This window comes from Cupressus sempervirens, chromosome 6, assembly GCF_028749045.1.
Source record: "Cupressus sempervirens isolate cs-2001-9-10 chromosome 6, ASM2874904v1, whole genome shotgun sequence".
In the NCBI taxonomy this organism is placed as follows: domain Eukaryota; kingdom Viridiplantae; phylum Streptophyta; class Pinopsida; order Cupressales; family Cupressaceae; genus Cupressus; species Cupressus sempervirens.
The window spans coordinates 564165044-564309222 of record NC_143123.1 but is presented as its reverse complement, the minus strand read 5'-3'; the positions used below and the strand labels follow the sequence as shown (position 1 = coordinate 564309222).

Here is a 144179-nt window from a genome sequence, read left to right as displayed (position 1 = left end):
AAATTTCAAAGCAAAGCAAATGAGAAAATATCAAGTGACATAGCACTCACACAAGTTGCATTGGCAACTATAGTAGAGAGTGTGAAGAAGGTACTTGAGAACATTTTCTCATTGTACACTAAACTATTTAATCTAACACTCTACACACAAGTGACAAGAAGTCACATTTTGATTTTGGAAAGCTAGATTAATGCATTAAGTGAAAAACTTCCTATGACACTACCTCAAAGTGAGAAGCACTTTAGAACTTTGCTACAAACCTAGAGTTAGTTAGCTACATTGTCAATAGATGAAGCTAGTATAAGAACAAAACTCATTAGCATCCAAACAACATTGACCCCCCACATGGAAATTTTACACAAGGAGTTAGGCTATGCTGAAACACTTATGAAGAAAGACCCTAATCTTTCAACATTAGATGGCCTAGTCCGCCTTGCTATCAAGCTAGCCATCCAAATTATGTCTTTGGATGTGGCACATAAAAATTGGGACACAACTCTCAAAATTATCCTAGAGGTCCATAAATCCTTTTTGGACAAACACACTATCAATGTATAGACCATTTGATATAAGTGTCAAAAAGGGGTAGATATGGAATTTGGGGGAGATATAGAGAAGATAGAGAAAAAGGGGAGAATAATAGCACAAGGTAGCAAGCACAAAATAACACAAAGTCAAAGAGTATAAGTTGAGACATATTTACTCAGCAATAGTACAACATTTTAAGTATAGAATAGAACAATCAACTTAAGAGGAGTTATTAGATTTTGAGATACAAGTTGTTACAAAAAAATTGAAATTTTGAAGTTTTAAACATAAGCTAAATAAGAGATATGTTATACCCATAAGAATAAGAAAATCAATGCATGACCAATTTTTTTTAACACTCATGTCAAAGGGGAAGATTGTTGATCTTAGATTAATTTTGACTAATGAGTGTCTACACACTTATAACATTTACTTAGTTCATGCCCAGCAAGTAGTACATGTTGAGCACAACATGTATATAATAGTGCATGTTGAGTCCACAATGAGTGTTGAGCCACCCATGTATTGAGTCAGTCATGTGCCGAGTCACTCAAGTGTTGAATAGATAGTGTATGCTGAGTGATTCAAGACCTAAGAAAGTAGAACGTACCAAGTGATACAGATGCTAAGTCACAGTACAGAGAATAATATATGTTGAGCATCAGAGACTTCAGATGTCGAGAGAGATAGTTTTATCATAGTTGTTTGTAATGGCCCAAAAAACTATGTAAACCACTTTTGAGTGGGCTTAAAGATTGATTTACGATATTTGTGAGTTAAGGACAAATCTTAAGTTTGATTCCCAATGCAATACATTTAGCCAATCAGGTAAAGGGAAGGTTTAAGTAGCAAAAATGGATGAATCACAACCATTTATTTATACCTAACCCTAAGTCACTTAAGTCTTCTTAAGGAGGACAAACCCTAAACTTTCTAAGATGTATGAAGGAGTGAAGAGAGAATTTTTCATGTGAAAAATGGAGCATTCATGGTGGCTAAGGAGGTATGATCTAAGATTACATTACAAAATCAATTAAAGGAGAATAGAGGAAGAAGATAGCATACAAAAAAAAGACATCTGATTGAAAAGGACTAAGAATACATCAGTATAAAGGTGATCTATCATCAAGCATCAAAGTGCTAACTGGAGGATTAATGTTGAGTCATTCTAGTAGGTGAATTAGTTAAATCTCTTAATAAAATAGTCCTAATAGACTATATTGAAATCCTTTAGTAGGGTGCTTACTTAATTTTGAGTGAAAGTCCTTTAACAAGGCACACTCCTAACAAGGTGTTGAAATCCTTTAGCAGGGTAAGACCTAACAATCTTTGTAAGCCTTTAATAGGGCAGACCTTTCATAGGGTAGATCATGTCTCATGATCAAAACATTGTAACCTTCCTTGGGTACACTTTTTTACTACAGTAGTGAAGATTTGTGGGTTTCATCCTCACCCCATTTTTACCTTCTTATTGGAGGGTGTCTGAGTAACATATTTTGTGTCATATATGTGTGAATGTTTACTTGTTTTCATGATTTAGAAGTAAATTCTTTACATGGTATTTTAGTTTACTTATTGAATGTATGAGATGGATGTGTGGTGAATGCTTTTATGGGACAAAGTTTAAACTACTAATTCAACCACCCCCTCCCCCCCCCTCTAGAAGTCTCTCTTTCCTATTGTAATTCCAACACTATAGCACCTCCTAATTTTTCCACCTTGAGCACCAGTGCTCTCCAAATGTTACAAAAGTTTGTACTCATATTTCACTAAGAGCCCACACCAACTTTAGTTCCCACACATAAGTGAAGATCAGCCTTCCTTTACATATTTCCAAATATTTCAAAAACATTCAAATATTTAAGAAACATTCCAAAAACATCCACATATTCCTCAAAGTGCAAAAAACATCCAAAACATATCCATAACATATCAAAAACAAAAATATAAATGTTTATCCAACATTTCAATCACATTGTTAATCATCATGAACACTAGTCACCCCTTTTCCTTGCCACAAAAACAAACACACTTTTTATTCTATTATGATGACAGAAAAAATATTACATTCAAATAACATTTGGTAGGTCCTCTATTTCAACCTCCCTCGAGGAGGTGGCAAAATAGGGTTTCTGATTAGGGGTATTTCTGCACACCCAGTCCCAAAGGATGAGGCCCCTAGCATTAGTCCTCCTTGCACCCACACAACATCCATGGGAATTGTAAATCTACCACTACACAATTGAGCATTCAAAAATTGTGTGAATTCCCTATCTAAAAACAAAGTCTCTCATTGCTTCTCATTAGGGCGTGACTAATGATAAGGCCCCATATAATAGGCAGTTTCCCAGTGTACTTTCATAGTCCATTGCATATCCACAAACACATTCTCTACCAACTTGTTTATACCTAGTACAAAGATCACTCATTGTGCCACATCTTGCTCCTATTGCATCTAATTATTTTCCATTCTCTAATGCTCCATGTCTACTTTCTCTTCACTCAATAATCATTGTAACTACATCACCTTTGACTCTCTTAATGCTAACTACTCTTGTAACTGCAATGACAAGGTGTTTAATTTTACAATTGCCTCCCTAAAAGACTTAGACTGTGCTTGCAATAACACTAGTTCATTCTACACACACTCCAAACCCACTTGTGCCATCCTCAATGAATCCTATAGTCTTTACACTCATGATTACTTAGCCCAAGGACCCATTTCCCTCTGCTTTCAATTATTCCACTCATAGTTCTACTTCCAATGATTGCACTCGAGCACCATTTAGAATTCACTACAACCTGGAGCCACCTCACTTATGTTTGTACTCTATCCTCATGAGATTTCACCATTAATCCCAGCAAAAAGGGCAACTACCTGCTTCACATTATCTACCCAGAGTCTCTCTACAACTAGCATTTTCCATAAATCCTCTACCTCACTTGTCACATGTGTCCCACTCTCTTTTTTTGGTAGTGGCTCCATCACGCTCAATCTATCACCCTCCTCTTTCATCAACTTTTTCTCTAGCATCCCAAGGCTAATCAATAGACTTACTACACTTGTTACCTCATCCATGCTAACTTGTTATGTTTCTCTCTGAGCTTTTCCCATAGTCTTCTCTAGAGAGTCCATCTCCCCTACTTTTATCACTACATTTGACACACTCTTTGTCACCCTAGGTAGACTATTATCCTCCTATTCCATTGGTTCCTCATCTAATACCACTTGCAACACTAGTTGCACTCCACTCCCTAACAACATTATTAATGCCAATAATGGTGTTTCTTCCACCTTGACTCCTAAACCCTCAGGTTGTGCGTGTGCTAGTCCCACATGACTTGATTCACCTCACTCATGAAGTAATTCTTGAATTTTGGACTAATACACCAATTCCCTAGAGCTCTACCAAATGTGTTTTTCCCTCCATCCTTTCTTAACCCATCCTCCCTAGGTAATGGCACCCTCTTGTTGTGATTGATTTGGTAAGATTGACATGCTTTCACTTACACACTTCCTTGGACTTCCCAATAAACTCAATGGATGCACTATGCCCTTCACCATGCTTTATTTCATCTACATATTATCCCCATATTTATGGCCATCACTCACAATGCCTTACATTTCACTAGCCTTTCGACACATCTGCTCTATGCATCCTACCACAGTAGTACCATGTACACTTAACTCTTGACTCTAACATTTAGACACGATAATTCACACCCTCACATGTTTTCTAATGTAATCACTAGGCCCCACTACTAAATCATTGCTAACACATCCCACACTTAGTTACTAGACTCCTAAAATAGTTGCATCCATCAAGAATTGAACAAACTTGACACTATTGCACACAACTATCAGCACTATTGGTTTGTAAATAATGGATTTTCCTACTTTTATGAACTTCTAGTAGCTCAATGATGTACTTGACTAGAGGTGTTGGGATGAAGTGATGATGTTTATTTTCCTTTGATTTTTCACTATTTTTCTCTAGTGTTCCTCTAATTTTAGGCATTATTGGTGTCCACTTGTCAGTTCCTCCTCTCATCTAGAAGGCCATGTGTACCTCAACAAATTTTGCATGATATATTAGGTGAGGTTTGTTATCTTCAATGTGACTATTGGTGTGAATTTTTGTATTTACTATGGCTATAAATTTTGTTCTTAATAGTTATCTTATCTTTCATGTGCATTTCCTATGTTTGGTTGTACTTCTTAGTGTGATACAATTTTCATACCACCATAGTTGAGCTATTGGTGGTTGTACTAGGTCACTTTTTACTAAATGCTCTATGATGATAGTTAATTTGCATCTCTTTTTAAAAAATGATAGTTAGTTGCACTCATCTAGTTTTCATTCCATCTTGGGTCCCTTAAAAAAATGATTAGCACATCAATTAGGATTACACAAGAAATCCCACACAACATCATTCAAACATATCTACAACACAATTCAAGACTGGTTATCAAATTATAGATAACAACAACAACACCAAGGTGACCTTTAAACACTTTACTATTGTGGACTTTGCCTCATCATCATGCATCTCACTGCATTATCTCATAATATTCATTACACCTACTAGATTGCATCACCTTTGAATCTCAAACAATTCGATCAGTTTTTCCTCTTATCACATTTCATTCCCTAATTCTACTATGTCCCTCATCTCATTTGTTCCATTTCATGACCTTTGAATCTCAAACAATTTCACTTCATCTCATTTTCATTTATACATTTCATTTCATTACATTTTATTTTATTTTATCGCATTTCATTTATTCATTTCATTTCATATATCAAAAGGTCATCAACATCAAAAGGTTATCATCATAAATGATACATATAATAAACCAATGAAAGCACAATACAAAATGATACACAAATCAACCCTATGTTGCACCACTAACATGATATGTATGTTTCTAGTCTGAAGGTCCCCACTCACTAAGGGCACTCATCCCATCTTGAACAATCAAACACTGAATAGTGACATTAATTTTTCATCACAAGTGATCATCCTACATCAATCAAATATCAACATCTAGCTATTCAAATAATGGTTCTATCTTGAATCTGTTATTTGTCCTACTCTATATTCTAAGATGGACTTATTAGTTTTCCCTACTATGTATCTTGAGGGGGTACTATTTTCTATCTACCCAATATCACTTGATTGATTTTACACATCACTTTGTTGAAACACAATGTTGAACCTATTATTTTCTCCACTTTGTATCTAGAGACAAACATCTTAGTTTTTCCTACTCTATATCCTGAGAGGGTCCACTTTTTTTGTCTATCCAATATCATCTTATTGATTATACACATTTCTTTATGCCTACACATTCACTATCAATTATTTCCATCAACATTTTTAGAAATAAAATTAGAACATTCCTATTTTGCACATCCATTTTTCCAATTTCATTTCTTAGGGGGCAGTATACAAGGTCTCATAAACTTTCAAATATAAATAATGTTCTACCCTAGAGCATCAAAAAATTTCAAATATTAGAAACACTCTACCCGAGCCAAACTTTTAACATCAAATCAAACTAGGGCATCTAATCAAGTTATCCTAAAAAAATGATTTTAAAACATCAACATTGAATCAAACATCAAATTGTTAACAAGTAGACATCTAATCATCAAGAATCATATCAACCTTGAATAAATCAAACATCATCAACCATACATTTAGTTATCAAAATTTGACCTAAAATCAAAAAATCAGACAATCTTTGAACCAATATGCTTTACATCTTAGCTCAAAAAGGGCTATTTGTAGACACCCAAAAAATGATAACTACCTAAAACAATACAAGCGCAAAAGGCCCCTTTTGAGATCCTATAAATAGGAGGGAAATTCAAGCGCAAAAGGCCCCAAGTTATAGGCATCTGCACTATAAGCACAGTTAGAGTTATTATCTTTTGGCATTGTTATTATAGAGAATTCATGTCATTTTGATAGCATTTTAGTATTCTTTTCTTGTTATTTAGTATCATTTAGCACATCTTAAGCCTATTGCATACTCACATCTTAACATTCTAGGGTTATTATACTCATATAATTTGCATTGTCACATAGATCTTGCATAGGCTTTTGTAGATCTGCATTCATAACATACTCCCCTTCTAGAACTATCACTGAGATGCTAGTCTGAGAGAAATCTTAGCAGTTGTAGTTAGGGAAACCTGAGATGTTTGTGGAGTCTCTATTTGACAATGATTTTTTGGGTCCAGTTTAGTTCATTGTCATTCTATGTGCACTTTTTTCTAAGGTCTCACGAGTATACAAATCTACCATGGACATGCATATTGTCTTTGATGTTACACAAAATATCATATCATTGTTAGATAGTGTATGCCAAACTCACTTGGGTGATGATGAAAGTTTCTTATGTATGTTGAGCACTCTAGAGTTTTCCAAGTTTAGAAGATAGTGTCTATTGAGTTCACTTGGGTGACAAAGAGAAGATTGTAAAAGTTGAGTGTTAACCGAGATCACCCGGTTAATGAAAGAAAAGCTGGATAGAACTAGTGTTAACTTAGCCCACTTAGTTACCAAAGGAACTTTGTGAAATACAGTGTTAATTAAGTTCACTTCATTAATAGAGGAAAATCATTTTTGAGTTAGTGTCTAACAAGAAGGGTTGGCCAATGAGGGATTTTCTTGTTTTGGTATATTGAGTTCAGTTGATTTGTTTATTAGTTCTAGATGACTAAGGAGATGAATATTAAGCATTCTAAGTTGTATTAAAACTAACTTGACAATGTGTATGATATAAATATAAGGTCAAGTTGAGGATTGAATATGAGCAAGAAATAGAAGATTTGAAGATGCTTAAAGGAAGTGAATTAGAAGGATAAGCATAATATCATTGTTGAGTTGAAAAGATACATTCAATCAGAAAGGATCAAGAATACAAGCCAAAATTGAGACCTATAATAAGAAATTCAACTACATCATAAATTAAGTCATCTCATTGTTATTCTCTAACCATTGTAGTAGTGATCTAAATATTTTAATAGAGTTGACTTAACAACTATTTGGAGATCATCTAACAAGGTGACATTTCTAGATTGAAGTATCTAAAGACCTTTAACATAGCCATTCCTAACAAGGTGATTAAAACTTTTAATAGGGTCACACCTAATAGTTTTTTTTGTAACCTTTCATAGGGTTGTCTCCTAATAGGGCTCACTTCAAAAGACAAAAATCAATACTTAGTTGCAACTAGTGGTTTTTCTCAAATTGGGTATCCATGTTAAATCTTGGTGTCGCTTGTGTTTATGCTATTTCTTTCATGTGCATGCAACTATTTTAAATTCAAGGCTACTCATAGTTAATCACATTAAGATCAATATATTCAGTTACTGCTAAGTTGTAGTTGATTCTCAGTGGTTTCCAAGTTATAATATTTTCTAGTCTTAACTGAGTGCCTGTGTGTTTGCTGAGTAATAGAAGAATATAATTTAATCAGAGTTTACTTTTTTATATTCACATCTAAAGGATATTGGATTTAATTTTGTGGTAACTGATTCAACCCTCCCCTCTCAATTACTCCTATTATATTTCCAACAATTGTTATTAGAGCTTTTGGTGCTTGTAGAGAAGGTTTCAAGGAACTAAGCTACATATGAAGATGTCTTATAGAAGAGAGATTCTCGAGTTGAATAGAGATAACTTTGAGGCATGAAAAAAACCTTATGAAGTTACACTTGAAAAACATAGTGATTTAATTTTTAAGTACTTGGAAAATTCTTACAATACTCCTACAAGAACATTGACTATGGAATAGATTACTGAAAAGAAAAATCATAACATCATGATGATTGACATTGCATCAATTCTTAACTATGCTGAAAAATCATAACATCATGATGATTGACATTGCACCAATTCTTAACTATGTTGATTTTGATGAGGCCAAAGGATGTGCTACTGCTCATGACATGTTGACTAAACTAAAGGATATCTATGGAGGTGATGATAATGTAAAAAGAGCCAAGGTAGAAAGCTTGAGAGCCAAGTTTGATCAGATGAAAATGTGAGAGGATCAAAATATTGCAAAATATGTTGAAAGAATCAAAGCCAATGTTAGTGCTATCAAAGTCTCTATAGGAAAAATTGAAGATGTAACAATGGTAAAGGAGATACTCAGAACCCTTCTTCCTATATATGCAATCAGAGTGACTGGCATTCAAGAGATTAGATATGATCCAAAAAAAGAAGATAAATTTGGATGTTTTGGTTGGAAGATTGACTCTATTTGAACTAGATAACTATGATAATTATACTCCTAGTTCTAGCTATCTTAAGTCTTCATTTAAAGCCAAGGTATCACTCAAGAAGAAAGCTAAAAGATCTAAAATAAAATAATCTAAAAGTGAAGAGGAAGATAGTCTTGATAGTGATCTTGAAGCCATTGAAGCATTGTTTCCAAGAAGGTATCCCAAAGGCAAAGGAAAGTATAGAGGTAAAATTCCTTTAATATGTTTCTCTTGTGAAGAAGTTGGACACATTATTGCAAGGTGCCAAAATAGAGAAGACAAAGATGTAAAGAAACACAAAAAGTGCAAGGGAAAGAAGGATTTCGAGAACTTCAAAGACTATAAGGAAAAAGGTAAGAAATCTTGTTTTATGTATAAATATTTAGCTAGTAGTGAAGATGATGAAATGGTTTATATTGCTATAAAAGATGAATATGGTGATGAAGGAGATAAAATGGCACTTATCTCTTATGTTAGCATAAATGATACATGAATTAGTGATAGTCGTTGTTCACATCATATGACCATTGACAAAACAAAGTTTGAATATATGGAACATTGTGATAGTGGAAGTGTGAGATTTTGAAACAATTAACCATGTTGCATAAAGGAAAAAAGTTGTATCTCAGTAACAAATGAACTTAGATGTGATAATGCTTATTAGGTTAAAGGACTAAAGCATAATCAACTAAGTGTGGCATAGTTGAATAACATTTGTTTCGAGGTAGAATTCATGAATGGGAATGCCAAGCTACTAGATGTAAAATCAAATCTAGTTTGGTCTAGCAAACAAATAAAAGGTAACATATTCTACCTAGATCTCACTGAAAGTTCATCTTTTATTTCTCCAGTAGAAGAAATTTGGTTGTAGCATAAAAGGTTATTCCATGTGAACTTTGATAATCTAATCAAGATAAGAAAGAGGAAAAAAGTAAGAGGTATTCCTAGTCTGAGAAAACTTGATATGGGCCTATGCAAAAAATTTCAAATTGGTAAGATGGGAAAGACAAATTTCAAAAGAAAGGATTATCATTCTAAAATGTTTTGGAGCTAGTTCATAAAGAATTATGTGGACCTATTGGAATAGAGAGTTATAGTGGAGATAAGCATTTAATTCTTTTTGTTAATGATTATTATAGAATGATGACTATAATGTATCTAGAAGAAAATTCTAAAGCATTTCAAAAATTTAAGTGGTATATGGCAATAGTAGAGAAAGAAACTAGAAAGAAGCTAAAGCATTTGAGGTTAGACAAAGGTGGTGAATTCATTTCCAATGAGTTCAATGAATTCTTCTTTATAAAAAGAATTAAGAGACATGTATCAACCCCTAGTACACCTTAGTAGAATGGTATAGATAAAAGAAGGAACAAATTTATCATGGATTATGTAAGAACCTTGATGATAGAAAAGAATGTTGTAATAAAATAATAGAAGGAAGCAATTAGTACTATAGTTCATATCTTGAATAGAGTAAAATTGAAGAAAGACTCAAATCAAACACCTTATGAACTATGGTATGACGACAAACCCAATGCAAGTTACTTAAAATTATTTGGTAGAAAATGTTGTATCCTAAAGGAATCTAGGAAAGGTAAATTTGATGTCAAAGGTGATGAAGGAATATTCCTAGGATACTCCTGCATAACCAAAGTATATAAATGTTTAAATTTATTAACTCATGAGATAATAGAAAGTGCACATGTAGGAATTGATGAGTTTGTAGAAAAGAGTGAAGAAGAAAGTAACAAAGAACCTAAGGATTATAGAACATTTTTCTACTATGACCTTGATACTTTTCCAAATCAAATTGGAGGTCAATAGGCTTCACCTCCCAAGTCCCCAAAATCTCCAAAAGCTAGCAAGTTGCAACCCAAGTCATAGTCTAAAGGACCAAAGTCACAGTCTAAAGCTACTAAGCTATTGCGAGAGAAAATCGAGTTTGATGGACCTGAGTCACAGACAACAAGACTCGAGGTTAATACAAAAGATCATGGCAAGGTTAGTGGAAAAAATTCTAAATCTAATGTACCTATGTTATCAAGATATTTTAGAAGGTACCATGCACCTGATCAAATTATTGGAGACAAGTTAGATGGAACAATGACAAGAAACAAATTGAAAGGTACATGTTTGCTTGTTAAATTTCAACCTAGATCAATAAAAGATGCATTGGATAATGAAAGTTGGATAAGAAATAGAATAGATAGGGAGGAATAAGACTTTGAATCTTGTTCCTAGACCAAAGGATAAAATTTTGATTGGTGTAAATTGAATTTTTAGAAATAAGTTGAATGAAGATGGAGAAGTTTCCAGAAACAAAGCAATGTTAGTATGCAAAGGTTATTCTCAAGAAGAAGTTATTGATTATGGTGAAACTTTTGTTTCTTTTTCTAGATTAGAAGGTGTTAGAACTTTACTTTCTTATCTTTCACATAAAGGATTTAAAGCTTATCAAATGGATGTAAAATATGCTTTCTTGAATGGAATTCTTGAAGAAGAAGTTTACATAGAACAAATTTAAGATTTATGGATCCTAGCAAAAGGAATATGGTATGTAAATTTCATAAAGCATTGTATGGTATTAAGAAAACTTCTAGAGCTTGTATGAAAGACTTCATAATTATTTTAGAAAGATTGGTTTTCAAAAGAAAAATGAAAACAATGGCTTGTACATCAAAGAAGGGCTAGACAAGAAAATTGTGTTGGCTGAAGTCTTTGTGGATGACACTTTATTTATAGGAAATGATGACTTATGAAAGGCATTTTCAGAAGAGATGAGTAAATAATTTGAGATGTCTATTTTTGGAGATATATAATTCTTTGTTGGATTACAAATCCAGTAGAAGAAAGATGGTATCTATATTACTCAATCCAAATATATCAAGGAGATACTGAAGAAGTTTAGAATGGAAAATTCAACACCAGTTGGAACACCTATGTCTACTAGACATAAGCTTTCAAAAAATAATGATTCAAAAGAGGTTAATCAAACCACATATAGATCAATGATTAGAAATTTACAATATGTAGTGCACACAAGGCTTGATATTGCATTAGCAGTTGGTATGGTGGAAAGATTCTCAACAAGTGCGAAAGAAAATCACATGATGGAAATCAAGAAAATCATGAGGTATCTAAAGGGTACTGAAGACTATGGATTATGATACAAGAAAGTTTTGAAATATAATTGAAAAGATAATTGTTGAGAGAGATTATTGAAAGAGGGATATTGTTGAAGAAGACTATGTGTTTCAATCATTTTTTTCTCAGTGATGTTAAACCTATTATTTCTTGGTAAGACAATTGCTTATAAGATTCAAGTACTATCACTTAGGTGATTGATGAAGAGGATTTGATCAATAAGAGGTAATAATAGCACCTAAAGGAAAGTTTGATTTATGATTGTGTAATCAATTACAAAGATTGGTTATGACAGTCATGACATGATGTATTGATAATCTACTAAAGGTTACAAAGGCTAGTTACGCTTAGAAATTTAAGAAGAACAAGTTGTCGGTGTTTAAAAACCATTGAACAAAAAAGGTTCAATATCAAATTGATATTACTCACACAACCTAAAGATTAGCCAATTCCTATTAACAATTACATGTGCAAACCATTTGGACCCAACTTCAACAAAACCAAGGATGGTTTTCTACTCTTTTGACTCTGCAAAACTAAGGTGGGTATACCTAGGGGATGATTTAAGGCTGAATGTTACTGTATGAGAATTATTTTACTTTTATTCTAATTCTCATCTCATATCCTCAAACACATGCATGATTTTGACATTTTGGATAAAATACATCTCATATAGCAGATTTGGTCAAAATTCTTCTATAGATTTGCAAGTATTCCAAGCAATAGTGGCTAACTAAGGCTAAAACATTCCATGCAAACAAGTGCTGACCATTTTTGAAAATCTTCAAGAAATGTAAAATAAAACTGATTATGATTTTAGATTTGAAACTTCTTCATGGTATACCTATCTGCAAACTAAATTAATTAGATCAGTGCCTATTCCATTGGGACTTAGAGTCTACTGCAATTTTATGGATCTGATTTGTTGCCTTACAACAAATATTACCAGCAATCATAACTAAAGTTCATTCTTATAGACATTATATTTGTTACCATGAAAATATCATCAAAATCATCAAAGCATTTACATAATTCATTGAATTAATAGTAGTAATGATTTGACATACAATCTAAATGAATTGCATTCAATTGAGTAAGCTTTACTCACACAATCTTAAAATAACCAGGTACTAGCAAAGGAGATAAAATTCAATAAGAACTGATATGGGGACAGCTCAAAATTTGTATTAATTTTCTTTGAAAATTGTATACAATTGTAGTAAACTTAGAATGACCTTAGAAAGAAACACAAAGATCCTTCCACATTAATGTATTCTCAGGAAATTTTTTGAGAGGATACATCATAATTTTTTCTCAAATTATTGGACTTAAAAAAACCAAAGTGTAGCACTAAAAAGCATTAGAAATCAAACCATTCTCTAGCCCTAGAATCTCACTTATATAATGTGAGATGCAACAAGCTTCAGGAATAGAGAACTGAAATGTGTCTATTTCAAGATATATTTACATACACCTATCACAAAAAGACAAAATTATGAGTAATAGAAAGATTTATACATCAAACATTCTTTTTGTGGGTCCCTTTCTATTACATCCTTTTATACTACTAATTTTCTAATTGTTTTCTATTTTGATTCTTCTCCATGTGCACATGCTATGCCTACTAATGATGAAATATATTTTGATGGCTAAAGATTAATCTCAACCTATGAGTTTTCACTATTTTGATCCTGTGCTATCAAATTTACTTTTACTTTTCCCCTTTCCTTGATTATGTCAACATCTTGAAGTTTTGGGCTGACAACAGAAACTAATTGGTCGCCTTTATTTTCTTCTTCCTATTGGTCTTGTGTGGTGGCATCAATGATTTGAATCTCATCATCCTATACCTCATCATTATCAGTTTCAACTTCTTCAAATTGTTCATCAGGAGCAATGTCTACCATCCACTTGTCAAACAGTGTGGCATCTAGGCAATCAAACTGCAGAATATCATGTTGCTTCTTAATAACATATTCTACTTCCCTGTCAATATCAATAAATTCTTGTTTCGAAGAATCAAAGAATATCTGGTCTTTCACTATTTCCTTTCTTGTGGTAGTCCACCATGCATGGCCTATTTCATTGATAATTTTATTCATTCTTAGACAAACTAAATCATCAATTTCCTTAGCCCATTCATCTTTGTTTCTTAAATTATTCCTTCTATATAGGGCATGAGAAAATAAACTAAACTTTTGGCTCTTATATTTGTTCAAATAACCAACTATTAATCTCTATAGATGAATTCTCTTATTATCAAAATTAGGAAGATTAGAAACAATAACAGAAGTCTTTTAAATTTGATTATATGAGACATTTTATGATATAATAACATAAAAATATCATTTCCTTCTTCCTTCTTACCCATTTATTTACAATAGGCTTCAGAGCCTCATCACTTGCATTCAATTCTTCCTAGATGCCTATCACTCTAACCAATTGATCATAAACTAATGACCATTCAATTTTGTCCCCCAAATATGTGAGATACTTTCTCAATTTATTTTGATATTGTAAATTCAACTCTATATGTAAGGCCCACAACTTGCTCTTTTCTTCTTCAAAGTGTTCAACAGTGTAATATTGTGGCCTCTGTGGGGTATTTGGCATCTCTACAAGAGAAGTGGATTTAAAAGGCTCCACTGGGAGATGGGGATTTGTTATTCTTGGTCTTGTATACCTCCCCATTAATTTATTTTCAAGTTCAATCCTCTTTAAAACTTCCTTATTGTAAGCTTCTAGGACACTTTCATATTTACTCTGCAATTTAAACATGGCCCTTTCTTCCTTTTTCGTAGTGGTAGAAAAAAATTGAGATGAATCTACATTCTAGTGTGCAGCTTGCACATGAGAGGTATGGTCCACTCTCCTCACAATGATATTTCCTATTAATCTTGAGTCATCATAACTATGATGAAACAGCCCTTGATAAATGTAGTCCCTACAAACTCCTTTTTACTAGGGTCTTGTAATTACAATTATTTGAAATAGAATTAAAAATTAGTGCATCAACTATATCCCAATTGGGTAACAATAAAATATTTGAGGCCTTGATCATCTGCCTCCCCTCTTCAGGGGTTATGTTTTGGAATTCTAGAATCATTTGTTCCTTTATTTGAATTTGTAGGGCTGCCTCCTCTAGCTCAGGATGCTCTTTTCTCAACTTGTTGCATCTTTCTCCAAATTTTCTCATGTTAGTTCTCCATGCAAATTGGCAAAAAGCATTAGATTTGACAAAGTTTTCATTTGATAAAAATTGTTGGCTTGCTTTTTCTAGTACAGTGTCTAATTTCCTTTCTCTATAATCTACAATTGGCAATTCAAAACTTGGCACTGGAAGATCCTAGGGGTCTCCTTCATCTATTTCATATTGTGTAACAAAATCTCCCCCTTGGGATCCCAATTTTTCAATTTTCTCTTCAGTGAGCTATTCTTCTTCAATTCTCATAGGGGTCTACAAAGGTGACTATTCCTCAACATGAAGATCCTCTTCCATTATTATTTTTTTCCTTTTAAGGGAGGGCTTAGGAGGCCTCTCTTCCAAGACATCACTAGTGGACTCAATTATTTGTTTTCCTTTGTCCACAATGGTCCTTTTATTTTGAATAATAGTATACCCCAACCTTTTCTAGATAGTTAATTGACCTGCCCCTATATTGGTAGTAAACCCTAATCTTCTTAATACTTCCCTAGCCTTATCTAGGTAAAATCTAATAAATAATTGCTTCTTTTCACTCATTGCCTCCATTATTTCAGAAAAGGTATTCATAAGTTCAATTATCTTATAGACATTTGTAATAGCATTGTCCAAAGAACTATAATCTACATCAAAATAATGAATGAAATCCAAAACTTTAGAAAAGGCTCTGCACTTTTCCTTTCTAGTGTCCTACTCTTGCAAGGAGTATTCATTCCTTATTATGTCTTCAGGAAAATAGAATTCATGCTCAATTTTACCAAGCTTAATTCTGTGTCTTAGAGCCAAATTATAAAATCCCTCAGAATCACAAAAACAAGGGTGAGAAATAGCCATCTTATAAGGATCCAAAATCTTGTTCAGAGAAAGCCAACCCCCTTTTGTGATTACAAAATGATGGGCCACTGTACAAGTAGGAAAAATTGACCTGCTTCCCCTCTTTAACAAAAATGTTTCCTCCAATCCTCCCAATTGCCACAAAAATCAAGCTACTCTTACCTTCAAAGGCACTTGGTAAGGTAGTACATGAGGGCTCCCTTTAAAACCATAAATTCTAAATATAGTAGAAACAGAGTATGGGATGATATCTCCTTAGTTGTGTGAAACTTTCAAACCATTGGGATTGTCCGTAGGCCTAATGAGATCCATTAGTGCCCTAGGGATTCTGGGATTGTCACTTAATAAGAGGCATCTCAGCTTGGAAGCAAAATACCTATCAAACCTAACAAAGCTAGTCTTCTCTACATCCCAACTCATGTCTACAATCTATAATTGGAATGGTAGTGCTTGTCCATTCTCTTCTCTATTTGACCCCATTTCTTCACCAAAATATGTTGCTTCCTTAAAAAAAAACATGTGGATCAACAGGGAATAATGGCCAAAAAAAATTTCCACCTTGTCATTAGCAATCTTAATTAGTCAATTATGAATTTCCTTAGCTAAGTAAGAAGCTAAATTAAAAATTATGTCTACACCAAAAGATGAAATCTGAGTAACCATATACATAAAATCTACAAGCATAAACTCCTCTTCATCTCTCGCAAAAAAATTGTACAGGGTCTTATATATCTCCACAACCCTGGTATTAAATTATGCTCTTTTGAAAGGTTCCCTAGAGGCTACTATTATTGCTAGAAGAGTTCCAATTTTACCTATATGTGCCTTCAGTGCACCTTTCCTAATGGCATCCTTCTTGGACATGTATTCCTTTTCTAACCCTTTCAAATCAATGGGCACATCATAATATGTGAGAGGCCCTAAACCAAAAACTTCTTTAGTTTCATATGGGCTAACTATAATTAGTACATCACCATCGATTCTTCTCACTACTCTAATGGTTTGGTCATAGTTCTTTTCCATAACTTCAAGATCATAATCCATAAAAACACTAGGAACCACCAATTTCCCTAAATCAAAATTCCAAATATTGGCATGTGGGGCAAACAATTTCCTCTCTAAAAAGCATTTATTAAAAAAATCCATACTATTTTAATAGATATTAGCATCTCAGACCCAATTCCCCTTGTCATACAATCCATCTACTATTCTCAACCTAGGGTTTAATGAAGTAAGATTTTTAACTTGTACAGGATCAATAGTGGAGTTAGGGAGCAGCTCAAGTAAATCATCGTGGACATTCTTATCCAAATAATTCTCAACTAGAAAATACCTTCTTTGGAGGCATCTTTGATTATAATTTGCATAAACTAAGACACTATAGAGATTATAGTGTAAGTGCTTACTTGATTCTTTGCTTTTTTCTCTCTGTAATTCTGCAATGTCTTCGTGAACAATGGAAATTTGCTTCATGCCCTTGTAAAACTTGATACAATCTTCTTAGTAATGGCTTCTACTCTAAAAATTTATAATCTTTGTTCACATGATAAGGAATTGATGAAATCTTCTATATTATATGATATTTTGCTTTTGCATGCGAAGCTTTTATTCCTCATAAATGCACAGAGTGGCACCATCTTCTTCATTGAAATTCACACCCTTGATTTTTAAAAAATCTTATGATCTAGGGATGCAAGTAGAGCTAACTCATGTTTTACTTGACATGTTATCAGTTAACCCAATGAGGTTTATCCATGTGCACATCTCCTTCATTGTTGGCATTTTAGTCTGGACCTATTGATGACTAAGAAAACATGTTATTGAGTCGCTACCTCACTATACATAAAAAGTGAGCACCTTGCTATAGCGAGGTAGTGACGATCATTGATTTTGCATTGATCATGTGGAGGACATTTGATGCATTACTTAAGAGAAATATGGTGGGCCCTTAATCACCATGTCGCTATACATATCATTCAAGCAACTTATCATAGTGAGATAGTGATGGTCATAGATTTGAAATTGATCTAAGGGTATGGAAACTACATGAATTACATAAGATGTGGTGGTTCCCCTAGTCACTATGTTGCATAGAATAAAATTTTCACATCTTTCCATAACGATGTAGAGACATCTGTAGATTTGAGATCGATCTAACAATCAGAATCCTTTATCTAACTTATGAGTGGGGCGTGGGTCAAGGTTATTGATGACATGAGGATATCCTATACAACTAGCATATAAAACCATATTCTAATCCTAGTCACATTGCCATGTTGCTTAGGTCCTACCATGTGTTCATTTCATGGTTAGGTGCTATGTCACTAATGGCAAGACGCATAATTTTCATGATAGTGACATAGCAACCTCTAGTGCCTTCACTTTTCCTAGTGCATATGCATATCCCACTAGATGCCACCATTTCCCAAAAACTACATAACTAATATCTAATGGAGCATTTGTCTAGGACCCACCTTCTAAAAACATTTCCAAATTATTACTTTTTTTCAAGGTGCTATGTTGCTAACGATGAAGATCACAAATTTCTCAACAGTGACATAGCGACCTGTGATGTTTTATCAAAACATGGCACCAAAAAGATAAAGGCAAGTAAAGTCATAATCACCCTCATTAATGCTTTTGACATAACAATAAAATCATTTCTCACCACACCACTTGAAAGTCTTTATGATCATCGGGAAGTTTGGAAGCCATCATGACCTGTATTTCCTAGCTGGGTGCTATGTCACTACCGACAGGGTGCTTAGTTTTTTTGACAATAACATAGTGACCCATTGGAGAAACTATATTTTGGTGACTTCTTTTGACTTTAGTGATACTTGGTTCCCTTTCCAGTTTTGATAGCACTTGCAAAGTGCACGTGACAGAAACTTTTGACACAATACAATCTTCGATCAATGCATCTCCATTTTATGACACAACCCTTCAATTTTGTGGTAGTAGCTATGTCACATAGGGTAAAACACTTGCATCTTTTCATAGTGATATAACAACTACCATAGATCTTACAAGGATTGGATGGTGAGAAACATAAGAGAAAAAGGCCACTTGAGGGTGCAAATTTTTTTGAAATGAATATAGAATATTCACAATTTTTTTAAAAGGTTTTGCTCCCAAAAATTTTAAAAGGAACGAGACCTAGGGTTTAAAATATGTTTTCAAAGGCTAAAAAATCTAGAGGACCAAAGACCAAAAATTCTATTCACGATTAATGGATTCAATTCTATTTTTTTGTACCTAGATTGGGGAAATTTTATCTTGCGAAAAATCAGACCAACAATGTTTCTATCTGGGGACATTGAATTATATAGATTCAAAAGTGGGCTCAAAATTTATGGGATAAGCAGACCACAAAGATTCCCTACAAACTAACCACAAAAAAAACTGTAAAGCTATATACAGGAGATTGAACAAAGTCCAAAGGATTTACAACTGCACAAGAAAACCCAAAACTATTGTTCATGGAAGCAACAAGTATTTTTTCAAGAAAAATACCTCTTAAAGAACTGTCCATGAACTAGTAGTTCAAGAATGTTGTCTAACAAATATTTGAGAACATAAGAATCTTCTCCTCAAGTGTTTTCAATCAAGTAGGGACATAACCAGATAGGGTCAAATTTACCATGTTTTCCTTTTTCCTCAATTCTAGTATTCCACATTAGGACTAAATCTCCACCTTGAAACATTTTACTCACTATCCTTTTATCATATATTGTCTTAACTTTTAGTTACAACTCTTGATTCTTAAAAGATGCTTATCTTCTTGTTTCTACTAATCCTACAAGCTCATCCAGCCTCTCTTGCATGTCATCTATAATATCTTCATCATATTACTAGATGTAGTTGTAGAGTCCTACCAAGTTATTCTAAGGCATCCTTGCCTAAATTCCATATACTAGATCAAATGGGGCTACTCCAATATCCTTCTTTATAGTCACTCTATCAGCCCATATTGCTACTTGCAACTTGGAATCCCATGCATTCTTGTTATCATCCAGTGTCCTCTTAATGACTTTTGACAAGCTCTTATTTGTGGATTTAGCTTGTCCATTTCCTTTTGGATGATATGGGGAGGATGTTGATCTTGTAATTCCATACTTGTCACAAAATTTTATGAATTCCTCAAACCTAAATCACATTGCATTATCTATTACAATTCTTTGGGGGAAACCAAACTTGGAAATAATATTACTTAGCAAAAAATTATTGACAACTTTACTAGTTGCATTTCTTGTAGGGATGACTTCTACCCACTTTGTGAAGTAATTAGTAGCAACTAAAACCTAGGAATAGCCAGTGCTAGATTTGGGAGAGATCTCACCTATGAAATCCATACCCCCTTGTTGAAAAGGTGTTTGAACCTCAACTGGCTTCAAGGGAGTATTACCTGAGAGTTTTATTTTTTCAACAAACCTTTGACAAGCATCACATTTCCTAACCATGATTTGAGCATCTTTAAAAAGGGATGGCCACCAAAATCTAGCTCTCATCACCTTGTGTGTAGTTGTTTTTGCCATATAATGTCCCCCACACACTCCAACATGCATTTCACTTGGACTTCTTTAGCCTTTTCTTGATCAACATATTTAAGTAATATTCCTTCAAAATTTCTCCACCACAAGTTTCCTTGGATAATTATTTACCTGATGGCTTGTAATTTAGTGCTCCTCTTCTCATTTTTAGTCAAATGAGGTGGAGCTTCCATATGTTGTAGATAGTGGATAACATTAGCATACCACTCATAGTGATCCATGTCACATAAATTAGATTTCAAGTCATCTATTACCATATTTATTTGATTAGCATCCAAATTAGATTGAGCCATGAGTTTAGCTAAACCTTGACCTTTACCAGTTTTGTTATTTGTATCTCAATGTTGAACTCTTGGATCTAGTTGATCCATCTACACCTTCTTCCTAATACTTCTTGTTGAGAAAAAATATCCTTTATAGTAGCACTCAGCAAAAATGCAATGACAATAGCACCTACCAAATAGCATCTAAAAGCCTTAACAACTTTTACTAAAGCATAAGCTTGTTTCTCATTTATCTCATATTTTAATTCAGCAGGCTACAATGACTTAGTAAAGAAAGCAATGGGTTGTTCATATCCTTCCTCGTTCTTTTGGAACAAAAATATAGGTACAGTGTGGAAAGATGCAAAATAAAATATGTGCATTGGCTTAGTGTAGTCAAGGGTCCTCAAGACTGGGGCATTCTTTATAGTAGTATTAATATCTTGAAATGCCTGTGAAGGTTCACGATCCCAGTTAATAGTAGCTCCTTTCTTGAGAATTTTAGAAATACGTCTACTAATCTCAGCAAAGTTTGTAACAAATATCTTTAGGAAGTTAACTTACCCAAAGCAAGATTGGATTCTTTTCACATTCTTTGGCTTAGGGACTTTATTAATGGCTACTACTATTTCAGGATTTATTTTTACTTCATCCTTTGATACTATATTTCCCAATAATTTTCTTTTAGTTACCCCAAACGTACATTTCTTAGGGTTTAATGATACTCAATATTCTAGGGCTTTGATGAATACCTTTTCCAGGTGCCTACAATGGTCTTCAGCCCTTCTAGAATAAGCTATGAGATCATCTTGGTAAACAACCATAAAATTATTTATGTACTCATGGAAAGCCACATCCATGGTTCTTTGAAAAGTGGCACCAACATTAATCAATCCAAAAGGCATTCTAGCATACACATAATTTCCCCAGGGAGTTGTAAATGTTATCTTAAAATGCTCTTCCTTTTTTACCAGGACCTAGTTATATCCTGAGAACCCATCCACCATAGACATAAGCTCAAACCCAATTACCTATTGCAACATAGCTTCCATGTTTAGTAATCCATAATTATCTTTTAGAGAAGCAATGTTCAAGTTTTTGAAATCTACACATAGTCTAATATCTCCATTCTTTTTCCTGACAGGTACTAAATTAGAGGCCCAAGTGGAATGTCTAATAGGTTTAATTATTCCCCCATCTCTTAACTTCATTAATTCCTCTTGCATTTTAGGGGCTAGAGTGGGATTAGCTGGTCCCTATTTTTTCTTAAAAGGTTTTACATTTTCCTTCAGAGGTATGACATGTTAAAAAAGATCTTCTCTGTAAGCTTTTAGGTCATCATATGACCATGCAAAGACATGTCTATATTTTCTCAATAATTCAATCAAAGGCTTTCTAATTTTAGCTGACAAATTTTGGCCAATATAAACTTTCTTAGGGGCCTTAGTAGTATCCAAATTTATCTCTTCTAGCTCTTGAGGTTTACAATCTTTAGCACCAAGCCTTACCCTATCTTAATTATCAAACATGTTCTCCAAAACAACCAAACCTTTAGGTACTTTATTAGTTTTTAATTGTATAACCTCTTGAACAAAATTGTTTCCTTCCCATCTACAATTTGAACCAAATCACTACAATAAAAATCTTGTCCATGGTATTTATCTTCATTTAGCAATAAATTAATAATGTCTTTGTCATCTTCAAAGACTTACCAATGTTCAATATTGTTAGGTATTGATGGCCTATTTTGAACTTCAATTTGTGAGATTCCTACAAATGATATCTCTTAGGGTTTAATTGCTACATTTTCTAACAAGTCAGCCATTTTATTTTGAGTTCTCTCTCCATGATATACCAAATGCATCAAATAATTCAATCTGATCCCAAACAACATTTCTATACTACTTCAACTTTGTATTCTTAGAAGCACATGTTCCCCTTATCTGTGAGATAATCAATTCAGAATCACCTATAACATGCAATTTTTTAATCCGATGGTGGGTAGAAAATTTCAACCCTAATAACAAGGCTTCATACTTAGCTATATTGTTGGTACATGAAAAATTCAAGGTAAAGGAATATCTAAAAGTATTTTTCTCTAGAGAAACAAAAAAATACCCCCAACTCTGCACCTTCTTTAGAACTAACCCATTCAAAAAACATTGTCCATAATATTAGTGAGTCCATACAACACTCAATTTCATTTTCAATAATAGTAGGAAATTTCTCAACTTCTTAGATAATCAATTCAGCTCTGAATGCATTCATACCAGTATCTAAAAAGCAAGTAGCATCTTTGTCAATTTCTTCACCCAAGATATGACTAACCCTTGGCTCTTTGTCTACTTTAACAACCTTATCACCTATGTGAAAAGTTGCATAGGTTAAGTCACATTGTAGGCTACCTCCCATAGTAGCACTCCATTTTCTAGAAAGAAACATTCCATAGTGTGGCGGTATATCAAGTACAAGGACTAACATGGTCAATTCTACGTCAGGATATGTAGCTAGCTTAAATGGTAAAGCATTTATGGTACCTATGACTAGGACTTCTCTAGCATCCATACCTCTACATTTGCCTTGTTTAGTGTCTACTTTAAACCCTAAGTCTTCCATTACTTTGAAAGGCATGATGGTGTTAGAGTCTCCTAAATCTATCATGCAATTTTTTAGGGTCTTTCCTTTTATAATCAAACTAAGAAAAAATGGGTCAATATCTTCTATGTATGCTACTAACAAATCATCCAAGAAAATTTAGGGAATTTGGGACATGATACCACTATCTTCTATTACTAAGGGGGTCTACTTAATAGCAATTTGTTCTACATTACTAGTATTATTTCATATTCCTCCCAACCATGACAAGGCTTTTCTCTTATGCTCTTCAATTTGAAATAACTCAGACAAAGGTACATTAACACTGATTTGTGATAACATGGATATCATATAAATTGGATCAAACACAATGGGTTTCACAATCATACCTAGAGTAAGAACCTTCTAAGTAGTAGGGATTACTATTTTCTTGGCATTATCAGATCCTAATCCCTTCTCTTGCACAATTTCTTTTGCTATCTCATTTTCTTGGAATTGCACTTTCTTCTTGGGTTCCCACTTTTTGGTTTTGATTTCTTTAATCTTGATTTTGTCTACATTAGCCCTCTTGTCCTCATCTTTCATCTTATGTGTAATATCTTTTATGAATATACTAGAAGGCTTTTGAACCGCCTCACAATAGGTGTTCCATAGTCATGCGCTAGGCCTGGCTTAGGAATAATCTATTCAAGCTAAGGACTACTTTTTCCCTACCATGAGGTGCATTTAGATTGTCAACCCAAGGATGTATACTTGAAATGGTCAGCACAATATGTGCACTAGGTACCTTGATGAGTCATTATGCTTGTGTTGCAGGAAAGTAAAAATGCAAAGGAAGGAAACTACACTACTGCTATGGAAAGGAAAATACTGAATCTATGAATGTTGAAAACACAATGACAAGATAACAGAGATTCTATCTCGACTCATCCACTAGACTGTTCTCGCAGATGTTGCAGGAACGTTCATGAAGTGTGATGCTACAGGAAGGAATTAACTAGCTATGTCTTACTTAAAATACTGCTAATGCTAGTAAAATGAATCTATTCTATCCTAATCTAATCCACCTTCCAAATGGGCCCCCTTGGTTGGCTTCTCTAATCTACCAACGTAGGATAGAAGCTAAAGAGAACTAATTCATTTCATTAATAAGTCATTACATGATTCAAAATTGTAAAACACAACTGCAAAAAACTGTGAATCAGTGTTCTCTCTTACTCAATAAAACTTATTAAAAACAAAAACTTCACACACAGGAGTCAATCCTGACATATATAGGGAATTTACTCTTTATTACATAATAGAAAAGTAACTATCCTAAGTTAAGTCTGCAGGAGAGAATATAGGAGAACAACTGAAAGTGGAAAGGAAGGATAACGAAATTCAGGAGGGAGCAATGAAGTCTCAGCGTCCGCTTGTTACAGCGTAAATGCAGAGAAGCCAATGGCTTGTAAAAGCTCCTCCTTATTTGCTGCCATGTTTCCTGGAGTGGTTATAACTTCCTTTTCATGGTTGTTCCTTGATGCTTCTTTCTCCTTGAATGCTGTCGGCAACCAACTTCTAGATTCTTCTACTCATCTTTTAATCCTTATCATCAGGTTAGTTATGATATAAGACATATTTGAAAATAAAAATCCATCAAACTAAATTCAAGCATAAAAATGCACATTTGGATATTTATATGAAATACTGCATATTAGATATAATTTAGGCAAAAGATGACATAGTTTTTCTACCCCATAAATCATCAAAGGTTTATCAAACATAGGCGTATAAGTGTTAAAACAAGGATAAACAGAGTATCACAAAGTATCTTAAACATAACAAAATAAAGGCATTATTTTAGACTCATCATCTGCCCCCTACTAAACTAATGCGTGTTCTCAAGCATTACACTTCTTTGTCAAAGATCTGAGAATCCTCTAGTCCTTTCCCATACTTCTCGCCTGTGGTCTTCCTACAACTTATCAAGTTTGTCAGCATCAATATCATACAGGGGCCATAAAAGCATTGGAGGTTGCATGGTCAAAGGACACCATAGCTCTGGCCTTAGTTTCTTTCCCAGTTCTAAATATTTTGGAACTCTATATAGTGCTACTTCCAAATTAATAAGACTGTGCAGCTCTGATTTCTTGAGAGAATTAGGTAACCATGCCCATCTACTTCCTACTCTGGTCATAGCTCTCTGGAATGCAAAGTAGGGCAAGTTTTCATATTCGGCATACACTTTGGCTCTAGCAGCAAATACCTTCTTTCTAACTTTTGGATTACTCTTCCCATAGGTTAGTGTAAACTAGTCTCAAAACATTTCTTCTGGTTCTTTACTTTCTGCCCTCAAGGGTAAAGGTTTTGTTCTCTCCTCATCTCTATAAATAACCAGTTGTCTATCATAATTCACCTCATTAGACATCCATGACATAAAAGCTTTCAAATGCACATCTCCTATATAGAGCAAAGGATTCCACTCATTTTTTGCAAGAATGACAAAATTATGAATATACAACTCACACAATAGATTTTTCTGCCATGGTGGTAAGGTTTAATATAGCCCATAAAACTCTTGTGTGGTTTTGAATTCTGCATTTACATTTTTGAGGGTTAGGATCAACTGAAACAAAAGATATTGTTCTTCCAAAAAAAAAGCATATACTTGAGGAGGTGGTCTAAAAGCAAGAGCTTGATCAGTTAATTTAAGTGCATGTTCCATGTGTTGTTTCTGTCTTTCTAGCTGTTCTTTCAATTCTTGAATCTCCTCATTTTTTGATGTTATGATCTTGCTCATTCTTTTCTTCTCCTCTTTCTATAGAGCTTCAGCAAATAAATGTTGTCCATATAATTGGAAAAGGAGCTTTTGCAAGGTGATGGCACTGTTATCCTCTTCATAATCCTTTTTCTTTTTCTGTTCCCGCCATAGATGTTCTGCCAAACTATTGATCCATGTTGACTTATATGGGACTAAGGCAGTATTCGAATCATGAAATTTAGGAACTACTTAATTCTCATGGCTTGAAACACATGGTAAATCCATTAAGGTTTCATTAATTTCTTGCTCACATGTTGTAGGAGGATTACCAGAAGCTTCTGTCATCTCAGTGTGAAGGGGAGAATGGTCAGAAATTATCTGCATAGGAGACTCTGGAGCAGGTGCTTTAGACAACATAAGATCTTAAAAAAAATTCCCTCTCATTCTAGGGCTTCTTCGCAAAGGAGTCTCTTCTTGTACTACTGTCTTTTTCCTACTTTTCTATTTTGGTGTCACTGTTGCAAGATTAGTTGCTGCAGGAACCTTCTTTGTTTTCTTTTGTTGCTTAATTGTAGGACTAGGTTTTTGTTGAGCAGCAGTTTCTTCTAGTGACTTTCATTTTCTTTTAGCTTTACTAGTAGTGGGTTTAGGGATGTCCTGTTCAGGTGGAGGCACATTCTCTTGAGTGGAAGAAAATTTTGGTTCAATTCCTTGTGCATTTTCTGTTTCAACTCCCTCAATATTTTGTTCTGCAAGCTAACTACTCGGAACTACATTTTCCTCACCTTGCCGTTCACTAAGGTCAACTTGGGGTTGTAGGGTTTTAAATTTCAAAAAGTCATCCCATGTCAAAGAGGATACATCCCTAAGAGACCTTTCTATTAACAACTTAATCAAGGCATGGTGAGTGACAGAATTATCTTTCCCTTTTTGAGTCTCTTCCGCACTAATACAAAGCATATTATATAGAAAATTTGGTAGATTCACAACAATATTGTGCCTCATACAACTAAGAAACTTAAAATGGTGTGCATATAAGTGAGAAATCTACCTTCACAAGTAAAATACCTGATGACATGCATTGCTAGGTTAGGGTATGGAGGTGGCAAAGACAATCTCCTGCACCCTTGCTTTGTAACATCCAATTGAGGGTCATGTGGGGTAGTGAACTAGGCCCTTGCCGACCTAGCATCATGCAAGCTCGAATAATGCTCTCCAACAGAAGGTAACCCTGTTACTTCTGCAATTTGTTCTTCAGTTGCAATTATTGTCAAACCCCACACAAAAGCTTCACCTTCATCAAATGTCCTGGTGAATTCTATAGTTGCTTCTTCATCATATGTTGTTAAATTCAAACAATAACCTAACCACCTACATGCATTGAATCTTCTTACTGCTTCTACGTCAGAGAGCAAAAAAATGTGCTCAACCAGCTCTCTTCTCTGTAAACCTCCTCCCATTTCTTGATACTTCTTCTGCTACTCCATTTCTCTCTCCCTTTCTGAATGCAAACTTCAAGACTTTGCATTATTTCTCAAATGCTTCACCACTTCTTTTTGAGAACATTAATTGCCATAACCAATTGTTATGTGTCATAATTAAACTTTAGGTAAAAGTAAATCATGAATTTGCATGGAAATTTTCTGGAAACATGGTTCAAATGCCAAAATTTTAAAAATGGGTCACATCATGGCTTAGCATGAAAAATTTGGCATGAACAAGGAAAAAAAAAATCATTTAGAAAGTGGAAGTAAAACACTTGACATGGCATACTTATGGCAAAAAGTTCTCATTAATAAGGGGTAATGCCAAGATTTTAGAAAATCATCGTAGTTAATCAAGTATGTCATTAGATAGTATGACACTACCCTGCCCCCTACTAATTTTATGACAAGTGTCCTCACTTGTCAGACTAATATAGGTGAGGGACTGGAATACACCGTAATTATAGAGACTCTGCAGTATTATATATAATTGACAAAATCTACAAACTTATAAATGAATAATAGTTTGAAAATGTTTATACCTGCCAAGTGGATTGTCACATGCTCCAAAAAAAAAAAAGTGGCAGAAATAATGTAAATGGCAGCATCCATCAGCATGTGCAGATTTGATTGAAAACACAAAAACTTAATTATGTAGAAAGTGAGTGGATGGAAGATTAAGAAATGGAGTGGGGTGGGTGGATGGAATATTAAGATATGAATGGAAAGAAATTTCATGAAAAGAAAATGGACTTTATGCGAACATAAAGTTATTATTATGGACATGCAAATTAGAATTAATGTTGCAGAGGAGCAGGCGAAAGGTTTTCACCTTCTGCTGCAGGAAGAGATACTTAAGTTGTTGTTGGATCCGATTGTTTGAACTATTGCATGAATTCGGCTTTTGTTTGAGGCTATTTGTAAAGTTTAAGTCAATGACCATTGATCAGTATTTTGAAAGGCACATCATCAATTGTGGTTAGTTGAACTGTTCCATTGTCAAAGACATGGATGATTTGATATGGTCCTAACCATCGCATCTACAGCTTCCTTGGCATATCCTTAAAGCGAGAATCATACAATAATGCCCAGTCACTAGCTTTGAATCATTTGTTGAGGATATGAAAATCATGCCAGTTTTTTCTCTATTTTTGCACCAGTTTAGTGTGTTCTAAAGCGGTCTTGCACATTTCATCCAAAGAATTAAGATGCAGGAGGCATTCTCTTTGTGCTACAGGAAGATCAATATCTAAGGTCAAGGTTGTTCTTAAAGTCTTGTGTTCAAATTCAATTGGAAGCATTGCCATTTTCTCATACAAAAGCTCAAATGGTGTGAATTCGGTAGTGGTTTTCCAAGTTGTTCTATAAGCCCAAACAACTTCTTGTAACTAGCTGGTCTAATCCTGACGATGCAAATGGATTGTTTTAGTTAGAATCTTTTCTAGCTCATGGTTGGTAACTTTTGCTTGTCCATTGGCTTGTGGATGATAAGAACTAGATCTGTGATGCCTGATGTGATACTGTTTCATCAACTTTGAAATCAAGTTGGAAGTAAACTGTGTGCCTTGATCAGTAACCAATTCTTTAGGAACTTCATAGCATGTAAAAATCTCTTCATATAGGAATTTGACAACTTTTTCATCACGGGCATGCTTCATAGCCTTAACCTCAACCCATTTGGTTAGGTAGTTAGTACAGACTAGAATATAAGACTTCCCATTGGATGGAGGATCAATAGGACCAATGAAGTCCATTCCCCATTTGTCAAATGGTATTACCACCACTTGAGGATTCAGAGGCATTTCATCTATTTTGGTTGGGCGACCCATTCTTTGGCATTGGTCACACTTCCTTTTATAATTGATTGCATGTTTATGAAGGGTAGGCCAATAGTAACCAGTGGCTAAGATTTTGAAAGATGTTCTTTTGGCTACAAAATGTCCTCTGCAAGACTCATTATGACATGCATGTAAAATATCATATGTCTCATCTTCTCTTACACATCTGCACATTACTTGATCAGGTCCAGTATAGAATAGAAAATTTTCTATCCATGAGAAATGGAAGCTTTTCTGTATGAGCAGCTTTCTCTCCTTATAAGAAAAATGTGTTGGTGTCTTATTAGCTGTAATGTAGTTAGCAATATCTGCATACCATGGAACTTTAACAGCAATATGAAACAAATGATCATCTAAAAATGCATCATCTACCAGAGTAGTATCAGTATCATGATGATTGATTCTTGACAAATAATCAGCTGCGACATTTGTTTTTCCAGGCTTATCCACTATGGTTATGTCAAATTATTGTAGCAATAGTAACCATCTTGCTAACCTACCAGTTATAGCAGGTTTGTTCATGAGATATTTGATTGCTGCATGATCAGTATGAACATTTGATAGGATAACCTGTGATGTAATGCCAAAATTTATTTAAAGCATAGAATACTACTAACAATTCTTTTTCAGTCACTGTGTAATTCAGTTCTGGGCCATGAAGACTCTTATTGATATAATAAATGGCATTTTCAAGATTTGAGTGTTTCTGTGCTAAAACTGCACCTATGGCATAATCAGAAGCATCTGTATATATGTGAAAAGGTAAGTTCCAATCAAGGCCTTTTAAAATTGGGGTTGTGGTCAAAAGTTTCTTAAGCTACAAGAAAGCTTTATCACACTCAGGTGTCCAATCAAATTCAGCTTCTTTGGTGAGCAACTTGTACAAGGGACTAGCTATTTTATTGAAGTCTTTTATAAAATGCCTGTAATATCCAGCATGTCCCAAAAAAGATCTGATATCTTTTAATTTAGTGGGTATGGGTAATGTTTGAATTACCTCAATTTTAGTTGGGTCTACTTGTATACCTGCAGTAGATATGAAATGACCGAGTACCACACCCTCTTGCATGAGCATGAAACACTTTTCACTATTTAGTGCCAAATTATGTTCTTGACATCTTACCAAAACATTTTAAAAATTTACCATTGCTTCTTCAAAAGTAATTCCAAATGTTGTAAAGTCATCCATATAGATTTCCATACAATCATGTGATATATCAGCAAAAATACTAATTACAGCCCGTTGAAACATTGCAGGAGCATTACAAAGACCAAATGGTAAAACAAAGTATTCAAAAGTACCCCATGGATAGGTAAATGTAGTTTTGTCTTGGTCTTACAGAGAAATAATGATTTGATTATAGCCACTGTATCCATCTATAAAGGAGAAGTACTTCTTTCCAGCTAGTGTATCCAAAACTTGATCTATGAATGGTAAAGGAAAATGATCCTTTTTAGTAGCCTTATTCAACTCCCTATAATCTACACAAATTCTCCATTTTCCTCCTTTCTTAGGTATTATAACCAGTGGTGATACCCATTTACTATCAGATATAGGATATATAAAGCCAACATCAAGCAGTTTCTGCAATTCTGTTTTGACTATTTCTCTGAGGCATGGATTTATCCTCCTCTGAAGTTGATGAAGTGGTAGACAACCTTCATTAATGTATATCCTATGGGTACATAGTGTAGGGCTTAATCCTTTCATATCACCATAATCCCAAGCAAAAGTCTTCTCGTGCTTCTAAAGCAATTCTTTTAATTGTTCCATCTGTACAGATGTCAATTTGGAGTTAACATACAGTTTATGGCCTTTACTCAATTCAATAGGAATAGTGGATTCTACCATAGCAATTTCAGAGATTGGGCTTCCTTCTAATTCATAGGGAAGTAGTGAACAAATATTTTTAGGTTCCTTAAGTAAAGTACAACTTTTATCACACTCCTCATATGTAATCAATTCTAATACAGAGCTTTCAGACACATCTTTTCCTACCACACAAGTCTTGGTAAGGATGCTCTGGATTACTAAATCTTCTTCTTGCAACTTTAGAAAAGTGTAATGTCCCTTTACTAATTTTTTTATGACCTTTCCAGCCTCAAATCAGAACTTTAAAATCAAACAACCAATATTACAAAGATCTGCCAATTTCCCAATAAAACCCAAATCGGGTATGTCCAAATTAGTGCCAAAAACTTCACAACTTCACAAATTATTAATAAATCTGAAAATGGAAATTTTTACAGAAATTTCAGCAGCATAATAGCCTACAAAATGAAATTTCTAGATTTGTATAGCCTTTACACAACAGCTCACAAATGTAGGGCAAAACTATGCTCAATCGGGCTCCCGAAATTAACACAAAAATGCTCGGAAACACCACAAAACACTCATAAAATATCTCAGAAGTTTAATCATGACCCAATACATATATTCAGATCTATTTTAACATCATAAAGTCTGAAATACAGCAGCAAACCAAACTGATATGAAACACTCAACTGAAAACCCAAACTCAAACCAAAAACAACCCCGAAAACACCAAAATCAGCACTATTCAGCACAAAGGCAAACTCTGTATGAGCATGCACATGGAATGGCTTCAAACTCCCATCCTTAGCCTTCCTGCAAACTAGAAAACTCTCGTTCTTGGGTCTCCTTCTCCACAGGTTTGGCAGCCTCTGAAGAACAACAAGAAAATTAGCAAGAATCAAGATGTAAAATGAGCCCAAAATGCCTCCAAACCCCTTTTAAAGAGGGCATAACCCTAACTCACATCCAAGAGGGGTTAATAAAATATAATTTAATAATAATTTTTATTTATTAGTCCATTGGTTTCAAAAGATTAGCCTCTTTTTCCAAAATTTCACCTTTTTGGAGCCTGCCTGCCTTAACAAAGTTTATTTTTTTTTTAATTATTTGAATAGGGGACATGACAAGTCCTCCCCTCCCAAATATTGCTTGTCCTCAAGAAATGAAGGTTGGAATTCTCAAGAATATGTTTTCCTTCCCAAGTTGCATCCTCTAGTGGTAATCCTTTCCATTTGACCAAATGCTCTATGATGCTCCTATTTCTCAACCTTTTCTCTCTTGTATCCAAAATCTCTTCTGGTATCAAAACTAATTTCCCTTCATCATCAAGAGGTGGTAATTTTGTAGATACTATAGTTTTCTGGCCTATAACCTTCTTTAAGCAAGATACATGAAAAATATTATGTATTTTGCTGTTTGGTGGGAGCTCCAATTCATAAGCTACCTCTCCTACCTTCTTGATGATTTTATAAGGCCCATAGAACCTTGGCTTGAGTTTCTCTGCCCCACTTCTCTTCAAGGTGCTTTGCTTATATGGCTGCAACCTAACAAATACCAAATCTCCCACCTTAAAAGATCTTTCAATCCTTTTCCTGTCAGCATATATCTTTTGTTGGTTTTGTGCATGTTGTAGATTATCCTTGAGGGACCTTATTATGTCTTGGCTTTGCTTGATGAAATCACTTGCTGCGAGTACTCTGCTATCAGAAAGTATTAGATCAACAAAGGAAAGGGCATCATAACCATAAAGAGCATGAAAAGGAGGCATACCAATAGACATGTGATGAGATGTATTGTAACAATACTCCCCTAGGTGTAACCATTTCACCCAAGCATGTTGTTGATTTGAAACATAGTTTCTCAAATATCCTTCTATCCATTTATTAACTATCTCTGTTTGTCCATCTGTTTGAGAGTGATAGCTAGTACTGGGAGTGAGTTCAGTTCCTGCCAAATGAAAGAGCTCCTTCCAAAAAGAGCTGAGTAATCTACTGTCCCAGTCACTAACAATGTTTCTAGGCAAACCATGTAATCTAAAAATTTCCTTGAAGAACAATTCGGTCACTTATGATGCCTTGAAATTAGATGTGATAGGAAAGAAATGTGCATACTTAGTTAGTCTATCTACCACCACATATATGCAATCCTTACCTTGAACCTTGGGCAACCCAGTGATGAAATCCATGGAAATACTTTCCCATTTTTGTTGGGTAATAGGAAGTGGCTGCAACAACCCCGCAGGAAAATTTTGCTCACTCTTGCTTTGTTGGCATACCATACATTCCTTAATGTGTTTAAGGACATCCTCCTTCATACCCTTCCATGAAAACCGCTCTCAAATTTGCCTGTATGTCTTGAAGTATCCCTGGTGACCAGCCAAAGGTGTGTCATGAAAGGCCCTCAATATCCTCTCCTTAGTTTTTGACCCTGGCACTAAGAAGATCCTGTTCTTGTAATAAATCAATTCATCAACAACCTTGTACCTGTTATCATCCACTAACTTATCCAAAATCTTGGTGACAAATGAATCTTTAGCATACTCTAAAATTATGGAGACTTTCCAATCAGCAGAGATAGATGATAAGGAACACAAAGTGGGCTTTCTTGAGAGAGCATCAGCAACCACATTATTCTTTCCTTTCATGTATTCAATATCAAAATCATAAGCTTGCAATTTTCTTACCCATTTTTGTTGACGATCATTCAAATCCCTTTGGTTCAAGAAGAACCTGGGGCTATTATGGTCTGTCTTTACAATGAATCTCCCACATACCAAATATTGTCTAAACTTATGAAGTGCATGCATGATTGCCAACATTTCCTTATCATAGATGGAGTACCCTTTCTCTGATTGATTTAATTTTTGACTCTCAAATGCTCTTGGATGTCCCCTTTGAGTTAGGACAGCCCCTATACCTTCTCCAGAAGCATCACATTCAACAACAAAAGGTAAAGAGAAATTTGGAATTGCAAGCACAGGGCATGAACTCATTACCTCCTTAAGCTTATCAAATGTTTTTTGTGCCTCTTCTGTCCAAACAAAAGCTCCTTTTTTTGTCAAATCATTCAAGGGGGCAGCAAGCTGAGAAAATCCCTTGGAAAATCTCCTATAGTAGCTACACAACCTGAAGAAACCTCTCAACTGTGTAAGATTAGTGGGTGGAGGCCAATCCAAAATTGTCTGGATTTTTTGTTGATCAACCTGTACTCCTTTAGAGCTTATAATATGTCCCAAATATAGGATCTCTGTCAAACCAAACTCACATTTAGATAGCTTAGCATAGAAGGATTGCTGCTCCAAGATTCCCAAAATAGTGTCTATGTGCTTTGGATGCTCTTCCCATGTTTTATTGTATATCAAGATATCATCAAAAAATACCAAAACAAATTTTTGAAGATGCTGACTGAATACCTTATTCATACAAGATTGGAATATTGCAGGTGCATTAGTGAGTCCAAATGGCATAACAGGAAATTCAAAGTGCCCATAGTGACATCTGAAAGCAGTCTTTTCCACATCTTCACTCCTCATTCGGATTTGATGGTAGCTTGATCTTAAGTCAATTTTTGAGAAGTATACAGCACCATGTAACTCATCAATGAGTTCATCTATGCGTGGTATGGGATAGCTATTTTTTATGGTCTTCTTGTTTAGAGCCCTATAGTCTATACACATTCTCATTGTACCATCCTTTTTCTTGACAAGTACCACAGATGATGCAAATGGACTAGAGTTAGGCCTTATGAATCCCATGTCCAGAAGTTCTTTAATAGTTTTTTCAATTTCTTCCTTATAACCTCTTGGATGGCGGTATGGGGTTGTTATAACTGGTTTGGCACCCTGTTCTAACTCTATAACATGCTCAAAACCTCTATCTGGTGGTAATCCTGGAGGCAAATCATTGAAAACTATACTATGCTTATCAAGAATATTTTGAATTTCAAAATGGAAATTACCTTGATTCTTTGGAGAGCTTGTTGGTTGGATTATGACTCCTGCTACCCATGTTACTTGTCCTCTTCAAAAAGTCCTTCCATCCTCTTTGCAGAGACTGCCTTAGGTGCTCCATTCGATAACCCTCTCAATATGACTTCTTTCCCATTGGAATGAAATTTAAACTCCATAGTTTGATGGTTCATGTAATAGCCTCCGATAGAGTGCAACCATTGAACACCCAATACAAGATCTGTCTCCCCAATACCAACCACATAGAAGTCATCACATAACTCATAATCTCCTAAGGTCATCTTGAGTTGTTTCACCACCCGTGTGCAAGGCATAGTGAATCCATCAGCTACAGTAACATTGAATCCCTCAAAATCTTCTACTTTAAGCCCTCTTTTCATGACAAATCCCTCATCAATAAAATTGTGAGTTGCCCCACTATCAAGAAGAATAGTCAACCTTTTCCCTGCTAGTACCCCTCGAATTCAGAAGGGATGGTATCTTGGGACTCCTGATAATGTTGCTAAAGTGCCATCCTTGCTGATTTCTTTTACTTTCTCTTCTTCTACCTCCTCCCTAGTATCATGAAATTCCTCATGCTCATCTGAATCAGATTCTGAAGCAACTTCAATATAGTGCACTTGACCTTTCCCCAAACATCTGTGTCCTGGAACCCATGGTTCTCTACAAGTAAAACAAAGCTTTTTCCTTCGTAATTCACTCCTAGTCTCTTCATCTACCTTCTTTTTTGCCACATTTGTCACATCTTTTGGTGGTAGTGTTGGGAAAGTCCTTTTCTAAAAATTTCCCTTATGTTGCCAAAGATTTGGGGGTTTTTGATTAGTGATTGATTTCATAGGCACGCAAGTTTCAAGTTGCAAGCTTCTTTTGATAGCTTCCTATAAGGTTGAGGGTGAGAAAGCCTTAACCAAACCCTTAACAGAATCTTCTAAACCATCAAGAAAAAGATAAATGATCCTCTTTTCACTCATATCAGGTACCATAACAGCCACTTTTTGAAATTCTTCTATATACTCATTAACTGATTTGGTTTGCTTCAACTTTGACAATTCTTTAAAGTACTCTTCATCATCCTTGAGGTCAAATCTATCTATCACCCTTTGACTGAAATCTTCAAATGTAGTTACCTGATCGTGACCTTGAGTAGTCATTCCATGATACCACCAATCATAGGCTGCATCTTCCAAGTGTAGACTTGCAAATTGAATAGCATCACTCTCTTTCATGGGGTTAAGTGTGAAGAAAGTTTGTAATTTTTGTAGCCATGCTCTAGCTGAAATTTTATTTGTTCCATCAAAAGTAGGTGCTGTAAACTTGCTTATTTTATTTTTGAGCTCTCTTCCACTTGTGTCATGCTCCCTCATGTTCTCTTTCTTGGGCATCAAAGCGTTCATCATATCCACATATTCTCTAAAAGAAACTGAACTACGAAAGTCATCATCTAAGCCATTGTAAGTAGCTCTTAATGTAATCAAATTACCTATAACCTCTTCCACTGGATTAATGGCTGGATTTGGTACTGGTGGCTCATCTGCAGGCAAGAAAATAAATTTGGTTGATTTAGATGGTGTGGATCTCCCATTTCTTGGCTCCTCTGAAGTGCTCCCTTTCTCATTAATAGATGCAATTCCTTGTAATTTTTCTGTCAATATTCGCAAAGCCTCTCTAGTTTCCGCCAACCCATCCACTGTTTGCTTCTGAGTATTTTGGATGTCTTGGAAGAATTTCTTTGTCATCTCATCTGGATCAGCCATACTTTTTTCTTCCTTGGATTTTGTACTTTTGCTTTCAACTGGGGGTTTGATCAAAATTTCTTTATTCTTTTCTCGCTGCAAATATCTTTTTTCTCTTTCACTTAGTTGCATGCAATCATAAAATATGACATGCAAGATCTAGGTAGTTATCAAAACTTGACATGCAAGATCTGGGTAGTTGTTAAAACTGACATGCAACTTCTACAAACCCTCAGGCTGGCAAGATCACGGCTCTGATACCACTGTAATGTCCCTTTACTGATTTTTTTATGATATTTCCAGCCTCAAATCATAACTTTAAAATCAAACAACCAATATTAAAAAGATCTGCCAATTTCCCAATAAAACCCAAATCGGGTATGTCCAAATTAGTGCCAAAAACTTCACAACTTCACAAATTATTAATAAATCTGAAAATGGACATTTTTACAGAAATTTCAGCAGCATAAAAGCCTACAAAATGACATTTTCAGATTTGTATAGCCTTTACACAACAGCTCACAAATGTAGGGCAAAACTATGCTCAATCGGGCTCCCGAAATTAACACAAAAATGCCCAGAAACACCACAAAACACTCATAAACTATTTCAGAAGTTTAATCGCGACCAATACATATATTCAGCTCTATTTTAACATCATAAAGTCTGAAATACAACACCAAACCAAACTGATATGAAACACTCAACTGAAAATCCAAACTCAAACCAAAAACAACCCCGAAAACACCCAAATCGGCACTATTCAGCACAAAGGCAAACTCTGTATGAGCATGCACATGGAATGGCTTCAAAATCCCATCCTTAGCCTTCTTGGAAACCTACAAACTCCCATTCTTGGGTCTCCTTCTCCACAGGTTTGGTAGCCTCTGAAGAACAACAAGAAAATTAGCAAGAATCAAGATGTAGAATGAGCCCAAAATGCCTCCAAACCCCTTTTAAAGAGGGCATAACCCTAACTCATGTCCAAGAGGGTTTAATAAAATATAATTTAATAATAATTTTTATTTATTAGTCCATTGGTTTCCAAAGATTAGCCTCTTTTTCCGAAATTTCACCTTTTTGGAGCCTGCCTGCCTTAACAAAGTTTTTTTTTTTAAATTATTTGAATAGGGGACATGACAAAAAGATTTCCTATGTAACATCATAAGTTGTACTATGGAATTTATCTCTTCTTCTTCATCTCCTAAATTTTGCCAAAAAGATATACTCAAATTTGGTAACGGTTGTGCTGGAGGATATAGATCAAATTGCTTGGTTGCTTGGCCATTTGATATGGTCATATTCCCTGATCTGCAATTTATGTTTGCATCAGTTGTGGCCAACCATGGTCTACCTAGAATGACAAGATAGCCAGATAGGTTTACTTTAGGGGACAATATCATGAAGTCCATAGGATATTCTAGGGAATCTAAGGTCATAACAATATTTTCTATCATTCCATCAGGAATGACAATGGAACTATCTGCAAGCTTCAAAATAGTTGGTGTGGACCTTAATCCTTCTATTTGTAACTTTTTCATGGTTTCTTTAGTCATCACATTTATAGCAGCTCCCAAATCTATTAATGCATTTTTAACAAATTGACCATTTATGCTGACACTTACTACTAGACTCCCTGGGTCAAAATATTTTGGTAAAATCACTCTTCCTAACATGATATCAGCTAAGTGTCCAACAACATGAACCGTGGTAGGATCCTTCTTCTTCCTTCTAAGTTTCTTTAGACAAGCTTCTCTTATAGCTTTTCCATAAGCAGGAATGTCCTTAATAGCTTGAAACAAAGGTATTTGGACATGCATATTCTTCAACTGATTAACAATGTCAAAGGGTTGTTCCTTTCTTTGTTCAGGTTCCTTTTGTATTAGTTGGTCTGGAAAAGGAGACTCTACTGTTGGTTGAACTAGTATTGGTATGGTAACATTAGTTGGGTCAATAGGTTCATCAACCAAAGGTTCTAATGTTGTAGGAGAGTCTAATACTTCAGTTATAAGAGGTGGCTTTGGTGCATGTAAGATCATTCCAGATCTCAAATGTATATCTGCGACATCTAGGGCATAAGCAAGGTACTGCTAGGTATCAACACTATACATGGGCTGCTATGGTTGACTATTTGGATTTGGTTGAGGCTGTGAAGGTAGCTGTGTTTGCTTTTGAGGTCCACTATTTGCAGGTGGTGGCATTAAAGTAGGTTGTTGAGCTGGAGGGGTTAATTGTGGAGCACCAGTATTTTGGTTAGGCCATTGTTGAGATCCCTTCCATTGGTTTGGACATTGCCAATTCCCTTGGGGTGGTTGCCATTGGTTCTGCTGGTTCTGGGGCCATTGGTTATTCTGCTGGTTAGGCCAAGGTTTTTGGGAATTTTGAAACCATTGAGACTGTTGTGGGTTATTTTGCCCAGCATTATTCCAATTGGGTTGGTTTTGTGGAGGACCTTGGGTATTGCGGTTTTGCCATTGATTACCATATGAATTTGAATTTGTCAAGGGATCTTGAGGCATACCTTGACATTGATCCCGTCGTTGGTGTTGAGTAACAAAGAATACTTTCTCATCATCCCCATCTATTTTTACATATGGAGTTGGAAGATGGTTGTTCTCCATGCTTGCAACCAATTTAGAGTGGCAATCCTTCTTTTGCTTTCAATAATGAGGACAGTACTCAACTAGTTGTAACTCAGCCTCTGCTTGCTTCTTCTTTGCAATCATTGTATCCAGCTGTGTAGCGACATCATTAATGATGTCTTGTTTGAAATCTGACAAAAAATTGGATATTTCAAGTTTTGAAATGCCTTGACTAATTCCTTTTGTAACCATAGAACGAAGTCCTCAACCTTTCTTCATGGTTGACCTTGAGTAATTTTGACATATCTTTTTGAGGTCATCCCATTGAGCTTGATATACATCTCCACTGGCCATCAGGTCCAATGCTTCCAAATAGTCTTCTATTCACTCCTCTTAGAAAGACTAGTTTTTGAGAATCTTTAGACAATGTGTGCTGAGGATTCTTTTTTAGTGTATATAAAAATTGAGAAACATAGTCTTCTAATGTCTCTTCCTCCTTCTGTGATATCCTAAAGATATCATCTCCTCTTGTGCCAGATGCTTTGCAATATTCTTTATATTTTTCCAAAAACAAGGCTTGCATTTCATCCCAATTCACAGCTGCATTGGCTCCTAAGCCCATGAACCATTGTAAAGTTGATTCTTTCAATGTGGCTGGAAATAATTTAAGCTTATGGGCATCAGTGTTGTAGTCAAAACTATGATAAAGGATGTCAAAATCAAACAAGAAGGTATCAAGGTCTTCAGTTGCAAGGCCATAGAACTTCAAAAGAGTAGTGGGAGGTATATTCATGAGATTGGCATTGGTTATGAGACTTGGAAGTGGAAATGGAAAAGTGGGTTGTGCCATGACTGGTGGGACTAGATTATGAGGTTGCTGCTGAAAAGGAATGTTAGGCACTAGATTCTTAACAACTGGTGGATTCAAGGTAGTGTTATCAAGAAGACTAGTCACTATTTCAATGAAAGGTTGGAGACTAGATATATCTAGGGATTTAGCCCTTGATGATGATACTGTGGGGAAAATAGGACTTGTGTCTTCAAAGGTCAACTCAACTTCTTCTTCAACTTCTTCATTCAAATTAACAGATCCTTGTGGAAGAAATCTGCCATATTCATCTCGTTGTCTTCCTCTTCGATGCATGTAACTAAAATTTTCACACTGGTAAAAAGAACTTAATCTAAAAACTATGACTCAAAAATGCTCCTAGCTTGACACCATCCTTGGCAATGGTGCCAAAAATGAACCGTCTCACAATAGGTGTTCCATAGTCATGTGCTAGGCCTAGCTTAGGAATAATCTATTCAAGCTAAGGATTATTTTTCCCTTACCATGAGGTGCATTTAGATTGTCAACCCAAGGATGTATACTTGAAATGGTCAGCACAGTATGTGCACTAGGTACCTTGATGAGTCATTATTGTTGTGTTGTAGGAAAGTAAAAATGCAAAGGAAGGAAACTACACTATTGTTGTGGAAAGGAAAATACTAAATCTATGAATGTTGAAAACACAATGACAAGATAACAAAGATTCCATCTCGACTCGTCCACTAGACTGTTCTCGCAGATGTTGCAGGAACGTTCATGAAGTGTGATGCTACAGGAAGGAATTAACTAGCTATGTCTTACTTAAAATACTGCTAATGCTAGTAAAATGAATCTATTCTATCCTAATCTAATCCACCTTCCAAATGGGCCCCCTTGGTTGGCTTCTCTAATCTACCAACGTAGGATAGAAGCTAAAGAGAACTAATTCATTTCATTAATAAGTCATTACATGATTCAAAATTGTAAAACACAACTGCAAAAAACTATGAATCAGTGTTCTCTCTTACTCAATAAAACTTATTAAAAACAAAAACTTCACACACAGGAGTCAATCCTGACATTTATAGGGAATTTACTCTTTATTACATAACAGAAAAGTAACTGTCCTAAGTTAAGTCTGCAGGAGAGAATATAGGAGAACAACTAAAAGTGGAAAGGAAGGATAACGAAATTCGGGAGGGAGCAATGAAGTCTCAACATCCACTTGTTACAACGTAAATGTAGAGAAGGAAATGGCTCATAAAATCTCCTCCTTATTCGCTATCATGTTTCCTGGAGTGGTTATAACTTCCTTTTCATGGTTGTTCCTTGATGCTCGTTTCTCCTTGAATGCTGATGGCAACCAACTTCTATATTCTTTCACTCATCCTTTAATCCTTATCATCAGGTTAGTTATGATATAAGACATATTTGCAAATAAACATCCATCAAACTAAATTCAAGTATAAGAACACACATTTGGATATTTATATGAAATACTGCATATTAGATATAATTTAGGCAAAAGATGACATAGTTTTTCTACCCCATAAATCATCATAGGTTTATCAAACATAGGCTTATAAGTGTTAAAACAAGGATAAACAGAGTATCACAAAGTATCTTAAACATAACAAAATAAAGGCATTTTTTTAGACTCATCAGCTTCCTAACATCATTTTTAACTATTCTATTTCTCAAGTTGTAATTGTTATGCACTTGGGAGATCATCTCTGCAGTGATACTATCAATTTCCTCTTTAGAAGGCATTCTCAAACTCGCATGACCAACTTTACAAGATGTAACACATACTTCATCTTTGTAATAGCTTTCATTAGCTAAGAAAACTTGTTGATGATGTAACTGATAAGCAATTTTCTTATTCTCTAAATCACTTTTTGTTTCTTCCGAAATAGAATCAATCCAATCTCTACACATGCTTACCATATTACTACTTACATCATCATGGTTCTTTTCTTCTTCCTCCTCCTTAGTTTGTAAACTATGATTAGAAGTAAATGACTGAGCAACTACATAATATTCTACAAGGTGAGGTGATTGACAAATAATACACCATGGCACATTATCATTCATATTTACTGAACTTCTTCTTAGAGGGTCTAGTGTACTCTTATCTTTTACATTTTGGGTCTAGTTAGGGATTGGCTTGCCATCCTTCCATTGGGTGGTATAAGGTTAATTCTACATTCTAGGTTGTCTATTGAAATTGCTATTTTTCACAGCGGTTTTCTTAGAAAAAATTGGCTTATGGGTATTGAAACTAGTAGGATTCATCTTTTCTAGTAATTCCAACACCTAGCCTATTGTAGGTTCTTCTGGCTTCTTTCCTGTAGGAGTTTTATCAACCTCCCTTTTGTTGTTATTCTTGGGATTGAACAACTTTGGATCATCTCTCCCACCAAGTTTTTCAAATGCTTTCCTATTATTCTCCATATTTACTACAACCCTATAAGCATCTCTTAAAGTTTTAAGAACCTTATCCTTCAGTTGATAAGTCATTTTACTATCAAAAAAATGAAAATATGTTGTGAGACAAACATCCTCATTCAACCTCATAACCTAAAATAGTTTGTACATACCTTTCTTGAATTGTACATTCAAATAAAAAGTGGACTCGTTAAAATTCTTTTTAATATTTTTGAATTCATTTAACATGAACCTTGCATTGGTATTATCTCCATACTACTCTTTGAAAAAAATTTCCAAGTCACTCCATGAGGTAATACTATCCTCAGGTAACCTTCTGAACCAATCCCTTGCGTCCTCAGTTAGTGAATGAAAAAACAACTTCATGACCATATCCTCATGTTCAACTTCATAATCATTTAACATATCTATAAAAATTCTCAAATGTTCTTCACTAGTAACAACATTATTTCTAGAAAACTTAACCACTTTATCTCTTAAATCAAAAGATATGGGATGTGGAGCACTAGGAATACCTACAAATGATATTTTTCTATACTTTTCCAAGTATATAGGTTTCTTCTAGAAACTAGGAACATTTGAGGTTCTTGCTACATTTTCTTGGTTAAGAGGAACACTTTGAGATTTTTGAGGTTGTACAATAGGGGCTTGGGTATTAATGGTGGATGATGAGGCGGGAGTAAATTGCAATACTCCATGAACTAATACTACTAGTCCACAAGCTAGTACAAAAATTGAAGCTGGGGTGGACAAATTTGGCCATGAGGCTAATGTAGAATTAGATTTAATGAATTGAATTTTTCTCCTATTTTCTGTAGCTTGAGCTTCATTCTCCACCTTATCAAGTTCTTTTTCCATATCTTCCTTCTCCTTTCTAGCCTTCTGGAGATCTAGATCTAATTTTGACATGGAAGGTTTTATTGGTTTTCTTGGTTGAGCTTGAGTTTCATTTATTTGGATTTATATAGCTTTACCCTTTCCTTCATCTATAACTTTCACAATGTGTTCTATAAGATCTATTTAGATAGGTTTATAATCTTGGACTTGAGTAATAACTAGTTCTTGCTTTTGACTCAGGAGTTTTTCTTATTCTTGAACTTTTTCTCTCAGACTATCTACATCTCCAAAGACATCAATATGGAGGGTTGTTGTTTTTTCTTCTAACTTTTTATTTTTTTCTTTCAAGGTAGCCATTCTTCTAAGTAGAGTGTCTCTTTCTATTATAGAATCTAGGATGGCTTTCTCCTTCTCCTTTTCTCAACAAATACACTTAGCTTCTTCCTTAGCAACCCATTTCTTTAGAAATACTATCTCTAATTGTACTTCTACAGGATCTGCAGAAGTAGCTTTTGAGTCAACAAGGTCATTCAGATCTATAAGATTGGGTTCAGTATGTGGGACTATTTTAGGATTAGAAGGATCTCCAAATGAACTCCTGAGTCCTAACCTATGATGCATTTCAGCGATGAGATTTGGTCTAGGGGAAATATTCCCTACTGGTGAGATATCCTTATCTTGATATGTTCTTTCATCTGGTATTGGGATACTAAATATCCCTCCCAAGAGTCTTGTGGTTATTAATTTTGAGCTGAGTGAAGAAGACTCTCTCCTTATGACTGGTTGATACTGGGAGCTAATTGATATACTACCTCTGGGTTTCTAGGTGGGATTTGGATCTTCCCTTTTCTTATTTAGTTTCTTCCTTCAACCTTTAGGTAAATTAGTATACATTGTTACATCAGGGTTGGCTCTTGTGTAATCTCTTTTATTTTTTCTTTTGTCAACCATTTTAATATATATCAAATAAGCACTAGCCTCAAAACCTTGACTGAGCTACCACCCTTTTCTTTTTATTTTGGTTGGTAATAGGATTTATTTTATTAATAAAATATAGAAGGTTTACATCATAGTTATGAGGCCCTTTTTTCTATCTATTGGACCATCTTTACAAAGAAGATTTTAAAACCTATACATACTCACACAAAAGAGCCTCCTATAGGCTAAATACATCTTTACACAATCTAGCACAAAACAAAACAATCTCTAAACACATGTTCTCAAATATCCACCTATAGTCAAAGATTAGTCTACTCTAATTAGATGAATTTCCTCCATCTGGGCTTCACCAAAACAAAGAAAATTCTTTAAGACAAAAAAAAACCTTTGCATGGGCTTCTTTACATGGCCTTTCACTGTTCAAAAAGCTTCATAAAAACCCCTGACTCTAACTTTCCCTACATTAGATGATTTCAAAAGGGAGACATCTTCTTTACACATTTCTCCACCAAAATTTTAGCACACAGACTCCATCTCATGCATTGCATCCACTCCTTTTTGAGTGTTTTCCCTTTGGGAAATTTTGTCGCACCTCCTACCTTCTATACTCCTCTTTGAAGTCCAAAATTGCACATTTCAAAGAATTCCATGCATGTTGGCATTTGTTGGTGTAGGTTTCCTAGTAAACATTTCCTCTTAGCCAATTCACAAAGGGTAGAATCCCCTTTTTAGCACTCTCCTCCTTAGATTCATAACCTTCACTAACATTGAAGGCCCAACCTGGGTGAGCCCATTCCAATAGGGCATCCATGTTTGGGATTAATTCTTCCTCAAACAATTATCTCATCACCCAGCCTACCACTTGTTCATGTTCACCAACCTGCAACCCCCAAGCCATTATCATGGCCACAATGTCAACCTGCAACTTCCATCTATGTTTAGCCTCTTGGAAGAAAGGGCCTAGCATATCCTACATGGCATTGATTACCCCCACTGATGGGAACTTAACCATTTTCTTTAACCTATGATCTGCAACATGCCCAAATAATGCCTTTTGTTGTTTTGTAGTTCCGAAAGTAAATGTAGGCTCCATTGGCTCTGCTACTAGTGTCCTATTCTTGCTAAGCTATGATATGTTTTGGCTCTTTTCCTATTTTTTATAGAGCTTTCTTACTCACCCATGGCATGAATCAGTTGATGCCTTTAAAAACCTTTCCCATAAACTTAATTACTTGTCATTTCTCACATGATTTTGAGAATTTGCACACATTTTTAGAGATATTACTTTAACTCATTCCATTACTACCCTACTAACCAACTTGTCCTTTATTGAATCTTTGTTGGCTAATAAATATAGCTCATCCTCTGAACTCAAATTCAAATTTTTTAATTTATTTGAATGTTGAATTCAGACCTTTTCATCATTCAGTGATAGTGCCCATTTAGATAAAAAGTCTTCTTTATCATTTCCTTCCCTCTTAATATGTGAAATTTTGAATTCTTCAAAATAGCTCAATTCTACTATGATTTGATTAATAAAGACTTCCAGGTGCCATTTAGTTGTTTTCATTTTAGTTATAGCTTGCACCACCAATAGTGAATCCCCCTCTAGATGGAACTTTTAAATTCCTTCTCTCCTTGCTAACCTAACTGCTAATAAGGCTGCTTGGCATTCATCAATATTATTAGTTCCACAAGGTAATTTTTTGGCACTCTTTAATAGGGTGTGACCACTATTATTTCTTATGATGACTCCCACTCTTGGTATTCCTAGATTACCATTGGCTACACCATCAAAATTTGCCTTCATCCATCCTTCTTTTGGAGATTTCGATTCCACTTTCATTCTTTCCCTCTATTTCTTTTTAATTACTAAAGCTCCTGATGGAGATTTAAAAAGGATTCCTAGCCAAGACGCCTGCATTCTTCTATCATAATTTGTGTAAGGGATATTCATAGATTGTCTATTTGTTGTTGAGACACTAACTATCTCTTCAATAACATTAACAATTCTATTTAAGCATCTCCTTAAAGTCTCTTTTTCACCTCTAAAAATTCTTCTATTATGCTCCTTCCAGATTTCCCATATTATCAGAGATGGAGTAACTTGTCATATACTTGAGAGTGTAGTTTTATTTTTCTTTCTTGGCCAACCATCCAATACACCTTTAATACAATGGGCTCTAGGGCCTTGCCATCCTAATTTGAATTGCACTAAGTCCCAACATTTCTTTGCATAATGACATTGGACCAAGAGATGATCCATGGTTTCTTCACTCCTTTCACACAAAGGACACCTAAATGGGCCATTGATGCCTATTCTCTTTCATCTTTCTATTGTTAGAATTCTACCATTATAAGCTAACCATGCAAAAGCTCTGGCTTTTGGTAGATTTTCTTTGTTCCAACAAAGATCCTTAGATGTGAATATTTCCTCATTCTTCTTAGCATGTAGCATGTAGCCCAATTTGACTGAGTATTTACTTAATTGGGATCCATACCATATTATCATGTCCTGTTTAGAGCTTACCATTATGTCTCTTTGTTTAAAAATAACTAGCATTCATTATTTCTGTGCTTCTATTAGCTCCACATCTAACATCTCTTTCCAACACCATTCCTTCCCCAAAGGACCCTCATTTTCTATCATATAGTCAGCTACTAAATTATCCCATTTTTCTTTAAAGAAAATTTTTAGGTCTCTATTTTCCTCCTCCTCCCCCAAGACCTTAAACCCATTCCACGAGTCTTTCCAATCTAATTCTTTTTTACCGTTTCCAATCCTCCTTGAAATATGCTTTACTATTACCTCCCTGCATGATAGCATAAAATTTCAAATAGATATTTACCCTGTAAAACCCTTACCCAGTATTGTAGTGAGTTCTCAACCATTGACCATATTAATTTTTCTCCTAAAGCTTTATTTATTAAAGCCTAAAGCCCCTCCTTTAGCTTTTGGTCTATATATTTTTTCCCATGCTAAGAGGGGAATTTTATTTCCCTCATTTGAGCCATTCCAAAAGAATTTTTGCATTTTCTACTCTAGGATTTGAATAACCTTCTTAGGAATATCCAAACACATCATTGAGAAAATAGGCATTTCTGAAATGACTATTTGAAGCATTAAAATTCTGCCTGCAAAAGATAACCATCTACCCTTCCAACCTTCCATTTTCTATTGGCATTTCTCTATCAAACTATCCCAAAACTTAGATTTATTTATGCCTGCAAAAAAAGAAATACTTAGATATTTATTAGGTAGCAAACCTGCCCTTATATTCATAACCCTGCATATCCTAGAACAGATATTATGAGAGGTATTGAAGAAGAATATCTTAGATTTATTCCAATTTATAAACTATCCTAAAATTATGCCATAAATTTCTAAGGTTTTCTTCATGGTTCTTGCTTCTTCTAAGCTTGCAATGTCTGCTAAAAATGTGTCATCCATGAATTGTAAGTGGGTAAGAGCTTCCACTATCTCTGTGATTTTTATCCCTTTCCAAGCTCCTTGTTCCTTTTGCTTGTGAATAAGTCTCCCTAAAACTTCTACCATTATAATGAAAAGGAAAGGAGATAATGGGTCCCCTTTTCTTATGCATTTTCCTTGTTCAAAGAAACCTTGAGGGCTTCCATTGATGAGCAACAAAAAATGTGGGGTGAATAAACAACTCTATACCCATTATAGCCATTCCTGAGCAAATCCAAACTTGTCGATTACACTCAAAAAGAAACCTCTATCTACTTCATCATAGGCCCTTTTTATGTCTAATTTCACCATCGTTCTTTGTGATTTGGAGGTTTGGATTGTGTGGATTGCCTCATGTGCAATAATTACACCTTCAAGTATAGACTTGCCCTATAAGAAACCACTATGTTCCATCGAAATGATAGAACCTAGAACTTGTTTCAGCCTATTCACCATCACCTTAGATATAATCTTATGCACTTTTTTGCACAAGGAAATTGGTCTAAAATATTCAAAGGTTACAGGAGTGTCCTTCTTTGGCACTAAGGCTATAAAAGTATTGTTAAAATATTTTAGTATAAATCCACCTTTCCTAGATTCCTCCACAACCTCCCATAAATCCTTTTGAAAAATGAAATTTAATTTTTTGAAGACCATTTTTGGGAATCCATCAAGGCCTAGGGCTTTATCTCCACCCAAACCTTTTAAAGCTTTCACTACTTTAGATTCTTTGATTGGTTCCATCAAAGCTCTATTTTGTGATGCTGTGATCTTTGCTAGAATTACATTCAGCAGATCATCTACTTTAGACTGATCCTTATCTCTTTGCTAGCCCTTTTGTGAGAACAAATTTACTACTTCTTCATTGATTACATCTTTATCATGTAAAATTGAACCATCAGCTCTCTAGATCTCATATATCTTATTACTTACCCTTCTGATTTTAACTGAATTATGAAAAAAATTAGTATTCTTGTATCCATCTTTTAACAATATTTCTCTAGATTTTTGCCTCCAATAAACTTCTTCCTTGCTTAAAAATTCATCTAATTCCTTTCTTAACAATTTCTCCTCTTTGAATTCATCTTCAAACATTCAATTTTCTATAACTTTGAGACTCAGAGCTTTCAGCTTTTCTTCCACCTCCCCTTTTTTACTGAATATGTTCCCAAAATGTTCCCTATTCCATATCTTCAGTTGTTCTTTCAGATATTGCAATTTTTTAAGAAATATAAAAGCTTTATTTCCTTTCCTTACTGGGGCTCTTTCCCACCATTTTGCAACAAGGTCAAAAAATCCATTTGGTTTCAGCCACATAGCTTTGAATTTGAAAGGGTATCTCTCCGATGTATTTTCATCTTCAATCTGTAAACATATCAGAAAGTGATCCAAGCCTTGATAATGGAGGATTTCCACTGTACAGGACCAATTTGCCTCTGCCCAATTTCTTACCATAAGGAATCTATCCAACTTTTCTACAATATTAACAAAACCCTCCCTTCTATTTCTCTGCATAAATTCACCTTTTTAAAACCAAATATCCACTAGTCCATTATCATTGACAAAGTTACTAAAATATTTTTGACTCTCTGAAATCCATCCTTTCCCTCCTTTTTTTTCTTCTAGATTCAAGATAGCATTAAAGTCCCCTCCAAGGATTTTCCACTTCATTTTCTAACCTTTGCACTTTATTGGTCAAATTTTGCAAAGGTTAAGGGAGAGACATTTTCCTATGATATAAAGCCCTATTGTTCTGCCCCTTGCTTCAGCTTCTATACCCTATATGCTTCCCATTGTTCTAAAGGAGTTTTCATCACCTCTTGGGTCAAAGGTTCCTTCTCCTCTTGGAATCTGGCATCTAAGGCCTCATTGGCTTCTCTTTGATCTAAATTTCCTACTGAGGGCTGATTGAGATTTTCCACTTGTTCTTGTTGGGTAGAATCTAAAGGCCTGGTGTCCTCTCTTCTTCTTTGGTCTTCCTACCATTCCAAAAATCTAGAAGTTTATCCACCATTAGCCCTTTTCCTATAGTGAATAAACTATCCTACATAGCTTTGTCATAAAGTGGGTTTTCCTCCCCTTCTCACACCTCTATCTGTTGTTTCCATACTCTATGTGCTATGCTAATGGTTATGAAATTCAGGGATGGATTCCTCTCTTTTATATTGACTAAAATTCTAGGATAAGAAGAGGAGTCCTTTGTATTTAGCACTTCATCCACTCTTGCAAAGGAGCCAATCATATTTCCTATCTCTTTAAAATCCTCCTCCTCCCAATACTCCATTGGCAATTGTGGAGATTAATCCATAAGGGAAAAATTTCTAACTTCTCTTTATTGGGATCAAAGTTTGGTACCCAGTCCTTCATATAAAACCTTTTTCCTTCTAGTAAATATGGACCATTATTTAAGATTTCCCATTTATTTTATTTGCATGGTGCTAAAGCCATGTAGAAACCACTGGTTAGGGTTTTCAATCTACATTCTTTTCCCCATAAAGTTTTACAACCTAGCCTAATTATTCCCACTAAAGGCCATGGACCCAATCATTTAAAGAAGAAAGCTTTTTCTTTTAATACTTCCATAGACTCTAGCCATTTAACATTTTCAATGCACATAGTGAACATTACCTCATATGTTATATTCTCCTTAGAGGGTAGAGGCATATATCTAGATATCTCCTTTGCCTTTTCAGCCTCTTGTAGCTGCATTTTCAGCCTATAGAATTTGTGTGTAATCTTTGTGAAATCGAATCTATCAAAGTTTATGTAGGCCAATTGAAACCTTTGGGGTTGATTTCCCCATTTCCTCTCATTCCCTCCATATGATCTCCTTTGTGGTGGTTGGAAATGCACATTCCTCTGGGCATAGGTTGATGATCTCTTGTTGTATACATAATGATTGAAAGGCCATTTTGGCCATGTTTGCTAACCATAGTTTCTCCAATCACACTAGAAAAAATCTGCTCTAAACCCACCATTTCTTCTATAGTTACCATTACGATTTGTAGATGATCATTTCCTCCAACCTCCATAGCCGCTCGTTTCTTGCTCTCTTGCCATTAGTCTTATCTCCTCCTTCACCATTTTAACTTATTCTAAAATCAACTGCCACTCAAGAGTGTTGTGCCAGCCATACTCTTCCTGAGTTCCTATTCTAAGTAGCATGACCATAAACCTAACAACGCCTAAAAAAAATTGTTTAGCTACCACCCTTTTCTTGGGAAAATACACAATTACAATTATTCTTGACTTCAAAGCAAAGACACAAATTAAAATGGAAATATCTGACAGAGATGGACCAATCACTGAGATTATAAGACTAGAACTCCTACTTGTTAGATAAGACGCTTGGAAAGGCTGGATACGTCAGTGTATCTTTGTGGTATTTGGGTTTTTCTTTCTCTTTTTTTAAATTCTCAAGATTTGTCACTAAAAAACCCCCACCTTATAACCATGAGAAATAATAAAATATCTAACACACACATACACAATAGGACCAAAGAAACTATAGTATTTTTTACACTTGTGTTGCACAACTCCCCAATAGAGCCGCCATTTTATTGGTGTTTTAAAACTACTGAACAACAAAAGGTTCAATACCAAATTGATATTACTCACACAACCTAAGGATTAGGCAATTCCTATTAACAATTACATGTGCAAACCATTTGGACCCAACTTCAACAATACCAAGGATGGTTTTATACTCTTTAAACTCTGTTAAACCAATGTGGGTATACCCAAGGGATGATTCAAGGTTGAATGTTACTGTATGAGAATTATTTTAGTTTCATTCTAATTCTCATCTCATATCCTCAAACACATGCATGATTTTGACATTTTAGATAAAATACATCCCATATAGTAGATTTGGTCAAAATTCTTCTAAAGATTTGCAAGTATTCCTAGCAATAGTGGCTAACTAAGGCTAAAACATTCCATGCAAAAAAGTGTTGACCGCCTTTGGAAATCTTCAAGAAATGTAAAATAAAACTGATTATGATTTTAGATTTGAAACTTCTTCATGGTATACCTATCTACAAACTAAATTAATTAGATCAGTGCCTATTCCATTGGGACTTAGAGTCTACTACAATTTTATGGATCTGATTTGTTACCTTACAACAAATATTACCAACAATTCTAAGTAAAGATTATTCTTATAGACATCCTATCTATTACCATGACAATCCCATCAAAATCATCAAAGCATTTACATAATTCATTGAATTAATAGTAGTAATTCTTTGATATACAATCTAAACGAATTGCATTCAATTGAGTTGGCTTTACTCACACACTCTCAAAATAACTAGGTACTAGCAAAGGAAAAAAAATTCAATAAGAACTCATATGGGGATAGCTCAAAATTTGTATTAATTTTCTTTGAAAATTGTATACAATTGTAGTAAACTCAAAATGACATTAGAAAGAAACACAAAGATCCTTCCACATTAATGTATTCTCAAGAAATTTTCAGAGAGGATACATTATAATTTTTTCTCAAATTACTAGACCGAAAACAACCTAAGTGTAACACTAAAATGCATTAGAAATCAGACCGTTCTCTAGCCCTAGAATCTCACTTATATAATGTGAGATGCAACAAGATTTAGGCATAGAGAACATAAAAGTGTCTATTTCAAGAGATATTTACATACACTTATCATAAAAAGACAAAATTGTGAGTAATAAAAATATTTATACATCAAACATTCTTTTTGTGGGTCCCTTTCTATTACATCCTTTTATACTGCTGATTTCTAATTGGCTACTATTCTGATTCTTCTACATAAAAAATTACTATGCTTTCCAATGATGAAATATATTCTAATGATTGCAGATTAATCTCAACTCATGGGTTCTCACTATCTTCATCTTGTACTCTCAAAGTTACTTTTACTTTACCCCTTTCCTCGGTTGTGTCAACATCTTGAAGTTTTGGGCCTATAACGAAAACTGATTGGTCACCTTTATTTTCTTTTTCCTATTGGCTTTGTGTGGTGGTATCAATGATTTGAATCTCATCATCGTACACCTCATCACTATTAGTTTCAACTTCTTCAAATGGTTCATTAAGAGCATATTACCATCCACTTGTCAAATAGTGTGTCATCTAGCCAATCAAACTATAGATTATCTTGTTGCTTCTTGATAACATATTTTTCTTCCCTATCAATATCAATAAATTCTTGTTTCAAAGATCAAAGAATATCTAGGCTTTCACTATTTCCTCTATTGTGGTAGCCCACCATGCATGCCATGTTTCATTGATAATTTTATTAATCCTTAGACAAAATAAATCATCAAGTTCCTTAGCCCATTCATCTTTTTTTTTCAAATTATTCCTTCTATCTAGGGCATGAGGAAATAAACTATATTTTTTCAAATAGCCAACTTTTAATCTTTGTAGATGAATTCTCTTATTATCAAAATCAGGAAGGTCAGAAACAATATCAAGAGTCTTTTAAATTTGATCATATGAGACTTTTATTATAGAATAACATAAAAATGTCATTTCCTTCCTCCTTCTTACACATTTATTTACAATAGGCTTTAGAGCCTCATCGCTTGCCTTTAATTCTTCCCAGATACCTATCACTCTAGCCAATTGATCATAAACTAATGGCCATTCAATTTTGTCCCCCAAATATGTGAGAGCCTTTATCAATTTATCTTCATATTGTACATTCAATTATACATGTATGGCCCATATCTTGCTCTTTTATTGTTCAAAGTCTTTAGTGGTGTAATAATGTGGCCTCTATGGGGTATTTGGCATCTCTACAAGAGGAGTGGATTTAAAAGGCTCCACTAGGGAATAGGGATATTTTATTCTTGATCTTGTAGACCTCCCCATTAACTTATTTTCAAGTTCAACCCTATTTTGAACTTCCTTATTGTAAGCTTCTGGGATGCTTTCATATTTACTCTACAATTTAAACATGGCCCTTTCTTCCTTTTTAGCAGTGGCCAAAAGAAATTGAAATGAATCTACATTCCAATGTGTTGCCTACACATGAGAGGTATCAGCCACTCTCCTCACAATGATATTTCCTATTAATCCTGAGTCATTTGGCTATGATGAAATGACCCTAGATCCCCTTCTCAATGACCACATAACTAGAGCAATTTGATCTTCACTAAATGTAGTCCCTGCAAACTCCATTTTACTAGGGTCTTGTAATTTAAACTAGAATTAAAAATTAGTTTATCAGCTATATCCCAATTGGATAACAATAAAATATTTGAGGCCTTGATCATCTACCTCCCCTCTTTAGGGGTTATGTTTTGGAACTCTTGAATCATATTTTCCTTTATTTGATTTTATAGGGCTACCTCCTCTAGCTCAGGATGCTTTTTTCTCAACTTGTTGCATCTTTCTTCAAATTTTCTCATGTTAGTTCTCCATGCAAATTGGCAAAAAGTTCCAGATTTGACAAATTTTTCATCTGATAAAAATTGTTGACTTGCTTGTTCTAGTACAGGGTCTAATTCCCTTCCTCTGTAATATGCAACTATCAACTCAAAACTTGGTGTTGGAGGCTTCTAGGGGTCTCCTTCATCTATTTTTGGTTGTGTAACAAAAACTACCCTTGGGATCCCAATTCCTCAATTTTCTCTTTAGTGAGTTGTTCTTCTTCAATTCTCATAGGGGCTTTTGAAGGTGAGTTTTCCTCAACATGATGATTCTCTTCCCTTATTATTTTTCACCTTTTAAGGGAGGGATCAGGAGGCCTCTTTCCCAAAACATCACTAGTGGACTCAATTATTTGTTTACCTTTTTCCATAGTGGTCCTTTGATTTTGGCTAATAGTAGACCCTCACCTTTTTTGGACAATTAATTGATCTACCCCTATATTGGAAGGAAAACTCAATCTTCTCATTACTTCCATGGCCTTATCTAGGTAAAATCTAATAAAGAATTGCTTTTTTTCATTCATTGCCTCCATTATTTCAGAAAAGGTATTCATAAGTTCAATTATCTTATAGACATTTGTAACAGCATTTTCCGAAGGACTATAATCTGCATCCAAGTAATGAATGAAAATCAAAACTTTAGGGAAGACTCTCTTCTTTTCCTTTCTAGTCTCCTACTCTTGCAAGGAGTATTCATTCCTTGTTATGTCTTTAGCAAAATAGAATTCATGCTCAATTTTAAAAAACTTAATTCTTTGTCTCAGAGCCAAATGATTAAATCCCTTAGAATCACAAAAATGAGGGTGAGAAATAGCCATCTTATAAGGATCCAAAACATTGTTTAGAGAAAGCCAACCCCCTTTTGTGATTACAAAATGATGGGCCACTGTACAAGTAGGAAAAATTGACCCCCTTACCCTCTTTAACAAAAAGGTTTCCTCCAATCCTCCCAATTGCCACCAAAATTTAGCTACTCCTACCTTCAAAGGCACTTGGTAAGGTATTACATGAGGGCTTACTTTAAAACTATAAATTCTAAATATAGTAGAAATAGAGTATGGGTTGATATCTTCCTAGTTGTGTGAAATTTTTAAACCACTAGGATTGTCCATAGGCCTAATGAGACCCATTAGTACCCTAGGGATTCTAGGATTGTCAGTCAATAAGAAACATCTCAGCTTGGAAGAAAAATACCTATCAAAATTGAAAAATCTAGCCTACTCTACATCCTAAGTCATCTCTACACTCCATAATTGGGCTGGCAGTGCTTCGCCATTATCTTCTCTATTCAACTCCATTTCTTTACCAAAATATGTTGCTTCCTTAAACAGAAACATGTGCATCAATAGGGAATAATGGCCAAAAGTTTTTTCCAACTTTCCCTTACCAATCCCAATTAGTCCATTGTGAATTTCCTCAACTAAGTAAGAAGCAAAATCAAAAATTACGTCTATGCCAAAAGATGAAATCTAAGTAACCATATACATAAAATCCATAGGCATAAACTCATCTTCATCTCTCCCAAAAACTTTGCACAAGGTCCTATATATCTCCACAGCCCTGGTATTAAAGTATGCCCTTTTGAAAGGTTCCCTGGAGGCTACTATTATCACTGGTAGAGTTCTAATTTTACCTATATGTACATTAAGTTCACCTTCCTAATGGCATCCTTCTTGGACATGTATTCCTTTTCTAACCCTTTCAAATCAATGGGCACATGATAATTAGGGAGAGGCCCTAAACCAAAAACTTCTCTAATTTCATCTAGGTTGACTATAATTAGGACCTCACCATTAGTTCTTCTCACTAATTTAATGGCTTGGTCATAGTTCTTTTCCACAGCTTCAAGAAGATCACAATCCATAAAAACACTAGGAACCACCAATTACCCTAAATAAAAATTCTAGATATTGACATGTGGAGCAAATAGGTTCCTCTTTGAAAACCATTTCTTAAAAAAATCCAAACCAGTTTGAGAGGTATTAGCATCCCAGACCCAATTTCTCTTGTCATACAATCCATCTACTATTCTCATCCTAGGGTTTAATGAAGTAAGCTTTTTAACTTGTACAATATCAATAGTGGAATTAGGGAGTAACTCAAGCAAATCATCATGGACATTCCTAACCAAATAATTCTCTTGACCAAAAAATACCTTCTTTGGAGGCATCGTTGATTATAATTTGCAGAAACTAAGACACCACAGAGATTATAGTGTAAGTACTTGATTGATTCCTTGTTTTTTTCTCTCTATAATTCTACAATGTCTTCACACACAATGGAAATTTGCTTCACACCATCATAGATTGACATAATCTTCTTAGTAATGTCTTATGTTTTGAAAACTTGAAATCTTTATTTGTGTGAGTAGGAACTAATGATATTTTATGTATTATACTCTATTTTTCTTTTGCATGTGAAGCTTTCGTTCCTCATAAATGCACAGAGTGACACCATCTTCATCATTCAAATTCACACCATTGATTTTCAAAAAATCCTACGATCTAGGGATGCAAGTAGAGCTGACTCATGTTCTACTTGACATGTAAGTAGTCAACCCAATGAGGTTTAGCCATGTTTACATCTCCTTCATTGTTGGCATTTCAATCTAGACTAATTGATGACTGAGGACACATTTCATTGAGTCACTACCTCGCTATACATAAATAATGAGCACCTTGCTATAGTGATGTAGCGATGATCATTGATTCTACATTGATCATGTAGAGGACATTTGATGCATTAATTAAGAGAAATATTGTGGACCCTTAGTCGCTATGTCACTATACATATCATTTGAGCAACTTATCATAGTGAGATAGCAACAATTGTAGATTTGAAATTGATCTGATGGTGTGGAAGCTGCATGAATTACATAAGATGTGGTGGGTCCCCTATTTGCTATGTCAAATAGAGTTAAAAGTTTACATCTTTCCATAGCAATGTAGCAACATCCATCAATTTGAGATCAATCTTACGATTACAATCCTTTATCTGACTAATGAGTGGGGTGTGTGTCTAGGTTATTGATGATGTGAGGATATCCTATAGAGCTGGCATATAAAACCATATTCTAATCCTAGTCACATTCCCACATTGCTTAGGTCCCACCATGTGTTCATTTCATGGCTAGCTGCTATGTTGCTAACGGCAAGATGCATAATTTTCATGACAATGACATAGCGACCTCCGGTGCCTTTACTTTTTCTAGTGTATACGTGTATCCCACTAGATGCCACCGTGTCCCAAAAAACTACTTAAGTGATATCTAATGGAGCATGTGTCTGAGACCCACCTTCTCAAAAATGCAAGATTATTACTTTCCATCAAGGTGCTATGTTGCTAATGTCAAAGATCACAAATTTCCTAACAGAGACATAGAGACCTATAGTGTCTTATCAAAACTCAGTGCAGGAAAGATAAAGGCAAGTCAAGTCATAATCACCCTCAAATATTGCTTCTAACATAAAAATAAAATCATTACTCACCACACCACTTGGAAGTCTTTATGATCACTGGGAAGTTTGGAAGCCGTTGTGACATGTATTTCCCAGCTGGGTGCTATGTTGCTACTGGTAGGGTGCTTAGTTATTTTGATAGTGATGTAGTGACCCTTTGGAGAAACTATATTCTGGTGACTTCTTTTGCCTTCAATGGTACTTGGTTCCCTTTTTGGCTCTAATAGTACTAACAAAGTGCACGTGACTGAAACTTCTGATGCAATACAATCTCCAATCACCGCACCTATATTTTATGGCACTGCCCTTCAATTTTATGATAGTTGCTATGTCGCATAGGGTAAAACACTTGCATCTTTTCATAGCAATATATGACTACCATAGATCTTACAAGGATTAGACAGTGAGAAACATAAAAGAAAAAGGCCACTTAGGGGCTTGAAAAAATTTGAAATGAATATAGAATATTCACAAATTTTTAAAAAGGTTTCACGCCTGAAAATTTTAAAAGGAATGAGACCTAGCGTTTAACAAATGTTTTCAAAGGCTAACAAATCTAGAGGACCAAAGAATAGAAACCCTCTTCACCATTAATGGATTCAATTCTTATTATTATTTTTTGTACCTAGATTGGGGAAATTTTATCTTGCAAAAAATCAAACAAACATAAGTTACACAAAGTTTTTCTATCAAGCTTGACCAAGTGAATAGTAGGTGCTAAGAAAATTCAGTGCAAGCCAAGTGAAAGATCCATTAAAGCCAAGTAAAAGAAAATTCTATTGGATGTTTCAAAAAATAGTTGATGCTAAGTAAATTTTAGTTGATGTCAAGCATTAGTAAACTTTAGTTGATGCCAAGTGATTTCACACTTGATGTCGAGCAATGCAGTATATGCAGAGCATCAAAAGGTTGATAAAATCAAGTTGTGGCATTACTTAAAAGATTGAATATTGGTTGAATCTGAGATGAAAATTTTATTTTCATAAATTTTGTGAACCAGGAGGAAGATAAGGTTTATGAGCTGGTTGCATAGAATTTGAGGTAAACCATTTTTTAGGAAAATTTAGATGGATTCTAAAAGAAGTTTCTAGAAGAGATATGAGATATGAGGTAGATACATTGTATCTTACCTAATCCATCTAAACCCTAAATTTAGATAAAGGAAAATGAGCACAAAAATTTGTTAATTTCATATTTATAGGAATGTCTAGTCATGAAGCAATCTTTTCATGTGGGATAACCTAAGAGAGACAAGGAGTCAAGGGTGTAAGGATTTTCCTTAGGAAAAAATTCACCCAAGAACAAAGAACTCAAACAAAAGCACAACTGTAGACTAGAAGGAGTATGATCAGAATATTGATATGTATTTAATTCAATGCAAATAAAGGTAGACTAGGATTACCTATATATAAAGGCCTCTAAGATGCATCTAGAATGCCTAAGAATTAGCATCATGATAATTCATTCAACTAGGTGCATGTCCACTAGATATGGGTTATCCTCCATTAAGCACAAAAGTAAGTCCAATGATGAGAGGATAAGCCTACAATGGTGTAGCACAAAAATTTATGTTGTAGGCAACATGTGGTAAAAAGGGAGTGCAAATAACAATGTTGTCAGCATGGAAACTTAGTGAATGATGCAAACTCTAGTGATGTAGACACCATATGTTGAATTAGAGTTGTCTACTTTTGTATTGTCAACATGACAACTCATAAAGGTACACACACTCCTAAGTGTCTAATAAAACAATTCAATACAATAAAATAATGCATTAACCTAAGTAAACTTAACTGTAAATAGTAAATACATATTTACACCAACACCCCCTCTTAAGTGAAACTTAGGGCAGTTCCCTTAAGCTTATGAAAACTAGGATGAAATGTATAATGGGTCCTGACTATTAGGCCATGTTAGGTACACATATAGATAATGAAATGCAATCTCTTGTAAAGTAGACAAAAAGGGAAAACCTCATGGGAAAAACCCTCCCCCAAAAAGAGAGATGAAAAGACTAGATGCATGGATGGATGGAGTAATCAAGACCCCCCCATTACAAAATACATCAAGTATATACAATAGTGAAGAATGAGAAGAAGACCTCATAAGAGGAAAATGTCCTCCCTCCCCCCATAAGAAAGAAGAGGAAGAGAGACAAGGTAGTCCCCCCCCCCCAAAATTAAGAATTTCAACTAGTGATTTATGCTCCAAGGAAGAAGTTGATCCATGATTGTTGAATGATGTTCCTCCCCTTTAGAAGAAACAATGGCAAAGGTACAATCTAGAAGACGTGTGTTGTCCCTAAAACTTGCTCAAGTGTCCCTATGTTGATACTGATGGTTACCCCTTCCAACACTACTGAAAACAATGAATGTAGATCTAGCAAGGATGAAGGTAGAACCTATTCTAGGGAACCATCTATTTCTTCAACTAATAAAGAGACCTATGACAACTACTATTCATAAGGATCCACAATCATGAAGACCTATAAAGATTGATCATGTGGAGAATGGACATGAGGGTTAGAGTGAGCCCCCACAACAACTATAGAAGGATCATCTTCATTAAAGAGAAGATGTAAATCATCAAGTTTGTCTCCCAAATCTGTGGTGTGTGACTTCATGAACAAACTTGCAATGTCTACCACGTAGTCATCTTTTGTTGTTGGAGCTAGAAGACAAAGTGTACCTTTCTATGTTGGACCTATCACTATGGCAATATATGCATGTGGACTATACTGATATCATGACCTCTCACTACAAATATCAATAGAACCCCATGTATATGAATCTATTAAAGCACTATCACTAGTGTCACTATCAGTTTCGATAGTGTATGAAGTGCGAAGAGGATTAGAGGATAAGCTGGGTGAACTTTCCTCAAATTGTACATCCTTCTCCACAAAAATCTCATTAGTCTTAGAATCCATAAGTCTATATGCCTTAACACTATCTTCATAACTATTGAAAGTACAAGGCCTAGGTGTTGGTGCCTTCCATCCTTTGGAAGATATGTTTTTCCATGCTGGACAACTAAAGACTATGAAGTGACTCACAATTGGTTTTCTTCCACACCATGCCTCAAAAGAAGACTTACCATCTAAGGCATTATGAGTAGACATATTAATATGTGAGTGGCACTACTAATGACTTTGACTTTAAGTGTTGGATCAAGATACTTGGCTTTTATCATGCAACTTGCCATGGTTTTAAGAATCCTAATCCTCAATGCTACAACATCTATCTTCTGTGGACTAAATGCTGATGGATTTTGAAGATCAATCCCCTCAAATTTTCAAAATTCTTTAAGTCTTCTATCCACATATCTACTTTTATTGTCCATCCAAAGAACCTTGATGTCTTTCCTTGATTTCTATTCAACATGACTCTTGAAGGCTTGAAGCTTATCAACCACTTCATTCTTGTGATGAAGGAAGTAGACCCATGTGTATTGTGAAAAGTCATCAATGAAAGTATGGATGTAGCAGCCTTGCTTGACTGATGTCACTACAAAAGGACCTGCTAAAACCATGTGAACCAACTGAAGAAAAATTGGAGCTCTTGAGGACTTCCCTTTATCATACTTCTCCTTGAGATGCTTATCCACTGAACATGATGAATACTCACCCTTAGAAAAGGTACTGTTAGGTAGACCTTTGACCATGTGTTTGAAGAAAATTTATTGATGATGGCGAAAGGCAAGATGACCAAACCACTCATGCCATAGTTTTCTTTGTGAATTAGATTGAGTTAACAAGGCATGTGAAGGAGACTTAAGCACAAAGTGGGAGAAGGAATAAAGCCTATTTTCATGATTGACTTTTCCAACTACAACCAATGAATCATCTTTGAGATTGTGCACCATCACTGAATCTAGAAGGAACTCAACTTTGTTTCCATCTCCAAGGTGAGTGATTTGGTAAATTGGGAGGAGATTGGAGCTAAGGTTTGAAACATAGAGAACATCTTTGAATTCCCCATTTTCCATCTCCACATGTCCTTTCCCTTCAACTTCCACTTTAGTATCATCTCCCACAAAGATGTGTGGTACTTGTGACTGCTTTAATGAATAAATGTATCCCTTTGAAGAACCAATTCGATAGGAGGAAACTGAGTCAAGAGTCCATTTCATTGAAGAACTTGTATTTTCCATAAGTGCTTGGCCTTTTCCCTTTGAAGTGGGTGGTGTTGAATCCTTAGAAGTACCTAGCACTTGAATCTTTTTCTTTCTTAGTAGGTTTTCCAACTCATCGATTCATTTAGTCTTGCAATGATGCTCATCATGATTTGGCTTTTTGCAATATGCTCAAAAAGGTTTTTCCTTCTTTTCACTACTTCCCTTCTTGTTGGAAGAAGAATTGCCTTGTTGTGAGGATGATTGTTGTGTCTCAGATTGTGATTTCTACTTCTACTACTTCTTGTTGTTAGAACCTTTTTCTCCTTGACTTGATTAGTTCTCATCACTAGCCAACAATGCTTTGGTCTTTGATGTCATGAGAAGACCCAAATCTATCAAGTGAGATTGTTCAACAATCAACATCTTTGAAAATGCAACAAATGTAGGCTTTTGTAAAGCACTTCCCATGGTTAACCTATGAGTATTATAACTTGAAACAAAGGAAGCATACTCTAAAGGTAGCATGTTTAGGATATGATGAATCAACTTGTCCTTCTTCATGGGATTTCTAAAATCCTTAAGTAGTGCCCTATACTCATTGGCTTTGTTGATGCAATCTTGAATTGTGTCAAAGTTCTTTGGATCCAATAGAAGTAGATTGTCCTCAATCTAAAATCCCTTTTCCTCATCCACCTTACCATACATTACTTCAAGTTTGTCCCATGCAGCTTTGGATTCCTTGAAGCTGGTAATGTGAAAGAAGATATCTCTATGTACGTAACTCCTGATAATTCCTAAAACCTGATTGTCTATAATTTTTCAATCAATGAGTTCTTTAGCATTAACGAGTTTTGGAATTGTACCATCAACATAAATATTTAGACCTTTTTCCATTAATCTACTCCATACAATATCTTTCCATGTACAATAATTTCATGAAGTTAGAAGTGGAGCTACAGGTGAACCCATTATGTAGAAAACCAAAATAGCACAAAAGAGAGACACAAGAACACAGTACACACCCTCCCTTTTCACTCAATCAAAAGACACCCCCAATAAAAGATGCTTTTGGTAGTTTATATGTAGTGCATATTCAATAGGCCACTTGTCAAAATGTACAAAGTGAACATCTAATTTTTGCCTTTTACAACTACCTTTTGAGCCCCAAATCTATCACTAAGAATTGTAGCTCAGATGTAAAACATTTTTGAAAAGTAATCAAAGCAATACAATGTAGAAAAAAATATAATTCTAAAAGTGAGATTTTTGTCCACACAACCCTAGAATCTAATTATATATCTATAAAGTAGATGAAAAATAATGCACTTTCAAAAAAATAGAACCTAAAAAAGTGTCTAGATGAGCCTATATGGAGTGTTTAAAGTTGCAAAATGCAGGATTGAATAGTTATAGTTGCCAAAACACACATTTAATAAAAAATCCTTCAACCAAAACTAGAAAAGAACACACCAATGAAAATTTTAGGAAATTCTACCCAAAATTAAAAAAATTGCACTGATTTGGAGTTCAAATGACCAAGTTATGGCATCAAAAAATCAAGCTACCAAATAAAAAATGCATCTGAAGAGGGGTCTGAGTAGAAAATTGCATGCTCAAATTTGACAATCAAATGGCTATTGTAGTAGTTATAAAATCCCTAGAAATGATGGTCAAATGACTGTCAAATTTAACATAATGAAATGTTGACTTGGCAAAAATTCAGCCTCCTAGGGTGACGTAGCAACTGACTGAACTGTAGGGATAGTATAGATGTGACACATGGCATATGATCCTATGTTGAGCTAGCACTAAGATGGAGTACAGATCCTACATGTCAAGGAAGACATGTGGCAAGATGTGGTTGGGCCATGCTACTAAGGTATCACTGAGCTATGCATAGTGCATTGGGTGATGTGGTAGCATAGGTGTCAGGAAAGCAGGTTCACATGACATTGTTGTTGGTGATCTAAGCTATATAGTTGACATGTCACAATGCTTTGGTGACTATGTTACATTGTACTTATGTGGCCAATGAGTAGACTAGGTAGGTGGGCAGTCAGGTGTCTACTGACATGGATTGCTACTATTAGAATTTGTGTTGGGAAGCAAAGAGTCAGAAATTGGTAATGCTGGCAAAAAAAATGAAAAACTAGTGGTGGTGCTATGGGTTTAATCCCACATGCACCACAAAATGGGTGCAAAGGTTGTTTAAATATAAATGGCTATGGAAGGTAACTCATAGCTATTGGAAGTTGAAAGGTAGTCACTATCTGTGGATGGTTGGTTGGCCAGTGATTGGATTTAGATTACTGTGAATGTAATATCTTTGTTGGATTGTTGAGTATGTTCGGCCAACACTATTAAATGGGTCCACCAATCCAAACAAAATATTCTCTGTAGGGGTTGGGGTGTCACTACCTAGTTCTTTCAAAAAAAAATCTCTACTGGTCCACCTGGCCAAATTCTTTTTAAAAAAATCTATCTAAAAAATGCAGAGAAAAATCATATTAGAAAAACAATTAAATAGATCTAAAAATGACCATACCCAAACTTGTAAATCAGGGCCTTTGTGTGCCGATTTGCAAAAAAAAGTTGCCTCACAATCAACTTTACCCTATGGTAGGCGAGTTTATAGTCAATTTTCACCAAATCAACATTCCAGATGCAATGACGAGGTACGTTCTGGCTTTAGATGCTTCCAATTTTTGCAATACTCTGGATGTGGTCGAGGTGCTAAAGCAACAATAGTCTTGAATGACTATTTGAAGAGAAATTCTCCAAGCTCTATTACCATGTAAGAATTTTCATTAGGAAAAAATTCACCCAAGAACAAAGAATTCAAACACAAGCACAACTATAGACCAGAAGGAGTATGATAAAAATATAGATATATATTTGATTCAATGTGAATAAAAGTACACTAGGAGTGTCTATATGTAAAGGCCTCTAAGATGCATCTAGAATGCCTAAGAATTAGCATCATGATAAGTCATACAACTAGACACATGTCCACCAAATATAAGTTATCCTCCATTAAGCATGAAAGAAGTGTGATGATGAGAGGATAAGCCTACAATGGTGTAGCATGCAAATTTATGTTGTAGACAACATGTGCTAGAAAGCGAGTGCAAATAACTATGTTGTCAACATGACAAATCATAAAGTTATGCAAACTTCTAAGTGTCTCATAAAATATGATGGCTCCTAATTTAACAATGTTTAAACAACCAAGTATGCAAGGCAAGAATGCGTCTATGGGTAGCTATCTCCAATAATGGACACACTTCACCAAGAACCTGGGCCAACTATAAGGCTATACTCCTTCTGCACTTCAGGCTCTGCAAAACCTAGGCAAGTAGACCTATAGATTCTTTATATGGTACCAGTTATCAAAGCATATACTGAATCTAATGTAAAGCAGATAAAAATCGCTAAATCTTCTATACTTACCGAGGAATCACAAGCATGAAATAGCTAAGAACATACTTCATGAAACTGGCAAGCTAAGTGCGTGTTAACATTGAATAGATTTCAACATAAAAGGGAAAAATGATTTAATATGTTGATATTAGCAAGACCCAAGTATGAGCATCAGAACTTAATGATCCTATCTCTTATTAGTACCTTATCTATTGGGAAATTAAATGAATCATAACCATACATCTCCTGGAATCCTCAGATGTATCTCTACATCAAGATCCCTGATCTATCTTTCACCTTGTGAATAGACATCTGCTATAGGATGAATCTCATACTCAGAACATCCTATCACAAAATCTGCAAACCCTGTGACAAACATCAAGCAATTACATGGTTCTTTTCCGCACCGGCAAGACATTTTAATCACATACATTCCTAAATGAAATGCAACCTAATCTATGCTCTTTGATCACAACTTAGAAGAAATAACAGATCCATAATCAGGAGACAAGATTTAGACTAAACTTAAAACCTTTGCTACTCTTTATTTGCTTTCCTTGAAACCAAATACATGAAATGTACAGAAAACAACTCATAAATCACCTAACAGACTAGAACTATCTACATAAAACATAAATGATGTTCAATACCACTAAGAAATGTTGGGTGTGTGGCTTTCACAGCCTAAGCATAGCTCCAAGAATTGGAAATTAGAAAACCAACCAATAACCTATTTTAGAGAAGAAGAAATAATATGTAAGGAGAGAGAAATTCTCGGATTGAATTTGCAGTCGACAAGTGTAACTTCAGAATTCCCCTTCAAGAAGATGAAAAAAACCTCTCTCCCCCTTCTCTCTATAACTGCATATCATATCTAATCCTCATCATTTGGCCTCTACTAGGCAGAAATATCTCAAAAATCTGATGATGAAAAGCATGTAACTGATCCTGATGTAAAAGTGAATTCAAGGTAAAAGTAACAAATCAGTTGAAAATGCCTTGAGAAGACAAGGAAACAACCTCAAGTTGATTTTCTTCACTTTCAAATTGCAAAAGACCTTCAAAATCGTCCTCTAACCAATCTTAATCATCACTGAAGAACTCAACCTATTCTGTCGCCAATGCCTTTGATTTCAAAAATTGTCCTATAACTTGAACCAGGAAGCACCTGTGCAAAAACAAACTCCAGATTTTGAAAGTTCATCTTTTCCTGGTTCCAACAGTATATTGGAGTGCCCAATTTGGTTAAAAATTGCCCCAAATAGCGTCGTTTGAAATTTCAAGCTATGTTCACAAATTTGCACATTAAAATGCCAATAGTTTGAACTATAGAATATTTAAGAACTAAATTTTTTTTTTTTTAGGTTTGATTGATTCAATGTGCACACATGGGAATATTTTTGAATTAAAAATTTCCTCTTACCCTCTAGATAATCAGACAATGCCACTTGTCAACCTCTGACTTGCTCTGACCATCACAGCGCCACGTCATTGAACACGGGACCCATTGCCACGTGTCATTTTCTCGTTAACTCGCTATGCTATCGCGTGAGCATCTCTCTCATAGCGAGTTAATGACCACCCTCGGATTATCCACGTGTCCCAATTCCCTTTCATCTGAACTCATCCATCTTTCACCGGATTTCTAAATTTTTTCATCGACTTACTAAGTCGCTAGCCAGATAGTGCCATAGCGACTTGCCAAATTTTTTACTTTTCCGGCCAAATTTGAATTTTCTAGCGAACTTGAATTTTTTGGTAACGTTTTTGGATTTTGCATCAAAATTTAACATAGGCATCCTGCCAGTTGGCCGACCACAAGTCCATGCACACGAGCTGGCTTTCACAAAAGCCTCTTGCCTTTTAGACATTCTAAGATGTGTAAGCCTTTGTATTTAAAGAAATAAGAAAATCATTTCCCACTCAATGTGGGATAATACCTATTGTATTTGCCTCAACTCCCCTGTAGATGCTGATTTCTACACAATGAAGAGCTATCCAGCTCCTTTGGCATGAGTTGCTTATTCTAAACGTGGAGCTCCATCTTGTTGGTCGGTTTTTGCTATGAATCTACAAACTTTTCATGGTAATGGTCATTTCTTATGCACATTTGTGTTTATAATGCAGCTGCCCCCTTCAAAAACATGGATGCACCTTTGGAGAAGCCATGGGCTTGAAAAATGGGGGGTGTTTGCTTCCTTTTTTATGCACATATGGTCTTTTATTCATTGCTTGGTCTTTTTATGCACATATTTATTCTCAGACTCCCCCAGATGTAAAAGAAAAAGATTATTGTAAGGGGAATGTTGATTTCCATCAAAATGACTGTAGATCTTTTGGAGGTACATTCCCAACATTCCAAATCTTCAATGCATCAAGATCAATAGTCAATTTGCCAAGAACATGCAGTAACGTTATTAGAAGTTCTTCAAGACTTTATCAATCTCCTTTGTTAATCAGCAATTTTGAAAGGTTTATAATGATTAAAATCATTATAATCATTGTCCCTTTTCTCTTATGTAATTGTGCATAACCTTTCCCTTTTTAGAAAATCCTTTATTTTCCTTTTAAACAATTGACATCCTCCTATTTATCCCATGATTGCAATGTAATGACTGGAATTAGAACAATCACTGGAACATTTTAAAAATCTATTTTAATCATTTCCGCACTAGTGTAAAATTTGTGTCTGGAGGCCCGCCAGGTGGCTATAAAAACTAACTCAGTCAAGAAACCGGGCCACAAAAATTTGCATGAGTGTTGAATCCTACATGCTTTATCATATTACAAATTTTCAGCCCATGAGAAGTTTCCAGTCAAAATATTTTAATCGTCGAACATCCATACTTCAAATATCCTGCAGGCAAACAATGTTAAAAAACATAAACTGGGCTCGGGTTTGACATTATAAACTGATTTATTGACCACTTGGGGTTCTAAAAACTAGGATATAGGTTGTTTGCCATGGAGAGAATATAATTCCATGTTTTGGGCTCATGACGAATCACAGGGCACATTTGGAAAATTTTCGAAAATAGGCACTTGGAAATTTTAACTAGGAAATGTGTCAAAAAGTGGATTTTGGCAAATGTATAGACATATGAAAGTATGCAAATGGATTTTTCATGACATGAAAATTGGCATAGTTGAAGAATTTTTAGGAGACCACATAATGATATAATCCATTTAGGCTCACCAATCATAGGATCAAAGTTATAATGTGCCGAACAGGGGTACGGATCAATCTGGATACCTTAGCCATAACAAAACAATGTAAATTGGGTTTTTGATCATATTAGCAAACTGATCAAATGGATTCGTCATGATCTCAAAGTTGGAACATATAAATTGTATGACCCCTAGAATACAATGAAAAAAGAATTTTTTCATTTGGAACAACTAGGTCAAAGATGTGATTGGTCGAACAGGGCTTCCCAGAATTGTGAACTAGTCAAATGCATAAAACAGTAAATGACCAACTTTGGGGGGTGCAAAACCTAGTCAAACGGATTCAAAATGACTTGAAAATTGAAAAATAGGTTCTTTGTTATGCATACTAAACATTCCCAAAGTTTCTAGTCATGAAAAATTCTTGGGTAAAAGATATTTAGATGCAAACTGGGCCTCTGATTGTTATTTGACACTTGGGCAGAATTGCAAATTTTGACACTAGCTCAAAATGGGACTTCGCAGAATGGTTCGAAATGTCAGTTTAACTTCATAGAACACATAGCTGCACTAAATGAAAGGTGTTAGAAACATTAAACACCTCTTAGGCCTCAGACTGACAACCAAGTACAATCTCATTTAAAAGCATTTAAGGGCTTTATTTTTTCAATGGTTCTCAAAATTGACCACGCAATTTTTAGTCCCAACAGTGGCTCTATCTGGGGATGCATGTCCCTTGTGGGCATGGCAAGGATTCAGATATCTAGGAGAAGTAGACCATTCCCAAAGCAACAAAAACTTTTCTCTCTCGAACAGCTTTATTGATAGCAAGGAAACAACTACACTATTATGTACACACGATGGCCCTGGGCCACCCAAAATTTTCAAAACTTCTTACCTCTATCAAAAACTTGATGCTCATTCACATCTCCTTGAGGTAAACTAAAATTCTCATTATCATTTTTTTCACCCAACGTATCAACATTTGCAATTAGCTCAATAGGCAAAACAAAAATATCATCATCTTCATAGTGCGTATAAAAATTAGACATACTTTCTTCATCTTGCCCACTATGAAAAAATAGATCAGCATGACTATAACAACTAATATTAAACTGAAACTGATCACTATTGATTGAAGCATGGATTCTTTCAACTAGAAACACAAAGTGCTCATATTCAACTTTATTCAACGAGTTACATGGAGCATATTGTAACTCACCTTATGCCTCCATAAATGAAGAGTATGTGAAATCTGATCATTGCCTACTTGCAACCATGTTACTCTTTGAATCAGATTTATCCTTTGCTGAAACCTCTTCACACTCAAAACATTGGTTAGTCACCATATATGAAAATTCATTCTGAAAGTGTTGATCTAGACTATGCTAATCACTATAATTTTGTTCATCAAACTGAATGTCGGAATACACCTTGAACTCATCTTTACAAGACTTATCAGCACATGAAGAAAATCTATAATCTAATTGACAACCTTCACTAGTTTCCTCCTCATCATATGAAAAATCAAAACAATGTTCAGCAAGATCAACATGAAAAGAACCTAAAATGGCATTAACCTTCCCTTCATTAACATAATCAGCATTCAACAAATCGTCATGTGTAAAGACATTTGAGGTACTGTCATCTACACCTCCGAAATTTGATAAGGATTGTTCAGATTCTAGATCTTTTTCTACATCAAACTTTGGGGAATTGATTTGACTGAATGAGAAAGTATTATGAGAGAAAATATGAAGATCCTTACAAATACTTACGTGCTTTTCAAACTCACGAGCCAACAATTCTGAGATTTCATCGGAGCTCAAGAAGATTGCCTCACAAATCTTCTCCCAGCTATGGTTATCATCTGGATAACATGAAGAACTTATGTACAGCAAGATCCTTAGTGTAACAATATGGAAAATCAACATTATTACAACGTTCTTTCTTATTGTGGAAATCACTAGATCTACTGTTGCTACAACTTTCTTCAACTTCATATGTACTGTAACAAAATTTATCTTCTCTTTTATATCCATCTTTTTCATGCTGATTGCTATTACCTGATTCATTAACATTTGAATCCACCTCTTCACATTTGGAAGACAGATTATCTTGCTCTATGGACTCATTGTATTCATTACTACCTTGGCTTTCAGCACACTCATTATCATTAGGAGATATTTCATGAGATCCATAATTACTACTTTCCATCTCCTGAATGAACCTTTCAATTTGCAAAATTATTTGTAACCTTATAGGTGCTAGCCAATTGACTGAATCAGGTACTAGAACATCAAGGAAAACACTAGGCAGACAAGATTCCTTGGGTCTACAATGAAAAGGCATCTTATTGATTACTGATTTAAGCCTTAAATAACATTTCTCGACACTTAAACCTTGAGTACTACCTAATTCAATTCTTATAAGACTGCTAATCCTTTTGTAGACCAGTCTATTCAGCAAAACAATGTTATTATTCACAATTTCTAAACTCTAAGAATTTGGCAAACTAATCTCAGGTCTGAGATCTGACTCCATCCTAAGATAAGATTTCTACCTCTTCCTTCTAGTGCTGCAAATCACTGAATAGAGGTACTGATTCTAACATTTGACTTTCATGAAATGAAAACATGAAAACCAAAATACCTCAAGTGCTGATGTTGAACTTCGATCTGCTGATTTGGCATAGGTGCAAGACTGAAAATCCTTTACACCACTGATCAAAATTTGTAGAGTCACCACCTTTTTGCAAGAGGAAAATAATAATCACTGCTGTGATTCATTTTTTACATTTCAATTCCTTATAACAGCAGATTGCAAACAGCACTTTAAAAACTTATCAAGAATTTAAAACTTCTTTTCTAAGAGACATCAACAATTTTAGATTTGCCCATACAATTGAAAGTCCTTCAAAAATTTGCAATGAAATCAACTAGGAACAAACTGGTACAGAGATTTGAGAGTCGCCACTCACACTTGGTGAGAAATAAAACATAATTTGTTACTTGACAAATTTGAACCAAACCTTCAATGTAGGAGAAACTTGTAGATCATTGACATCCTAAAAAGAATTTACACTTTATAAATGAATTCTTGACTCTGAAACTTTCTCAATAGCATTTGCAAACTGGACTGATTGAAGATAGACCTATGAAAGTCATAGAACACAATTTTCATCTAGTTTCAACATACTGCTGATAATGAATAAAGCTCAACTAGAGAACATGAAACTTCAGCAAGGAAAAGGGAACACATCTTGATCTAGATTTTTCTATATCTAATATGTTTCATGGCAGAGATTTTGGTTCTTTCTATATGCAACTCCCCAGTAGAGTCGCCATTTTTTTGGTGACTCGGATGGGAAAAACCCAACTAAGAGTAGGACTGAAATTTTCAATAGATTCTTGTCCTTTCAACAAAATGGATTGCCATCTTATCTCCCCAGCAGAGTCACCATTTTGTTGGCTACTGATTTAAAAATGTTTAAACAACCAAGTATGCAAGGCAAGAATGTGTCTATGGGCAGCTACCTCCAATAATGGACACACTTCACCAAGAACCTGGGAGAACTATAAGGCTATACTCCTTCTGCACTTCAGGCTCTGCAAAACCTAGACGGGTAGACCTATAGATTCTTTATATGGTACCAGTTATCAAAGCATACTCTATATCTAATGTAAAGTAGATAAAAACCCCTAAATCTTCTATAATTACCTAGGAATCACAAGCATGAAATAGCTAAGAACATACTTCATGAAACTAGCAAGCTAAGTGCGGGTTGACATTGAATAGCTTTCAACATAAAAGGGAAAAATGATTTAATATGTTGATATCAGCAAGACACGAGTATGAGCAATAGAACTTAATGATCATATCTCTTATCAGTACCTTATCTATTGGAAAATTAAATGAATCATAACCATACATCTCTTGGAAATGTCAGACGTATCTCTACATCAAGATCCTTGATCTATCTTTCACCTTGTGAATAGACATCTACTACAGAATGAATCTCATACTCAGAACATCCTATCATGAAATCTGCAAACCCTGTGACAAACATCAAGCAATTATATGGTTCTTTGCCCCATAAACAAGACATTTTAATCACATACATTCCTAAATGAAATGCAACCTAATCTATGCTCTTTGATCACAACTTAGAAGAAATAACAGATCCATAATCAGGAGACAAGATTCAGACTGAACTTAAAACCTTTGCTACTCTTTATTTGCTTTCCTTGAAACCAAATACATGAAATGTATAGAAAACAACTCATAAATCACCTAACAGACTAGAACTATCTGCATAAAACATAAATGATGTTCAATGCCACTGAGAAATGTTGGGTGTGTGGCTTTCACAGCTTGAGAATAGCTCCAAGAACTAGAAATTAGAAAACCAACCAACAACCTATTTCAGAGAAGAAGAAAGAATATGTATGGAGAGGGAAATTCTTAGAATGAATTTGCAGTTGACAAGTGTACCTTCAGAATTCCCCTTCAAGAAGATGAAAAAAATATCTCTCCCCCTTCTCTCTACAATTGCATATCATATCTAATCCTCATCATTTGGCCTCTACCAGACAGAAATATCTCAGAAATCTGATGATGAAAAGTATGTAACTGATCCTGATGTAAAAGTGAATTCAAGGTAAAAGTAACAAATCAGTTGAAAATGCCTTGAGAAGACAAGAAAACAACCTCAAGTTGATTTTCTTCACTTTCAAATTGCAATAGACCTTTAAAACCGTCCTCTAACCAATATTAATCATCACTGGAGAACTCAGCCTGTTCTGTCGCCAATGCCTCTGATTTCACAAATTGTCCTATAAATTGAACTAGGAAGTAGCTGTACAAAAACAAACTCTAGATTTGTAAAGTTCATGTTTTCCTGATTCCAACAGTATATCGGAGTGCCCAATTCGGTTAAAAATTGCCCCAGATATGGCCATTTGAAATTTCAAGCTCTGTTCACAGGTTTGCACATTAAAATGCCAAAATTAAAAACTTAAAAATAATCTATAGTTTGAACTATAGAATATTTAAGAACTAAAAACAAATTTTTCAATTTTGATTGATTCAATGTTCGCAAATGAGAATATTTTTGAATTGATAATTTCCTTTTACCCTCCAGATAATCAGACAATGCCACTTGTCAACCTTTGACTTGCTCTGACCATCACAGCGCCACATCATCGAACACGAGACCCATTGCCACATGTCATTTTCTCGTTAACTCACTATGCTATCACGTGAGCATCTCTCTCATAGCGAGTTAACAACCACCCTTAGATTATCCATGTGTCGCAATTCCCTTTCATCTGAACTCATCCATCTTTTGCCAAATTTTTGAATTTTTTCGGCAACTCGCTAAGTCGCTAGCCAGATTTTCTGAGATTTTTTGGCAAGCACCATAGCGACCTCCTGAATTTTTGACTTTTCTGGTCGAATTTGAATTTTCCAATGAACTTGAATTTTCTGGCAACGTTTTTGGATTTTGCATCAAAATTTAACATAGGTGTCCTGCCAGCTGCCCAACCACAAGTCCATGCACACGAGCTGGCTTTCACAAAAGCATCTTGTCTTTTAGACATTCTAAGATGTGTAAGCCTTTGTATTTAAAGACATAAGAAAATCATTTCCCACTCAATGTGGGATAATACCTGTTGTATTTTCCTCAACTCCCCTATAGATGTTGATTTCTACACAATGAAGAGCTATCCAACTCCTTTGGCATGAGTTTCTTATTCTAAACGTGGAGCTCCATCTTGCTGGTCATTTTTTGGTATGAATCTACAAACTTTTCATGGTAATGGTCATTTCTTATGCACATGGGTGTTTATAATGCAGCTACCCCCTTCAAAAACATGGATGCACCTTTGGAGAAGCCATGGGCTTGAAAAATGGGGGGTGTTTGCTTCCTTTTTTATGCACATATGGTCTTTTATTCATTTCTTGCTGCAAAAATGTGTATAACATGTTGACTTGAGCTTTATTTCATCAACAAAATATGTACACTCTGCTAAAAACGTGGACTGCTCCTTCCTCTATGCCTGTGGGTTTCATTCTACCATATTAAATTGCTGCTTCTTCATACATAAACTGTTGTGCTATAATAGAAATCCACCATGATAAGCTAAAAACAAATGCTGCCCCAATAGTCCCCATCCAAGCTTCTAAATAACTAGTCAGCTCAATAACATGTTGATAAAAATGGTAACCAAAACAATGTAAGCACTGGATGCCACAATCCTCTCTGACTGCATAAACTTATGGATAGGAAAATTAGCAGCATAGGTGTATATTTGTGGGATTAGACCCAAAACAAATATTGCTATTTTAGATTTTATTTTCTCAGACTCCCCCAGATGTAAAAGAAATAGATTATTGTAAGGGGAATGCTGATTGCCATCAAAATGATTGTAAATCTTTTGGAAGTACATTCCCAATATTCCAAATCTTCAATGCATCAAGATCAATAGTCAATTTGCCAAGAACATGCAGTAATGTTATTAGAAGTTCTTCAAGACTTTATCAATCTCCTTTGTTAATCAGCAATTTTGAAAGGTTTATAATGATTAAAATCATTATAATCATTGTCCCTTTTCTCTTATGTAATTGTGCATAACCTTTCCCTTTTTAGAAAATCCTTTATTTGCCTTTTAAACAATTGACATCCTCCTATTTATCCCATGATTGTAATGTAATGACTGGAATTAGAACAATCACTGGAACATCACTTTAAAATTCTATTTTAATCATTTTCGCACTAGCATAAAATTTGTGTCTGGAGGCCCACTAGGTGGCTACAAAAACTGACTCAATCGAGCAACCGAGCCACGAAAATTTGCATGAGTGTTGAATCCTACATGCTTTATCATACTACAAATTTTCAGCCCATGACAAGTTTCCAGTCAAAATATTTTAATTGCCGAACATCCATACTTCAAATATCCTGCAAGCAAACAATGTTAAAAAACATAACCTGGGCTCGGGTTCGACATTATAAACTGAGTTATTGACCACTTGGGGTTCTAAAAACTAGGATATAGGTTGTTTGCCATGGAGAGAATATAATTCCATTTTTTGGGCTCATGAAGAATCACAGGACACGTTTGGCAAATTTTTGAAAATAGGCACTTGGAAATTTTAACTGGGAAATGTGTCAAAAAGTGGTTTTTGGAAAATGTACAGACATATGAAAGTATGCAAATGGATTTTTCATGGCTTGAGAATTGGCATAGTTGAAGGATTTTTAGGAGAAAACACAATGATATAATCTATTTAGGCTCACAAATCACAGGATCAAAGTTATAATGTGCCGAACAGGGTTACGGATCAATTTGGATACCTTAGCCATAACAAAACAATGTAAACTGGGTTTTTTATCATGTTAGCAAACTAATCAAATGGATTGGTCATGATCTCAAAGTTGGAACATATGAAGTGTCTAACCCCTAGAACACAATGAAAAAAGAATTTTTTTCATTTGGATCAACTGGGTCAAAGATATGATTGGTCGAACAGGGCTTCCCAGAATTGTGAACAACTAGTCAAATGCACAAAACAGTAAATGACCAACTTTGGGGGGTACAGAACCTAGTCAAACGGATTCAAAATGACTTGAAAATTGAAAAATAGGTTCTTTGTTATGCATAATAAACATCTCCAAAGTGGATAGTCATGATACATTCCTGGGTAAAAGATATTCAGATGCAAACTGAGCCTCTAATCGCTATTTGACACTTGGGCAGAATTGCAAATTTTGACACTAGCTCAAAATGGGACTTCGCAGAATGGTTCGAAATGTTAGTTTAACTTCATAGAACACATAGACGCACTAAATGAAAGGTGTTAGAAATATTAAACACCTCTTAGGCCTCAGACTGACAACCAAGTACAATCTCATTTAAAAGCATTTAAGGGCTTGATTTTTTCAATGGTTCTCAAAATTGACCACGCAATTTTTAGTCCCAACAAAATAAATAATAAAATAATGCATTAACCTAAGTAAATTAAGTAAACATAAATAGTAAATATGTATTTACACCAACAAAGGGTTTTGTTTCATCAAGTAACCTAAGAGAAGAGTCTGCAATGGCATGTTAAGAAAGAAGGCTTAAGGAGATTAATGCTTGAAGGGTGAACAAGCTATCCAAGCTGCAAGGTATGAAAGCCAAGTAAAATTGAGGACTGAATAGAGATCTATAATTAGCAAGAGAAGTTGTAAGTTGTATCAGATCAAAGCTCTATTGTTACTATCTAACAATTGTATCAGTCTAGGGAAAATCCTTTGGATTAAGGTTGACCTAACAATCATTTGTAAATCCTTTAACTAGGTGGCATTCCAAGTGAATGGTTTAAAGTCCTCTAACAAGGCTCACTCCTAACAAGGTGATTGAAATCCTTTAACATGGTCACATTTAACAATTTGTATTGTAACCTTTAATAGGGTTGGCCTTTCACAAAGCATCACTTCAGAAAAGTGAAAAGGAGTAGATGTTACTAGTGATTTTTCCCAAATTTGGTTTCCACATAAACCATTGTGTCAAGTGTGTTGATGAATCTGTTATGTTTTATGCTTTTCATTTTTGAAAATTGATTTGACAATAACCTACAAGTTTTAGCGATTACATAATCTTATGGATGCATGCATGGATATGAATGTTTTATGGGTTCACTGAGCTGTGAAAATTTTTATTTATACATTTGGACCTTGGATAACTGATTCACGCTCCCTCTTAGTTATTCTAAAGTATTCCTATAATTGGTATCAAAGCCATCTGCTTAAGAGTACTAGTTTGAAGGTACTAGAAGCACAAAGACTGAGATGTCAAAAAAAGATGTACCCAAGCTTAATAGAGATAACTTTCCTACATCAAAAATTTTGATGAAGCTACACCTTGGAGGACATGGAGATCATGTAAAATCTACCATCTTAGTGGAGCATGTTGATCTAGCTAGAGCCCTAACTGTTGAAGATATGAAGAAGAAGAAAGAACACAATCAGGAGATGTTGGAGATTTCCTCTACCCTAAGCTATGCTGAATTTGATAATATCAAAGGCTATGACATTGCAAAGAAAATGTGGGATGCCCTACACACTATCTTTGAAGGAGACAAAAATGTTCAAAGAGACAAATCTAAGAGTCTCAGAGGTATGTTTGATGATATGAGAATGGAAGAAGGTGAGAATATTGCTCAATATGTTCCTAAGATAAAAAAAAGTTGTCACTACAATAAAAGGAGCTACTAGTTAGATAGACAATGATACTGTGTTAAGAAAAGTCTTGAGAACACTACTACCTATTTATAGTATTAGATTTTCTACAATTCAAGAATTGAAATGAAATCTAGCAAATGATATAACCCTTGAAGGACTGGTAGGTAGACTCACTAATTTTGAGCTATATAACTATGACAATTATAAATCTAAGAGTCTTGAATCTACTTTCAAAGTTAAGTTGTTATTGAAGGATTTTGATGAGAAGAAGTAGAAGAAGAAGATAATGATAAAATGTGTGTCTAGTGATAGTGATACAGAAGAGAAAGATGTTGAACAACTGGAAGTGCTACTTGCTAGAAGATTCCACAGAGGTAAAGGCAAGTTCAAAGGTAAGTTACCTATCATTTGTTTCAATTGTAATGAAGTTGGTCATATTGCTGCAAAATGTACATAGAAGAAGAGCTATAGAGGTGGTAACAAGTACAAAAATAGAAGAGAAGATGGTAGCAAAGATTATATAGTTAAAGGCAAGAAGTCATGCTACATTGTTGAAGAGGAAACAAGGGATTATTCTAATGAACATGAAGATGAAGTGGTGTATGTTGCAATGAAGGACAAATTTGATGAGGATGAGGCAACTACACTTGTAATTTGTGTGAAAAAAAATGATAGATAGATCAATGACAGTGGATGATCATATCATATGACTAGAGACAAAACTAAGTTCATTACCTTAAATTTTTATGATGAAAATAGTGTAAGATTTGGTAATGATGCAAAATGTTTGATAAAAGGAAAAGGTTCTATCAAACTCACAGATAAGATTTTGTGTGACAATGCTTACTATGTTGAAGTATTAAACTACAATTTGTTTAGTGTGTCACAATTAAACAATTTGGGATGTAAGGTTGAATTTGAAAACAAGATTGCTAAGATATATGACACAAATGAGAAACTAATTGCAAAAGATGATCAAACTAGAAGTAATCTATTTTATCTTCATATAGTGGATGCTACTTGTCTTCTTGTAAAATTTGATGATGTATTGTGATGCCCCCATTTTGGCAAATAATTTTATATTAAATAAGTATTATATATAAAGTTTGTAATATTAAAATAATCAATAATGTATATAAAATATTATAATTATACTAAGATGAAAAAATAAATTATTCTATATCATAATAATATAATTATAAATATTATTATATATAAATATTATTTATATCTATATAATTAGATATTTAATTGTCATGCTATAAATAATATATACGCATATATCAACTATTTTATGTATTAAAGTATATGACAATTATATCTATACTAAATAATTATAAATAAATGATTCATATATAATATACAATCATTTATAATTTATATAATATATAATATATAATCATATATTATTTAATATATAATATGATTATATTTAATTAATATTAACATATTATTAATATATAATATATAATCATATATAATTAATATTAATAAAAAGTCACGACCCTTTGAAATACTGGATATAAATATATTTTCAAACATTAAGGAATACATCATAGGGAATATTATCAAATTTATAGAACTCAACAAGAAATCATGGAATGTCCAAAAAGGGAACATTACAAATGGTATCAGAGCATTCAATCTTGCCATCCTGTGAAGTTTGTGAAAAACAAGAAATTAAAAGATAAGTTGATACTAATCATTTGAGATACTCTAGTTACAAATAATATCATTTCCTTCTTCTGAAATGCCCTAAAATTGAACAAGTTCTAGCCCAGTTGAGGAGAGCTTGCTGGGAAAATTGAGCCTCAAATTGCTATCGAGAGTGTTCATGGTGAAGAACGATATTGTTTCTCTAACATACACAAAAGAATTGCCACTATAAGCCCAAAGTAAGATATCAAATCTCCTCCTCTGTATCTAAAAAAAGCTTTAATAGTCTCCAGCCATCAAAGATATTCAACCTTATGCTTATTCAACATTAAATCATACAAAAAACTAGCTAAATTGTTATTTATTCCTCGTTCTTCCAAATAACACCAAATACATATAGAAGTATTATATTCTGACATTCTACTAAATGACATCCATGAGAATTTCCTATTAAAACTCAAACTTTGGGCAAACACAGATATTTTTTTTCAGTACATTTCTGAGAAATGAAAACATGGAATTTCCTCCTTAGTATTAGTACTTCAAATTTAAGATGATAAAGACAACTTATTGAGGGAAGTATTACATGGGGAATCATCTTGGTCTCACTAATGTGGTACGCATCTTAGGGACTTCAAGATTCAGAGAGGGCATTCTCTTTTTAAGCTAAACATCAAAATTTTCAAATCCAATTTTTTTAGAGAAGCATGTTAAAAATAGCTATCAAATTTAATTAGAGCCATGCCTCTACAACCCCTACTAATGTAAGTGGGATTTCACATCAATATCAACACAACGAATAAAGGTATTAAGGAAAATGTGCATCGAGAATTTTTCTTGTAGAAGTTGAAGACAAAGAATTGAAAACAGGAAAAGATGCCATTATTGACAGTGGACTAGGGTTATCGATGCTCTTTGGATGAAGCTCCAAAAAGGTTTGGATAGAAGAAGTATTATATGATGCCTAGAATTTATGGAAGTTACCAAAGAAAACAACGTAGTAGCTATGATAGAGTCACATAAATCAAGAGACACATAAATCAAGAGACATATAGAAACAAAAAGAAAATATTTGGTAATAAAGACATGTAGAACATATACTACGAGTTCATGAGTCCCAAGGAGCTTATGATAATCAACAAAAATGAGAGCATCGGGTTATAAAGAGTCATACTAATGTTGATACTATGAATGAAGAAACAAGATAATGTATTATTTTTCTTATCGGTTTAGATTTCAAGGGCATTACCATCATACAATAGTATGATACATGAGCATATGTAGAAGAGCTTGGACATCAGTTAGAGTAGATGAATATAAAATAAATATAACAAAAAAGGGGAATATTCATAAGGCAACATAAAGAATGGAAATTTGAGACAAAACTTCCCAACCTTTTCTATGCCATGTTATTTGGATGGGACCCATTGTAGGTGAACAACTTCATAGGTATGGGAAAAGATAAAAGGAGATACTATTTAATGTTAAAATGAGACCCTTTGCTTATAGGACAAGGGATAAATGAGAAAAACTTAAAAGAGATTCATATAGTATATGAAAGGTAAAACTAAGATAGAAAGTATCAAAACCATCCAGAGAAAAAATATGGCAAAAGAATTTATATAAAAGGAAAGTCGTAGATAAATGATGGACCCTCAATTTGGGTTCATTAAAAATGGTGAGACATCCAACACATTTCAAGCAATAAAATCCTCAAAAGAAATAAGGTAAGGAACTTAGATGATGATTATTACGTGCTTTCAAACTGCTACTCCATTTCAAGAAAGGTAAGGAGGTAACTTATATATCTTCTTCATATTTTGTTATCATATGAAAAATTGTTAACGTAAGATATAGTTTTTAGTATCTTTTTTTATTATTGACATATTTGTTATTGTAAAGAATATTGAATAGTCAATCAATTATTCTAGTTATAATGAAATGAAATTGTAAGTTTCTTAATTAATGTAATCATAGAGGCGTAAAATTGAATAATTGAGAAATGATTTAGGGATTTCAAGTAGCTTTCATATGGAGTCTACAATCAGGGAAGGTCTATAAGACGCCTTATTATAGTACTAGTTAAGGGAAAGACTATATAGAAACCCTACTGTATATAACTTGCCTATGGGGTTTGCAATTAAGGGAGGTCTATTAAGACACCTTATTGTAGTATCAATTAAGTGAAAGGCCATATTTAACTTTCCTATGGGGTCTGCAATTAAGGGAGGTCTGTTAAGACACCTTATTGTAGTATCAGTTAAGGGAAAGGCCATATTTAACTTTCCTATGGTTCTGGAATCAAGGGAGGTATGTTAAGACACCTTATTGTAGTATCAGTTAAGGGAAATTCCATATTTAACTTTCCTATGGGGTCTGCAATTAAGGGAGGTCTGTTAAGAAACCTTATTGTAGTATCAGTTAAGGGAAAGGCCATATTTAACTTTCCTATGGGGTCTGCAACTAAGGGAGGTTTGTTAAGACACCTTATTGTAGTATCAATTAAGGGAAAGGCCATATTTAACTTTCCTATGGGGTCTGCAATTAAGGGAGGTTTGTTAAGACACCTTATTGTAGTATCAGTTAAGGGAAAGGCCATATTTAACTTTCCTATGGAGTCTACAATTGGGAAAGAGCTGCTATGATACCCTATTTTAGTGCTAGTTAAGGGAAAGATAGTAATGGTTCCTTTTCACAAGAACATTTCTAGTCAAACAAGCAATCCACTAAGTAGACCACCTCGTGTGGATGCCTAACACCTGCCACCGAGGCTAAGGGGGCCAAAATCTACTCTTGGGCTTAGTATGGAACTGGCTTGGATTAACTTATTATTATTCAATTTTTTTTGAAGTTTATATATATTTTTATATGCATGTACTGATACTTATTTTGTGGTTGCAGGATGAAGAAGTATAGTCATTGTGCATTGTTAATTTTAGGATCTAACCAAGGTTATCTATGATGTGTCTTCATCGTGTCTACTTTGTGTTTTCATGATCTGTCTACATCATGTATGCTTCGTGTTTTCATTCAATGTATATTTCATAAATCTTATGGTATTTGAATGCAAGTATGTGGAAAAGCTTGTGTATGAAATATTTTGCTTAAGGGCAAGCAAATTCGAGAGGGGAGGATTGTGATGTCCCCATTTTGGAAAATAATTTTATATTAAATAACTATTATATATAAAGTTTGTAATATTAAAATAATCAATAATGTATATAAAATATTATAATTATACTAAGATGAAAATATAAATTATTATATATCATAATAATATAATTATAAATATTATTATATATAAATATTATTTATATCTATATAATTAGATATTTAATTGTCATGCTATAAATAATATATACACATATATCAACTATTTTATGTATTAAAGTATATGACAATTATATCTATACTAAATAATTATAAATAAATGATTCATATATAATATACAATCATTTATAATTAATATAATATATAATATATAATATATTATTTAATATATAATATGATTATATTTAATTAATATTAACATATTATTAATATATAATATATAATCATATATAATTAATATTAATAAAAAGTCATGACCCTTTGAAATACTAGATATAAATATATTTTCAAACATTAAGGAATACATCATAGGGAATATTATCAAATTTATAGAACTCAACAAGAAATCATGGAATGTCCAAAAAGTGAACATTACATGTATGGCTATGGCACAAAAGGTTATGTCATATTAATTTTTATAACTTGGTTAGTATTAGTAACATGAAGAAAGTTAGAGGTTTGCCTAAGTTGAAGAAGCCTAATAATGTAATGTGCAAACAATGTTAGTTAGGAAAAATGACAAAATCAAGTTTTAAGAGTAAAACTTATATCTCTAAAGGAATACTAGAGATTTTTCATGTTGACTTGTGTTGAGCAATTAAGGTGCAAAGCTACAAGGGAGATAAGTACATAATGTTATTTGTTGATGATTATTCTAGAATGATGACAGTCATATTTTTGAAATAGAAATTTGATGATTTTCAAATGTTTAAGTGGTAGTTAGCAAGAGTTGAGAAGGAAATAGGTAAAATTTTGAAATATTTGAGATCTAATAGAGGAGGAGAATTCACATCAAATGAGTTTGATATGTCCTATAATGACAAAGGAATCAAAAGACAAACATCTACTCCTAGAACCTCTCTACAAAATGGGATTTTCTGAAAGAAGAAATAGAATTATAATGGACTATGCTAGAACACTCATAATGGAGAAGAAGTTTTCTCTGAAATACTAGAGAGAAGCTATAAGCATAGCTATCTATACCTTGAACCATGTGCAAGTGAAGAAAGGTACTCATTTAACACCTTTTGAACTATGGTGTGGATAGTCACCCAATGTAAAATACTTTAAGGTATTTGAAAGCAAGTGTTATATTCTTAAAGATGTTAGGAATGGTAAGCTTGATGCAAAAAGTGAACAAGGTATATTTTTTGGCTACTCAATAAGAAGTAAAGCTTATAAGTGTTCGAATACTAACACTAACAAAATTGTGGAAAGTAAAAATGTGAACTTTGATGAATATATAGAAGTACATGAGGCTAAACTTATGAAAAGGCCAAAAGAATACAAATCATTTGTATTCTTTATGAAGGAATGCATATTGAAGAAGATATTGCATATCAAGTTACAATCAACAACAAGTTATAGTGACTATCAAGTCACATTCTATGAATGTAGAGTTACATTTAGGAACCAAGTTGCATTTGGATGTCATGTTATAGGATGAAGTAGATGCACATTCTTATTCTAAAGTTAGTGTACACGAAAGAGATGCTGAGATACTTGACAGAGATGTACATAGTGATTTTGAAGCTAAAAGAAAAAATGAATAAACAAGATCTGAGCCAATTTTGTCCAAATATGTTAAAAGACATCATCCTGCTACTCAAATCATTGGGGATAAAGATGTTAGACCAATAATGAGAGACAAATTGATGAGTGAATCATGTTTATTGAGCATGAAGGAGCCCAAATTAGTAAAAGATGCATTAGAAGATGTTGACTAGTACAAAGCCATGGAAGAAGAGATTGAAAAAATTGAGAAGAACAAAACATGGAGTCTAGTTCCTAGACCAAAAGACAAAAATGTGATTGGTACAAGGTGGGTATTTAGAAAAAAGCTAGATGAAAATGGTGAAGTCACAAGGAACAATGCAAGATTAGTTTGCAAGGGATATGCACAAGAAGAAGTAATTGACTATGGAGAGACATTTTCCCCTATTTCTAGATTGGAAAGAGTAAGAACTCTACTTTTTTATGTTGCATACAAAGGTTTCAAAGTTTATTAGATGGATGTTAAATCTTCATTTTTTAATGGCATATTAGAGGAAGAAGTTTACATAGAATAGTCAGAAGGTTTTGTTGATGTTAACAATAAGAACATGGTATGTAAATTGGATAAATCTCTATAGGGTTTAAAACAAGCACCAAGAACATGGTATGAGTGACTTCATACTTATCTTGTGAAGATTGGATTTGAAAGGATTAATGATAACGACAATCTATACATAAAAATAGACAAAGGAAAAGGTATTTTTTTATCTAAAATATTTATTGATGATATCATATTTGGAGGTCAAGATGCTTTATGTAAGGATTTTATAAATCATAGGAAGCAATAATTTGAAATGTCTATGTTTGGAGATATCAAATTGTTTGTGGGATTGCAAGTATATCAGATGAAATATGGTATATACATCACTTAGTCAAAGTATGTCAGGGAAATATTAAAACATTTTAGACTAGAGGATTCCAAACCAATAAGTACACCTATGGTGATAGGACACAAGTTGTCAAAGAATGATGATTTTGTTGAGGTGAACCAAACAATGTACATGTCTATGATTGGCAAATTGCAATATGTAGTACATAGTAGACTTGATGATGCATTATTTGTAAGAATAGTTGCAAGATTTTTTGCTAATCCCAAGGAGAACAATTTAATGGTTTTGAAGAGAATAATGAGATATAAGAATGGAATAGAAGAGTTTGGTCTATACTACAAGAAGAATGAAAGGTTTGAATTGAGCACATAAACTAATGCTAACTAGGTTGGAAACATAGATGATAGAAAGAGCACTAGTGGAGGAGCATTTTTCTTAGGAAAGAGACTAGTTACATGGACTAGTAAGAAAGAAAGTTGTACTTCACAATCTACTATTGAAGCTAAATATGTTGTTGCTGCTATAAATTGTACAAACATTGTATGGACCAAGCAACTACTCAAAGGAATGAAGGAAGAGATCATAGAACTAGTGATACTTTATTGTGATAATAAAAGTACTATAAATATATCAAAGAATCAAGTGATGCACACAAAGAAAAAGAACATTGTAATCAAGTATCATTAATTGAGAGAGTTAGTTCAAGATAGAGAAGTGAAGATGGAATATGTTAACACAAAGGAGAAAATTGTTGATATCTTCATAAAACCATTATCTAAGGATGCTCATGAGTATCTAAGATGTAAATTAGGGGTGATAACCCTATCAAAGGCTATCTAAGTAACAAGAAGATTGCCTTGCATCGAACAAGCTAACATTCATCTATTACACATTGATACAGAGGATCTTACTTTAGGAGCTTCTTGAAGTAATTAAAGTGTTGAAACTTCAAAACAGTCACAAGTAAGGTGACAGAAGGAGAAACTAAAGAAACTACAAAACCCTATATCTACATGTTTAAGATGAAAACATGATATGTCTTTGGCACTATTGTCAAAGAGGGAGAAAAGAACATTAAACTAATCATCAATAGAGGGAGAAATCTTAATTTACTAATTAGAGGGAGAAAGTATATCAAAGGAAGATATCAAGAGATTGTTGTCAAAGAGTTGGAGAGTGTTACTAGTCTTAGAGGGAGATAATTGTTGATGTTGCTGATTAGAAGAGAACACACGTATGATGAGGGAGATAGAGAAAAATGTAAGAAAGAGTGAAAAATCCTAATATACCTAGTAAGAGGGAGATATAATAGGGAACTTAGAGGGAGTTATAAGAAGGAGTTTTGTAACCTAATCAAAAGATGGAAGTTGGTAATAGAGGGATAAATTTTTGATACAAGTTTTATTTTTGGTATTATCTTACTATTTTAACCTAGTCAATTTAGTTGAACAAGATGTTCATCATTTGATTGACTTAGTTGATTAGTTTGGTTTGCCATCAATGCCAAAGAGGGAGATTGTTGAAGAAGATTGTGTGCTTCAATCATTATTTTGTCACTAATGTCAAACCTACTATTTGCTAGTAAGACAATTGCTTATAAGATTCAAGTACTATCACTTAGTTTATTGATGAAGAGGATTTGATCAATAAGAGGTAACAATAGCACATAGAGGAAAGGTTGAGTTATAATTATGTAATGAAGTACAAGGATCAATTAAGATAGTGATGACATGATGTATTGATAAAGTTGATTGATGAATAGGATTTGATCAATAAGAGATAATAATAGCACCTAGAGGAAAGGTCGAGTTATAATTATGTAATGAAGTACAAGGATCAATTAAGATAGTGATGACATGATGTATTGATAAAGTTGATTGACGAAGATGATTTGATCAATAAGAGGTAACAATAGCACCTAGAGAAAAGGTTGAGTTATAATTATGTAATGAAGTACAAGGATCAATTAATATAGTGATGACATGATGTATTGATAATCTACTTAAGGTTACAAAGGTTGGTTATATTTATAAATTTTAGAAGAACAAGTTACACAAAGTTTGTCTGCCAAGCTTGACCAAGTGGATAGTAGGTGCTGAGAAAATTTAGTGCAAGCTGGGTAGAAAGTTAGTTGGAGCTAAGTAAAATAAAATTCTAGTGGATGCCAAGAAAAATAGTTGATGTTGACTAAAGTTTAGCTAATGTTGAGGATCAATAAACTTTAGTTGATGCTGAGTGATTTCACAGTTGATGTTGAGCAATGCAGTACATATCGAGCATTCGAAGGTTGATAATGTTGAGCTACTGCATTATTTAAAAGATCAAAGATTCACTAAATCTAAGCTAACAAGTTTGTTTTCTTGAATTTTTTGAACCAAGAGGAAGGTAGGTTGATAAGCTGGTAGCATAAAATTTGAGGTAAATCATTTTAAGACAAATTCAAATGGATTCTAGAAGAAGTTTCTAGAAGAGATATGAGATATGGGGTAGATACATTGTATCCTACCTAATCCATCCAAACCTTAAATTTTGATGATGGAAAATGAGCACGAAAATATCTTAATTTCATATTTATAGGAATGCCTAGTCATGAAGCAATATTGTCATGTGTGAGAACCTAAGGGAGATAAGGAGTCAAGGATTTTGCTTTATCAAGTGACCTAATTAGAGAATAGTTTGCAATGGCACGTTAAGCAAGAAGGCTTAATGAGATTAATGCTTGAAGGGTGAACAAGCTATCAGAGCTATAAAGTATGAAAACCAAGAAAAATATAGGACTGAAAAGAGATCGATAATCTTCAAGAGAAGTTGTAAGTTGTATAAGATCAAAACTCTAGTGTTACTCTCTAAAAATTGTATCAGTTTAGGGTAAATCCTTTGGATTAAGGTTGACCTAACAATCATTTGTAAATACTTTAATTGGGTGGCATTCCAAGTGAATGGCCTAAAGTCCTCTAACATGGCTCACTCCTAATACGATGATTAAAATCCTTTAACAAGGTCACATTTAATAGTTTGTATTGTAACCTTTAATAGGGTTGGCCTTTCACAAAGTATCACTTCAAAAGAGCGAAAAGGAGTAGCATGTTACTAGTGATTTTTTCCAAATTGGGTTTCCATGTAAATCATTGTGTCAAGTGTGTTGATGAAGTTTTTATATTTCATGCTTTACATTTCTGCAAGTTGATTTGATAGTAACCTATAAGTTTTAGTGATTGCATAATCTTATGGATGCATTCATGGATATGAATATTTTATGGGTTCAATAAGCTATGAAAAGTTTTATTTATACATCTAGACCTTGGATAATTTATTCAACCCCCCACCCCACCCAAACCCCAACCCCAACCCCCCCCACCCCCCAAAAAAAAAAATTTATTCTAAAGTATTCCAATAGAAATGAGGCAATCTGGACTTGAAAGCCTTTACAGATGTTGCTTAGTTAGGAAGTGTTGATGATAGAAAGAACACTAGTGGTGGGGCATTCTTTCTTGATAAAAGACTACTATCTTGGAAAAGAATGAAGAATAATTGTATTTCTCAATCCACAACAGGGGCAATATATGTGGTAGTAGCAGTTAATTTTTCCAATATTGTTTGGTTCAAACAATTGTTGGCAGGTATGAAAATAGAAATCAAATGATTATCCCAAGAAGAAATTGAGTAGATTGAATAGATTTTTGATCAGAGAGTTTGTAAAAGGACAATAGGAAAGGATTACCTTGAATATTTAGTGAAATGGAAGAGTAGACCATCTGAAGATGCTACATGGATTTCTCAGTTTGAGTTGGATTCAACTCAGTTTTTCAAATCTCAATGATTCAAAAGAATCATTTCTTTCAACCTTAGTTGTGTCATATAGGAGCATCTCAAGTTGTTTTTCTATCCCACTCATTTTTATTTTTTCATTTTGATTGAATGGATCTGAGTGCTAGTGGTTCCCAGGTTGCTTTTCTTGCCTAGTTGTTTAATGTTGGTTGTTTCATAGTAGCTAGTGATGGTTGAGTTACTATAGCTTTCTAGTGTTGGTTGAGCTATCTAGTGTTGGCTGAGCTATCTAGTGTTAGCCAAGTGTTCATTAATGTACCAAGTGAGTCTGATATTTACTAATGTTTGGTTTCTTCTTTGACCAATTTTATCTATGATTGGTTCTTAGTTTGAGATGACTTATGCAATTAATTTGGATCATGAATTTAATGTTTGAATCTTGTCTTGGGATGTCCGTAGACCATTTTAAGTTTGACCTTTCAATTATGTAATAATCTAGAATCTTTTGTAAGTGTTTTTGGCAAGTATAAACAAGGGTATTTGGTTTAGATTAGAAAAGAACTAAGGAAGTTTAGAGAAGAATTGTTAAATAGTGAATTCAAGTTGGATTTTGGATTTGAAGTTGTGTCTTACATTTGGTTGTAACCCAAAAGGTCTTAGAGTTGGGCATGTATGCTGATAATTTGATGAATTAATAAAGTATTTTTTGTTTCTTCTATCCTTGTTGTTGCTCTTTGCATATTTTATTCTATTGTGTTTACTCAAAAAGGTGTTTAGATAGTTAGGTGTACCTTTGGCCCTAGTTGTTCAATCTCTCCTTGTGTCACTTGTAGAGAGAAGTTTGAAGATACTCAAAGCTAAAGATCATGGCATAAAAAAAGAAGGTGAAAAAGTTGAAGAAGGAAAATTTTCCTACATGGAAAATGTTGATGAGGCTACATATAGCTAGTATTGGTGATGATGCATTGGATTTCCTAGACAATGCATATGTGGACATAACAGTAGTCCCTTTGATTGCTCAACAACTGAAAGAAAAGATAGAACATAACTAGTCAATGTTTGAGATTTCTTCAACCCTAAGCTATGCTAAGTTTGATGACCTAAAAGAATGTAACAATACAAAGGAAATGTGGAATAAGCTAAAGACCATTTATGGAGGAGATGATAATGTCTTAAGAGAAAAACCATAAATTTTGATAGGTAAGTTTTACGAAATGAGAATGATAAAAGGTGAGAACATAGTATAATATTGTACAAGAATCAAAGAAGTTGTCAATGAACTAGTACAAAAACAACAATATGTGACTAAAAAAACCACTAAAATTTGCATATATGTGACTAAACTTAGTCACATGAATAATAGTAGCTAATATCCAATCATTTATAACACTACTAAGAAATTTTAGACATTTATTTGATCACTAATTTTGATGATTGATTTAGTGGTATATTTAGTAGTATATGTAGTGGTATATTTAGTAGTATATTTAGTAATTGAATTAGTGGTTGTTTTAGCAATATATTTAATCATGTGGCTAGTCACATATTTAGTAGTATATTAGTAGCATATTTAATAGTATATTTGGTCATAATAGGACATGATGGAACCAAATCACCATCCATCTGCTTGTAAAGAAAGTGCTCTTCCATTGAGCTAACAACCTTTAAAGAATGATCATAAAATGTGTAACTTTCTACATTGTCTTGGTTCTTATCTTTTGAGTTGATCCCAAGCATTTATTTAGTGATTTATACTTAGTTATAGATATAATTAGTGTATCTTTATCTTGATGTTTTCCTACATAGAGATTGAAGATGTTGTATTCTATGTGGGATATATTTTTATGCCCTCTGAATTCATTTATAGTATATGTATCTCACATAGATATTCAGACTTTTGTGATCTTAATGCTAACAAATCTCAACAATCAATGAAATATCTAGCTATTGTTTTTGGATGCCATTGTGTGAAAAATTTTGTATCAACATTTCAAATAAAACTTTGTGATCCATCATCAAGATAAAAGAGAGCACAAGGAGAATAAGAAAAGGTAATAACTATACTTTATATGCTCTATATTGGCTTATATATATTTTACAATTTTGGTGTCTAGATGTGCCCAAACCCTCCAAAAAAAATTACCCTACAGACATACCAAAATTCCCATACCTAGGCTAGTAATTTAGTTCTAGTTTTTACTAGTGATTTCCATGGTGTTCTTCTAAATATTATTCTTTGGCAATATTTGTGTTCCTAGCACATATTTTGTGTGCTTTAAAAATATTGTATCAATATTAAAAAATACAAAACCACATAACTACAAAAGAAAATGTCACAACTCATGCAACCAACAATTTCCTAACATTTTGAAAAATAGACTTTAAAATCATATCTATACCATATTATGTTCGACCAAGTAGGCTTACCTTCTCAATATTTTCCATCATAACACCCTTCACTTCAAAAACCTAGATCTTTACTTTTGCAAGCTTGTTGATCTCTTCTAGATGATTCATGCAATATTGCATATGTTCCTTAAATTTTGAACTGCAAAATTTTATACAATGTTATCCATAATTGGTGGCATAGTTAAAAGGGGAAACTCGCCTTTAATTCTATTATATATGAATTAATATCTATAGAATGCACTTGAAAAACATAATAAGAGGTTAAAATTTTAGTAAGAACCATGAAAAGAGAAACATGCTTCAGTATATGCATAAAGATGTGTTTCCCTAGAACTTGCAAATTTTCACATAAAATTTTTATTTGCAAAATAATTAAGCAAAGAAAATGAAAATTCTCCATCAAACTATTTGTGTCAATCAATTAAAGAACAAAACAAATTTCCTCACATTCAAAGAAAGAAGTCAAAATAGGTTTGTCTGAATAAATGAATTACCTCATCAGTTGTTGATGAATGTTCCCTGATGGATGAGCACATTGGATCCTCAAATGAAATGGAAATAACTAAGCCAAGAACTTCCAACAGTTTCTTTGACTGCACAAAATCTGAAGCAAGGCTAGTCTTTTGTGTTGTTGAGATTCCTTCATATCTATAATCACAATGAAGGTAGGGATTACCACAATAATTTGAGCATTTTTGGACTTTGATGCCACTATTCAAAACTTATGATGGGGCTATAGGTGGTTGTGTTGATTCTAAATATCTCACCAAAATATATAAAATCTAGTAATATAGAAAGAATATCAAGTCCTATAAATAAAATTTAGTACATCACATTTTTACCTACCGAATACATGATTTCAATTTCAAAAATACCCTATGATAACCCATTATTACCATTAATACATATAGATTAAATGCATGGGATAGGTTTCATAAGAAGTTTTGAAATCAAATAAAACATGAAGTGTTGTCAAGTTCTCTCTCATACCTCTAATTGGGTTTTAAAATATTTAACTTCAAAGGCACAATTCAAATACTCAAAGGCATGGATAATGGAGGAAGCTGTGAAAGTTAAAAGAATGGATATTTATTCAAATATGGGAGAGTTATTGATAATATAATGTGATAATTTAAAGATAATACAATCTATGAGTTGTAACAATTTAAACAAGCAGTATGAAGAGCTTCTCAAGTGTTGATATCTATCACCAAAAACAAAAGTGCTCTACTAAATTTTGCAAAGTGTAAGTACACAAAGAGAACATGTTCTCTATGTTTGCTAGTTGAATTGAATGATGTCCATACCATTCAAATACATTAATTCAAATGAAGGGTTGGTAAAGATCTGGTTTGGCTAGAGTTTAACATAATCGAGATAAGCACTCATCCATCTTTGCCCATATGCATCAAATAGTGAGGATGTCAATTTTTTTAATGTCTTTGATATGGTTAAAGTGCTTGGTTAAAAATATCATCAGTATAACTTATAAGGGGACACACATGAGGAATGAGTTGTGAATGTTCAACATGAACTCGAAGACATAGAGCAAATCACTTCAAGAAGATTTTTTCCTTGTAGAAGCAATAGTATGTTCATTATGTGTACCATAATCTTTTGACAAAGAATTTTTGTTATTAAAAATCACTAAATTAATAAAGTGTCAGAAAACAAGGCATGTGAATTTTTAAACTAAATGCAAATAGGATTTCTCCCATCTATAGCATATTGCTGATAGACTAAGTGGGTTAAGCAGGCATAGTTATTCCACCTTGTTTTGATATGTGTTGCCCCAACTTGATTAGAAGATATAATGTCCTTGAATCAACCTCTACTATGTATTTTTAGACTTGTTATAACTCTATTTGACCATTCAAGTCATTGGAGGCCTCAAATGATACAAGAAATTACTCAAAATAATGAAATAACTACACAGAGACACAAAAATGCTTGAACAATTAGGCAAGGGCATAAAATATATTTCTAAATAAACATCCATTTGATTTGAGGTGAAAGTTATTTGAAAGATCCAAAAGGCTATGAAATAATGGATTTTCATATTTTTCCAAAAATGGAAATTGGAGCAATGAACCGTTTTATCTCCAAACCCCTACTATGAGGGTTTTAAAGTAGTTTTGGAAGAAATACATTGATCTTCATCCAAAAGTCACGGTAGGACTAAAAAATTCAACCAAATCAAAGTTAAAGCAGTTACAAATTGATCTCTAAATAGATGTAGGGCATGATAAATCCATGGCTATGAGTATTAGCTTTCTGATCAACTAAAGATAATAGGAAAAATAGCAAAAATAGAATGCTTATTGAATAACTTTGCTCTAATCATTACATAATGCCTAACCCTTGACCAAAAGATGGTATTTGAAGTTTGAACACATTGAACTTAGTTACAATTGATTCAACCAATTCCTAAGTCAGTTGCTCAATTGGATTTCACTTAACAACATTTCTTTTGCAAATGTTGCAAAAGTTGTCAAGCAATGTTTGCAACTTTTTGACATCCTAACTAATCAATGCACCCCATTATATCATATATGTGCCAAATATGTCTTAATTGACTAAAAAATATTATTTCTATGCCTTCCCTTGACTTTTGACCCCTTCTACCAACATAGACCTATCGGGTTGTAATTGGTCATATAATGTTATTTGTCTTATTTGCCTTATAAAATGACTTCAAATGATTATAATAAACACCAAAATGGTCCAAAAGACCTTAATACATGCTTGATTGACTTTCTAGACACAAAATCTCTCATAGTACTTATTAAAAGCAAGACGATGATACCTAAAATTCATAATTAATCAAATACGTAATCCTCATGCCTTAATATCAATGACAATATTTTAAAAATATTGGCAACTATGATAAAAATGTAATAGCCTATTGAAACTTGGACTTAAGAAGAATCAATCCTTTTTTATGTATTTTGACAATCTATGTTATAGTCAAATGTTGCTAATTGGTGTTGACAATTCATAAGTTTTTTAAACAATTCATCTAGTCAATCATTGCTCGTGGTCATCACAGGATTTTTATGTAAGTCTTCGTAATTTTAGTGAAAAGGAAGAAAAACATGTACCTCACTTAAATCATCAAAATAATAATAATAATATACTTCTAAATCCATTTTCCTTGACAATGTTTAATCATTATTGACTATATTTAATAGAAATTGCATCTATTGGTCTGTATCAGACATTTCTATATACACCTTGCCAATAAATGATGTTGCAATGTAAAATTATTTGTCAAAAAGTTATTTTCTTGAAAAAACTAATGAGCACAATATATGCATGAATAATGCATACTTGGTATGATTTGAAAGAAGTTCTATCAACATGGTTGTCTAAATTTCTAGTCTAGCGATTCTGACTTTATAAGATACAAAAAAATTACATCCAACATGAATGATCATTTTCCAAATGCAATCGCTGAAGAACTTAGCTTGTGAGTTACCTTTTCGGTTTTTTCTCATTGAAATTTTTATTGTTGTTATATGTTTAGCATATGATGATTTAAATTTTTTTAGAGGGAATGAAAACCCAAAAATACCTTAACATGCATAAGTGGTGCCACATGCATTATATGTTGAGAGGAAATGGTTGCAGCAAAAGAGATACCTTGTAGCCATCTATTCCATGAACATTGTCTATGGTCCTATCTCGAGAGGCAATAGACATGTCCTACATGCATGTCTCCAGTTATTGCACCAAAATTTGAAACAATAAAAACTAGAGCAGAGTGTGGTGTGCACCCTGAACAACGAAGTGTTGGGACAGAAGGTGGCAGTTTGCATCTTTCATGAAATCACACTTTTATTACTAATTATTGAATTGATGGTTGTTTTTTAGTTGTCACTTTTTGATGTGTCATTATTTCAATTATGGATTAATAGGGCTATAAGAAAATTTTGGCTCCTCAAATGCATTAGGTCAAGGGTTTAATGAAAATCAATTTTTGGTTCAACATCAAGAAAGAGTTCAAGTTGTTGCTACAACTAACCACCTGTAGGAGAGTTCATTTGAATATTTTATAGCTTAGCCTAGCACAATAAATTGGTAAAAAAAAAATTCTTATTTGGAAAATTTCCTATATTCCACATATATGTTTGTGCATCCTCATTTTTTTGTTCAAACAAGTATTGAAATCTTGTTAGGACTTTTGGGGCTACACCTAGAAAGCTCAATTTATTAGGATAGTTAGAAAATAGGTTATTATATGTTGATAGGTAGTGTTTGTAGATGTTAGAAGGTGCTTCTTAAAACATGTATAGTAGAAGGAATCTCAACATAATGTTTTTACTAAGCAAGTCCCTTGGGTATGTTCTTGTACCTAGTACATTTGGACCCAATTTTCAACCAAGTTTCATTGCTATTTTTCTCGTCAAAATTTTGACCAACCTATAATTTATTCATCAAAATTCTAACCAACCTATAATTTGTTCAAAATTTGACCAAAATTGGTCGCAAATTGGGTCCAAATTTACTAGTTAGGATTTTTGGGGCTACACCTAGAAAGCTCAATTTATTAGGATAGTTAGAAAATAGGTTATTATATGTTGATAGGAAGTGTTTGTAGATGTTAGAAGGTGCTTCTTCAAACATGTATTAGAAGGCATCTCAGCATAATTTTTTACTAAGCAAGTCCCCAGGGTATTTTTTGTACCCCACCATACATGGCAAGACTTGTTTTTCTAAATAATGTTCCTAGAGGTATGGGTAACAATGAATGTTAGAAATATTTTGTAGCAATGAGTTCCACTCCAATGCATCTAGAGTTCCAAAAATGGTTAGAAGTTTAATCTTAGATATTGGCAGCCCAAAGGACTACAATAGTTAGTGGAAGCAATTAGTTATACCCTCAAGTGCCTTTATATGGCCTTAATCCTTTCAATATAAACCATTCTAACTAGATATTTCCTATTAGGGGTGATTTTGAAGACAACTAATAGAATCATTCCAAGAGTTCACAATCTCTTGATCAAGTTGTCAATAACTACTCTAGGATATTGAAAATCTAGCAATTATTACTAAGACTAAAGATAGAGATGATCAGTTAAAAATATATACTTTTTGCAAACTCTAAATTGGTTTTTCTTTGGTGTTTTACTTTTCCTTTGAAGATCGATGCTCATTCCTTCTTTTATGTAGGCCTTACATCATGAGCTTCATTTTGTCTCACAACTACATTTGGCTTTACAAGCAAGGAACCCCCTTGATTCAATTCATGGACTCAAGGTTAATGATTCTAATGTGAAGATTGAGGTTGTGGTTGAATAGAATTTTTCTAGCGACACTATGGATTCTCTAGATTTCAAGGGGAAAATTGAGTCACCAATAAGATTAATCAGGAAGATGTGCCAACATTTGTTTCAACTAATTCAATATCAAAGGAGACATCAGATTATGTACAGAAGGTTGAAGAACCAACTTCCAGTCACTTAGAGATTGAAGAGACTGGAAATTAGAATAATAGTACCATTAGTTTTTTATCTGAGACATTTATCAATTCTTGTTTCCTTGCTTCTTACATGATTATAAGATACATTGAAAATGATTTTCTTGTGAAGTTCTTAGAATCTTTTAAGAAAATGCAGCTAGTAGGTGTAAAAAATCTTCGACCTTTTCTATTATCCTCCATGTCTGGGAAATTGGTATTCATCGAAGCATAATTCAGAGTAAAATTTTGTCAAATGTAGTTGCAAGTGCCACTTCCAATCACCAAAGTTTTCACAAACATTATGCACAAAATTCAATTCTAGTGAATATATATCTAAATTCTCACTTGGATGATTTCAAATTGTAATCAATTTCTTAGAAGTTCACAAGGATAAAATTTTATGTTCCTTTGCTAAAATCTTCAACTGTGTAAGTTGCAAATTCATTTTAGTGAGCTTGAAGTGCGTGTACAACATCCTATAAAATGTTTTTGAAAGAAAATTTAATCAACTTAAGACAATTCTTAAATAGAAATGTAGACATTTATGCATACATATCATATATATCATAGTTCCAAGACTCAATAGCTTCTTCTTAGACTCAGTGAGGGTGATTTGACTCAATACTAGGCAACAAGAATTGGAAAACAAAAAAATCCCAACAAATATAGAGATTTTTAAGTCATTTCATTTGGAATGTTGTTATTTAGTTTTTGAAGTCTGAAATTGAAGGTGTGGGACACAATAAAAGGCCTTAGGGCCTAGATAGGTAGAGCGATAGAGCAAGAATTAGGCTTTGGAGATGCCCAATGCAAGAGGGGGAGATTAGGCTTAAGATATGCCAAAGGAAAAGAATGGGATTGCAAGGGTGTGGGGAGTTAAAGAAAGATGTGAAAATATGAGAAAGATCCCACCCAAGGCTAAGAAGTGGCTCAAACACCCTAACACTTATAATTAGGGACATGATATTATGGGAGTGTACTCTCTCTAACTACCCTTTGCATAGGCAAATAAAATATTTGTGAAGATATTGTTTCCAAAATTTGGTCTATCTTAATCACAATAGATCATTTCTTAGTTAGTGGTGAAGTGCACAAAGATGACTATGCATAGTTACATAGAAATTCACCAAGATGTGTATACATAATTACATAGAAAAATCTTCTTTGGAGTTGGTGCAGCATGTGTTGAGTATGGAATTACTCAAGGACGTCAGCATCTTCTACTATCCACTCTTCCTATTACATTGTAAATATTTTCATTGTGCATACATGTGTTACTATGCATGTGTGGATGCCCAAGAGTACATTTCAATGATCTATTAGCATTAGAGTTTTTACTAATTCCTCATGCAAGGATTGTTGCCATGGAATTCATAGCCATCATTAATCATTTGACATGTTAGATAAGAGTGATAAGGTACTAACAAATCTTGCATGGCTATTGATATCATTTATGCAACTTTTATTTTTATGTCTTTCTTAGTCTCATTTTAGATGCCACTACAATGACCAATTATTCCTTAGGATTGAGGAAAATCTAGTAACCCCTAGGCATTGTAGGGCATATCAACATCCCCAAGCCATCACAGGAATGCCTATCTAAGAATCCCAATTACATTAAAATTTTAAGGGGTGTTCCAAGAATGACTTGGGATCAGATGGGTGTTCTAGAGTAGATTACAAGAATCTCTTCCTTTATCCTTTGGTGAATGTCCATTCCTTGTTTGAAAGACCCCATATTGGCACATGCAGGAGGGTGCTGGAAATGTTGAATTTACCTTTATACCTACCATATGCATTTGCTTGAAATTTTTTAAAACCTTTTCAATAAATCCATTTTATGCATAAGTTGCAAGTGTAGTACATAGGGACATATCTCTTTGAGGCATCCTGTCAACGAGTTATGTGTCTTGTTTATGGACCCACATTTTAGATATGAAGATCTACTATGAGTCTATGACACATGTAACTATAATATCCTATAAGGTGATTTAAGATTCAACTGCATAGTTGTTCAGGCAAATTATGTGATGGTTTCTTTAAAAACATCATATAATTTGATACACTACAGCAAATTTAGAACACCATATATGTGTGTTGGTTGTTGGACTTTTTTTTCATTTATGTCAAATCTCAAGCTTTGGAAATAGAATTAGAATGAAATACTTTAAGCTATATTTGTTAGATTCTAACCTAACTAGGTTGAGCTATCTACCTGTGTGCTTACTTGGTTGAACTAGTTGCCTATGTGCTTACTTGGTTGAGCTAGCTACTTTTTTGTCTACTTGTTTGAGTTGGTTGCTTGCTTTGTTTGTGCTAAGTGTTAGTCAAATTATTATGCCATATTAGCTAATTAGTTAGCCTAAATGTGGTGTCATTATTTGAATAGGTCAAAGCAGTTCAATTTTCTCTATGTAGTAAAAAAAAAGGCTTTCTCAGTTAGTGATAGCAAGGGTTTCTGGAATAAAAAGGGAGGAACCATTTTAATTTATGGAGTAAAGTCTATTAAATTGTGGTGGTTTTCTAATTAAAATTATTTCATATGCACACCATGATTTTGGATAGGTCTCAGATTTGTTTGATGGTTTCAAAATAGTGACAACTAGGTGGTGCAAAATAATTGAGTATTGGCTATAATGATATAATGCTACAACTACTTTGAGTTGAGCTAGTATAGATATATGCTAATAGTATACATATTTTCTAGTAAAAAATAATTCAAAATTCAATCACAAGATACTTATTTGTGTGAATTCTTTTATTCCTATCAGAAACCTTTAAATGAATGAAGAGAAAATCCTTGAAGAAATGTTTGAGGAATGGGGGATGAGAGCACTTAAAGATGACATTTTTTTATAATATGATTTAATAATTTTCAGAAAACATCATTATAGAATTTTTTAAATAAGAATAGTAAATCAGTCATTCTAGAATAGTAAATAGTAAAGGCAAGTCCCTTTAAACTATGCTAGGAAGTTAGTCATACAAGTATTTTTTTCTCTCTAAAAAAGTCTACAGTGTCAGTAGATTCGATCATTATAGCTTTGTATGGATTTTTCTATCATCCAAAATTAGAGCTCAAAATATTATCCAAGCTTATTTTATTTATTTGCCTTCATTTTTGCCTTTGCATTTTTCCCAAAGTTTTATGAGAAGAGATGTCAATTTCTAGTTGTGGGACTTCAGATTTGGCAAGAGATGGTAGCCAAAAGAACCCTATGCATCAAGAAATATTTGGAGATTTCTCTAGTATTTGAGACATGTCTAAGGGGTGAGAGATGGGTCTCAGGGTAACCATTGTTTTATAGCTATTACTTTGGTTTTTTTTTACTTTCATTAATACAAAGGATTCTTGGGATTGAGATTGGTGATCTGGTTATGATAACATAGTTTTTGTGGATTGAAAATTAATTTAGAGTGGTTGGTAATGAATCTTACTCTAAATTATTTAGAATTAAGTTTTTGTGTGTTGTGCTTATGATATGGAAGGATTAAAGATAGATATAAAAACTGTATACTCTCAAACATGACACTGTGATTGGTGATTTTTTATGGTAACATAGCTATTGTGGATTGAAACTTAATTTTGAGTGGTTAGTAATGAATCTCACTCTAAATGATTTAGAATTAATTTGTTGTGAATTGTGCTTATGATATAGAATGATAAAAGACAGCTTTAAAAACCATGTACCCCCAGACATGGCCTTTACATTTTTTGAATTGTGTTCTCACTAGAAATGTTTTAGATATTTGGGGACAACAAGGAAACTCTCTCCCCCACTATTTGTTTACAAGAGATGTCCATGGTATAGTAGTAAAAAATAAAGAGAAAATTACATGGGATGACCAACCATCTATTGAATTTCTTGGGGATGCCTATGTTGATCTTAGATTGGTTTTGAAAATTGAATATCAAAACACTTAAGAAATTTTCTAAGTTGATGTTGAGTATAATATAGATGCTAAGTTACAATATGTGCCAAAAGAGAAATACAACAAGTTCCAAGTCATTTAGATGCCAAGCAAATAGATAGTGTTGAGCAATTTTTCAGATGCCAAGTGACTAATAGATGCTGAGAAAAGCTCAAGTGTCAAGAAATATAGAATTTAGTATGTACCAAGCATCAATAATCAATAAGTGTTGAGTAACACAAAATCAACATAAGAGTTTGTATTAGTAATCAAGTCAAACATTCTACTATACTTTCTAACAATTGTATTAGTAGAATTAAATCCTCTAGAGATAGGTAGGTTTAACAACCATTAGATAAAGTCTTTAATAGGGTGACATTCCAAGTGAATGTGTGTAAATGCTTTAGCCAAGTACACTTTTGGTAGAGTGTTAAAATCCTTTAATAGGGTAGGATCTAACAATCTTTGTAAGCTTTTAATAGGGTAGGCCTTTCACAGGGTAGATCATAAGAATGGTCAAAAATATGTAACATTAATAGGTGAACTTTATTGCTCCAGTAGTGAAGAGTTGTGGGTGTCATCCGCACCCTAGTTTTACCCTCTCAGTGGAGGGTTTTTGGGTAATCATATCTGGTGTCAAGTGTTTATTTGGATGCATTTACTTTACATGTTATTTTCATATTTTTATGCATACAATATTTTAAAGATAAAAGTTTTATTGGTTAAAGTTTAGTACCTCCAATTCACCACCCCCTCTCAGAAGTATACTTCCCACTTATTAATTCCCAACAATTGGTATTAGAGCTAAGTTCTCATCAAGAGAAGCCTTATAGCTTGGAGAAAAGATCTTGAGATGGAAGTCTACAAGTTGGGAAAAACCATTAAGTATTAGGAGATTGAGATTCACCTCTTACTGCAACAATTGGATGATGCCAAAAATGTCTTGAGGAGTTCACTAAAGAGAAGGAAAGAGATTGCCATAGCTGAGAATGACACTAAATACAAGGAAATTGACACCACAAAGTTATTTGTAGATGGTGACTCACATGAGTTTGATGCAACAATTGTAGATTTTATGGACAAGAATAGAGCACAAGCTAAAGAGATTAGAAATCTCAAGTTGGAGCAAGAATCACAAGCAATACTACTATGTGAAGTAACCAAAATAAAGAAGAAAGCCATTGAGGATAAGTCAAGATTGAAGAAGATAAAAGAATTTTATCAAATAGATTGGAAGAAAAATCAACAAAGTTGTCTAGGATCTCAAACTTGTAGTTGGATACCTTGATCCAAATGATGAATGACAATCATGATTTGAATGTTAAGGACATTGAAATTGTAAAATGAGCAACTGTAGAATGACCTAAAAAGAGAGGAGTTTACTAAAAGCTTCAACAAGCCAAATGAAGTCATCAAGTACTTTGAGCAACTATTCAGATCCCCTAGATCTAGGAAAGACACATTAGGCTTGGGCTACACAAACACTAAATAAGTAGAGTCATCTAAGACTGTTGAAGAAAGGAATTTCAAAGGCAAGAACACCAAACCCACTTGTCATCATTGTGGTAAGAAAGGAAATATAACTAATGTTTGTAGGAACAAGAATGCTAGTCAAAATGCTAAGCCAAAGAGCATGATCCATTTTTACAAGTGTAACAAACAAGGTCATCAGACACATGAATGTAGGACAAGGACCATGCATGCACCAAGATTTGAAGGACACTGCTGCAATTGTCAATAGTTTGGACACAAATCCTTTGAATGTAGATCCAAGTCCACATGGTCATCAAATAAAGGAAGAAGCCATCAAAATTCATACAATTAGGATTACAACACAAGACATAGCTATCACTACTATCAAGATTATGGACACATCCCTGAAAATTGCATAAGAACACATTTTAGTGGAAGCTACAGTAGATGGTTAAGCCAGACTACATGCTTTTGTTGTTTGAATATTGGTCATATAAGAAAGCATTGTCCAACAAGATCAAAGGCACCTAACTCAAACTCAAGCAAGGGAAAAGGCAAGGTAGATGTTGAGCACATTAGAGGAGAGATGAATAAGACATGGAAGAAGAAAGATGGAAGCAACACATCAAATGAAGGGATCACTTCACCTAAAGGGTCAAGTGGTCATACTTCATCAAACTAAGAAATAAAGTATGTGGGACTGATATTTAAATACTTTATCATACGTCAATTCCTAGAATGAGTTAGCACTAAAACAATATAGATTAGCATGAAAAAAAAGTTGCAAGGTTAAGTTCTCAAAAGTTTTCACATTGTTGTTGAGTAAGAAAAGTTTCCTTTAGATGCCAAGTGAAATCCTAGTATATGCCGAGTTGTCTACCAAAGTTAGTAGAAGCTGAGTTAGTACTAGTTGCCAAGTAAAAGGAAATTTTTATTAAAGCTGAGTAAGGGAAACTCCAGTGGATGTCAAGTGTTGGAAAATCAATGGAGGTTGAGTAAAGCAGAATTGCATAAGGAGTTGAGTGGACAATTGTACATGCACTAAGCATTAAATGTTATGTAATAAAGGGTATAAGGTCAAGTTTTTGATCATTTCTCATCATTACAAACATAGAGTGAGAGCAAAAAGAGCATAGAAATGGTTCCCAAGTAAAGATCAATGCTTTTACAAAGATTCTAGCCAAGATTGAACATTGTTTCATCAATCTAAGGTATTTACTCAAGTGTCGAGCTATGTAGTTACGAAATTTCTATATCTTGAAACCCTCATTTTTAGAAATGGTATCTACCTCTAGGAATCCCAAGGACAAGGAAATTTTTGAGGTTCAGTTGGTTAGAAAGGAAGTAAAACAACCAAATTTTAGACCAATTCTTGAAGTCACTTACAAAAATGACCCTACTAGTGCTTTGTCTATTATTCCACCTAAGGTTGTAATGGTACAAGATGTCAAAAAATATTACAATTGTAAAGTTGGAGCAATATGTGATATGGAGATTAGGCAAGCCTATGATAAACTTTTTGAGAATGAGGTATTAAAGGAGGAATTCTAGATTGTTGAAAGGAAGGGCTTAACCCATGCCCTAGATTTCTCCACAATTTTCAAAATTGAATGGATAATAATAGTGTCGAGTAGAATTCATGATGAATGCCTATGGTTGGAGGATGGAACTATTAAATTTTCAAAGAGAATCATACATAGGGTAATAGGGTACCCAACTCTAGAATGGTTAAAGACCCTGAGGAGTGATTCAAAAGAAGCCATAGAGAAGTACACTGGAGCTAAGTGGAACAAAAGGGACATGAAAATTGACACAATTAGAGATCCACTTGTAGAATTTTTTGTTAGGGTTATATCTCATAAATTCTACCAATCAAGTTGACTAAATAGTATACCATGCATTACTGTGAGGCCTCGCCCCAACCCATCCTAGCATTGATGATACATTATTATTTTGATACTCATGACTCGATATGTCAAAACATTATTTGATGCGCTAAACATTATTATGCTATTTATGATGTATGATGCTTTACTTTTAGATATTTGTTTTTGTCATTTAATACTTTATGAACATGTATGAGGATAAAGTGAATGAATGCAAAACTAACCGTTTGAATTTTTCCAATTTTAATGAATAGAATAAGATGAATAATTGAATTGTAGAAAAATGGATGTTTTAAATTACATGAATTTCTTGATGCATAGTTTTATCTATATGTGTGTGTGTGTTCATTGAGCTTCTGATGTGTGAAATGAATGTGCATGAAGTTTAGCCAAGAAATCTGATGGAAAGACAGAGTTGAACCCCTTGTTCATTTGTGCTATCTTTGCATTGTCTATCTTTAAAAGATTGTTATTTGGTTTTATTATTCTCCTAGTTTTATTTGTTCCTATTAAGTCCTTAAGGCTTTAAAAAAAAAATTTAAGTACCCTAGGGGTAAGGATGTGAGTGGGGAGCACTTTCCACCCCTTTAGCCTCCTTAGTTGACTTTTAGGGTCACTCAAAATCCCTATTTTTGGTTGATTGCGAAAATCGGTTATCTCCTCCATGAGTTGGTGACTCAAACTCCATCTTGAGGTTACTTGAAGTATAGTTGAGTTAAGGATCATACTTAGAGGCATTTTTGGAGTAGTTTTCATTTTTGTCACCCAATCTCTAGTTTTGGAGAAAGTTGGAAGATTGAAGGAAGAAAAGGAAAAGCTCTTCTCAAACCACCATTTTTCCATAACTCTTTTGGTGAAGGTAGGAGTTCTTCACTTCTTTGAATTTTTTTCTTCATTTGTCATGCTTGAATCTTGCTTGAATCATGTATAAGGCATTGTGTTGTTTTTGAAATTGCTTGCTTGCATGTTGGGGTTGATTTGGAGGGATCTTAACTTGTTTTTCTTTTGATGTTATTCTCATGCTTGCTTTGATTTTTTGTGTTTTGAGGAGATTTCATGGGGATTGTTTTGGAATCACTCACCCTTAGATAGGGAAGAAGTGCCCATGTATGGGGGAAGGGCCTTAGTTGGACCTCAATAGTGTAGAGTCTCCTCTCATGGTGAGAGGAGGGAAAGAGGGTAGGGTGTATGGGCCCATACTTGTCATCCCATACCTTGTATGAAAGATTGAATTCTTGAAGAAGAGAAGGAATGAACACCCTTGTTATATTGGCCCCAAAAGGGTAATTGTAGAATAACGAAAGTTCTTAAATTTTAGCCCCAAAAAGACTATGTTATGGTATGGTGATCTACATATCCTATTGAGAAAATCCACCTCCCCCCTATTTTGGTTCATTGTTGAACCTATTGTGCAAAACTGGGTTGGGAATGCATTCTTGAATTGTTCATCTTATTGTGTTGTCTTAAATCCATGTTGGTTCTTGTCTCCCCAATGGTTTCCTTGATGCATTGAAGACTTTGGTAAAGATCTCTTGTGAAATCCCTTGAAGAGAATTCAATTGAATTGTAATATTTGTAAAATTGTATTATAAACTTTGATGTATTGGCAAAGACGTCAAATTTTTTTACTGGTTCTTTCTCGATGGAGCCTTGAACCAGGATGAATAATAGAGAAAGAAAAAAAAAACTATGAAAATCTCCTTGTATTGCTCTCATATGATTTCAAATTTTGCATATGTATGTGAGAAAATAGAATGATAGATAATGTCTTGAATTATGAATTTTCAAGTTTTCAATTATGTTAATGAAAAACAATTTGATATGTTGAAGTTGCCAATTTGATGTTTAGGTATTAAGAGGAAATAAAAATCCTACATTGTGATTACAAAGTTATCTCTCTTATTGTTAAAATTCATAATTGACACAATCAAAATTTGATTAAGAATTATGCATCACCATGAATTCTAATTATAAAGGAACATATACCTTGCTATGTGATGATTTATAAAACACAATTAATAGGAGAGAAAGACAAAATATAACCTTATGCACTTCTTTGTATTGGTATGTTTGTTGAAGGAATCAATGTGGTCATTTGGTTAGAAGTCACTCTTAGTATAACTATATATGTATATGTATATGTATATGTATATGTATATATGTATATGTATATATATATATATATATATGTATATATATCTATATATATCTATATATATCTATATATATGTATATATATCTATATATATGTGTGTGTATATATACATATACATACATACATACATACATACATACATACATATATACATATATGTGTGTGTGTGTGTGTGTGTGTGTGTGTGTGTGGCAAGAAAAAATTCATGTCAACTCTTAGACAAAATTGGCTTCTGAAGAGAATGTGTATCTCCAAGAGTTAAAAACCTCTCTAAAAAATGTATGGAAAAAATTTTAATTCCCCCAAGTCATAGAGAATATTCTCTATATTATCCTTTTGGATTGCAATTAAAAACCAATATTGAATCTTTAAATAATATATATAAATTAATTACATTTGAAATTAAAATATTTTATTGGGCTTCTTGTTGATATATCTCAACTACAAAACTTTTGCATTTAACTCCTAATGGCTAAGGGGGTAGGGTACTTGCTTAGGCCATCATTTCCATTTATTTTAATAATAATAAAAAAACCCCAAACTTAACCTCTAAATTAAATCCCCCCCCCCCAAGTAAAAATGTCAAATCGAATGTGGAGAGGGCAAGAAAGGTGTTTTAAATATTAAAAATAAACTACCCAATGCACCCACCATATTCCCCCCCCCCCCACTTCATGCGTTGACTTTGTATTGCTTAGGGAGGGGAATAAAGTTTGTTTAAAAAAATGAAATGTATAACATAACTCCCTTGCCCTTCTCCAATCATAGGTCCCTGCATGACATGTCCCCCATGCAAGGATAGGGGACAGGCCTGCCATGCATAGGCCTTGGGCAGTGCATGGGCATATCCTATGTTGGGTACAGGGGGGGGTAGGTCCTAGGTTTAGCAGGGGGGTTGGTCCTAGGTTTAGCGGGGGGGTTGGGGAGGGGGGGGTGGGTGGTAATGATATGTATTGTTATTAAATTGTTTTTTTTTGTTTTTGGGTAAGTGTAATTTGTTTGTTAATGTATATCTAATTATATAATGTAGGTTGTTTGTTAATACATTTTTTTTTAGTCTAATTTGTAGTGTTAGTTAGAAAGCATAGGGTAGTATTATGTTATGTTTGTTATTTTTGTTAATTGTTAGTGTAAGATGTAAAGTTATAGTTAGAATGTTTAGGAAGGTTAAATAAATATTAATTAGAATCTATATTTATATTTAATTTTAAATTAAGAATGGCATTAATCTATCAACTAGATTTGTAATCTTGATAGTATTAAGAGGTAATGTATCATATTTATGTTAAGTAATGATGTTAATATTAAATATTGATTTAGATATTAGAATATTAAAATTAGTTTTAATTTAAAAAGTTTAACTTGAAACTAGTATTCTTTAATTATAATAATTTTAATGTTTTATTAATTAGTTTTATACTATCGTGAGCATTGTTAGATTGATTTTAATATGGGCTTTATTAAGGTGGATTTAAATTTATGATACTTTCAAATGAAGTTCAAATTAAATTATAGATTATTGAAATTATTCTAGACATCAATTTCAATTGTAAATGATAAGTTAATAAGTTAGATCAGATTTTGGATACAAGTTTTAAATGTAGTTAGCATGCATGAAATAGTTAAATTTAATCAATCTTCTAGAGTTTCAAATCTTCTTAACGTTAAATGAATTAATTGGTAATATCGTTCAAGTTATCAAGTTAATGAAAGGGTCAAGCCAATTAGATCATCTTTAGGGTTAGTGGTATATTACTCGTAATTAAATTGTATCATTATAACAAATTGATAGAGTATGACTCTATTATATGGATTAGTCATTCAATTTTATTAATGGATTACTAAGAGACTTTCAGTTCACTCAAATAATCTCTTTGACATAATGATCAAACTAAGTCATAACCATGTTAATTATCAATGGTGATCTTGCATCTAGCTTCATTGTACCTATGGTTATCTGAACCTTAAACCCCTCTAACAATTAACTCCATTGTAGTCCAACATCTAAACCTTTTTCGACCTTGTTGGTAAATAGATTTGTCATAGTAGAATTGCCCAACGGAATGTTTGGCAAACCGTTCACAACAGTTGGATAGGCCCTTGGTATGCAGCCTTCCTCTGCGTTTTGAGGGGCAGCTCCCTCGTATGATATAATTTTTAAAAGGTTTTTCGATTAAAGAATCTAAAACTTCAAAGTTCAAGACAAAGTCGTGGAAGACGAATGCACCACACGCCCTCACAACCTTCTTTGGTTAACAAGATCGATAACAAAGGTGCTCAAGAACTACACTTGAAAGCAACCTGTATTATTAAGCACATTCATTATCATCCGTAAACACTCGCATAGCACCATGAGAATGTCCACTACAACGTATAACAATTTGGATTTTAAAATAAGAAACGTAAAGCAGATCTCATTTCATTTCCTTGCACCAAGAAAAACAATAGAGATTTTTCAATTCAGAGATAAAAAGTGTACATACTTTCCAAAATTTATCCCTAGATCAAAATTTCAACATAGTGTTCCCTTATTTTTCCAACCAAAAAGTCCCCTTTACAATGCAAAAGATGTCCTTATATAGACATAGAGGTTAGTAACTACATCTTCGTGGTTAATAACCACCTCCAAAATACATAATTTTGGAAGGTTAATTAACCTCAAGAAAATTAACCTATACAAAGAAGACATTCAAAAGCAAGACTTTTAGCTAGAATTCCTAAGAATGTATACATATTCAATCACTGATTCTTCTAGCTACTAACTCTATCTACCCGAACATAATTGATCTATCCTGAAAAGCCCTGAAATGTGTAGCTTCCATGACAATCTATGTAATCTTTCAACACAACTTGCTATAAGAGTATCTGTAATAATCATCTTCTTTAGTCCTTCCAATCTTTCAAAACCTGGTGCCTACCACAACTAGGGACATCTGGTAATGACAAAGCTTTCCAGGCTTGTTAAAAATTCAATGTCTTGTATACTCTGCAGCCTTAGGCAATTCCCAATAAAGACACTCCTCAACCTCTTCAAAGAAAAACTCACCCTCCACTTTGGGCATTGGTTAATGAAGGTTCTCTTCAATCTTTTCAATAGGTCAATAACTTTAATACTCTCTAGCTTTGGACAATACACAATCTAGATCCTTACCAATCCGTTCAAACTTTTAATAGTTAGCACATCTTTCAAGATTTGACAGTGATTAACAATGATCTTCTTCAAACAGCTGGCATGCCCAATATTTGGAAACTCTATCAAACTGCTACATATTCTTATTTTGTAAGATTCAACATATCTTTTGAAAAATACATTCCTTGACTCTTTATATTTCAAGAGCACCAGACATTCCAGTGTGATTACCACTCTTACATCCACTTGTTTTCTGTCCAGCTAATACATCCATGAATGCGGTCTTATCGGCTCCACTAACTCCCACTAAAGCTATAATAATGCTAGGTTTAAAAGCTCCACTCACATCTCACAAAAGTTGTAGCTAGTCCTCTGTTATGCCTTGTTTTAATCGTGCTCAAATTAGTACAGGATGGGAGGACACTGGTGAAGGTTGAGGCATATGGCTTTATGCCTGTCAATTGCATTTGATTAAATACCTCCAAGGCTCTCTCCACAAACTCATTATGAGTATACACTACGATCACAACATCCCAAGAGACAACATCTGGTTGAGGCATTTCTTTGAAGATCTTTAAAGTTGATTATGATCATTGCTTTGTGCATATCTTGTAATTAGTACATTCCAAGAAATTCCATCTCATTCAAAAGCTTCATCAAACACCATATGAGCTTCTGCTAGCCTTCCACACTTAGCATACATATCAACTGATGCATTGGATACAAAAAGCTAAGATTAGAAGCCGGTTCTAACTATGTGGGTATGGATCTTCTTTCCCTATCTCGGGTCACCAAGCTTGGCGCATATGCTCAACATGGTAGCAAATGTGAAATGATCCACTTTCATTCCCAACTCATGCATTTTCCAAAATGATTTTTGAACATCCTCGTAATGTCCATATTTTATTGAAGGACCCAATAACATGCATAATTCTCACATTATCAAAAGACACTGATTGGGGTATGTTTGTGTATGCACAATCGCACCAGAGAAGCCACACGATGTCTTTTGTGATCTTTCTATTCTCACCTTTAAAGGAATCCCCATTGGCTACCAGAATCTTTATAGTTTGCTTCTTGTTTGTGAGTCTAGTCTAATTTGACAACGATCACAGAATCCCATTTTCATGAGACATTCTTTCAAACATTTTTTGTGCATCACTCTTAATTGACTTGTTTCATCCATTTATATTGTAGATATGCCTGATTACGTAGAAAGGAACATACATTTCTCTTTACACAAGCCACAACGCTCTCATGTACAGCAGAACTCTAATGCAGTAAGCAATGTTGTTGCTGTTGATTAACCATAACAGTGGTTCAAAGACATCGCATGAGGCTGGAGACTCTCAATCATTTTGTCAAATAAGTTATGTGCTACAGCCACGTATGGTGCTCACAAGATCAATCATTTGAAAATAATATTGGCCTACACCACTTCTGGTTGACCACTTAAATGTTTCAATTTTGATACTATCGTGTGATTATCATATGATTATGCACTTCTCCTCACAATGTTCCTTTTGACATACCTGATTGAATATGCACACATTATTCCTGAGAAAGCAAAAGCTATGACTCCTTGCCCAGGAAAATAGCTATCCCCAACACAATATAATCCATCTACATCCGTTGTGTTAAATGGCATCCCAAGCAACCCTTTCAGATTTTTATGAGGTATAGGTCCATAAGTTCCATCCTCGCGAGCAAGGAAATGTCTATGTGTCTTAGGTGTACCAACCTCTTTAAAATTTATTGCATCTTTCAAGCCTGGAAAAAGGGTCTTCTCCAACCTACTAATAATTTCATTGGCCACAGTTTCTTTCTTGGCATTATAATCTCTAAATGAGAGGCCCTTCCAATCATCAATCCACACAATAGTAAAGACATGAAGAATATGGCAGCTGTTAGGAGCTAGTGAAGGATCTAAAATAGTTGGAATACTGAGAAAAATGCTTCCATATGGTTCCTCTAGTTTTCCCCAGTCATCCTCTAGAATAAAATGATGGCAATCTATACCCGGTGGCAAAACACTCTCTTTCACTCCCAAGTGAATGGAAAGAAAAGAAGGCGCTTTTACATATAAACTTTGAAAATTTTGTTCCTCTTTAGGAAGCTCCTTTGGTCTTAAAAGTCGTCCAAAGGTATCCCATCTGGTTGCATTTGAAATGATCTTCTTGGCATAAAATTCTCTACCATCAGAGATCCTCACTCCTACAGCTTTTCCATTTTCCAGTTTAATATTTGTGATATTTGCCTTGTATAGAATTGAGCCACCATTATTGATTAGACCTTTAGATAGATTTGTGGCAATTCCACCTACACCACCAATAGGATAATTTATCCCTCCAAAATGTCTATCATGTAGAACCATACTTGCATTTATCATTGGTGTCCGCAAAGCTTTTACTGTGCTCACAATGAAGCACTCTGCATCAATGAAATTAAGTAAAACTGGATCTTTAATATACTTTTGGGCTATGTCACCAGCATTTTGTGGCAAGTAAGAGGCAAGAGTTAGGCATGCCACTGGATTCTTGAAAAACTAGCCAAAAAGATATAGTGGCTCCTCCAAAGATTTCAATTCCAGTGAATTCAAAGAATTAAACACCTTCCAACATTCATTGTAAAATTGGGAAATTCTTTCCTTTTCATGGGGGAAATAACTAGTAAGTTCAACAAGAAAATCTTCAAACTCTCTGTGCACACGAACAGAAAGATCCCCTGGCAAATGGTAATGAATAGCTATTGGATCAGGTATGACCTCCATTTTGCAACCAATAGTTGCTAATGCTTTTTTGATTAGATTTATAGAGCCCATTTCATTCCTCACGAGCATCTTTCAATTCAACCTTTATTAGGTACCAAAGATTTTCCAAGCTTTTGTTTGTTGAATCAAGATACCGTAGGAGATATGGTTTTGATCAAAGATGAGTTTCTTGATATACACATCTAGCCTTCCTGAATACTATCTTCATCAATTAATCATTTCGATGCATATACTGTAATCATGACAAAAGAAATACTTCCACCATCTTGTGCCCAAGATTTTAAAGAGTGTGATTCTTTCTTCTGTTAAAATGATGGGGTGCCTGCATCTTTCTCCACTTGGGCATATGCTCAGCCAAGATAACTTTATCATCCCCATTTTCTATTTTGAACCATCTTCATGTTTGATTTGGAATTTCAAACAGGTTAATAACTGTTTTATAGAGGTTAGGAAAAACATGTTTTTGATGGTTATCATTAACCTTTTAAGAGGTTAATGGTTAGGAAAAATGTGTTTTTGGGCATTGACATTAACCTTTTGAGAGGTTAAGAAAAACGTATTTTTGAACGTTATCATTAACCTATTAGGAGGTTAGGAAAAACACATTTTGGGAGGCGATCATTAACCTTTAATAACTTGAGGCTTAGAAGTTGGGTTTTAGCAATTTCAAGTGCTGTGCAAAGCTGCTAACGAGCAGGAGACATGGAGGCTTAAAGACTCAAAAAATTCAAAGATAGAATGGCCAATTTAAGGCTTAAAACCAGGAAAGTTTCAAATATTAACCATGGCCTATAAAATTGAAATAATTTTATAATCGGGCAACAGACCTTAGTATCTTAATTAATTCTATATAATTAAAAATAAATTAAAAAAATTGTTGTTTTTGTTTTGACCTATATATTTTGGGCATGACATTTTGGTATCATAGCCTATGTTTCAACACTAGGAACCTAAAACCATTATGCTTATGAATTTAACTAAAACTTTAATTGTGAAGGATGCCTCCTATTACCTGCAGCAATCGTCGAGGTAGAGGTCATAGGGTGAGAGGTGGTAGAGCAAGATAGGAGGATGGACCACCACCTCCACTGCCACCTCCACCACTAAATCTGAATTAGGATATTTTGGATGCCTTCTAGACATTGATTGGCATAGTCTAGTAGACCATAGCACCTATAGTATAGCTAGGACAACAGATTCTCGGAGGGGAAGCATAGGTTCCGGGAGGAGGCAGGGCCAGAGAGAGAGAGAGGAGTAGGAGTCCCCCACCAAGGTAGGTTGAGGGACAAGGTGAGCATGAGGGTGAGTCTATACATCAAAGAGGACCACCACTCAAAAGACCTCCTAGACATATAGGAGATGATATCAGAGAGTTGATCTAACTTGGACCACCACACTTTACCGGTTCCATAGAGGGTTCAGTAGCAGAGGCCTGGTTATAGAGTCTTCAGTGATGCTTTGGATTATGTCCTTATGGGAGTAATCTGAAGGCATGTCTTGTGTAATACCCTGCCAAGGGATCCAAAGAATTAACCTAAAGTTTCATTAAGTTTGGTAGCATTTTTTTTTAAAACATAAAAGTAAATCCATCTACATCATACACATGATAATGGAAGCAATAGCAACAATTCAAGTGAAAGTAAACATAAACATACATAACAAGTTACATTCTTAAGGATCCCTTAATGTTGAATCACATCTAAATTAACAGTTAATGAATCCATCTAATACTACATCCACATAAAACAATAATGAAAAGTCCAATGTTCATACATTACATTTCTGAATGCTCAATCATCCATTGTACATGCCACAGGGTATGAAAGGCTTAAAAGAATATACATAGGTGAAAACAAAGTACATCATCCTATATACTTTACTATGTATGTGTTGATATAGTTGAATTGAGTATGAAGGTCTCAGTTTCTATTTGCAAGTGTACTTCAAATGTATAGGTTCTTCATTTAATCTACAAGTCAACCCATTTATCTTTTTGAATAAAACATAGTATTATGCCTTCATTATTTTAAAACAATTTTCTAAAATAATCAGAGGATAATTATTTACTTATTTAAACCATTTAACTCATTTCCTTTCACTTTCAATAATATCACTTGCAATAGTTTACAATAACTAGTGTTACTAACAATTAAATAAAACCCCATTGATTCCAAGAACAACTTCCATTATTCAACTCGTTAGAATAAAACTCATCAATTTTCAATTAACTAATTTACAATTTCCCTAACACTAATATTATCGATAATCATTCAATTAAACCCATTGCTTAAATAAATTTCATTTAATTTTATAATTAAATTAAATAGCCATTATATAACTATATTAACAACTCCATTCACATTTGAATTAATAGTTTAATAATAACTTGTTAATAACTAATAACAAGTTATATTAAATTAAATAACAAATTCTCCATTATTTTCTATCCTTCATTTAAAACTAATTAAATTAGATTTATATTATTAGATTTAAAAATGATTAATTATTTAAGGAATAATCTTTTAATAAAATATTATCTATAATACATATTAATTTAATATTATATAATAATTAATATTTATAAGTTATTATTATTTAATAATTTTAATAGCAATACATTAACAAAATCGCATTACACATATGTCAATGTTTAAAAAAAAAAAATCAAATTATACATACACAGTACGTGGTACTGTCCGTCCGCAGACTGCGACTGCAAGGTTCCCATATGGGAAGCTGTCGTAGCACTACCACAATAGTGGCTATCGTGCAGTCATTAATGACTACCACTAGGTCCACTATCATGGACAGTGAACACCGGGGGGGTGGGATGTGATTTCTCGCCCCTCCACATTTTGATTTTTTTTTAAAAATTATTAAAAACATTTTTTATGCTATGTGATTCAAATTTTTTAATAAACTTTCTCACTATGATTATAATATTCAGTGTCTCAATGAATATATATAGCATACATAACATTAATATACATAAACATACATAACAAATGAATTAACCTAAAGTTTAACAAACAGTCATAGGTAATCCTACTATGAAGTCCATAGAGATGATGTCCCACTTCCATGAAGGAATGAGATTTGGTTGCAAAAGTCCTGTCGAGTGCTAGTGTTCTGCCTTGACTCTCTAACACTCAAGACACCTAGCCACATAATCAGCAATGTCTCACTCCATCCCCGACCAATAGAATAAATTCTGCAAATCAACATGCATCTTCTTGACACCTTGATGTGCCAAGTAAGGTACACGATGGGCCTCTACTAGAATCAAGGTGCGAAGCTCATCCAGTAATGGCACATAAATCCTTCTTGAATGTCTCAAAAGACCATCTAACTCTCGAACGTAGCCTACAAACTTACACTCCAAAGATCTTCCTGAATCTATCTCTCTGCACACCTCCTAATACTAAGAATTTGTAGGAAGTGCCTGAAGAATCTGACTCCTCAAATCAACACTAAGAGTCATAGATGATAAAACATGTCTCCTACGACTCAAAGCATCTACCACCACATTCTCCTTTCCCTAAATGTACTTTACCTCAAAATCATACTCACATAGAAATTCCATCCATCACCTCTGGTGAGCATTCAAATTAGGCTGCGTGAAAATGTACTGAAGACTGTGATGATCACTATGTAGCTCAAATTTGTACCCCAATAAGAAATGTCCCCACCTTGTCAAAGCATGAACTACCGCTACTAACTCAAGATGATGCGTAGGATAATTTAACTCATGATCCTTGAGCTTGCGTGATTCATACACAATCACTCTTCCATTTTACATCAAAACTACCCTGATCCCTTCCAAGGAAGCATCTGTACACACCATGAAATCACCTTCTAGATCAGGTACTGCTAAGATTAGTGCACTAGTCAAAAGCTCCTTGAGCTTCCAAAATGCTTCCTCGCATTTCTCTGTCTATATAAACTTATTTCTTTTCCTCTGAAGGGAAGTGATAAGATGCACTATTCTGGAGAAGTTTTGGAAAAATCTGCTATTCTAAATCCAGGATGCAAATGCTATAAAGTAATTGAAACCAAAAACCATACATGTTACATCATCATTGAAGATATAAACATTTATCATAATAGATAACTATAAATCACAAACATAGCTAACTAAGTGAATGGTTCCTCCCAACCGTAAATAGCATCATTAGACCATCGTGGGCCCTAGCCATCCCTCCATGTGTAACATTCCAAGTCATCAAAGAGATCATCGGTATTATCATAGTAGGAATGTCACTCCTAAATCATACTACATCATATGCAGAAAAGAATCTAACATGCAAAGTAAAGTATAAGATAACATCATCTAACATATGCAAATCATCAATATAAGGATACATGTCCACATCATAATCCATGAACATAATGAAGATAGATGCCAAAAAAGAATGCTCTAGCCATGATGTCTCGAATGGATCTCAAATGATAAGAGTGGAAAAGCACTACCACCCAACCACGTGGAACCTAAATGGTCCACTACCACCACGTTGAGGAGATAATCTCAAATCCCAAACAGGTTATCAAACCACATAGCACAAATACTCTCTAAGTCCAGGAATCCTAAAAGTATATAATATTAATTAATATATTTATTATGAATAAAAAATTTAATAACAGATTACTTCTTTTTATAATATTTCTATTCAGTAATATATATCTAATTTAATCGGAGGATAGAAAATAATGCAAAATTTTTATTTAATTAAACTATTAATTCAAAATGTTAATGGAGTTGCTAATATAAAATTAAACAAATTTATTTAAGCAATGGGTTTAATTGAATGATTATTGATAATATCAGTGTTAGGAAAAATTGCAAATTAGTTAATTGGAAATTGATAAGTTTTATTCTAATGATTTGAATAATGGAAGTTGTTCTTGGAATCAATGAGGTTTTATTTAATTGTTAGTAACACTAGTAATTGTAAAACTATTGCGAGTGATATTATTGAAAGTCAAAGGAAATGAGTTCAAAAGGTTTAAATAAGTAAATAATTATCTTCTAATTATTTTAGGAAATTTTTTTAAAATAATAGAGGGATAAATCTATGCTTAATTCAAAGCAATAAATGGGTCAACTTGTAGATTAAATGAAGAATCTTATACACTTGAAATATACTTGAAACGAAAATTGAGACATCTGCACTTAATTCAACTATGTAATTTTAGCAAACCAAAACATGTGCTTGCATTGTGTTTTCTCTATACTTCTTGTTTTGGGTTTTTGGGTTGACTAGTTGTTGACTAGTTATAGGATATCTACCAGAGGCTCGGGGGTTATGATTGTGATGTCATAATGATATCTTTTAATCTTGATTCTTTATAAACCCAACCATGGTAATGTGATGGTATGCTCTATGAGATGTTTGTATTTACCGATTATTATTGCTCATTAGTCTTCTTGAGTGGAGCTGAGTTATATGTATATGAGACACTTGACTTAACCATTTTTGAGTCATCGATTAGTTATACTTGGATTACTTTCTAGCCACCTTGATGGGAGTGAAGTATTTTCTTTGATCTTGATGATGTCATGTTGTGACCTATTTTGACTTGACCATTTTGGAGTCTTTGATCATTATTATTTGAGATACTCTTTGGTTTCTTGTTAAGAACCAATGGATATTGTGATTATTAGTGATACCTTCAGTTGCCAATAGAGAAATGTTGTGGTCATGATTATCTATGGATTCTTTTTATTTTCTCATGGAGTTTTGATGTTCATATTATGGATTGTCTTTTGGTATTTTTCTAGTCACTTTTTAATAGGACTGTGGTGATTTGTGATTTATGATTCCATGAGCTTAGGGTAGGTTATCTACTTGTAGTGTCGGGAAGTGGCTTGTAATGGGGATCAGGGCCCTAAGTGGTTGCCTAGGTAACTCATTGTAAGTTGTTTTAATAAGTGAAAACATTTACACTAAATGGGGATTAAATAAACCTAATAAGATAATTGTATGTTCTCGCCCATGCCTTAATATATAATGATTAATATATAATGATTAATAGATTGATTAATAGATAATGATTAATGTATATTTTTCAAACTAAAAACTTGAAACTAGGTGAACTAAAACAGAACCTAAACTTTTACTTGCATAATTTTCATACTTCAACACTTAGGCTTCAAACCTGAAATTATACTGAAAACCTAAACATGGGAAAAACTGAAATTGAACTTAGTCTATTTGTAAAAAAATGTGGCTTATGGTTGTAGGATGGTATTTGGGTCAAGGTCTACTGTTAGAGGCCATGGTAGAGGCTGTGGACATGGTAGAGCTATTAGTGTCCACGAGTCTGTTTGTGTAGGGCCTGCTCATGAAGAGAGCCATAGAGGTGATCAAGCTAAGTCTAAGGAGGTTAACTTGAGACAGATGATGCAAAGTACCCACAATAGAATACTGTCGCACATCAATCTAATAAAAAATCACCAAATGTAATGCTATAAATGAAACCATGAGCTTAGCGTACAGAGAACCATAGAGGTGATTTAGCGTGGAACCTTCTGGTTGTTAAGATTGCTATTAATTTTCTTTTCTTTTATTTAATAGTAGAGAAAATGCTTGGTTGCAACCTTGTCTTCCGTAGTATGCCTTGTCAGTATGAGAGGATACTAGTGGCTGCACAGGGATCACTAGGGGGCTGGGGTCTATTGGGAGACTACCACGGTAACCCTAGCATGATCCGTGTGATGAGACTTTCCTGCTTGCATAGTATGTTTCCTACATGTCTTTGTGTGCCTCTAGGATTAGATGTTGGTTTGTGATTATAACCTTTGAGTTAGTATACTTTTAAGATTCCTGGACTTAAAGAGTACTTATGTTATGTGATTTGATAACCTATTTGGGACTTGAGACTATCTTCTTAGCGTGGTGGGAGTGGACCATTTAGGTTCTACGTAGTCGGGTGGTAGTGCTTCTTCACTCTTATCATTTGAGATCCATTTGAGACACCGTGGCTGATGCATTCTTTGTTGGCATCTATTTTCATTCTATCCATGGATTATGATGGTGGACACATATCCTTACATTAATGATTTGCATATGTTAGATGATGTTATCTTATGTTTTACTTTGCATGTTAGATTTCTTTTCTGCACATGTTATAGTATGTTTTTAGGAGTGACATTCCTACTTGATAATACTGATGATCCCTTTGGTGATTTGGAATGTTATGCACAAAGGGATGGCTAGGGCCCACGATGGTCTAATGATGCTATTTATGGTTGGGATGAATCGTGCACTTAGTTAAATATGTTTGTGATAAATGGTTAACCTTTTACGATGGATGTTTATATCTTTTATGATGATGTATCATGTATATTCTTTTAAGACTTTCATACCCCGTGGCATGTATAGCGGATGATTGAGCATTCAAAAATGTAATGTATGAACATTGGAATTTTCATTATTGTTTTATGTGGATGTAGTGTTAGATGGATTCATTAATAGTTAATTTAGATGTGATTCAGCGTTAAGGGATCCATGAAGAATGTAACCTGTTATGCATGTATGTTTACTTTTAGTTGGATGTTGTTATTGCTTTTGCTACTATATTGTGAATAGTTTAACTTTCATGATTTAAAAAAAAAATGCTACCAAACTTAGTGAAACTTTAGGTTAATTCTTTGGATCCCTTGGTGGGGTGTTACATTTGGTATTATTATCAAACTAGGACTTAACATCTCTCCATATTTTATGTTAGTTTAAGTTCTATTATATTATTTAAGTCTAATTTGGATCCCTCTATGTGTAACATCCCAAATCATCGAAGAGATCATCAGTATTATCATAGTAGGAATGTCACTCCTAAATCATACTACATCATATGCAGAAAAGAATCTAATATGCAAAGTAAAGCATAAGATAACATCATCTAACATATGAAAATCATCAATATAAGGATAAGTTTCCACATCATAATCCATGAACATAATGAAGATAGATGCCAACAAAGAATGTCCAGCCATGGTGTCTTGGATGGATCTCAAATGATAAGAGTGGAAAATCACTACCACCCAACCGCATGGAACCTAAATGGTCCACTCCCACTGCACTGAGGAGATAATCTCAAGTCCCAAACAGGCTATCAATCACATAGCACAAATACTCTCTAAGTCCAAGAATCCTAAAAGTATACTAACTCAAAGGTTCCAACACAAATCAACATATAATTCCAGAGGCACAACAAAGACATGTAAGAAACCTACTATGCAAGCAGGAAGGTGCCATCGCACGAATCATGCTAGAGTTAACCTAGTAGTCTCCCAATAGACCTCGGCCCCCTAGTGATCCCTATGCGGCCACTAGTATCCTCTCATACTAATGAGGCATACTATAGAATGCAAGGTCACAACCAAGCATTCTCTCTACTCCCATCCTAGTTTGTACTAGCACTTGAGGCATGGGCGAGAACAAACAATTATCTTTTTAGGTTCATTAAGTCAGTATTAGGTGTGAATGTTTTCACTTATTAAAACAACTTACAACGAGTTACCCTAAAAGAATGACTGCATGGCAGCCACTGCCATGGCAGTGCCATGGCAGCTTTCCATATGGGAACATTGCGGTCACAATCTGTGGACTGACAGTATTACGTATCGCTTAGTTGTCATGCTTATCTTCTAGTTCTTTCTAAACTCATTCTAGATGCATCTTAGAGGTCTTTAAATAGAGGCTCTCCTAGTGTGTTTGGACAAGCTTCAAAGCTTACATGCATTTGAGAAGTTCATATGCTTCTACATGCTCATATGCTTCTACAAGCACTTCTAGTCACTTGGAGGTTTCAGTTGGCTTGGATCTTAGAGGAATTGCGAATGTTGGAGAAGGAAGAAATTTTTCTATGGACTTCTGAGGCATGGAAAATTAGCATCAGTGTTCAGGTGCACTCATGATTTTCTCATATTCTATTTGCACTCTTTCTCTTCCTGTCTTCTTCATGACTATTATATGTGTCTGAATATTCTCTGTAATTGAATCTGCAACTTGAAATTGGAAACTAGATATGTATGTTATTTGGTTGTAAAGAAAACATTAGAAAATCCTAGTTCCAATTAAGAAAGAAATTAGATCTAAATTGAGTTTGGGATCGAATTAGAATCGAATTGAGAAATAGATTTTAAAAGGGTTTTAAATTTTATAATCAAATCTATTAGAAGAATTAATGGGTTAATTACCCTTTTAGAAATTCTTAAGTCATATAAATAGAAAGCCCTTCTTGTATAAATTAGATATATATGTTCTCTTTTTATATATACATATGAAATTTGTATATATATATATATATATATATATATATATATATATATATATATATATATATATATATATATATATATATATATATATATATATATATATATATATATATATATATATATATATATATATATATATATAAAATTAAAATACTATGATTTTTGATAATGAACTATGTATACACACACACACACACAGAGACATATATATACATATACGTATATACATATATAAATATAAATATATACATATATAAATATATATATACATATATACATATATGTATGTACTTGTTTAAAATCGCAGTAGAAATTTATAAATTTTCAAATTGCATGAAAACGCTATTTGAAAACGTTATTTAAAAATGCATTTTTTTAAAAATATATATATAATATAAAGTGTTGGGGGGGTGGGGATTTCACCCCACCCGACCCCCTTTTTCCTTACAGCGGCACTGCGCAGTCGCAGTGTACCTACGACATGACAGGGCCGCACGACTCATAAAGCCCGGCAACGATTTTTAAATCGCATACAAATTTAATTGCCCTTCTTTATTATATTGTAAATTTTAATATTGAAATTTTTATTAGTTTATTAATATTAATTTTAAATTATTATAGTTATTAAAAAAGTTTAATATTATTAGAATTAATAATATTGTTATTAAGGATTTTGGTAATAGGAATTAATTAATTAATAATTATTAAATAATTAATAATTATTAAATAATTATTAATTATTAATTGGTAATTTAAATGAACATTGAAATTAATTTGAATTAATGATGGAAATCATTTAATAATGTTTAATTATATTTAGAAATCTAATTTATATTAGGTTGAAAATTTTATTTATTTATTTAGTAATCAATTATTATTTTAATAGATGATTACTTTCAAGTCGTAATATGAATTGGAATATGGTTGAGTTTTAATTTATGAAATTACTGTCAATTATTAATCAAGTAATATTCATTGAGTTGTTGATATAGTTATGATATTAATTAAGTTTTGCGATAGAATCTTAATCGAAATGATAAGGAGTCATTGTTATAACATTTTTATGATATTGCTATGATCTGAATTGTTATACATTAATGGTGTTAAGAGTTAGTAAAATATTAACCAATGAAGTTTATGGAAGAATTCTATAGATTGATTATTTATAGTTTTGATGAGTTTATTATTTATTAATGTTTGTTGGGTCTAACAAACTATTAATAAATAATGGTATAAATGGTTTAAATAGTTATTAATTAATTGGATTAAAGTTAATTAGTTAATGATTGAAGTTCTGTAAAAGATATTAATCAATTTGAATTGGTTAATAATTGGAAGAGTGGTAATTAATTGAATTATAAATCAATTTACATAGGGGAAATTTATTTGAGATAATAATATTTGGTATTGGGGATTTATTATAACTTGTTATTATTTAAGTATTAATGGGAACATTGTTGAGAAGAGTGACGAATGTGGTCATATAGTTTTATTAATAAGATTTCCAATATAGCTTGTTATTAAATATTAACAAGTTATTATTATTGAACTATTAATATGAATATTTGTGTATTGGGTTGTAGTTGACTTTTTACGTACAAACTATTGTTAGTTATTAGTCAACTAATTTTTATTGTGTTGTTGGTATGGATATGTAATTATTAATTAAATTAATTAATTAGAGTTAATTTAATTTAATTAATAGTTAAGTTATGTATTAAAGTTTTAATTGATATACTAATATCGATTCCTCTAGCAAAGTTGTAAATTATCTACATCGAAGTTGATAAGTCTTATTCTAATGACTTGAATAATGACTTTAGATATTATAATGGTTGTCAATGATGATAACGATTAAATTAAAAGGCTCAAATTTTAGTAATATTTAATTAAGTTTTAGTTGAGAACTATTAGAATGTTAAAAAGTCATGGGTTGTGTACCTATGTTAATTGATTGATTTAATTGATCATTTTAATAAGGTTATAATCTTCTTATTCGAAGATTGATAATTGGCTCTCTTATAATATAACGAATAATGATCCTTTGATTATGATGAAAAGTTGAAGTAACATTAAGGAAGAGTTATTCAATTAGCAACATGGATCTTAGCAAATGAAGAGAACAATTTAATTAAGGGTCATTGAAGATTATTTTAAAGAATAAATATTGATCCTTAAGTTATTCTTAGAATATTATTTTAATAATGGAAGGATAATGTAATCGGGGAAACAAACAAGTTGACGTGTAGGTCAAATGATTACTCTTATATACTTGAATGTATATTTGAAATGAAAACTGAAGCTCTATGCTTAATTCAACCATGTAATATAGAAAAATTATAAGATGTGTTTGCATTGTGTATTCTCTATGCTTCTATTTTGGGTTTTTGGGTTGACTAGTGTTGACCAGTTATAGGACGTCTACTAGAGGCTTGGGGGTTATGAAATGTGATGGCATGTTGATGTTATTTAGTCTCGATCTTTCTAAACCCAACCATGGTTATGTGATGGAATGCTCTATAAAATGCTTGTATTTATTGAATGTTATTCTTATGTATGAGACATTTGACTTAACCATTTTGAGTCATCGATCAGTTATCTTTGGATTACTTTTCAGTTGCCATGATGGGACTGAAGTGTTGATTTATTTCTTGATGATGTCATGTTGTGACATGTTTTGACTCAACCATTTTGGAGTCTTCGATCAGTATGATTTTGAGATATATTTTGATTATTGAGAACCAATGGATACTTTTGATTATCAATGATACCTTCAGTTGCCAATAGAGAACTGTTCTGGTCATGGTTATCTATGGATGCTTTTCATTTGGTCATGGAGATTTGATGCTCTTTTTATGGATTATCTTTTGGTATTTTTTCTAGTCGCTTGTTCAAGACTGGGGTGATTTTATGTGACTATGGATTGGTGATTTATGAATCCATGAGCTTAGGGTAGGTTATCTGCTTGTAGTGTTAGGAAGTGGCTTGCAATGGGCGTCGGGGCCCTAAGAGGCTGCCAGGGTAACTCATTGTAAGTTGTTTTAATAAGTGAAAATATTCTCACCTAATACTAACTAAATGAACCTAAAAAGATAATTTTTTTATTCTCGCCCATGCCTTGAGTGCTAGTATAGACTAGGATGGGAGTAGATAGAATGCTTGGTTGCGACCTTGCATTCCATAGTATGCCTTGTCAGTATGAGAGGATACTAGTGGCCGCATAAGGATCAATAGGGACTCATGGAGTTGTAAGCTAACTACCAGGGTAACTTCTACATGATATATGTGATGACACTTTCCCACTTATAGAGTAAGTTTCCTACATGTCATTGTGTGCTTCTGGGATTAGATGTCAGTTTTGTGTTGGAACATTTGAGTTAGTATACTTTTAGGATTCCTAGAATTAAAGATTATTTGTGCTATGTGATTTTGTTAACCTATTTAGGACTTGAGATTATCTCCTCAGCATGGTGGGAGTGGACCACTTCGGTTCCACACGGTCGGGTGGTAGTGTATTTCCACTCTTATCATTTGAGATCCATCTATAGACACCATGCCTGGAGCATTCTTGGTTGGTATTTATCTTCATTCTATTCTTGGATCATTATGATAGATGATATACCCTATGATGGATGTATTTACTTGTATGTTTCTTACATTGATGATTTGCATATGTTAGATGATGTTATCTTATGCTTTACTTTGCATGTTAGATTACTTTATGCATGTGATGTAGTATGTTTTAGGTGTGACATTCCTACTATGTTAATACCGATGATCTCTTTATTGATTTGGGGTGTTATGCACGGAGGGATGGCTAGGATCCATGATGGTCTAATGATGCTATTAACGGTTGTGAGGAACCGTGCATTTAGATTAGATGTGTTTTATGATTCATGGCTATCTTTTATGATTGATGTTTATATCTTTATGATGATGAAGTATCACGTATGACATGTGGTTTATTTACTTTAATTGCATCATGGATTAATATTGGATGATGATGTAGTTTATTTACATAGATGTATATTCTTTTAAGCCTTTCATACCCTATGACATGTGTAGTGGATGATTGAGCATTCAGAAATGTAATTTATGAACATTAGACTTTTCATTATGTGGATGTAGTATTAGATGGAACATAATTAGTTATGTTAGATGTGATTCAACGTTAAGGGATCTTTAAGGAATGTAACATATTATGTATGTTACATTTACTTGTATTTGAATTGTTGCTATTGCTTTCGTTATTAAGTATAAGTTGTAAATGGTTTAATTTTCATGTTTTCAAAAAATAAAATAAAAAATGCTACCAAACTTAATGAAATTTTTGATTTTTTCATTGGATCTCTTGGTGGGGCATTACATTTGGTATCAGAGCCTGAGTTTCAACATTGGGGGCTCTGGGTATATTTGAATGTCACTAGTTGTTAGCTAGTTAAACAAAATGAAAACTTTGAACTATCATGTGTATCTCTTTCAAACTGGAAATTTGAAACTAGGTGAATTGAAACAGAACTTAAAACTACTACTTGCATATTTTGCATACTTCAACACTTAGCTTTCAAAACTGAAAATTATACTGAAACCTAAACGAAGGAAAAACTAAAAATTTAAACTCATTCTAGTTGCAAAACATATATCTTTTATCTATATTGTATGGTGGTATGACCTTGATTATCTTTGCAAACATTAAGTTGCTCTTGTTTAGAATGTATTAGGGGATCTATTTTATTAGTTGTTAAAAGAATTAATGTTGGATTGATATGGTTTTCAGTTTATCATTAAACTACAATCATATTGCTCTAAGTGTGTTGTAGTGTCACCAGTGGAATCATATTTTCCTACAGGGGAAAAGGGTTCAATGGGACCCGCATAGTGAGTATCTTAGTTTTTCATTCTTGCAGGCTTCCAAGAGTAAGCCTAATTCTAGGGGGGGTGGATGTAGTGCCTACCCCTAGTTTGCATTTTTGTTACCATTGACAAACTCTTTTAGGGCTAGTTTTATGTTGATGGTTAGCACCATTGTTCTGAGACTATCAAATATTGTGCGATGATTCAATTGATATGTGATGGGATTACTTAGACTCTAAATTTTATATATACATGATGATTATTACATTATTCTAGTTATTGATGATGATCAGATAGATGGTTTATTCTATGTGTTTTCTTATGCATACTTACCCCATACTTGCATGTGTATGGTGTGTGTGTGTGTTTGTTCTGGGATGGCATTTCTGATGTGGTTAAGGAAGGGAGTTGTAGTCACCTGCTAGTCAAGATCTACATGATGCACCACTTTCTGCCATTCCCTATTTAGCTTAGCTTATATATATTGTATGTACATGCATGGTTTTTATGCAGGCTACAGGTACCGAGTATCGACTTCCCTGAATTTTCAGGATGAGTGTACCCTATCACATTATCTCATAAATTCTCAAGTCCAAATCCTAACCCTTTAAGCCATTTGTTCTAATTGAAAATTAGGAAAAGTATCTAAGTTGAGTACCTTCCGAATGCGTCAGATGACATAATTCATGATATTAACCCTTGGTTTGATTTTGTATGTATTTTGGCTATGATAGATTTTTCATATTTTATTTTATGAGTCTTTGATGTATTTTCTATTAATTAAGCCTAATTAAAAGATTTAATTAATGATTTAATTTAATTAAAAATTAATATGATATTTTAATATTTATTTTATTTAATTAATTAGGAAATTAATTAAATAAAATAATTAAATTTAAAGATAAAAGTTATAATTTTAAAGTTGGAATGTGATAATATTTATTTAAATTAGTAAATATTTTAGCAATTAAGTTTCAAAAATAAATGTAAAAGTGGAAAAGATATTAAAATTATTAAAAGATTCTAAATTGCATGATGTGTTCATGTGATTAAAAAATAAATATATTTAATTTTAAATAAGTGGAGTTATTAAAGTTAGTGCATGAGATTTAAAATTTAATAAATAAATGAATAAAGTAAATATTACATTAATTAATGTGCATTATTTTAATATTTTCTCACATAGGAGTTGCAAATTCTCAAGAGTTGTTATGTAGACAACATAGGAGTTTACACTCTAAGAATGCACAAGTTGTCTACACTTAGGAGTTAGGATATTATTTGACCACATGGTGTCTACAACCTTATGACTCATCTAGAAGTTTGGAGAAGACTCATGCTTAGTTGTCATCCTTATCTTCTAGTTCTTTCTAGACACATTCTAGATGCATCTTAAAGGCCTTTAAATAGAGGCTCTCCTAGTGTGTTTGGACAAGCTTCAAAGCTTACTTGCATTTCAGAAGCTCATATTCTTCTACATGCTCATATGCTTCTACAAGAACTTCTAGTCACTTGGAGGTTTCGGTTGGCTTGGATCTTGGAGGAATTGCGAATGTTGGAGAAGGAAGGGATTTTTTTAGCACTTTTTAGTGGATGAGCTTTAAGAAGAGGTTAGTCAGGTGGTGCATGCTTAGAGGCCCTTAGAAGGGAAGTATTTAGAGTATTCTTTGGAGTCTGATGGACTCTTGCATCATAGAGGATGTATGTATGTACCTTCCATTGGGGGTTTACGCGAGCTCATTATACTTGAGGCTCACAGAGCACCTTATGCAGCACACCTCGGTGTTAAGAAGTTACATGCATATTTGAGGTAGCTATATCATTGGCCAAGCATGATAGTGCAGATTGCTAACATAGTTGCAAGATGCCTTGAGTGTTAGAGAGTGAAGAAAATTTACATGCTTTAGTTGTTTGAAGATTGGTCATATAAGAAAGCATTGTCCAACAAGATCAAAGGCACCTAACTCAAACCCGAGCAAGAGAAAAGGCAAAGTAGATGTTGAGCACATTAGAGGAGAGATGAATAAGACATAGAAGAAGAAAGATGGAAGAAACACATCAAATGAAGGGATCACTTCACCTAAAGGGTCAAGTGGTCATACTTCATCAAACTAAGCAATAAAGTATGTGGGACTGATATTTAAATGCTTTATCATACATTAGTTCCTAGAATAAGTTAGCACTAAAACAAATAGATTAGCATGAAAAAAAGGTTGCAAGGTTAAGTTTTCAAAAAATTTCACATTGTTGATGAGTAAGAAAAGTTTTCTTTAGATGCCAAGTGAAATCCTAGTATATGTCGAGTTGTCTGCCAAAGTTAGTAGAAGCTGAGTTAGTACTAGTTGCCAAGTAAAAGGAAATTTTTATTAAAGTTGAGTAAGGGAAACTCCAGTGGATGTCGAGTGTTGGAAAATCAATGGAGGTTGAGTAAATAAAAATTGCATAAGGAGTTGAGTGGACAATTGTACATGCACTAAGCATTAAATGCTATGTAATAAAGGGTATTGTAGATGCTTAAAATTGTCCTAAACACTATATTAATTATTTTTAATATTGTCCATGACATTGTAATTAATTATCAATTAATTAATAATCCCCCTCATTAGCCTAAGAGTGTGCTCACACATGTGTGAGAAAACTTTGAATTCTTGACCATTTGCATGGCTTGCATGTCACCTTATGTCGCATTTACATGGATGCCACCTCACCAAGCCCTCTCTCAATTCTATAAATAGAGGGCTTATCTCAAGCATTTTCATCTCCCATTATTGCATTGTTACCATGCCATTTTGAGTTTTGAGTTCTCATGCTAAGAGTTTGCATTTGTAGCTTCATTTTAGCTTGCATTTTTATCATAGTTTTCATATCTAGTTAGTTCTTTCATTGCATATCATCTTCATCCTTGAATGCCTTCAAGAATGATTCTCTCCATAGCCATTTCTTGAGGTATTCTTCATCTCATTTAGTCTAGATTCATATCTTACTTGCATACACACTTGCACTCACTCACTCAAAAGATTTCATTATTGTTGTGTTTAGGAGAGCACACCAAACATATCTCCCCATCCTAACACACCAACAAGGCCTCTCATGGGTGCCTTTGTTGAACTGTAGAGGTAGCTGGAAGGTTGGATTTGTTGGTTGTTTAGGGTTGCAAAACCCAAGCAAGCATTAGTTGATATTTATTCCTTACATTTTGATGAATGCTTGATGCATTTTGAAGGTTTTAAACTAGTGTTTGTTTGTTAACCCATGCTTCTTGCAAGTCACATTTTTTAGCACACATTTTGGCATGCTTGGTGGGACCCACATTCCTAGTTTCATTTCAAAAATTTGTAAATAACCCTAGCACACATTTTGGCATGCTCGGTGGGACCCACATTCCTGGTTTCATTTCAAAAATTTGTAAATAACCCTAGTTTAGTCGTAAAATATCACATTGTCATCTTCGTAGGCCGTAGCGTTGTTTGAAATTGTCATCTGTGTAGACTAGCGTCTTCGGAAACCAGCGTCTCCGTTCTTTCACATTTGTGCAATAGTTCAAAACCACACTTGTATTTTCGCTTAAACCATTCTATTGTCTCTACAGATTGATGTCTGTGCAGATTAGCATCTGTGTATATTGGCATCTCTGCATTTTTTCCAATTTTTTATAAAAATTTCTATTCTGTCATCTGCAAATTTTGTTTTGTCATCTCTACTTCATAGATAGTCGTCGACATTATGGGCGCACTAAACTGTCGTCTCTGTGTCTAAATATATTGTCTGTGATTTTTCAGCAACTAGCTACTTTGTCGTCTATAATTTTTTGGTGGCCTATTCTGTCATCTACAATTTTTTGGCAACCTTTTATTCTATCATCTGTGTTGTTCTGTCGTCTGCACTCTTTTGTCGTCTCTGCATTTTGTCATCTTCGCCTGCATTCTGTCATCTACAATTTTTGGTTTTTTTGGTTTTTGGTGGTTTCGTGGAATTGAGGTCATTATAAGCCTATTCATGTGTAGAAAAAATTATTTAAAAAGTCAAAATAAAATTTTCCCATAGTTAGCCTTCATTTTTGAGATTTTGTTGAAGCTAATTAACTTGTTTATTGTAGCATTGCAGATGAGAGCATTTTAAACACCTAACCATATTTTCTTACAAGTTTTTCTTAATGTTTATTACTCTTGAGAATTAAGTTTGAAAGACTTAAAACAAACAATAGTGATTTTCATCACTAAGGGAGTTTGTAGTAATTTTTATCACTTAAACTTAAGGGTTAATGAACTTGCATGTTTAATCACTTTCATTTGAATGTATGATACAAGTTAATAAGTAAACCCTAAACACACTCTTGAATGCCTAAAGGAAAACTTTTGTGAATGCTCACACTTTTGTTGAAATGCATGTTTAGGGTAGCAAACATTTAGATTTGGTGCATAAAAAGAACTCACACTATCTTGAATGCCTTAAGGGACAATTGACATGTATGCCTAGGCTAGAACACATTTGGATTTGGTGCTTAAAATGAAGTTATACACTCTTGAATGCCCTAAAGTAAATTGATTTTATTTTTAGCATCTTTCATTTTTAGCATTTTATTTACACATGCTCACTTTAATTTCTTGTTGACAAATTTGTATTTTTCATTTACATTAGTAACATTTCAAATTGGAAAGAACATTGTATGTTATAAACATATGTGTTTTCAAAGTAGATTACAAAACCTAAAGCTTCGTTGGAAAAGAATGCATGTCTGTTCAATCCTGAGGCCACTTATGTATTCTCTCCCCTTGCGCCTTCGAGTGATCTTGGCTACACAAGAAATAAGTGGTCTTATTTTTCATTTTTAGAAGGCCTGCTTGAGGATTTCATCACCCCTTGGGATGACCTCAACTTCAGTGTTCTAGTGGAGTATAAATATAGGGAGGTGAATCGAAAGACATGTCTCTTGAAAGCAAAATATTGTCACTCTTGGCTAAGCCCCAAAGAACTTTATACCTTTGGGAAGTGAAGGAGGAGATTTAGGTTACCGTCTCCCCCTGGCTGTGTGGCAGTATTTTTTTTCATCTACAAATTTGGGCCTCACATACCTTGCATATATTGAGGACGCCCTCTAGTTGATCCTTGTACATCCTAGTTGCAACCTTAAAGGTTTATTGGTGTGTTCTACATGCTTGAATGTTCAAAAACCTCCCCATTCAAAGGGGAAAAACACCATCTAAACTTGTCTTGTATATATTTCCTTATTTGATTTTGCATCCCAATTTTGAAAAATCCAAAAACATCATAAAACATAAAAACCCAAAAAAAAATCATGAAAAGTTCAAAAATCCAAAAAAATTAAAACATTTCAAAAACAATTAAAAAAAGAAGCTCTCATTTTCTCCATTACTTCTTCTATCCATCCATCTCATCATCATCATGCATCTCTTGTCTTAATCACCTTCTTAATCATTCAAATCTTTCCTCAAAACCCTAATCATCTCTATTTCCTCATTTTCTTAATCATTCAATCTAATCCCTAATCTTCATCCTAATCATGGTTCATAATCCACATCAAGATCCAATTCCATCATTCAATGACTCATCCTCATGATTCTTAATCCAATCCCTTGTCAAATTTATTCTTTTCTAATCAATTCTTAATTCAATCCATTCACTTATTCCTCCATAATCAATCTTTCTAATTTCATTCAAATCTTCTTCTAATTCAACTTTTCATCACATCTTCTACTTTGGACATAGGAGTATAGTCATACACATTGGACTTTCATTCAAAATTCACATTCACTCGTTTGGAATCTCATAGGGTTTTTATCAAATCAAATCAAACCCTCATCCAATCAAATCAAATCAAATCAAAATCAAATCCAATCAATATCAAGTCCATTCCATTTCAAATCAAATCAACACAAAGTCCAAAATTACTCCTAGTCCCAAGTTCATATTCCATCATCAAATCTTCCATCACTCTTTGTCTAACATCTATGGATCCAAGTTGGTTTAATCAAATGGTTGATGATCTTCAAAGAAAATATGGAGTTATATCTCCTATTCAACCTACATATCAAATTAATCCTCAACACTTCATATCCAACTCTCATCCATCTCATGTCCATTATTCTTCTACCTTTGACAAGGTAAATCCACCTCATTATCCTTCAACTATGTACAATTCCATTCATAGCCCACACAATTCCTCAAGCACAAATTACCTTCCAAGGAAATGGAACAATTAAAGAATTATCTTTTAGCATGTCAATAGAAAGAGGCCTCCTTTCATGCCATGTGTCCTCGTCCCCCATGTTTCAAAGATCCTAGTCCTCATGTCCCATCCAACCCCAACCCTCCATGTAATCCCCTACCCATAGTTACACCTTCACACAATTCTAGTCCTCCAAAATCCACATCCTCCCCACCTCGTAAGGGGTATTTCTCATCATTCTTGGCTAAGTGTAAAATACAAAATGAAGAGAGCCAATCACCCAAAGTGATACATGCAATTCCATCTCAATTTCTTCCTCCAAAGTAGGACATTATAGATTCCTTTTCTCCTCTAGATCTAAGAATTTATCCATTCCCTCATTCTCCTATCCCTCAAGATCCATTTATCCCCCTTAGTCCATCTCATGATTCCCTTCCTAACCAAGATCAAGACATTTCATGTACCATGCACCTTACCGATTACACTCCATCTCAAGAGTTTGCATCCATAGACCCTCCACTTCATACAAAAATTCCTTCCACTCCATGTCAAGATCAAATCACTTTGTCTCATGGTTCCATTCCTTCCATTCCATTTCATGATCCTTTTCCATCTCATGGTCCAGTCATTCCACTACACGATCTCCTTTTAAGTCAAGATCAAAGCTCCCCTTCATTTTCCTTTCATGATTCCACTCCATCTCCAAATCCTATTATCTCCCATAATCCCCTTCATGATCCTAATTCTCCACATGATCCAATCACACCTATCCAATCCACTCATGAACCCCATCTACCTAGATTCACATCTTGTGATGAAAATGCTAAGTATCCCATTGAAGAAATAACATCTCAAGATGTTGGTACACCTTCCACTCCTTCGCAATCCAAAATTCCTCCTTCCAAACCTATAGCTTCCCATCATTCATCTTCCAAGTCCATTCTAGGTCCTTATCTTCCATCCATTCTAGGTCCTTATGTTCCATTATCAAACCCTTCATCCCTTCCATCCATTTTGGGCCCTTACATACATCCATCTACCATATCCATGTTTTCCACTTCATCTGCTCATGCTCCTATTAAAGATCAACAAAGGTACACATCCTTGACTTCCTTCCAACGTTCACCATCCATATGCTCTCCACCCCATTTACCTCCATGCACCCATACCATAGCCAATGAAAGCAAATTGGATGCCAAAGAAAAAAAATAATAATGGTAAAAATTCTTAAAAGCACAAGGATCAACATGTCCCCTCTAAACAACATGTTCAAGAAAAGAAAAATCTGATCCAAAGAAAAATCAAAAGGCCACAAAGGATCAAAATAAAAAATGCAAAAATTTTGTGGATACCAAAGCTACTTAATGTAGCAATGAATCTCAAAGAGAGATTCAAAATGACATCCAATTTTGCTAATCCAAAGGCTTCCTTCATTCATAAATCCACCATCCAAAATCCATCATCTCCCTCATCCATTTTGGGTCCCTATATCCCAAAATCCAAACTTTCTCCTACCTATTCCCCACAATTTCCTCCTTTTCATCACCCTTCAAGGTGTGTGCCAATGAAGATCTTTCCACTTCCTTCATAAGTCTTCCAACCTAACATCCATTAGCCATGTCTTCCTCCCACCCACTCCACCCCGTTAATCCAAACCTTTTCATCAGTCATTGTCCTCCATTCACTATCCAACCAACATCTATGAGAAAATAGCAAAAATTCCTTGAAAATAAAAAATAAAAGAGATAAAAATATCAAGGCATACCATCCACATAACTAGATACTAGAGTCCTCCTTTCATTTCCATATCATGTATCCATTACCTTCCACTTCCACTTGTCCTTCCATCTATTCACTTTTCCTCTTCCACTTGCACTCTATACTGGGGCCAAGCTCTAGCCATACCATACTGCCTTACATCTTTTCCCTCCTTCCCTCTACCGTTCATTAGCCCCTTTTCCATCTTTGATCTTGATTTTCACTTTCCTTTTATCCATCCATACGCTCACTTGACATGTCCCTTGTGCATTATCCACACATTTTCCTACATGCTTCCATCATCCTTTCATGCATTTGATCTTGACATCCTATCCATGTCTTCCCTTCCATAGTTCTTATGTTCATTTCATCCATTTTTCCATCCATACTCATATGTACTTCCATCCCCCTTTCATATGTCCTTGGTCTTGGTTATCCCATACCTTTCCTCTAATTCATATCACACTTTTTATCCATATCATTATCCCTTTTTCATACCCTCCCTCCCATATCCCTTATTCATTCACTTTCATGCCCATGCTCATGATCACTATTATAGGCACAATACCAAAATCTTCATACATTCTTTGGAAGAAGACATGCCTTCCTATCCTCCACATGCTAGCCTTTGTACCATCTTTCCCTTTTCATGCATCCTTTCCCACCATATTTTCTTCCATTTTCCAATCCCTAGTATGGGGCATTTGGCCTCCTTTGAAACATGGTCCTTAGCTCTGCATTTTCAGCTACCATATCTTTTGGGCCACTCGTACCCTTTCACCATTCCTTTCATCCATTGACTCACGTTGCTTTTCCTCCATTTACCATCCCTCGGTTATCCCTTGTCATTGGATACCCTCCCTCCCATATCCCTTATTCATTCACTTTCATGCCCATGCTCATGATCACTATTATAGGCACAATACCAAAATCTTCATACATGCTTTGGAAGAAGACATGCCTTCCTATCCTCCACATGCTAGCCTTTGTACCATCTTTCCCTTTTCATGCATCCTTTCCCACCATATTTTCTTCCATTTTCCAATCCCTAGTATGGGGCATTTGGCCTCCTTTGAAACATGGTCCTTAGCTCTACATTTTCTGCTACCATATCATTTGGGCCACTCATACCCTTTCACCATTCCTTTCATCCATTGACTCACGTTGCTTTTCCTCCATTTACCATCCCTCGGTTATCCCTCCGTTACTCTACTCTATTCCACCTTCCATCAATTCTTAAGTCTTCCAATCCATTCAATCAATTCAATTTTCCTCTAATCTAATCATATTCCCTTCTTCTAATCATTTCATTTAAATCATTTCCATAATCAATTCCTTCATTTTTCCATCTATTTGCATATACCTTGATCAAATTTCTAGTCTTCCATTCAACACATTTTGCTCTAGAGAACTTTATCATTTTCTCTCTTGCATCCCCCTTCCATTCCAATTCAATTCATTCATTATCTTATCATATCTTATCCACATTCTTCTATTTCTCTCATGACACTGAGCTTCAACCCATCAAACTGAGCTTATCAAATAGTGATTGCAAACAAACTTACACAAATTCACACTAAGACTAAATTATTTAAGAACATTGTTCCTTTCACACTATTGCCAGTGAACAATCACAAACATTTCAATACAATTCAATCAAACAATCAATTTTTTCCTTACAGGATGAATCCTTCCTACACAAGCTTAACAAATTTTACTATCAAAATCAAGTTCATGGTAGACACAGTGGATTGAATGACTACTTGGTCATAAGGTCCTTTTTTTGATTTTATCTTTGTGTTTCATTGATGGCCTCTCCATGTGTGCCTCGATCTTCACTATCTTGGTATCATTTGAATGGCTTAACCTGATTACACGTGTCATTTTGCAATATGATCTATTTTCACAATTCTTTAGCACATCTATGTCAATTTCAAGTTATGATTATGCATTGCTCACTAGGGGCAACGGGTTAGCACACTTTCCACCAAGATCCCTAACAAGACTATAGGTGTGCCCAAACCTCTCTAGTGTGTATATGTCATTTTTTTCATAATGACTCTGAAACCTATATCTATTGTGTTGAGAGTCTAGTCCATGCAAAGGAATATTGTCATTGATGCTACTATAGCATTTGATGCATAACTCCTCTTGAAATATCAAAATAAGGTGTGCTCTCCCATATGAACACAACTGAATCTCATGCATTCATGTAGTTAAGTTGCATTTAGATTAATCATTATCCACTTCACCCCACTTCATGTCAAGCTTACCAACATGTCATGCAAGGTCATCTTTTAAGACTTTTCTCTTTCCCTTTTCCTTCCCGTGTCTATTTTTGAGACCATGCGGCAAAATATATTCATTTTCACCCCATTTCCTCGAGGGAGCACCCTCCTCCCTTGTCATCACTTTAGCACAACTCCTAGGACTCCTATCCTTCTCTAGGGCAACCTATATTTTCTTTTCTTTCATATGATGTCATGTTGACACCACATCAAAGAGAGGCATAATGTAGATGCTTAAAATCGTCCCTTAAAACTATATTAATTAATTTTAATATTGCTTGTGATATTATAATTAATTATTAATTAATTAATTAAATTTCTCACATTCCTCTACTTGTTTAACTAAACTAATTAATTAAATGAGTTCATTCTCCTAAGTATTTAAATTATTTAAATACTTCTAGCCTTAATGTGTTAAATTAATTTAACACATGATCCTCCATCTTTTCCCCCTTTTAAATAAATTTTATTTATTTAAACCCTCACATCCCATTAATTCCTTTAAACCCATGATTAAATTAGATCTCATTTAATTTAATCTTAAGCCTAACCTAGAGCCTAGCCTATAACCATCATTTTCATCCTCTTAAGCCTACTTCTTCTCTAATCTCACTTAATCATTCCTAATCATCTCTCTAATCCCCCTCATTAGCCTAAGAGTGTGCTCACACATGTGTGAGATGGCATGCCTACACACTCTTGTCTCCCACTCTTCTTCTCAAGTTTTCTCACACATGTGTGAGAAAACTTTGAATTCTGGACCATTTGCATGGCTTGCATGTCACCTTATATGGCATCTACATTGATGCCACCTCACCAAGCCCTCCCTCAAGCCTATAAATAGAGGGCTTGTCTCAAACATTTTCATCTCCCATTATTGCATTGTTACCATGCCATTTTGAATTTTGAGTTCTCATGCTAAGAGTTTGCATTTGTAGCTTCATTTTAGCTTTCATTTTTATCATAGTTTTCATATCAAGTTAGTTCTTTCATTGCATATCATCTTCATCCTTGAATGCCTTCAAGAATGACTCTCTCCATACCCATTTCTTGAGGTATTCTTCATCTCATTTAGTCTAGATTCATATCTTACTTGCATACACACTTGTACTCACTCACTCAAGAGATTTCATTATTGTTGTGTTTGGGAGAGCACACCAAACATACCTCTCCATCCTAACACACCAACAAGGCCTCTCATGGGTGACTTTATTGAGCTGTAGAGGTGACTGAAAGGTTGGATTTTTTTGTTGTTTAGGGTTTCAAAACCCAAGCAAGCAGTAGCTGATATTTATTCTTTGCATTTTGATAAATGTTTGATGCATTTTAAAGGTTTTAAAGTAGTGTTTGTTTGTTAACCCATGCTTCTTGCAGGTCACACCAATGCAAACCTCAAAAAAATCATCAAGTGTAGATGATTTCACATTATGCAATGTGGTTGCTCACAAATCCAGTAGCATAACAATGAGGAGAGGGCTCTCCTTTTATAGGAAAATGGATGCAATAGACGGTTGAGATTAAATGCAAGATGGAGGGCTAGGATCTCTTAGTATTGATGAGGTGTCCATGAGGTGGAGGCCAAGTAGACTCCAAGTGGATTAGGGTTTTGACCATTCAAAGGGGGAAATATGCTCACACATGTGTGAGCAACCTCTGATGGTGACATGATCAATGAGGTGTGAGAGACATGGCTTTTCACACATGTGTGAGACAACTTGATTCTCATGCAAGAGGACAAGTGTGCAAGGAGTGTGAGAAGGCATGGCTTCTCACACATGTGTGAGACACCTTGACTCTCATGCAAGAGGACAAGTGTGCAAGAGGCATGCAAGACATGAGGGGTGAAGAAAGTTTGAACATCTCTGACACATGTGTGAGGATTTCTCACACATGTGTGAGCACACACTTAGGATTAAAAGTTTATTAGCTAGGATGATTATGCAAAGAGGGCATGATTAAGGAAGTGGGTAGGTTTAGCAAGATGGGTTAGGTAGGCTAGGATTTAAATAAACCTTAGTTTATTTAAATCAAGGAAAGGAAAACATAATTAAATAAATGTAAAATTTAAAATGACATCCAATTTTGCTAATCCAAAGGCTTCCTTCATTCATAAATCCACCATCCAAAATCCATCGTCTCCCTCATCCATTTTGCATCCCTATATCCCGAAATCCAAACTTTATCCTACATATTCCCCACAATTTCCTCCTTTCCATCACCCTTCAAGGTGTGTGCCAATGAAGATATTTCCACTTCCTTCACAAGTCTTCTAACCTAACATCCATCAGCCATGTCTTCCTCCCACCCACTCCACCCTGTTAATCCAAACGTTTTCATAAGTCATTGTCCTCCATTCACTATCCTACCAACATCAATGAGAAAATAGCAAAAATTCCTTGAAAATAAAAGATAAAAGAGACAAAAATATCAGGGGATACCATCCACATAACTAGATGCTTGAGTCCTCCCTTCATTTCCCTATCATGTATCCATTACCTTCCACTTCCACTTATCCTTCCATCTATTCACTTTTCCTCTTCCACTTGCACTCTATACTGGGGGCAAGCTCCAGCCATACCATACTGCCTTACATCTCTTCTCTCCTTCCCTCTACCATTCATTAGCCCCTTTTCCATCTTTGATCTTGACTTTCACTTTCCTTTCATCCATCCATACGCTCACTTGACATATCCCTTGTGCATTATCCACACATTTTCCTACATGCTTCCATCATCCTTCCATGCATTTGATCTTGACATTCTATCCATATCTTCCCTTCCATAGTTCTTATGTTCATTTCACCCATTTTTCCATCCATACTCATATGTACTTCCATCCCCCTTTCATATGTCCTTGGTCTTGGTTATCCCATACCTTTCCTCCACTTCATATCACACTTTTTATCCATATCATTATCCCTTTTTCATACCCTCCCTCCCATATCCCTTATTCATTCACTTTCATGCCCATGCTCATGATCACTATTAGAGGCACAATACCAAAATCTTCATACATGCTTTGGAAGAATACATTCCTTCCTATCCTCCACATGCTAGCCTTTGTACCATCTTTCCCTTTTCATGCATCCTTTCCCACCATATTTTCTTCCATTTTCCAATCCCTATTATGGGGCATTTGGCCTCCTTCGAAACATGTTCCTTGGCTCTACATTTTCTGCTACCATATCATTTGGGCCACTCATACCCTTTCACCATTCCTTTCATCTATTGACTCACATTGCTTTTCCTCCATTTACCATCCCTCGATTATACCTTGTCATTGGTTCTACTCTACTCTATTCGACCTTCCATCAATTCTTAAGTCTTCCAATCCATTCAATCAATTCAATTCTCCTCTAATCTAATCATATCCCCTTCTTCTAATCATTTCATTCAAATCATTTCCATAATCAATTCCTTCATTTTTCCATCTATTTGCATATACCTTGATCAAATTTCTAGTCTTCCATTCAACACATTTTCCTCTAGAGAATTTTATCATTTTCTCTCTTGCATCCCCCTTCCATTCCAATTCAATTCATTCATTATCTTATCATATCTTATCCACATTCTTCTATTTCTCTCATGACACTGAGCTTCAACCCATCAAACTGAGCTTATCAAATAGTGATTGCAAACAAACTTACACAAATTCACACTAAGACTAAATTATTTAAGAACATTGTTCCTTTCACACCATTGCCAGTGAACAATTACAAGCATTTCAATACAATTCAATCAAACAATCAATTTTTTCCTTACAGGATGAATCCTTCCTACATAGGCTTAACAAATTTCACTATGAAAACCAAGTTCATGGCAGACACAGTGGATTGAATGAATACTTGGTCATAAGGTCTTTTTGTTGATTTTATCTTTGTGTGTCAGTGATGGCCTCTCCATGTGTGCCTCTATCTTCACTATCTTGGTATCATTTGAATGGCTTAACCTGATTACATGTGTCATTTTGCAATATGATCTATTTTCATGATTCTTTAGCACATCGATGTCAATTTCAAGTTATGATTATGCATTTCTCACTAGGGGCAATGGGTTAGCACACTTTCCACCAAGATCCCTAACAAGACTTTGGGTGTGCCCAGACCTCTCTAGTGTGTATATGTCATATGTTCCATAATGACTCCGAAACCTAAATCTATTGTGTTGAGAGTCTAGTCGATGCAAAGGAATATTGTCATCTATGCTATTATAGAATTTGATGCATAACTCCTCTTGCAATATCAAAATAAGGTGTGCTCTCCCATACGAACACAACTATATCTCATGCATTCATGTAGTTAAGTTGCATTTAGATTAATCATTATCCACTTCACCTAGCTTCATCTCAAGCTTACCAACATGTCATGCAAGGTCATCTTTTAAGACTTTTCTCTTTCCCTTTTCCTTCATGTGTGTATTTTCAAGACAATGGGGCAAAATATATTCATTTTCGCCCCATTTCCTCAAGGGGGCACCCTCCTCCCTTGTCGTCACTTCAGCACAACTCCTGGGACTCCTATCCTTCTTTGGGGCAACCTATATTTTCTTTTCTTTCGTATGATGTCATCCCAACACCACATCAAAGAGGGGAAAAATGTAGACGCTTAAAATTGTCCCTAAACACTATATTAATTAATTTTAATATTGCACGTAACATTATAATTAATTATTAATTAATTAATTATATTGTTCACATTCCTCTACTTGTTTAACTAAACTAATTAATTAAATGAGTTTATTCTCCTAAGTATTTAAATTATTTAAATACTTCTAGCCTTAATGTGTTAAATTAATTTAACACATGATCCTCCATCATTCCCCCCTTTTAAATAAATTTTATTTATTTAAACCCTCACATCCCATTAATTCCTTTAAACCCATGATTAAATTAGATCTCATTTAATTTAATCTTAAGCCTAACCTAGAGCTAGCCTATGACCATCATTTTCATCCTCTTAAGCCTACTTCTTAACTAAGATCACTTAATCATTCCTAATCATCTCCTAATCCCCCTCATTGGCCTAAGAGTGTGCTCACACATCTGTGAGATGGCATGCCTACACACTCTTGTCTCCCACTCTTCTTCTCAAGTTTTCTCACACATGTGTGAGCAAACATTGAATTCTTGAGTATTTGCATGGCTTGCATGTCACCTTATGTGGCATCTACATGGATGCTAATTAATAATTAATTAAAATGTCACAAGCAATATTAAAATTAATTAATATAGTTTTTAGGGACGATTTTAAGCATCTACATTTTTCCCCTCTTTGATGTGGTGTCGGGACGACATCATATGAAAGAAAAGAAAATATAGGTTGCCCCAGAGAAGGATAAAAGGAATTTTTTGTTAAAGCTGAGTAAGGGAAACTCCAGTGGATGTCAAGTGTTGGAAAATCAATGGAGGTTGAGTAAAGTAGAATTGCATAAGGAGTTGAGTGGACAATTGTACATGCACTAAGCATTAAATGCTATGTAATAAAGGGTATAAGGTCAAGTTTTTGATCATTTCTCATCATTAAAAACATAGAGTGAGGGTAAGAAGAGGATAGAAATGGTTTCCAAGTAGAGATTGATGGTTTTACAAAGATTCCAACCAAGATTCAACATTGTTTCATCAATCTAAGGTATTTATTCAAGTGTCAAGCTATGTAGTTACGAAATTTCTATATTTTGAAACCCTCATTTTCAGAAATGGCATCTACCTCTAAGAATCCCAAGGAAAAGGAACTGTTTGAGGTTCAATTGGTTAGAAAGGAAGTAAAACAACCAAATTTTAGACCAATTCTTGAAGTTGCTTACAAAAATGACCCTACTAGTGCTTTTTTTATTATTCCACCTAAGGTTGTTATGGTACAAGATGTTAGAAACCATTACAATTGTAAAGTTGGAGAAATAGGTGATATGGAGATTAGGAAAGCCTATGATAAACTTTGTGAGAACAAGGTATTAAAGGAGGAATTCTAGATTGTTGAAAGGAAGGGCTTAACCCATGCCCTAGATTTCTCCACAATTTTCAAAACTGAATGAATAATAATAGTGTTGAGTAGAATTCATGATGAATGCCCATGGTTGGAGGATGGACCTATTAAATTGTCAAAGAGAATCATACATAGGATAATAGGGTACCCAACCCTAGAATGGTTAAAGACCCTAAGGAGTGATTCAAAAGAAGCCATAGAGAAGTACACTGGAGCTAAGTGGAACAAAAGAGACATGAAAATTGACACAATTAGATATCCACTTGTAGAATTTTTTGTTAGGGTTATATCCCATAAATTCTACCAATCAAGCTGACTAAACAGTATACTATGCATTACTATGAGGCCTCGCCCCCATCCATCCTAGCATCGATGATACATTATTATTTTGATACTCATGACTCAATATGTCAGAACATTACTTGATGCACTAAACATTATTATGCTATTTATGATGTATGATGCTTTACTTTTAGATATTTGTTTTCATCATTTAATGCTTTATGAACATGTATGAGGATGAAGTGAATGAGTGCAAAACCAACCCTTTGAATTTTTCCAATTTTAATGAATAGAATAAGATGAATAATTGAATTGTAGAAAAATGGATGTTTTAAATTTCATGAATTCCTTAATGCATAGATTTATCTGTGTGTGTGTGTGTGTGTGTGTGTGTGTGTGTGTGTGTGTGTGTGTGTGTGTGTCTGTGTGTGTGTGTGTGTGTGTGTGTGTGTGTGTGTGTGTGTGTGTGTGTGTGTGTGTGTGTGTTGGTTTAACTACTCATGTGTGCAAGAAGTTTAGCCAAGAAATCTGATGGGAAGACAGAGTTGAACCCCTTATTCATTTGTGCTATCTCTGCATTGTCTATCTTTAAAAGATTGTTATTTGGTTTTATTATTCTCCTAGCTTTTATTTGTTCCTATTAAGTTCTTAAGGCTTAAAAAATTAAATTTAAGTACCCTAGGGGTAAGGATGTGGTTGGGGAGTACTTTCCACCCCTTTAGCATCCTTGGTTGACTTTTAGGATCACTCAAAAACCCTATTTTTGGTTGATTGCGAAAATTGGTTATCTCCTGCATGAGTTGGTGACTCAAACTCCATCTTGAGGTTACTTGAAGTCTAGTTGAGTTAAGGATCATACTTAGAGGCATTTTTGGAGTAGTTTTAGTTTTTATCACCCAATCTCTAGTTTTGGAGAAAGTTGGAAGATTGAAGGAAGAAAAGGAAAAGCTCTTCTCAAACCACCATTTTTCCATAACTCTTTTGGTGATGGTAGGATTTCTTCACTTCTTTGAATTGTTTTTTTCATTTGTCATGCTTGAATCTTGCTTGAATCATGTATAAGGCATTGTGTTGTTTTTTTATTGCTTGCTTGTGTGTTGGGGTTGATTTGGAGGGATCTTAACTTTTTTTTTTTTTATGTTATTCTCATGCTTGCTTTGATGTTTTTCTATTTTGAGAGGATTTCATGGGGATTGTTTTGGCATCACTCACCCTTGGATAGAGAAGAAGTGGCCATGTATGGGGTAAGGACCTTAATTGGACCTCAATAGTGTAGAGTCTCCTGTCATGGTGAGAGGAGGGAAAGAGGGTAAGGTGTATGGGCCCCTACTTGTCAT

General features: G+C 34.1%; 2 pseudogenes; one reads left to right on the top strand and one right to left on the bottom strand.

Annotated features, from left to right (window-relative positions):
- The first annotated feature begins 64726 nt into the window (after window positions 1-64726).
- LOC149553522 (uncharacterized) lies at window positions 64727-96915 on the top strand (annotated as a pseudogene).
- Window positions 96916-110678: 13763 nt separating this feature from the next.
- On the bottom strand, window positions 110679-112282 carry LOC149553521 (prolycopene isomerase, chloroplastic pseudogene; annotated as a pseudogene).
- Between the last annotated feature and the right edge of the window lie 31897 nt (window positions 112283-144179).